At 47.4% G+C, this 139,870-nt stretch overlaps 6 protein-coding genes, 1 non-coding gene and 1 pseudogene across 17 annotated transcripts; 4 read left to right on the plus strand and 4 right to left on the minus strand.

The window, feature by feature from the left end:
• The first annotated feature begins 972 nt into the window (after positions 1-972).
• SH2D2A (SH2 domain containing 2A) lies at positions 973-13,660 on the plus strand. 2 transcript variants are annotated; one of them, XM_066362147.1, is made up of 8 exons: positions 973-1,088; positions 1,669-1,829; positions 2,625-2,809; positions 3,538-3,627; positions 3,883-4,051; positions 10,223-10,372; positions 10,584-10,895; positions 12,589-13,660. In XM_066362147.1, exons 1-8 carry the CDS (start codon positions 1,055-1,057, stop codon positions 12,754-12,756), a joined length of 1,269 nt encoding a protein of 422 aa, XP_066218244.1. In that variant the 5' UTR covers positions 973-1,054; the 3' UTR covers positions 12,757-13,660. The 2 variants fall into 2 exon arrangements, with proteins under 2 accessions (XP_066218244.1, XP_066218245.1); XM_066362148.1 differs by having other exon boundaries at positions 10,593-10,895.
• A 6,003-nt stretch (positions 13,661-19,663) lies between these two features.
• On the minus strand, positions 19,664-65,529 carry PRCC (proline rich mitotic checkpoint control factor). The gene is made up of 7 exons (XM_066362149.1): positions 64,844-65,529; positions 47,181-47,228; positions 42,535-43,101; positions 37,663-37,758; positions 35,793-35,936; positions 31,177-31,242; positions 19,664-20,232 (listed from the first exon to the last, which is right to left on the minus strand). The coding sequence occupies exons 1-7, from the start codon at positions 65,300-65,302 to the stop codon at positions 20,146-20,148; spliced, it is 1,467 nt and encodes a 488-aa protein (XP_066218246.1). The 5' UTR covers positions 65,303-65,529; the 3' UTR covers positions 19,664-20,145.
• On the minus strand, positions 53,837-53,972 carry LOC136396066 (small nucleolar RNA SNORA5). Its single transcript, XR_010749492.1, has one exon. It is a non-coding gene; the product is annotated as a small nucleolar RNA SNORA5 (small nucleolar RNA).
• Positions 65,530-92,980: 27,451 nt separating the features above from the next.
• Positions 92,981-102,501, plus strand: HDGF (heparin binding growth factor). The gene is made up of 6 exons (XM_066362150.1): positions 92,981-93,383; positions 99,340-99,416; positions 99,558-99,696; positions 100,348-100,533; positions 100,747-100,964; positions 101,169-102,501. Exons 1-6 carry the CDS (start codon positions 93,297-93,299, stop codon positions 101,173-101,175), a joined length of 714 nt encoding a protein of 237 aa, XP_066218247.1. The 5' UTR covers positions 92,981-93,296; the 3' UTR covers positions 101,176-102,501.
• Positions 102,502-103,569: 1,068 nt separating this feature from the next.
• On the plus strand, positions 103,570-107,799 carry MRPL24 (mitochondrial ribosomal protein L24). 7 transcript variants are annotated; one of them, XM_066362156.1, is made up of 6 exons: positions 103,570-103,646; positions 106,310-106,553; positions 106,635-106,730; positions 106,934-107,037; positions 107,328-107,458; positions 107,563-107,799. In XM_066362156.1, exons 2-6 carry the CDS (start codon positions 106,371-106,373, stop codon positions 107,697-107,699), a joined length of 651 nt encoding a protein of 216 aa, XP_066218253.1. In that variant the 5' UTR covers positions 103,570-103,646; positions 106,310-106,370; the 3' UTR covers positions 107,700-107,799. The 7 variants fall into 7 exon arrangements, with proteins under 7 accessions (XP_066218253.1, XP_066218250.1, XP_066218252.1 ...); XM_066362153.1 differs by having other exon boundaries at positions 103,579-103,646; positions 106,249-106,553; XM_066362155.1 differs by having other exon boundaries at positions 103,587-103,683.
• A 1,534-nt stretch (positions 107,800-109,333) lies between these two features.
• METTL25B (methyltransferase like 25B) lies at positions 109,334-114,836 on the minus strand. 4 transcript variants are annotated; one of them, XM_066362159.1, is made up of 8 exons: positions 114,427-114,836; positions 113,087-113,211; positions 112,738-112,930; positions 112,182-112,244; positions 111,769-111,912; positions 110,644-111,128; positions 110,034-110,218; positions 109,334-109,584 (listed from the first exon to the last, which is right to left on the minus strand). In XM_066362159.1, exons 1-8 carry the CDS (start codon positions 114,535-114,537, stop codon positions 109,421-109,423), a joined length of 1,470 nt encoding a protein of 489 aa, XP_066218256.1. In that variant the 5' UTR covers positions 114,538-114,836; the 3' UTR covers positions 109,334-109,420. The 4 variants fall into 4 exon arrangements, with proteins under 4 accessions (XP_066218256.1, XP_066218257.1, XP_066218260.1 ...); XM_066362160.1 differs by having other exon boundaries at positions 109,334-109,615; positions 114,427-114,833; XM_066362163.1 differs by having other exon boundaries at positions 109,450-109,584; positions 110,034-110,139.
• A 51-nt stretch (positions 114,837-114,887) lies between these two features.
• Positions 114,888-121,761, plus strand: ISG20L2 (interferon stimulated exonuclease gene 20 like 2). Its single transcript, XM_066362164.1, has 4 exons — positions 114,888-115,207; positions 115,808-116,643; positions 119,966-120,166; positions 120,860-121,761. Exons 2-4 carry the CDS (start codon positions 115,921-115,923, stop codon positions 120,971-120,973), a joined length of 1,038 nt encoding a protein of 345 aa, XP_066218261.1. The 5' UTR covers positions 114,888-115,207; positions 115,808-115,920; the 3' UTR covers positions 120,974-121,761.
• A 10,335-nt stretch (positions 121,762-132,096) lies between these two features.
• Positions 132,097-133,606, minus strand: LOC136390960 (tubulin alpha-1A chain-like; annotated as a pseudogene).
• Positions 133,607-139,870: the final 6,264 nt, after the last annotated feature.

Raw genomic sequence — 139,870 nt, forward strand, 5'->3', positions numbered from 1 at the left:
CGTATCTATCGGCAGGTCCATCTCCCCCAGCTGACATCCTGAGATGAGAGCCTTTTACTCTCTGGGTTTTTCACATCAACAACAGTGCCTGGTACACAGTCATGGACTATTAGCCTATATCACAGTGAAACTAGTAAGAGATCCAGATCCTAGTTCCAACTCAGCCACCAACTTCTGAGACACTGAAAGACCCTGGCCAAGGCACTTCTCTGAGCTTCAGTTTCCCTTCTGGAAAATGGAGATAATGCTCTCAGTCCCCTTCTCATTTGCGAAGGATCAAGTGAGAGAGAAATGGGATTAGTCCTCTGGTGGAGCAGAAGATACAAGCCCACTGTGAACTTAAGGCAACAACTACTACCAGTGTGACTACTAACAACAGTCTGCGTGGTTGGAGGAAATTCTCCCTCCTTTCCTCCAGGATGGCCTGGTTTTCTCTCACCCAGCACTGTTATCTGCTGGAGGAGGAAACCAGGCCTCCTCCTTCCTACCTTCTGTCTCCCACATTTCATGTGAATTCAGAATGTCCTTCCAGAAGTCTGACCCACATCCCTCCTGTTGCAGCCCTGCCCACTCCCCTCCCCATATGTTCTAAGAGCATAATCCAGAGTATAAATCTCCAGGAAACTCAAAGCCTGAGAAATTTATAGGGCTTATCCTTCTGAGGTTGACATCCCCACTGCCACTGCTCAGAGCAGGAGCTGAGAGAGAGACAGAGAGAGAGAGAAAGGGAAGTCTCATCCTAGAGTGGGGGAATAAAGAAAGAATCAGTGGAGATTGAGGTCAGATAGCAGTAAGGACTTCCTAACACCCAGATACAGAGTGACACAAATACCCACTACCACACCATCACCACCTGCAGCTGCCTGGCTTCCGGGGAAGGGACAACTGTCTTACAGGGCTTTCCATGACGCGGGTCTTCTGCTAGGGTTAAGGCTGTGGGTGAAGCGACATTTCCTGCCCCAGGGGCTGGGGTGAGAGGAGAGCTGCTGAGTGTGCACACCTTCTGATAGCACAGACGCACACCCTGCTCCCGGGCTCTTTCCTAGACTGCCCCATGGAGTTCCCTCTGGCCCAGATAGGCCCCCAAGGTGAGTCGTGATGTTGAGGAACGTGGGTGGGAGGGAACAAGACCCCCACCCCCTACACCTGGGTCAGAGCCCCACCGCAAGCCACAGTCAGCAAGGCTGATCGCAGGGTGCCCACATCTCTTTTTCTCTGGGACTGCAGTTCCACTCAGCCCTGAGAACAAAGGTGACAGGGTCGGCTGCTGTGTGCTACTTAGGGAGGAGGGAGCAGAAGGGATGGGGGAAGCCAGGGGACCCCAGGCCAGAAGAAGGGCCTGCACTGAAGAGATCCACCTCCCCTCCCTGATTGTGGGACTCACTTCCAGGCCACAGAAGGCCGGCTGACATCCGGTTATCTGTCCCAGTTATCTCAATAAGTTCCTCTGCTGTCTCAGTCCATCTGCACCCCCTTGGCTCCATAATCCTCCTCCCTGAGAAATACCACCCACCCCACACTGTCCTACCTGCTGTCATAACTGTCCCTGTCCTCCAGGTCCCTGGTCAGAGGTATGTATGACACCTCTAAGCCCGGGGGGGAGGGGTGGGTGGTAGAGAGAGGAAATCTCTCACTGAGAGGCCCCAGCTGTCCTCTTTGTGCTAACAGGGAGTCACAAGACCCTCATCCCAACCTTCAGCACCTTCCAGCCCTTGAACTTGAACCAAAAAAGCTGCCAGGGCTTGCGCTTGCTTCCAGGACCTGGAGTTCAGGCCCTGAAGGCTGAGGGGGCCCAGTTTAGCCACAGAGGCCCAGATGTCCATACTGAGGTGAGTGGGAACCTGAGTGTGCAGCTGCTTCAACTGCTCCCAAGCCCCCCATGGGTGAGGACTCACAGATGGACAAACACCAAGAGGGAGAAGCAGGAGTGATCTGGGGCTGCCTGCAGGGCTAGGACCCAGAGGGAGGGAAAGGAGATAGGAACTACCTCCTTCGTGTGCTGAACTGCCCGCTCACTGCTCCTTGTCCCTGGGAAGCTCAGGCTGAGTCCTCAGGTGACCAAGGTACAGTGTATCAAGTCCCAGAAGCAGACGTCTTCATCTTTGTCCATGGCCTTCATTTGCCCGGTACATCCCCATCTCAGTCCTTCTAGCCCACCTGGTCATGAGGAAATCCTCTCTGCCAACCAGCTCAGTCTCTCCTACTGTATGTAGGGTGAGCTCTTCTTTATTCCAGCCTCTGGGGTGACCTCCTGCATCATCGCCCTTCATCCTTCATGCCAGAATATGACTTTCTGTCCATCTGGAAGTCCTCACCCCCATTTAAGCATAGTTTCACAGCTCACTGCTACTAGTTTAAAGGCCTTCAGGATCCAGAGGGAAGTAGAAAGAAATTCCCTAGAAACCAAAACAGGTAGTACTGAAGAAGGGATTTAAGTTAGACCTTGGGAAGGACTTTCTGAGCAATTCACTTAAAATAGGCAACTGGGCTGGGGGGCTGGGAGCTTCTTCCCCATGCCCAGGAGGATCAGGGGATGAGGATGAAAAGGTGGCTGCTGGCTTAGAGTCAGAAGAAGGTCCACTAATTATGGGTACTTTCCTTTCTTGAACTCTTCCCCTGACCAGGCATCTTTCCAGGCTCTGGGGGCTGCTTCCAGCCCAGAGAACTCTGGAAAGGCAGAGGAGGTGCCTAGGGAAGGAAGCCAGTCCCTGCAGGCTGAGACCCGGGCTTGGTTTCAGAAGACCCAGGCCCAGGGGCTCCTGCAGCATGGGGCAGCCCCTCCCTGGTTCCATGGCTTCATCACTCGGAGGTGAGTCTCAGAGGAGGAAACAGACCCAGAGGGGGCAGAGGCAAGCTTTTGTTCCTGCAGCCTGTCAGGCGTAGACAGAAGCTACAAGTCCAGGCTATGACTGCTGGAGGTTCCCAGGCCACTCACAAAGTCAGCTCTCGGAGGAGAAGATCGTTGGAGAGGCTTCAGCCCAACAGTTCCCCTTCTCTAGGCTGTTATCCTCCTGAGCTAAGGCCTCTAATCCTCATGGTTTTCACCTCTGTCGCTCAGGCTCTCTCTCACTCCATCTGGCTCACCCAGCCCTCTCCTCTTTCTCACCTCCCTTTCAGTTCCTCCCTCCTGCATCTCGCAGCCTCACTGCTCCTGTACCCTTTGTTCACTGCCTCCCTTCTTTTAACATCTAGAAGTCTGTTACCGCCCCTGCTGTTGCAGCCACAGCACCAACACCAAAACGGCACGGGTGCCCCATCCCAGCAACCCTCCTCACACACAACCAGCTGCCCCTCCAGGCTGGGGCCAGGAGGAGAATGCAAGTCTGGGAGTTGTCCTGGATGGGACCCATGGGTTCCATCTATGCCCAGGCCCTATAGCAGGAGACCACTGCCCACATCTTTTCTCCCCTCCCACCCTTCTCTAGTCACTTCAGTCTGCTTGGTTGGGGGTAAGGGTCCGCCATGCGAGCCCTGGGAGACAAAGGTCAAGGCTGGAAGAGTCAGAGCAGCGTTCTGTCTCTTCTCCATCACCCACAGGGAGGCGGAAAGGTTGCTGGAGACAAAGCCGCAGGGGTGCTATTTGGTGAGGTTCAGCGAAAGTGCTGTGACCTTTGTGCTGACTTACAGGTGAGGGGCGGGGCCCCGCACCCCACGACAAGGAAGCGAGGAGTTCAGGCTAATGGGGCGGGGGAGGGGGGGCTGGACTGGGTGCCCGTGGAAGTGTGAGGGACAAAACTGCCAATAGCTTGCAGGACCCAGGCTCTTCGCTCAGCCCCCCTCTCTCTAGGGCGGGGCGGGTAGGGGTCACTCCTCGTGCTGGCAGCCTGGCCAGGACAGCTGGAGATGTGGGGAACGCGCCTGATGCCCACTGGCGCCCTCCAGGAGCCGGACTTGCTGCCGCCACTTCCTGCTGGCCCAGCTCCGGGATGGACGCCACGTGGTTCTGGGCGAAGACAGCGCCCACGCGCGGCTGCAGGACCTGCTGCGGTACTACACCGGGTTCCCACTCAGCCCCTACGGGGAGGTGCTCAGCCAGCCCCTCGCCCGCCAGGTACGAACCCCCCTCTACTTCCTTTACCCTGACCCTCACCCGGGAACCAAGGGCAGCATCCCTTCTTATGCAGAGCCCAGGACACAGGACGGTGGCACCAGGCACTTTCTCATCCCAACAAGCCGTGCCCCCCTTACCCACGTATCTCTGCTGGAAGCCCTTCAAGAAAGGTGTATGTTGGGGAGGGATTCTTGAGAGACCAGCCCAGACACAGAGAGACGATTGAACATCATTTGTTGTTGTTTTTTTAATTAAGAGATATTTAGCCTAACCTGTGGTGGCTCAGTGGATAAAGTGTTGACCTGGAACACTGAGGTTGCCAGTTGGAAACCCTAGGCTTGCCTGGTCAAGGCGCATATGGTAGTTGATACTTCCTGCTCCTCCCCCCTTCTCTCTTTCTCTCTTTTTCCCCTCTCTAACATGAATAAAAAAAAATCTAAAAAAATAGAGAGAGAGAAAGATATTTACTGAGTACCCAGCATGTACAGACGCTGGCAGGCCCTGGAAATAGAGCCATGGACAGACAGACAGGCCCCCAAACCACAAATCTTACCAGCAGCAAATACAGACAAGTAATGAGAAAGAAGTGTGAGGGTGTGATGAGAGGAAATACAGAGCAGGATGCCACTGAGCTCGCTTGCAGGGAGCTGTGTCAGGGAGTGCCACCCTGAGGAAGTCCAGGCAGTTCTGAGAGACCACTCTGTGCCAGGCATTGGTCTGGGCACTGGGAAAATAGCAGTAAACAAAACTGACCAAAATATCCCTGCCTTCATGAAGCTTATATTGTAGTGAGAGGAGACAGACTACAAATACATGATACAGATAATACATACAGATAATATGTTCAGTAATGAAAATAAGTGCTCAGAAGAAAAAACAAGCAATGACAGGGAGTGACAGGTTTGGAGTTATTTTACATAGAGACATCAGAAAAGGCTACTCTGGTAAGGGGACATTTAAACAGAGGCCTGAATGAAGTAAGAGAAGGAGCCGTTCAGACAACTAGAGGAAAAGCCCTCTCAGCAGAAGGAACAACAAGTGCAAAGGCTCTGAGGTAGAAGGATGTTTGATATGCTTAAAGAAGAGTGAGAGAGCCCTGGCCGGTTGGCTCAGCAGTAGAGCGTCGGCCTAGCGTGCGGAGGACCCGGGTTCGATTCCCGGCCAGGGCACATAGGAGAAGCGTCCATTTGCTTCTCCACCCCTCCGCCGCGCCTTCCTCTCTGTCTCTCTCTTCCCCTCCCGCAGCCACGGCTCCATTGGAGCAAAGATGGCCCGGGCGCTGGGGATGGCTCTGTGGCCTCTGCCCCAGGCGCTAGAGTGGCTCTGGTTGCAACATGGCGACGCCCAGGATGGGCAGAGCATCGCCCCCTGGTGGGCAGAGCGTCGCCCCATGGTGGGCGTGCCGGGTGGATCCCGGTCGGGCGCATGCGGGAGTCTGTCTGACTGTCTCTCCCTGTTTCCAGCTTTAGAAAAATGCAAAAAAAAAAAAAAAAAAAAAAAAAAGAAGAGTGAGAGCAGTGAAGACGCTAGTATGGGTGAAGTGGTAGGAGAAGGGATCAGAAAGGTAAAGAGAAGAGGCCCTATAGACTCTTATACGAATTTGGGATTTTATTCTGAGTGAGATGATATGGCACTGGACAGTTATAAACTGAGGAGTGACATGACCTGGCAAGTTTGGAAGGGGCAAGGGTGACCAGATGGAAGGTACTATAATACTTCAGGTGAGGTGATGGCAGCCCAGACCAAGATGGTAGAGGCAGAGGGGTAAGGAGGTAAAATGCTGGGTTTTGCTTTGCTTTGCTTTTCCTTTCTTTTCTTTTTTAATTGATTTTAGAGTAAGAAGGAGGAGGAGAGAATGAGAAACATTGATTTTGATGTTTTACTTATTTGTGTATTCACTGATTGCTCCTTATATGTGCCATGACCACAGATCGAACCTGCAATCTTGGTATATCAGGACAATGCTCTAACCAAGTAAGCTACCCAGCCAGGGCCTGGGTCTGTTTTGAAGGTGGGGCTGAAAGGATTCTTGCCGGACTGAATGAGGAATGTAAAAAAAATGAGTTCTCACTAACTGAGAGGAAGAAGCTACAGGAGGAGCAAGTCTGGGGGTGGTAGAGATTACGAGGTCAGTTTCAACATACAGTATACAGTTTGAGATGTCCATGTAGAGATGTCGAGTAGGCAGTTAGAATACCTGTGTCTGTGTTTTGGAACAGAGGTCTGGACTGGAGATAAATATTTGAGAGTCATCAGCATGTAGCTGGATTGATTCTAAAGCCTTCAGAAGGGGTGAAATCTCACTCAGGAGTAAATGTAGATGGAAAAGAAAGGACTACCAAGTCTTCAGCATTTAGTTTGCAGAAAAGAAAGAAAATCTATAAAGAAAATTGAGCCTTCCTGACCAGGCGGTGGTGCAGTGGATAGAGCATATCGGACTGGGGCGCAGAGGACTCAGGTTTGAGACCCCGAGGTCGCCAACTTGAGCGCGGGCTCATGTGGTTTGAGCAAGGCTCACCAGCTTGAGCCCAAGGTCACTGGCTTGAGCAAGGGGTTACTCGGTTTGCTGTAGCCCCACGGTCAAGGCATATATGAGAAAGCAATCAATGAACAACTAAGGAGCTGTAACGAAGAACTGATGTTTCTTATCTCTCTCGCTTCCTGTCTGTCTGACCCTGTCTGTCACTCCCTCTGTCTCTCTCTGTCTCTGTCACACACACACACACAAAAATGAGCCTGACCAGTGGTGATGCAGTGGATAAAGCATCGACCTAGGATGCTGAGGACCTGGGTTTGAAACCCCAAGGTCTCTGGCTTGAGCATGGGCTCATCCAGCTCGAGTGCAGGCTCACTAGCTTGAGCACAGGGTCACCAGCTTGATCATGGGATCATAGACATGATCCTGTGGTTGCTGGCTTGAGCAAGGGGTCACTGGCTTGGCTGAAACCCCACTGTCAAGGCACACATGAGAAAGCAATCAATGAACAACTTAAGTGCTGCAACTATGAGTTGATGTTTCTCATCTCTTTCCATTCTCTGTCACCCTCACTTGCTATTAAAATAATAATAGCCCTGGCCGATTGGCTCGGTGGTAGAGCGTCGGCCTGGCGTGCAGAAGTCCCAGGTTCGATTCCCGGCCAGGGCACACAGGAGAGGCGCCCATCTGCCTCTCCACCCCTCCCCCTCTCCTTCCTCTCTGTCTCTCTCTTCCCCTCCCGCAGCCGAGGCTCCACTGGAGCAAAGATGGCCCAGGCGCTGGGAATTGCTCCTTGGCCTCTGCCCCAGGCGCTAGAGTGGCTCTGGTAGCAACAGAGCGATGTCCCGGAGGGGCAGAGCATCGCCCCCTGGTGGGCAGAGCGTCGCCCCCTGGTGGGCATGCCGGGTGGATCCCGGACGGGTGCATGCGGGAGTCTGTCTGACTGTCTCTCCCCGTTTCCGGCTTCAGAAAAATCCAGAGAAAATAATAATAATAATAATAATTAATTAAATAAATAAATAAAATTGAGAAGGAGCAGCCAGAGAGAGAGGAGAAAACCAGGAGAGTGATGTTCTGGAAGCTAAGCAAACAAAGCAAGTCAGGAAGGAATTGGTGCCTAGGGGTCCAGAACTGACCATTGGATTGCCAAGAAGTCACTGGTGACCTGGGCAAGAATGGTTACATGGAGTTTGGGATCAGTTTAAAGAAGTAGGGACTATGCCTATGGGAGACTATTTTGTGGAATTTTTTGAGGAATAGGGGGAGACCTGAAGATTCTGGAGCAATGAGAACAGAGAGTAGGATAGTCCAGAGATGAGAGGAGACAGCTGGAACTGACAGAGCTGAAGGCAGAATTGTTGGAGACCAAGCTCTATGACTGGGTCTCAAATGGTCGTCTCACTCAAGCTCTTTGGAGTGTAGACTTTATCATGGAGTAATGAGCTGCCACCGAAGGATTGCTAGGAGAGTTTCTGCAGGCTCACTGCCCACAGAATGGAGAATGGGTTGACAGGGCCAGATAATGCAAGGGGAGGGTTTAAGAGGCCTGGACTGGGGTGCTGGCTGTGGGCATGGAGAGAAATGTGCAAATATAAAAATATTTAGTTAGTAGAAGGGCAGGGCTGTTGATGCTTCCTGCTCTGCCCTGCCTTCTCTCTCTCTCTCTCTCTCTCCCCTCTCTCTAAAATGAATAATTTTTTTTTTTTTTTTTTTTTTTACAGAGGCAGAGATAGACAGGGACAGACAGACAGGAACTGAGAGAGATGAGAAGCATCAATCATCAGTTTCTCGTTGCGCGTTGCGACTTCTTAGTTGTTCATTGATTGCTTTCTCACATGTGCCTTGCCCGTGGGCCTTCAGCAGACCAAGTAACCCCCTGCTGGAGCCAGCGACCTTGGGTCCAAGCTGGTGAGCTCTTTGCTCAAGCCAGATGAGCCCGCGCTCAAGCTGGTGAGCTTGGGGTCTCAAACCTGGGTCCTTCCGCATCCCAGTCCGACGCTCTATCCACTGTGCCACCACCTGGTCAGGCTAAAATGAATAAATTTTTTTAAAAATCTTAAAAAAAAAAAAAGAATACTGAGAGAGTAGGGGGTTGAAGCAGGAAATAAGAATTCTGGTCCTGGCCGGTTGGCTCAGTGGTAGAGCGTCGGCCTGGCGTGCAGGAGTCCCGGGTTCGATTCCTGGACAGGGCACACAGGAGAAGCACCCATTTGCTTCTCCACCCCTCCCCCTCTCCTTCCTCTCTGTCTCTCTCTTCCCCTCCCGCAGCCAAGGCTCCATTGGAGCAAAGTTGGCCCGGGAGCTGAGGATGGCTCTGTGGCCTCTGCCTCAGGCGCTAGAATGGCTCTGGTTGCAACAGAGTGATGCCCCAGATGGGCAGAGCATCGCCCCCTGGTGGGCATGCCGGGTGGATCCTGGTCAGGCGCATGTGGGAGTCTGTCTGACTGCCTCCCCGTTTCCAACTTCAGAAAAATACAAAAAAAAGAAATTCATTTGGGACCTGTTTGGCTTAGCAGTAGAGCATCAGCCCAGCGTGTGGAAGTCCCAGGTCCAATTCCCAGTCAGGGCACAAAGGAGAAGAGGCCATCTGCTTCTCTACCCCCCACCCTCCCCTTTCTTTCTCTCTCTCTTTCTCTTCTCTCACAACCATGGTTTGAGCAAGTTGGCCCCGGGTGCTGAGGATGGCTCCATGACTCACCTCAGGCACTAAAATAGCTCAGTTGCCTGAGCAACAGAGCAGTAGCCCCAGATGGTCAGAGCATCGCCCCATAGCGGACATGCAAGGTGGATCTCGGTGGGGGCACATGCGGGAGTCTGTCTGTCTGCCTCCCTGCTTCTCACTTAATAAAAAAAAAATGTTATAAAAAAATAATTCTGATTTGGATCCATGAGGCCTGCAGCACCTGTACACCTCCAGATGGAGACACACATTTGGTGGATTGCAGGAACACAAGAAAAGCCCTATGGCCAGAGCATGCCAGCAGAAGTGGGCATGTGGGAGCATTCATGAACCCCAGACTAAATACTGAACTAAAAGCTCATCTATTGTGGGCGGGAACTGTCCCAGTGTAAGGCTCAGCTCCCCTGAGGCCGTCTCTCTGCCCTAATGTATCTAGCTTATGTCTCCATAAAGTACTCCTCTGGCACCTGCAGAAATAAACATAGGCACAGCAGTCTTGAAGCTCTATCATGCCGATACCCTGGCCAGATAGCTCAGTTGGTTAGAGCATCATCCCAAAGCACAGAGGTTGCCAGTTTGATCCCTGGTCAGGGCACATACAGGAACAGTTTGATGTTCCTATCTCTCTCCCTTCCACTCTTGCTAAAATCAATAAATAAAAAATTAAAACTAAAAAAAAAAAAGGATCTATCATGCCAAACATTTTTTAGGCTAAAGGTTTCACAAGCCTTGTTGTGTTCTCACAACCATAGGCACAAATGGAGACCTGCCTGGTCCTGTGTTCCAGATGAAATCAAGTTAATGTTAGATATTACCTGTGACCAGAGCTACTTCCTCACCCCCCGGTCTCCGTGCCATCTCCATACCCTCTTCTTCACCCAGGGAACCCAGCACAGGCCAAATTCCTGTGCCCCTCCTCTCATCCTCCACCTGAACCGGTTTATTTTGTCCTCCTGGGTCACCTGCTCACCCCCACCCACCTTAACGAAGTCCCTCAAAACTCTCTTTTCCGCAGACTCCCGAGCCCGCAGGACTTTCCCTGAGGACTGAAGAATCAGACTCTGCAAGCCAAAGCCAGGACCCACACCTCCAGTATAGCCCACTCCTCAAAAAGGAGAAGCCCAGAGCCCCCACGCAGAAAGAGGCGGGCGGCGAACCAAAGGAGGTATTTGGCTGGAGGAACCCGGAGGAGGAGGCTGGCCCGGAGGGAGGCGAGGACCCGGGAGACAAAAGGCAGGCAGCGACCTGCGAGGAGCCGGCCGCTTCAGGCGCGTGGTCTGCCGAGGGCGCATCCGCCGGCGGGGGCTGCGGCTCTCGGCTCTCGCTGTGCCCTGCCTGGATTGCTCTCTCCTCCCTGACATCACCTTCTCTCCTAGCCCTCCCAGCCACCTAGGCCCAAGCCTCCTGTCCCTGCCAAACCTCAGCTACCTCCAGAAGTCTACACAAGCCCGGCCAGGCGACCCCGCTGGTCCCCGCTCCCCAAGCCCTCCAACCCCATCTACCATGAGCCTGTTGAACCCATAGCCTTCTATGCCATGGGCCGGGGCAGCCCCGGAGAAGCTCCCAGCAACATATATGCGGATGTGGAGGTGGAGGTGGAGGTGCAGTCTGGGGGCGAGGGCCCACCGTGCATCTTCCGCCACCCGGTCCTTCGGAAATGCTGGTCCAGGCCTGTACTAGGAAGCCAGGTAAATGGAGGTGCAGGAAAAAGCTAGATCACAAGAAGGACTTCCTGAAAGCTATCCTGAGAAGGGTTCAGATTGGCTGCTTGGGTCAGGGTGAAGGTCAGAGGTCTGAGGGAGATGGGAAGGACAGAATCCAGGCTGCCCGCGTTCCTTTTCCAGACCCTCTCTTCTCCCTGGGGTCACTGGGACTCTTTGTCAAGTCCCCACCCCCTCCACCTCTCAGCAGTTCATGCCTCTAATTCACAGAGAAAATAGGGGCGGGCCCCAGGCAAGTCTCCCTTGGCCTTCCCCCACCAGAGCCTGCATTTTGGTTGGTATCCATCTCACTCAGCTTGTCTTTTTAAAACCCACCTGAGATTGACCTCAACCAGTCCCATGAATCTTGGCCCCACCCATCCTCTCCTCCCCAGTCTGAACTTGGACCCCGCCTCCTCCGGCTCCCTCCCCTCAGCCTTCATCACCCTGCCCACCGTGAGGCTTGGAGTCCCTTGAGCCCCTGCAGCCCCCCCCTTTCCATCCCTCCACCTCCTGGGTCTTCTCACTGATCAGTTCAAGTCAGTATCTCACGGGATGTTAGGCCCACCCTCTCCCTCTGCCCCGACTCCTTTCTCAGGCCCTTCCCCACCCTCTCTCCCTGCTGGTGCCCCAGATTCCCCTCAACCCTGTATCTGTTCACACCCACACCCCTGCCTCCTGCTGCCATACTAGAGCTGATGTCACCAGTCCCTGTCTCAATCCAAACTCCTCTCCAGCCTTCTGCTCGACTCTGCAGTGTCCCCTGGCCTCTCAGATTTAACACAGCCACCACTGCCTTCACCCTTCTCCCCTAGATCCCATGTTCTCATCCAGACTGATAACCCTCCAGCCACCCAACTATCCAAGCCAGGATTCTAGGGCTCTTTCCACAGCTCCCCCTCTTCACCCCCATTCTGTACATCACTGATTTCTGCTGGATCTCTCCCCAAATATATTTTTACTTTCCCCAGCTCAGGCCCCATCATCTCTCTCATCAGGATTTTTCCAAGAGCTTCACTGGTCTCTAACCACCAGTCTTGCCACTTCTGACCCACTCTGCCCCAAGGAAGCCACAATGGTCTTTCTAAAACCGCTGCCTGGCCCATGAGGCCCACCATGCTCAGAGGGAGGTGTGCCAGGAGGGTGCCATCTCCGCAGCCTTATCACCCATCCTCCCAGAACTGTTCACATTTCTCCACATATACCAAGTCATTTCAAGCCTCCTGGGGTTTGCACATGCCAGTCCCTCTCCCTCTCCCAACTTCCTGCAAGTATGTCCTCCTGCTGCTTGGGAAACTTCAGAGCATCCTACAACACTAGCTTGCCCTTCTCTGGAAAGACTTCCCTGACTGGCCACAGAGGCCATTCCCTGTGCTTTATACACACCTGCCATGATACTGAGCACCTGGGATACTGGCTTCCCCTCACCCAGTGGAGTGTTGGCGTGTGAGTTAGTTCTCTGAGGGCCAGGGCTGGGACTCAATATCTCTGTTTCCAGAGCAAGCAACACAGTGCCTGGCACAGAGCAGATGCTCAAGAAATGTTTGTTGAATGAATGTGAGTTAGCCCTCCTCTCTGAAAGCCAATGTCTGTTAAGATCAGATGTCTTGGCCCTTGAGGGTGCAGGTAAGCCTAAGAGGCAGAGGGTAAAGGGTGTAACTGACTGCCTTTCTCTCTGCAGAATCCAGATGGCCAGCAACTGCATTCTGAGAACTCTGTGGCTGGACAAGGCCCTCCTGTGTCCCACCACCCCCTGCCTCTCTGGGGGCACAGCCTCCCTCATAACCTTACTAGACAGGTGCTTCAGGACAGAGGACAGGCATGGCTTCCCCTGGGGCCTCCTCAGTAGCCAGTGAGTATGAGCTGAGGGGGGAGACCCTGGGACCTCAGGTCCAGAGACCTTCACACACACACAGGTACCCTTTTCAGGAAATGTGGATGGAACAAACTATAGGTAATCAAAGCTGAAAAGGACCTCAGCCACCATCTATTGCAAAGATGGCAAAAAAGCATCACCTTGTATGCCAACTCCAGTCCATTGGGCCTTGCTCCCTAGGGTGCTGCATTGGAAAGGATGTTAAGGTCATATCTGAACTCAGCAGCAAAGAGCACCGTGATTGCTCAGTGATGTCTGCTATGGGTAAGGGAAGGAAGAGGAGCAGCATCATTTTTGCCCTTCCTGACCAAGCCCAAATTTCTCACTGTGCAGATAAAGAAAAAAGCCAGTGAAGGATAGTGACTTGGCCAAGGTCAAGATCTAGAACTCAGGCCTCCTAGTCCCTGGTTTAGTGCTCTGTTCCTGACCCCACATCCACCAAGTCTTCCCAGGAAATGTCAGAAATTTTCTGAGAGAGGAGATTTGGCTGCTTTCCAAATTCTACCACACTGGGCCCTGGGTGGGTTCCCTTCCTCCAGACCCATGTATTGCCCTGTAAGCCTGGTGGTCTGGTTCCCCTACAAAGAAGCTTGGAGGTCAGAGGAGCAACGTGGAATCCACTTCCTGCTGGGGACACAGCCACTGGTTCCCTCCCAGACTCCTCAGCGCTTGGTGCTCCTCTAAGGATGTGGGCTAGGAGGGCCCTGCTGCCTCCCACTGCCCGGCCTCTCCTCACGGAGTCTGATTTCCTTGGCCCTCTGAGCCTTTGGGTCTGGGCCCTGGTCCAAAGCTGCTGTTGTCTGAGGGTTGGTTTGGCAAGAACAGATGTTAGAACTTGTTTGTTGATTCTTGTCTGGCTAATAAATCGCCAACCACCTCATCCTACAGGGATCCAAGTACTCCAGGCTCCTTTGTCTCTGTCTCTGACTCTCTCTCATATTGTGGAGGGGCAGGTGGTTGAACCACCACTGCAATGGGAGGGAGAGGGGTTTGGAGGCTGAGAGACACATGGGCAAGGGTCACAAATCTGTGGGCTGGGGTTCAGGAGACACCAAAATGAGGGACACAGACCTCTATCTGCAAAGTATTCCTTCCCTCACTGGGTTGGGCTGGGCGGTCAGCCAGGGACAGAGGAGCGGCTTATCTCCTGTAGGGATACCAGTAAAGAAGAGGGGCAGGGAAGGAAGTGGTGGAGGGTAGCCCCTGCACCTCCTCCCCAAGCCCCCTGCCAAGCACAGCACTAGGGAGGGGAAGAGTGGACTGTTAGTGTGTGTGTGAGCCCTTAGAGAATGAGCAGACCCCTACAGTGGCTCCAAAACTCTTATGTCTTCCAATCAAAGCCAAGGCCATAGGCTTTTGCCTGTCAGGACCCCAGTTCTCTCCCCTGTTCCTTTTGTGAGGCATCCTCCCCTCTCTGCCCAGACCTGCTTCAGGGCAGCTTTCTGCCCAACTGCAGAGCTCCACACCCTGGGTTTCAACCACCTGGAAGAAGCTGTCGAGTCTTACTTTTGTCTCAGACTGGGGGCTCTTCACGGCAAAGCTGTATCTGCCCCCAGATTGCCCTCAGGGCTCAGAACAGGGACTGTCCCCCTCCCCTGCCCCAAAGCCATTGAGGCCCACTTACTCCAGGAGTCCCGTCTGTGCAGCCTGTTCAAGGCAATCAGTGCCCGTCAGGGTCTCCTTTCCTGCCAGATGCACAGAAGTCCCCCAGACCCTACTGAAGTGATGTCCCCTCTGCCTAGGTGCTGAACCACACCACCCCTAGACTGGCACAGATGCCAGCTCCAGTGACAAGCAAATTCCCCTCCTTTCCGCTCCAGTGCTAATCAACTTAAGGAGAAATATGGTTGCTGAGTCAACAGAGCTGAGGTTCCACTTCCTGCTGTCTTCGGTCTACACTCCCTCCTGAGCAAGAGGAGAGATGGGGAGGGCAGGGAGCAGATGGTTTGCCAAAATCAGGGAGGCTGAAAATTGCAAGGTCTCAGATTAGACTCAGAGTCACCTAGTGGCGGATTCCTTACGGCATCAGGAGGAGGCAGAAAAAGGGAGATCACTGTACAGCAAGAGCTGGAAATCAAAATCAGCAAACAGTATTCCCTTAGACTTTGGGATATAACAGGATGGGCAGGTGTGGGGAGGCCGAACTAACTGTCTAGTAACCAACTTGGTGTTTCTAAAGGAGCAAAGGTTGCTAGAGGGGGACAGAGTGGGACCCAGTGACCCTCCGGCTCCCTCTGCAGCTTCACACAGCGAGGAGTGGACTCGCCCAAGGGGTGCTGGGGGAATCCGGTGACGGTATAGGGAGCCCTGGGTTCCTGCTGTGGACTAGTGAGCTGCATAACCTTTGGCAGGAAAACTTTTTCTCTGTTATCACGTTCCCCACATTCCTTTGAAATGGAGGTAGTGCCTCCTTATTCACACACAGGGATGCTACACAGATCAGATGAAACCCTCCAAATGAAGGGCTCTGCCCGGACTAAAAGGGACTTCAGACCCTTTGTGACTGACTTTTTAGTTCAACTGAACAGGAAACCGAGGTCTAGAGAGCGGAGGTGACAGGTGGTTGGAGGCAGTCAGCCCAGGTCTCGTCATCCCAATCCAGGGCTCCAGCTGCAGGCCCAGCCTGAAGACCAAAGTGGTGGAGCCCCCTCCCCCTCACCAAAACCACGGGCCCCCCAGTCCTGCTCACTTTACTCCTAAGCTAAGTCTGAGGCTGTGGTGAGACCTCAGGATGAAGGTAACTTTTACAGGAAAAGGAGCTGGAGCCATTGTGCTGAGGGGGAGGGTGTCGCAGGGCATTTCCCAGCTGACTCCATCTTCCTATGGTCCTTCCATCCAGGCAGGGCTTTCTCTCGCTCCGCCCACTTTCAGGCCTGAGAGGGGTCTCCCACGCCTATCACCGTTCTCCTTCAAAGCCTGCAGAAGGATGCACTGTGAGTGGCGCTTTCCTTCCAGTTCCAGCCCCTTCAGCACCACAGCTGATCCTGATGACTCCATATTATTCCCCTGCTCCTGCCTCCCCTAAACGGCCCCTTTCACCCTGTCTGCTCCCTCAGTGAATGCAGCAGACAGTCTCAGTAAGCTGTCCTATAACTCTGGCTCAGATGCAGGGGGGTTGAAAAGCAGTGAACTCCACAGCCTCAGCTATCCTAGTTCCACAGCACATCATTCCTCATGAACCACTCATCCCAAGGCCCCACCGTCACCTTCCTCTACTGGCCTTAGAACACCTGAGCGTGTCTGAAAGAAAGCTGTGGGAGAAGGGGTAAAAAAAAAGTCCAGACATGGAAACAACGAAAAAGCCCGTCAACAGAAGACTGGATAAAGAAGATGTGGCACATATACACTATGGAATACTACTCAGCCATAAGAAATGATGACATCAGATCATTTACAGCAAAATGGTGGGATCTTGATAACATTATACGGAGTGAAATAAGTAAATCAGAAAAAAACAGGAACTGCATTATTCCATACGTAGGTGGGACATAAAAGTGAGACTAAGAGACATTGATAAGAGTGTGGTGGTTACGGGGGGAGGGGGGAGAGGGAGAGGGAAAGGGGGAGGGGGAGGGGGCACAAAGAAAACTAGATAGAAGGTGACAGAGGACAATCTGACTTTTGGTGATAGGTATGCAACATAATTGAACGACAAGATAACCTGGACATGTTATCTTTGAATATATGTATCCTGATTTATTAATGTCGCTGCCCCATTAAAAAAATAAAATTATTTTTTAAAAAAACCCTGAAAACAAACAAAAAAAAGTCCAGAGCAGGTCACATAGACCTTCCCAAAGCTCCACAGAACTTCAACCATCCCCTCAACAAATTGCTTCTCGGCCAAGCTCAGCACTCAGCTGGAGTGAAAAGCTGGCAAAGCCCCTCCCCAGGGCCAGAGACTCTGGCGTTGCAGCAGAAAACCCTCCTTATAGCTCTGCCATCTCCGCGCAGCGTCTAAGCTGGATCCCTGTATACCTCAGCTTCCTGGGCTCTGCCATCCCGGTCAAGGCAAAGCCGCACTGAAGCTGTTCCCCAGCTCCTCCAAACCCTGCCGGGCAATTTGGATCCGTTTCCAACCAAGGCCCCTTTCTCCCTCTGCCCCTTGGCTGTTGCTGCCTGCCAATGTTAGCTGAGTGCCATTCCTTACTCCTTCTGTCTCCCCCATCCCTGTCTTCTCTTCCCTGTTTATTTACCCAAACTTGTGGTAGCTACTACCTCCCAAACGAAGTCTGTCAATCTTCTAACCTGTCAATAATTCTCTTGGTGACCAAGAGACTACCCACTAAATAAAATTTTACCATTGCTAGAATTTAAAAATAGCTTAAAATTACTTGCAGAGAATCAGAGGAGGCAGAAGTCAAAGAAAGAAGAACCTTAAAGATATCTGGCCCAGACTGACTGGTAGTGGCGCAGTCGATAGTGTTGACATGGGACACTAAGGTCCCAGGTTTGAAACCCCAAGGTCACCAGCTTGAGCGTGGGATCGTCAACATAATCCTTGGTTTGAAGCCCAAGGTCAATGGCTTGATCCCAAGGCCGCTGGTTTGAGCAAAGGGTCACTGGCTTGATTGGAGTCCCCAGTCAAGGCACGTATGAGAAGCAATCAATGAACAACTAAAGTGCTGCAACTATGAGTCGATGCTTCTTATCTCTCTCCCTTCCTGTCTGTCTCTGTTTTGCCAAAAAATAAATAAGTAAAAATTTAAAAAGCTGTCTGGCCTAACTGTCCATTCCCAGAAGACACTGGACTCTCCCTACAATGTCCTGCCTCCCAGCACAGAGCCCTTCGTGCTACATCATGATGCAGCCCCTGGAATGAGGAAGTTGAACTGGGGCACCTCGGGAGAGTAGGGCTGTACCTGTAGCATAATGGATACAGGAAAGAGCATTTGGCTCCTCAGAATCATAGATTATGGGCCCTGCTGAGCCTACCTCACCACCTAAGACACCCAGAGAGGAAATCTCAGCCCCCGTTGCCTCTGTGGATGGCGGGAGTGGTGGGAGCTGATGCACCAGTTTTGACAACTACAGTGTGAATGTCCCTGAGGAATGCAAGAGCCCTGTCTGGCTCCAACCCCGAAGTAGGTCAGATTTCAGATAAGTGGGTGGTTTTCCTGTAAGTGATGAAACCTTCCCCTGCACTTATGACAAATAGACTCAACTTACCCCAGCACACAAGACCAGAAGCACAGTGAGAGGCCTACTTCTGCCGCTTCTTTCTCATTCCGAAGTCCCCACCACAGTTAACCTGCCCCTCTGGCCTTAACTTTCCTCTGTCACCAGGGCTGTTAAAAACTAATCCGTTATATTCCGTTCCAAACCTGCAGCTGGAGTCAAGCATCTCCGTCCAGTCAGTGCTCCTCAGCCGCATCCAAGGCCTTTCTTCTAGTAGTTTCTAAACTTCCTTCCTGTAGGACAGTGGTTCTCAAAGTGTGTGCCAGGGCGCACTGGTGAGCCCTAGATTTCCAGGTGCACCCTATGGTGTTCCAGAGAAATATGTGCCTGTTGGGGACCAAAAAACCAACAGGGTTTTTGGAGTTTAGATTTTAGGGGGACAGAGGTGTGGGGAATTGGCTGTAAGCTGACAGTCTGCCCAACCCCCCACCTCACTTGCCTGATTAGGTTGCAAAAGGCTGTTAAGCTGTGGTGCTGGATTGTTTACACTACCCCCCATGTTCCCCGGAAAGACTGGAGTTTCTTCTATCCTTTGTTTGGTGTAAAGTTAAGATGATATGTATAGTGGGGGTTTTCTGCACTCAACACAAGAGTAAAAAGAGAGGAATTCTTCAATGTATTGACGAGGAAATGAGAGTTTGCCTTTCAAATATATGCCCAAACATTGAAGAAATCGCTAGGACCCATCAGGCTCATGTTTCTCATAAACACAAGAATAAAAAAACAACACATTTGTTCCAGGACCTGCCAAATTTACTAAATCTTACTAAGAATCTATCTATATAGATATATAAAAAGATAACTTTTTTGTCATTTTTCTTTTTATTTTTTAACCCCTTTTTTATAAATTCTAAAAAGCATAACTAAAAAAATGTAACATAAAAATGTTTTTTAATGTCAGAATAAATTTAATTTTGTCATATTTATTTCATTTAATTACCATAAAAGCACGTTTGGACTTTATATTTTTTTTCTTTAATATTTGACTTAATTATAACATATTTCTCAGAAATGTGTATATAGTGTGCCTACAATTATTTGTAGGATTTTAAATGCGCCCCGACTTCAAAAAGTTTGAGAACCACTGCTGTAGGAAGCCACTGCAGTTAAGCCCTACTGGAGTCCCAGCACCCTCAGCAACGTGTTTCAGGAGAATCTGCACACAGTTTTGTGACCAGTGCACGTATCTTCCCTCCCTACCTGAACTCTTCCCTAACAGGGAGAAACCAAGCCTTCTATCTTTTCAGTCTGGGCTTTACCGTGTCTGACACCTCACTCAAGTCCATTGACCCTGCCACTTCCCTTCCCCAACTACCCACCCCTCCCTTGTAGCAAAAAGCTAAGGGTCCAGAAGCCTCCCAGGAGATTTGTCTAGCCTGTCACCTCTCTGCAAAGCTTCCAAACCAGTCTAGGCCAACGACTACCAGTGTAAACTTGAATCATCTTCAGGGACAGGCATTTTACCACTTTACCTCCTGCTGGACTGAACTTTATGTCTAACAACTCTTTCATGTCACAGAAAAAAACCTCCTGACTTCCCCCAATCTTCAGTGATACCAAGATCAGCAATATTTCCCATGTTTGAGATCACCGCTCTGCCCCCAACACAATTTACATACAACTCCTGGGGTTTTTTATGGTCATGAGCCCAGTTTAACGATGGCAGAGAAAAAAGGCAAAGCAATCACTGAGGCAGCTCACGATGGTTTGGAGGGTCCTTTACATAAGGTAAAAACTGAGAACCAGGGGCAGGGTAACAAATGAGATAGGTCCAAAATGCAAAAGGAAATCAGACTAAAAAGTAGGAAAGGGGGCAGGGCAGGCAGCATCTGTCAGACCGAATGTTTTATTTCAACAGACATCCCTGGTTTAAAAAAAAAAAAGTGGAGGGAGGGGTTCAACATTTCATCACACCCAACAGGGAGCAAATTCCCATCCAAAAACTCAGAGCCCCTTCTGAGGCATCACTCGAGTTTTCTGCTAGCTCCAGGACAGAAAGGAGCTGAGTTTTCTAACTTTTGTAAGAAAAAATCTATCAAATATGTTCATTCTCGCAGAGGCGAGGGCTGGGTCCTCAGGAAAAGAGATCCTGGGCTTAGAACAGCTGGGGTCCCAGAGGTGAAGCTGGGGACTGGGCCAGTGGGGCTGCAGGAGATCCTGGGATGTGCAGTCAGGTCCACAACCCTAGAACCCATACTTGGCTTGGGTCTGCCGGCGGCTGAGCTTGTTCTCCGACCAGGTGTTCTTCAGCTCCAGCTCCCGCTCCTTAGCCTGTGGCAAGGAAGAAGGGGCAGAGGGAGTCAAACTGGGGTTCTGAGAGACACTTTTCTCTTGCCTCTTTGAGGTTCCCAATTTAAAATATCTTTCTCATCATAACAATTATGGGAAAATAAAAAATCTCCTGAAAGACATAATTTTCTCCTATTCAAGTGTAAGGGGACCCTAAGAAAGCAAAGAAAAATCATCTCTTGCCTGACCAGGCGGTGGTGCAGTGTCTAGAGCGTCAGACTGGGATGCAGAGGACCCAGGTTCGAGACCCCGAGGTCACCAGCTTGAGCACGGGCTCATCTAGTTTGAGCAAAAGCTCACCAGCTTGGACCCAAGGTCGCTGGCTCCAGCAAGGGGTTACTCGGTCTGCTGAAGGCCCACGGTCAAGGCACATATGAGAAAGCAATCAATGAACTAAGGTGTTGCAACGCGCCATGAAAAACTAATGATTGATGCTTCTCATCTCTCTCCGTCCCTGTCTATCCTTCTCTCTGACTCACTGTCTCTGTAAAAAATAAATAAATAAAATAAAATAAAAAATCATCTCTTTGGGAAGCTAACAGAGTTTAAGCAGAATAAAAAACCAAGAATCCTGGTCCTTCATCTGCTAGAATTAAAACTGAAATCCTCAAGTTTTGGTTGAACTAGAAATGAACAAATGAGAACTAGAATTTGGCATCGGAAAGGAAGACACAGCAGCTGCCTTGGATACTGACCAGCCAGGTGGGAGAGGACAGCCTCAAAGACTTGGACAGGTCCAGACAGGACACCAACTGACAGTATCTTAGTCCGGAGATGCAGCCTTCCTACAGTGCTGAATACAGTCTATGTGAAACCCTAGAAATTCACACCACTGTAAAATACACTGGAGCTATGAGAAGCAGACTGGAAAGTACAGAATCATGACTTTTCCCTTCTGACTCTCACAACGTTTGGCTCTACAACTGCATTCTGAGAATGTACAAGCACCTATGGCCATACCACCCTGAACGCGTCTGATCTTGTCTGATCTCAAGAGAATGTACAAGCACCACCACAGAAAAGGGTTCTTCAACCTCCCCCCACACAGCTATCAGATGCCCGCTCATTTCCCATGGAATAAGAATGTACAAGGGGGAGGGGGGTGGCTAATAGTTTGGGTTTAAAAACAGATCCTACCCTCAAATTCTTTTCCTGCAAGAAGCAAGGTAGGGTAAAGATACAAATGAGTTCCTTAAAAGGTGAAAATATGACAACCACAAAAGTCTGATTTGCCACTGAAATCACAAGCAGCATGGACATTCCCCAGGGAAATGGCCAGGAGAGTCTTATTCTGACTGTATCTTTGACAGTATTTCATATAAGTCTCAGAAAAAGGGCTGTTTAATGGTTAAATTAATATCTGAAAACTGCTAGGTCTATCAAATAAATATTGAGATATGTTCTAATTCCAAAAGACATTTAAAAAAAAAAATTTTTTTAAGGACTTTATCAATTTTTCAGAGAGGAGAGAGAGAGAGAGGGAAAGAGGAATAGAGAGCGAGAGAGAGAAGGGGGAGGAGCAGGAAGCATCAACTCCCATATGTGCCTTGACCAGGCAAGCCCAGGGTTTCGAACCGGCGACCTCAGTGTTCCAGGTCAACGCTTTATCCACTGCGCCACCACAGGTCAGGCCCAAAAGACATGTTTTGATTATCTGTAATTCTGATTTATTTGTGTTGATGTTTCTTACCACAGAAGTGATACAAAACTAACCTCCTCATCAGGTGGATGTTTTCCTAAAAATCAGTGAACCAATTTTTCTTTAGTTTTTTAAATTATTAAAGCTGCTACTGAAAAGAACTGTGATAGATGATTTGCAGTCAAGAGAGCAAAGTAGCTAAATGCTGGGATTGTCTCATCCCACGACCATATCAAAATTACAATTAAATTACAGAACAATCAATTTGAATAACGACCTGAAGATTAGCTGAACAGAGAAGTCCTGTAACTAAGGATATAAAAAAGAAGCCGTGTTGCCTGACCTGTGGTGGTGCAGTGGATAGAGCGTCGACCTGGGATGCTGAGGTCACCAGTTCAAAATCCCAGGCTTGCCCAGTTAAAGCACAGATGACAAACAACTATACCAAGCTGATGTTTCCTGTTCCTCCCTCTCTTTCTCCTCTCTCTCTTTCTAAAATCAATGAATAAAATCTTTAAAAAAAAAAAAAAAGAAGCCACATTGAAGCTGACAAGAAGGGCGTAGACAAGAAATGAGCTGGCCCGACCTCCACATGTGGCGGCTGAGATTCAAGAAAGGCCTGATCAAGTGGTGGTGTAGTGGAAAGAACATCGACCTGGGACGCTTAGAATCCAGGTTTGAATCAGAGGTTACCAGCTTGAGCGCAGGCTCATTTGGCTTGAGCATGGGATCATCAACATGACCCCATGGTCACTGGCTTGAGGCCAAAGATCGCAGGCTTGAGGGCCAAGGTTGCTGGCTTGAGCAAAGGATCACTGTTTCAACTGGAGCCCCCCAGTCAAGGCACGTATGAGAAGCAATCAATGAACAACTGAAGTGCCACAACTACGAGTTGATGCTTCTCATCTCTCTCCCTTCCTGTTTGACCCTGTCTGCCTCTCGCTGAAAAAAAAAAAAAAAAAAAAAGGTATCTCAGCTGTGCAGGACCCCCTGAGCTGAGGAGCAAGGGGTTCCAGTTCTGCACTGGTGCCAGGAAGAAGAGCCCCACAACATCTGGTTGTGGATATCAGCAGCAATTCATTCTATCCATTCAGGTGAGAGGGAGGCTGCTGGAAACCCAGTCATCCTCTTAAAGGTCCCACATACAGATTCCCTCACTCACAGACACTCACCCAGGGCTCTAGCAAAGGGAACAGGGGCTGGGAGACAGAAGAGGAATGAAAGAGACACACAGGGGAAAACTGAGTTCTATGGCTTCAAGGCTAAGGCTGGTGGGACTCCTGCCATTGTCCCTGTGTTCAGCCCTCCTACCACACACCAGGGAGGTGGGCGCTCTTCTTCCTGTGTTGAGCCCTCCCCCAATATGGCCCAATCTGAATCTGAATTAGCCTGATGAACACCATTCACCCCACCCTGATGACTCCCTGAGACCCCGCCCCCACCCAACTTGAGCACCACCAGAGACCCACGTCAGCGGCAGGCAGCCAGCCTCAACCTGAGGCCTACACTGCAGTATTTTTTTAAGAGAGAGGAGAGAGGAGAGGGAGAGGGAGAGAAACAGAGGTGGGGGGAAGTAGCAGTCGTTTCTTGTGCCTTGACAGGGCGGGGACCTCAGCATTACAGGTCAATGCTCTACCCTCTGTGCCATAACAGGTCAGGCTGCAGTCTTTCTTAAAAACTCTCTTCAGCCCTGGCTGGTTGGCTCAGCGTGCCAAAGTCCCGGGTTCGATTGCTGGTCAAGGCACACAGGAGAGGCAACCATTTGCTTCTCCCCACTCCCCACCTTTATCTCTCTCTCTCTTCCCCTCCTGCAGCCATGGCTCGGAGGGTTTGAGCAAAGTTGGCTCTGTGCGCTGAGTATAGTTACATGGCTTTGCCTCAGGTGCTGAAATGGCTTGGTTGCCAAGCAACAGAAAAAAAGGCTCAGACAGACAGAGCACTGCCTGGTAGGGGGCTTGCCAGGTGGATCTCAGTCGAGGTACATGTGGGAATCTGTCTCTGCCTCCCTGTCTCTCACTTAATTATAATAATAAAAATAAATAAATAAATAAACAAAAACTCTCTTCAATTCCCCAGTCAGGGCACATACAGGAGCAGCTCAATGGTCCTGTCTCTCTCAAACAAACAAGGAAACAAATAAAACTTTTCAAAGGTCATCCTGGCCAGATAGGTTGGTTAGAGCATCACCCCAATATGCAAAGGTTGTAGGTTTGATCCCTGGTCAGGGCACATAAAGGAAAAGATTGATGTTTTTGTCTTTCTCCCTTCCTCTCTCTCTCTCTCAAATCAATAAATACATTGAAAAAAATCCCAAAAAACTCTGACAAGTCTGTGGCCACGGTAGGGGCAGCTGGCCTCTGTGTGCCTGAGCCTTTTGCTGAGTGGCAGTAGGCTCAGCACTGGTGTCAAATCTGAATGTGCATTAACCTGCCAAACACCACTCACTCCATCCTGGGTGACACCTTGAGACTCTGCCTCACCCAACTCAGGTACCACTTGAAGCTCTTTCGGTGGCTGGGCCTTATGAGCAGCTGGCAGGTGGTGGCAGGCCACAGGGGGCCATATGTCTTCCTCTGAGTAGCCCCAGACCCATTACTGGTGGCAGCCAGCCTTGGTTCACAGAACAGCTTCTCCCACAAACCTCCAACCCCCCATAGGCAACTACCAACCACAGATCTCTTTGTAGCTCCTACCAGGTAGCCCCAGGCAGCAGCTGACCATGACCTGCACCTCCCAAGAGGGCCCAAACTCCCCCACACTAGCTGTATTCCAGAACAGAGCACCACCTCATTATCTCCACAAGCAGCACACTAAAACAGTAATTTCGGCAAGTATCAGAAGCCCACTGGGGTGAATCCCATGGAGTGGGGTAAGCCTATGCATAGCAAATTACAAGCTCCGTCATGGCCAATCTCATAGCCAGTCAGCCTGAGGGTCAACCCCACCCACTGATGTGCCAACATCAATGAAGGCTCAACTGCATCAAGAAGGGCATCTAAACCCACACAAAGGACACTCCTGGAACATCCAGTTCAGGTGATCTGGAAGACTGTGTCACTAGACCCCACAGGTCACTGACTACATAAGACCACCTAACCAAGCCTGGGAGATGTAGCAAATCTACCTAATACACAGAAGCAAACACAGAAAAGTGTCTCAAAATTTTTAAAAAGGAGAAAACTCTAGGAAAAAAACCCAAAAACTAAATAAAATGGAAACAAATAATCTACCAGATACAGAGTTCAAAACACTGGTTATAAGGATGCTTAAGGAACATAGGGAGAACTTCAACAAAAAGACAGTAAGCATAAAAAAGGGCATAGAAACCATAAAAAAGAACCAAATGAAGACTATTATAACTGAAATGAAGAATACACTAGAGGGAATCAACAACAAATGAGATAAAGTAGAGAACTGAATTTAGAAGGCAAGGTAGCAGAAAATCCCCAATCAGAACAGCAAAAAAAAAAAAAAAAAGAATTTAAAAACAGAACAGTTTAAGGGACCTCTGGACAATATCAAGCATAACAACACACACATTAGTCCTGGCTAGGTAGCTCAGTTGGTTAGAGCATTGTCCCAATATGTCAAGGCTGCAGATTCAATCCCCAGTCAGGGAACATATAGGAATCAACCAACAAGTGCATAAATGGGTAAACAACAAATCAATGTTTGTCTTTGTCTCTTTCCCTACCTTCTTCTAAAATCAATAAATATAAGAAATAAATAAATAAATATAAAGAAAATAAAATAATAAAGTTAATAAATTTTAAAAACTTAAAAACAAAAACATTCACATCATAGGAATATAAGAAGAGAAAGAGCAAGAGGCTGAAAATCTATTTGAAGAAATAATGACTGCAAACATTAAAATCCTAGCAAAGGAAATAGGCATATAAGTCTAGGAGGTTCAGAAAGTCCCAAACAAGATGAACCCAAAAAGGCCCACACCAAGTAAGACATATAATTAAAATGCCAAAGGTCAAAACAAAACATCTTTACTTTTATTTATTGATTTTAGAGAGAAAGGAAGGGGGAGAAGAGGGAGGGAGGGAGAAAGGGAGGGAGAGAGGGAAGGACGAAGGGAGAGAGAGAGTGGGAGAGTGAGAAAAACATCAATTTGCTGTTCCACATATTTATGCATTCATGGGTTGATTCTTATATGTGCCCTGACTGGGGATTGAACCCAAAATCTTGGCATATTGGAATGATGCTCTAACCAACTGAGCTACCTAGCCAGGGCCAAAAAGAAAATCTTTTATTTTTTTAATGTTCTCTGTTGCCTTATTATTTTTTATTGTTTTATTGATGTTGTTTTTTTAATCAAATTCAGAGAGAGGAAGGGGGAGAGAGGAAGACAGAAACATCGTTCTTTATGTGCCCCAACCAAGCATACTCTCAGGACTATGCTCCAACCAACCAAGCCATCCAGCCAATGCAACAGAAAAAAAATTTATTTTTTTTATAGAGATAGAGGAAGAGGGGGAGAGAGAGAGAGAGAGAGAGAGAGACAGAAACATAGATCTCTTCTTACATGTGCCCTGACTAGGGATCGAACCAGCAACCTATGTGCTTCTAGATAACACTCTAACCAAATGAGCTATCTGGCCAGGGCCCAAAAAGAAAATCTTAAAAGTAGCAAGAGAAAGGCAGTTAGTTAGTTACCTACAAGGGAGCTCCCATAAGACTGTCAGCTGATTTCTCAACAGAAACATTTCAGGCTAGAAGGGACTGGCACAAAATATTCAAAGTGATGAAAAGCAAGATCCTACATCCAGGACTATTCTACCCAGCAAGGCTACTCTTTAAAATTGAAGAAGAGATAAAGACCTTCCTAGACAAGAAAAAACTAAAGGAATTCATCACCACCAAACCAGAATTAAAATGTTAAAAGACCTTTAAGAAGGGGGGAAAATATGAATCATAAAGTGGCGATAAGCACAAACTTATCAATAATCACTTTAAATGTAAATGGATTAAATGTTTCAATCAAAAGGCAAAGGGAGCCTGACCAGGCAGTGGTGCAGTGGATAGAGCATCGAACTGGGATGTGGAGGATCTAGGTTTAAAACCCCAAGGTTGCCAGTTTGAGCATGGGCTCATCTGGTTTGAGCAAGGCTCACCAGCTTGAGCCCAAGGTCACTGGCTTGAGCAAGGGGTCACTCGGTCTTCTATAGCCCCCTAGTCAAGGCATATATGAGAAAGCAATCAATGAACAACTAAGGTACCACAACGAAGAACTGATGTTTCTCATCTCTCTCCCTTCCTGCCTGTTGTCCCTATCTGTCTCTGTCACCTCCCCCCCCAAAAAAAGGGCAAAGGGAGCCTGACCTGTGGTGGTGCAGTGGATAGAGCATCGACCTTGGATGCTGAGGACCCAGGTTTGAAACCCTGAGGTCATTAGCTTGAGTGTGGGTTCAACCAGTTTGCAAGCAGGCTCACCCACTTGAGCACAGGGTTGCTGGCTTGAGCGTGGAATCAGACAGGATCCCATGATCACTGGCTTAAGCCCAAAGGTTGCTGGCTTGAGCAAGGGGTCACTGGGTTGGCTGGAGGCCCCCCACCCCGGTCAAGGCACATATAAGAAGCAATCAAGGAACCACTAAAGTTCTACAATTACAAGTTGATACTTCTCATCTTTCTCCCTTCCTGTCTCTCTCTCTCTCACTAAAAAAATAGAGACTCACTTCAGATCTATAGACACAGACTACAAGTAAAGGGATGGAAAAAGATATTTCATGCAAATGGAAACAAACAAAAAAGCTCTCAGCAAAGTAGAAATCGAGGGAACCTACCTCAACATAATAAAGGTCATATGACAAACCCAAAGCTAACTTTCAACTCAATAGGGAAAAGCTAAAGTATATATTTTCCTTAAGATCAGGAAAAGACAAGAATATCAACTCCCACCACTTCTTTTCAACATAGTATCGGAAATCCTAGCCATAGCAATCAGACAAAAAATAAATAAATAAAAAGTAAATAAATAAATAAATAAATAAATAAAAGACAACCCAATTGCAAAGGAAGAAGTAAAGTTGTCATTATTTGCAGATGACATGACACTATATAAACAGAATCCTATAAAGTCCATCATAAAATTGTTAGAACTGGTAAATGAATTCAGTAAAGTAACAGTATACAAAAATAATACTCAAAAATCAATTGCATTAAAAAAAATCAATTGCATTTTTATATACCAATTAAAAACTATCAGAGAAATTAAGAAACCAATACCATTTACAACTGCATACAAAAAAAAACCCTTAGGCACAATTTTTTTTAATTGATTTCAGTGAGAGAGGAAGGAAAGAAGAGAGACAGAAACATCAAGCTGTTCCTGTATGTGCCCTGACTAGGGATCAAACTGGCAACATCTACGCTTAAGGATGATGCTCTAACCAACTGAGCTATCTAGCCAAGGCCCTAGGAACAAATTTAACCAAGGAGGTGAAAGACTTGTACACAGAAAATTAAAGACAGAAACAACTGAAGATATAAATAAATGAAAGTATATACCGTGCTCATGAGTAGAATTAACATTAAAATGTCCACACTACCCAAAGCAATCTATAGATTTAATGCAACCCCTATCAAAACACCAATGGCATTTTTCACAGAACTAGAACAAATAATTCCAAAAATTTATATGGAACCACAGAAGACTCTGAAAAGGGACAGCAATCTTTTTTTTTTTTTTTTTTTTTTTTTTTTTACAGAGGCAGAGATAGACAGGGACAGACAGACAGGAATGGAGATGAGAAGCATCAATCATCAGTTTCTCGTTGCGCTTTGCGACTTCTTAGTTGTTCATTGATTGCTTTCTCACATGTGCCTTGACCGCAGGCCTTCAGCAGACCGAGTAACCCCCTGCTGGAGCCAGCGACCTTGGGTCTAAGCTGGTGAGCTCTTTGCTCAAGCCAGATGAGCCCGTGCTCAAGCTGGCGACCTCGGGGTCTCGAACCTGGGTCCTTCCGCATCCCAGTCCGATGCTCTATCCACTGCGCCACCACCCGGTCAGGCAGGGACAGCAATCTTAAGAAGAATAAAGTTGGAAGTATCATACTATCTGATTTCTAATATATAACAAGGCTACACTAATCAAAACAGCATGGTACTAGCATAATAACAGATACACAGATCAATGGCACAGAATAGAGAGCCCAGAAATAATCCACACCTATGTGGTCAATTAATCTATGACAAAGGAGGCAAGAATATACAATGGGATAAGGACAGTCTATTCAATAAATGGTATTAGGAAAACTGGACAGATAGACGCAAAAAAAAAAAAAAATGAACCTAGACATCGTCTTACACCATATACCAGAATAAACTCAAAATGAATTAAAAAGTTAAATGTGAGACCTAAAACCCTGGCTGGTTGGCTCAGTGGTAGAGCGTTGGCCTGGCATGCAGGAGTCCCAGGTTCGATTCCCGGCCAGGGCACACAGGAGAAGCGCCCATCTGCTTCTCCACACTTCCCCCTCTCCTTCCTCTCTGTCTCTCTCTTCCCCTCCCGCAGCCAAGGCTCCATTGGAGCAAAGTTGGCCTGGGTGCTGAGGATGGCTCTGTGGCCTCTGCCTCAGGTGCTAGAATGGCTCTGGTTGCAACAGAGCATCGCCCCCTGGTGGGCATGCCGGGTGGATCCCAGTCAGGCACATGTGAGAGTCTGTCTGACTGCCTCCCCGTTTCCAGCTTTGGAAAAATACACACACACACACACACACACACACACAAAAGTGAGACCTAAAACCATAAGACTAGATGAAAATATAGTAAACTCTCTGACATCGCTCTTAGTCATATTTTTCCTGATATAGCTCCTTGGGCAAGGAAGCAAAAGAAAAAACAGACAAACTGGGACTATAACAAACTAAAAAGGTTTGTACAGCAAAGGAAATTATCAACAAAGTGTAAAAACAACATGCCAATGGGGAGAAGATTATTTATTCACCAATAATACATTCAATAAGGGGTTAATGTCCAAAATTTATAAAAAATTCATACAACCTAACACCGAAAAAAACAAACATCCCTACTATAAAAGTGGGCAGAGGACCTAAATAGACATTTTCCCAAAGAGGACATACAGATGGCCAATAGACATATGAAAAGATGCTCAGTGACACTAATTATCAGAGAAATGCAAATTAAAACCCCAATGAGATATCACCTCACACCTGCCAGAATGTCTATCATTAATAAATCAATAAACAGAAAGTGTTGGCAAGAATGTGGAGAAAAGGGAATCCTGTGCACAGCAGGTGGATTGCAAATTGGTGCAGTCACTGTGGAAAACAGTATGGAGTTTCCTCAAAAAGTTGAAAAAAGAACTACCAAATGACCTATAGTCCCACACTTCTGGGTATTTATCTGAAGAAATCCAAAACACTAATTTGAAAAGACATTTGCATCCCTATGTTTACTGCAGCATTATTTACAATAGCCAAGTTATGGAAGCAATCCTAGTGCCCATCAGTAGATAAGTAGATAAAGAAGATGTGGCATATATATACGATGGAATATTACTCGGCCATAAAAAAAGTGAAATCTTACCATATGCAACAAAACACTGATTGACCTAGAGGGTATTATGCTAAGTGAAATACAGCAGACAGAGAAAAAGAAATACCATATGATTTCACTTATATGTGGAATCTAAAGAACAAAATAAACAAGCAAAACAGAAGCAGGCTCATAGATACAAGGAACTGAGGGTTGCCAGATGGGAGGGGGTTTTAGGGGGCTGTGTGAAGAAGGTTAAGGGATAAGATGGACAAATTGGCAGTTCCAAAATAATCACAGGGATGTAAAGTACAGCGTAAGCAATACAGTTAATAATACTGTAATAGCTATGTATGGTACCAGGTGGGAACTAGGATTATTGAGGGAATCACTTCATAAATTATATAAATGTCTAACCACTATGCTGTACACCTGAAATTAATATAAATATTGAATGTCAACTATAACTGACAAAATGACAAAAATCATTTTTAAAACACTGTGATAAACTATTTCATTCCCTCTACATTTATGTTTTAGATATGTGAATTTTCACTTACATTGTTTATTTTAAGCACCTATACCTGACTTACAGGAAGTGAGACAGATAGAGTAGTTTAATTCTGAAAAACACCCCTCCCCCTAGTGGCCACACAGAGAATGGGAGAGGAACCTTGCCATGAACTGGTTGGTGCCTGGCACTTGGGCTTCTAAGCCAAATCTCAGCCTTCAGTTTACAGAAATCCTACCAGGCAGACCAGGACACACAGCACTCTCACCTGATGAATCAGATATGTGATCTGGTGTTTCCGCCGCTGCTGGCCCGTTGGCTGCTCACCTTTCTTCTGCAAGGGAAGAAAAAACAATCAACCCACAGGAAGAAAAACAGAAATGTATCAGGTGCCCAGATAGTGCAATGTTGGGGATTCAGAAACCAACAACACTGCCCAAATCCTAGGGGAGAAAAAATCTTACCTGGAACTGTTTTTATGCCTATATATTTACAAAAGTTATTTTTATTAAAGCCTTTATGCAAAAAAGCCCAAGCTCAGAATACTTGCCTGAAAGAGCCTGTTAACATCCCCATTACACTGGAAATACTTTTAAGGTCAGGACTCTGTCTTCTACTTATTTCTAAGTAACCCCACCTCACCCCCAGCACCAAGCTCTGCCCACAATGAACACTGGATACCAACTGTGTTGCCTATGGTCAGTGTGAAACAGCTTAGTGCCAGAGCACAGGCGACCTCTTTTCCTCTCACAACCCCTTGAGCCCTGTTCATCTCTGTGCCCTCCTCCCCAGTCACTCTAGATGTCTAGCCTACCCCCTACCTACTGCTTACTAAACTCTCCCCATCAATCACATGTGGCTGAATTCCTGCCACCCCCATTCTAGTAAGTGCCAACAGCTTCCCTGGAAGTGGAATTTTCACCACCACTCCACCTCTCTCCAATCTTCCAACCTCCACCCGTAACTGCACCGAAACTCTAACCAAACTTTGATGTAAATTATCTACTGTCAAAATCTATATTGTTTTGGGCTTTCATTCTTCAGTTTTTCTATCTTCTGCCTGTGTTGTCTCAGACTAGAAGCTTCCCAATCAGCCCCACCTAATTCCCAAAACTCCTCTCTGGAGTCTCCTCAGCACTTATGTAATATCAATTTGCACTGTAATCATTTACAGTCAAGTGTCCTTAAATCTTTTTCCCAACTACACTGTAAACTCCACTAGGACAGGAACTGCATCTTTTTCTTCTTTTTAAGTATCTAGCTCAGGCCCTGAATGGATAGCTCAGTTGGTTAGAGTGTCATCCTAAAGCACAGAGGTTGCTGGCTCGAACCCCCATCAAGGCACATACAGGAACAGAGTGATGTACCTGTCTCTCTCCTTTCCTCTCTAAAATAACAAAATAAGCATTAAAAAAAATCTAGCTCAGGGCCTGAGCTATGGTGGCGTGGTGGATAAAATGTCAACCTGGAATGCTAAGGTCACTGGTTCGAAACCCTGCATTTGCCAAGTCAAGGCACAGACAAGAGGCAACTACTATGAGTTGATGTTCCCACTCCTCCCTGCCCTAGAATCAATAAATAAAATCTTTAAAAAAAAAAAAAAGTAATTAAAAAAAAACCTAGCTCAATACAATGAGATGGTAGAACACTTGGACTAAGGAAAAGAGCAAATTCCAATCCCTTGCTATTTAATATCATTTAGGCCCGGGCTGGTTGGCTCAGTTGATAGAATATCAGCCTAGCATGTGGTAGTCACAGGTTTGATCCACAGTCAGAGCACACAGAAGAAGCGACCACCTGCTTCTCTTCCCGTCCTTCTCCCCCTTCTCTCCCTCCGCCCCTCTCACAGCCAGTGGCTTGATTGGTTTGAGCATCGCCCTGGACACTGAGGATAGCTCGGCTGGTCTGGCCACTAAGGACAGCGCAGTTAACTCAAGCATGGGCCCCAGACAGGGGTTGCCAGGTGGATCCCAGTCAGGGCGCATGTGGGATCTATCTCCCTTCCTCTCACTTAAAAAAGGTGTCATTTAATGTGACAGTTAAAGATGAAGAACACAAACCAGCAACCTCACCACTCCAGGTCAACACTTTATCCACTGCGCCACCACAGACCAGACAGCCCTTCATTTCTTTTCTCTTCTTCCAACCCCAATTTTATTTTTAACTTTCGCCCTGACTCCTTTCTTCTTTCCACATTTCCTTCTTTTTTAAATGGTTTTCTTAAATTTATTTATTTTTTTAGACATAACACATGGCAGGTGTTAAAACTGGTATAATAGCTCAATAGAATAAGTATTCCAGATTTTGGGGAGGGATGAAAAGAGAGATATTCAGAACCCTTCACCAGAACCGCCCCCAACTTGATCATAATAGATTAACGATGTGCTTTGTGGATGTGGTTAGTCGACACCAGCCTGACAGGTCTTTCTTTCCGCACCAAGTTCCATTGAGTCATCAGGTCCTCTTGGCTGATAAAGAACCATTATTAGGTGAGGAGCAGCGGCATCATCCAGGGAGCTGTTCTTTAAGCGGCTGACCAACCTATCAGGTTGTGGAGCTGCAACAGCCTTGGGTCTCTCGCAGACTTGCCATATTTCTAGATATCTCTTCTCAACTTTCATTCACTTCAAATTGTACAGTGTCTTATAATAAATCTGTCCTGTTATTTCACTAAATTGTTTCAATATTATAAGGTAAGTTGAAGACTGATTTTCCCTCTTAGAGAGATGAAGCAATTTCCCAAAAGCTGCAGCAGCTATTAAGTGTTAGAGTAAACAAAAACCTAATTTTTTCTCACTCCTGTTGAGCCCCATGCTCCTATAGGTCAAGATCTACTTCAACCAACTAATTGAGAAAATGGGAAAATTGAAGACAGATATGTGGAAGGTTTGGACCTAAATTCATACTGTTGAAACCGGAAATATATCGGACATCATGCTGCCTGTCACCAATTCAGCCAAAAAAGTAGAGACAGGAATTGAATTTTTATGGGCGTTATCAAGAAGGCCCACAGTCTGGGGAGAGGGGGGTTACATTCCCAAATTATCTCAACCCCCTTTTCCCAGCCAGCCTTTTTATAAGGGGAAGAAAAGGACAGGTAAGGGTTTTGAAATTTCAAGGGAGTTAATCAGATCATAGTCAAAGCTAACTGGATCAGAGTGGGCATTCCATCCTTGGAGCACAAAGGCTTTGCTTGCAGTTCCCTGGAGCACAAAGGGTCTCCATGGGTCTCATTAAGTCGTGTGGGACTATTCAGGCATCTCAGTTCCTGGAACAAAGCTTTTACTTACTTGCATTAACCATTATGCCCACTGACCATAATCAAAGCTCAAGCTAAAATTGAAACTTGAGTTCCCCATCACTGTGAGTCAATAATAAAAATGGATTCAAAACAAGCTGCTTCCCTGTTTAATTCTGTTCAACAGAAAACGTCTTCCTAAAGAGGTTAGGATGCTGTTCTCCAGCCTAAAAGTCCTTCCTCTAATTTTAGATTCAGCTCAAATCCTGACTCCTCTAAAAAGACTCTATATTTATTAAAATGTTTATCTTTTCTGGTCTCTCTCTGGGAGGGAAATACACTAGCTGGATACCAACCCCCAAAACATTAAAAGGAGAGAGCGAAAGAGGCTGAAACGTGTTTGTGAAGTGTTAGGCAGGATAGACAGCTATCAGGGCAGGAAAAAGGGAAGGGGAACAAGGGGGCTGTATGTCACCCACTGAATGAGGGAGTTAGCCATCCTGAGACCGGACAGAACAAGATAACCAGGTGTCCCAACAATTTAAAGAAAAACCACAAAGGGGAACCTTGAAACGCTGTCTATTAGCCCTGATAACAGGGAAACAAAGCTTTGAAGCTAACAATATATAACTCCTAAGACCCCAACAGGTGGGGTGCTCAGACTAGCTGAGTTTGCACACTTGTGCTTTGTGCTAAATAAATATACAGCTTTGCTGAATAAACTGCTTCCTTTGCTTGAATGCTAGGGGGAAAGAAAAGAAAGGACAAACAAAACATCCAGCTCCATTCCTGGCCCAGTAAGTCACTATTACTATGTGACACCTCTCAACCCACAGTTAGTAGAGCATGCTCTAAGTCATTTTTCCAGTAAAGTGATGGATCTGTGCTGATCTAACCACTGTCCTTTGCTCTATCCTATATGACTGCCAGTATTTAGTTAAAACAAATGGCTAGGGCTCAGATGGCCTTTGTGGCTACAGAACAAAGCAAATGGGGGAAGGAGAAAATGAAATAAGATGCCTGGCTTTGGCCTTGATGGTGCTGGGTTGGAATCGAGACTTCCCCACATTCTCCCCTACTGTGGCAGGCTCACCAATGTCCACATTTGCTATACTCATCTACTAGGTGAAGAGATGTTCATCATTCTGACTAAAGACAATTAGCCCATAGAAGGTGGGAGTGTCGTATGGAAATGTGAGGAATAAAGCACATGAAAAGACCACAGGTGACTACAATAAATAATGGAGAGGAGAAGAAAAGTTGTACACTCAGAACCTAGGACCCCAGGGCTTCTGAGGCTCTACAGTGCCCACAACTCAAAGATACGCTAAACTAAGGTCCCAGCTTAATGGGATGGAGAGAGGGATATGCCTGAAGGGAGAGGGCAGAGCAGCTGTATATTCCACCCAGCCAGATAAAGAGCCACAACCTATCAGCCATCTCCCAACTTGGAAACTACCACCCAGATGGAGAGCAAAGTGCTACAAAGTTCTAGAAGGCAAGCAGTATCTGTGAGGCTCAGTGCATACTATAGTACTACTGACAAGAGTTTGCAAAAGGTGTTGTGACAGTAATAGTAGGGAGCAGGACCAAATTTTGCTTTGGGGCCTTCCAAGTTTACCACACAATAGATCCTTCCCACTTACTTTGCTGAATGACTTCATGGTTTTTTCTTCTGTCAATGACTTGGTCATCCACTGCTGGGCCCCACTGAGCTGGTCATCACCTTTGATCTCCACAAAATTGATCTCCTCCCTCCCTCGGTTCCTCTTGCCCTGCAGCCGCTTAAACTGGAAACGGAGAAAAAGTGCAGGAGTAGGGATTAGGAGATGTAGCTAAAGATCCCTTTTATGGAATGGTTTCATGACTCTCCGATTCCATTGCATCCTCATTTCCCCTCTGTGGAATTCTTTCACTCTGTCACCTACAAAGCTGCCATGAAGCCGGATGCATGGTTACCTCAGTTCCCCTGGACTCAGGGAAAGGAAGGTCAAGAGATTTCCAAGCATAAGTGAGTACCAACAATAACTAGTATGAATTTTCACTCATATCTGCCTAAAAGGACTGCATACAGTTTTCAAATTAAGAATTTGGGAAAGCCTGACCAGGTGGTGGCACAGGGAATAGAGGATTGACCTGGGATGCTGAGGACCCAGGTTTGAAACCCTGACGTAGCTGGCTTGAGCATGGGATCATAGATATGACGTCATGATTGGTGGCTTGAGCCCAAAGGTCACTAGTTTGAAGTCCAAGGTCGCTGACTTGAGCAAGGGGTCACAGGCTCAGCTGGAGGAGACCTTCCCCCACTCCCCGTCAAAGCACATATGAGAAAGCAATCAATGAACAACTGAAGTGATGCAACTATGAGTGACGCTTCTCGTCTCTTGCTTCCTGTCAGTATGTGTTTCTCTCTCTTCAAAAAAAAATTCAGGATAAAAAATTTAGTCATTCTCTCCTAAAATTCAGTTGTTTTTACATGTCTGTTCCTTCTCATTGGTGTGGTGTGTGGTATCAACAATTCAGCAGACCCCACAACAGAGCAGACATCAATGAGGGAAAGTGTGAAGCAGGGCAGAGGCAGCTTCACAGAAAAAGGCCTGGCGTATTTTCTAGGAGAGCACTACTCTTTCCTCTTCCTACTCACAAAACATGCAAATCACTTCATAGTCACCCAAAGATGTGCCTGCAAGCGAGCGTGGGCACAGAGGAATCAAATTAAAACACTCAGGCCCTGGCCAGATGGCTCCATTGGTTGGAATATCACCCCAATATGTAAAGGCTGCGGTTTTAATTCCTGGTTAGGGCACAAACAGGAACAGATCAATGTTTCTGTCTCTCTCCCTTCCTTCCTCTCTCTAAATCAATTAAATTTTTTTTAATTAAAAAAAAAAAAAAAAACTTCTTTGAGACCTGGGTCCTCGATTGATCATTACTGGAGCCTCTAGCATCACTCTACCCACAAGAAACAGACTTTTGTCACTGGATGAGCTCCCTGATGCCTCCTAGGAGTAGGATAAAAAGAACCTAACTATGGAACGTGTCAAGGACATACACAGGAAAAGTGGATGAACACAATATTATCATGGCAGAAGTACGCAAAGGGGTACACGTTTCTATGAACAGGCAAATAGAAAATTATTTTTTTATAAGAACCTGCATGCAACGCCTTAACATCCTCTATTTCTCCCCCCTGCCAACAGGCTGTGATGTCCCTTCAGCTGAGACAATACTTTATATCCTAATACAGTTGAGCCTGCGCTCAAACTGGATGAGCCTGCACTCGGTGGCAACCTCAGGGTTTTGAACCTGAGACCTCAGTATCCTAGGTCGATGCTCTATCCACTGTGTCACCACCAGTCAAGCTATAATTACCTTCTCTTATAAAAGCCCTATTTGGAGATTCTAAGTTACATGCTATCACACTTATTCCTAACTGAATATAGTTAAAAAAGAGTTTCCTTTAGCTTCAGATTTGTCTGTGGGTCAAAGATGGTCACTTATACTTTGTTAACTTACTGCTTCATCATCAATGAAGGAGGCATCTGATGCAATTTCCTGGGGGGCAACCAGGGCTGGGTCCTGTGCAGGATAGTAGCCACCACTGTAATAATCCTGTAGCCAAGGAAAGAAGAAAAAAAAACACCAATTGAGAGCACAGTGGAAAGGGGACAAGGTCTACTCAGGAACAGAGAAAACCCTCGTCAAAGAGGCAATGGTGACGTCTACACGACAGACCTCTCAAATAGACAACTTACAGGCACAAATCCTAAGGCCCTCTCCCACAACTCAAGAACAGTTTCTGCAGCTTTTCTGATGTGCACAATCCAGAAAGACGGGTATTTTTTAGGGAAGAGTGACAAGAAATAAATATTTTCTCTCCTGCTTCAGCTTACACCCTGCTCCATCAGCTGCTTCCCGAGAGTGGTTCCCATCCTTTATGTCTTCTGTGCTCCCAGCTCTGTTCCTCCTGCTTGTAAGACCTCCAATAAGCTCTGATATGAGAGACGTGAGAAGGTATGAGGGCATGTCATTCCTGTTCCTCATCCTATTTATTGCCTCTGGACATAGGGATACTGCCTATAATGAAAGGGCAGGGAGGCTTTGGATCTCGGATGCAAAATCAACCACTGTATGGGTAGTATGGGATTTATAAAGCTGAAAATAAGCCAGGTTTGTGTTATCACATTTTTGGTTCAGGATCTGATGATTCCCCTTAGAGGTGAGCTATCCAAATGTCATTGTGGACCCTAGAAGAAGGCAAGGCTCCCGCTGAGGCCAAGCCAGGCAGCCACAGGGCTGAGAAAACTGTTTCCTGCCCAAAGTTGTTCCTAATCCTTCCACCTTTGCCCAAAACTTCACAAAATGCCCCTCGAAGGACATTCATTTTATAGTGAGCTAGATGGAAAATAAAATTTAACAATTTAAACCAAAATCATATAAAAAACCCAGTTATTAGAGCATTATTTTCTAAAAAATGCAGTTGACCCTTGAATAACAGGAATTTAAACTGCACGGCTCCACTTACACAGATTTTTTTCAACATAGTAAATGTATTTTCTCTTCTCTTGCTTACTTTATTGTAAGAACACAGAAGTAGGCCCCTGGAGGGTTGGCTCAGTGGTAGAATGTCAGCTTGACATGTAGAAGTCCCTGGTTTGATTCCCAGTCAGAGTACACAGAAGAAGAGACCATCTGCTTCTCCACCCCTTTCCCTCCTCCCCCCACCTCTCTCTTTCTCTCTCTCTCGCTCTTCCTCTCCTGCAGCCATGGCTCGACTGGTTTGAGTAAGTTGGCCCCAGGCACTGAGAATGGCTTCATGGCTTATTCTCAGGCACTAAAATAGTTTGGTTGCCAAGCAACAGAGACGCTGCCCCCGCTGGGCAAAGGATCTCCCAATAGCGGGCTTGCCAAAAGCTCCTGGTCAGGGTGCATGCAGGAGTCTGTCTCTCTGCCTTCGCACCTTTCACTTAATTAAAAATAAATAAATACATAATATACAAAACACTACACCTGTTAATCAACTATTCATGTTAAGACTTCCAGTCAACCATAAGCTATTAATCAGGTTTCTGGAAATAAAAAGTTATAGGAGTACTTTTGACTGTATGGGGGGTTGAGGGGCCATGTCAACCCCTTAACCCCCTCCTTGTTCAAGGGTCAGCTATATTCACAATAAGATGTTTACATTATAAGATCCCCTAATGTATATCATTCTTTTCTTTTCTTTTTTAAATTGATTTTAGAGAGAGGAAGGAGAAAGAGAGAAAGAAAACCATCAATTTGTTCGCCTGACCAGTGGTGGTGCAGTGGATATAGCTTCGACCTGGGATGCTGAGGACCCAGGTTCAAAACCCCAAGGTCGTCAGCTTGAGCACAGGGTTGCTGGCTTGAGCATAGGATCACAGACATGATCCCATGGTCGCTGACTTGAGCCCAAAGGCACTGGCTCAAGCAAGGGGTCACTGGCTCTGCTGGAGGTCCCTGGTCAATGCACATATGAGAAGTAATTAATGAATAAGTCACCTGACCAGGAGGTGGTGCAGTGGATAAAGTGTCAACCAGGGACACTGAGGACCCCCAAGGTCACTGGCTTGAACATGGCTCACCAGCTTGAGTGTGGCTCATAGACATAATACCATGGTCACTGGCTTGAGTCCAAACATCGCTGGCTTCAAGCCCGAGGTCAGTGGCTTGGTCAAGAGATCACTGGCTCGACTGGAGCCCCTAACCCACAGTCAAGGCACATATAAGAAAACAAACAATGAACAACTAAGATGCCACAATTACAAGTTGATACTTCTCATTTCTCTCCCTTCCTCTCTCTCTCACTAAAACAAAAAATAAAAACAAGTAAAATAAAAAAAATTATTTTTAATTTTTAAATTAAAAATTAAATTAAATTAAAAATTAAAATTATTTTTAATTTTAAAAATTAAAAAAAAAGAAAAACATCAATTTGTTGTTCCACTTCTTTATATCAATATATTCGTTGGCTGATTCTTGTATGTTCCCTGACAGGATCAAACCAACAATCAGGATGACAAGCAAACAAACTGGGCTACTTGGCCAGCCACTCCCTAGTGTTTTTTTTTTTTTGTATTTTTCTAAAGTGAGAAGCAGAGAGGCAGAGAGACAGACTCCTGCATATGCCCAACCAGGATCCACCAGCAATGCCTGCTAGGGGGCAAAGCCATCTGGGGCATTGCGACTGGAGCCATTCTAGTGCCTGAGGCGGAGACCATGGAGCCATCCTCAGCACCCAGGCCAACTTTATTCCAATGGAGCCTCAGTTACGGGAGGGGAAGAAAGAGACAGAAAGAAAGTAGAGGGGAAAGGGTGAAGAAGCAGATGGGCACTTCTCCCGTGTGCCCTGGCCAGGAATCGAACCCAGGACTTCCACATGCTAGGCCGACACTCTACCGCTGAGCTAAATGGCGAGGGGCCCTCCCCAGTATATTTAAAGTGTCTTAATTTCCATAGCCTGTCTCAATGGTGTTTATAACTATATACAGAATTCCATTTTGTTTTTCAATTGCTAGATGTAAACCAGAGGTTTCGGACTTAAATAACATTTTTCTTTTTCCTTTCTTTCTTTTTTTTTTTTTTGGTAAAGAGGTTAAAACACTGTCAGCTTCTTTCTTTCTTCTAACAATGTTTAGGGAAGCTAGATTGTCCCTAATCAGCCATGGGGCACAACAAGGTTTAACAGCAAATATCTAGTAAGTACAACTGTTTAAAGACTGTGATCTGAAAACAATCCCTACCCATGCCCAGACTAAAGATAAGATTAACACCGACCAGTCAGAGAATCATAGTTGTTTAAAAAGACTTAAGCCCTCCAACCACTCCAGGCTGGCAATAAAACTTTATACAGTTGCCCAACCAGAACCAGCCAGCCTGCAAGTCCCCAAATTCCCAGAATCCCTCTCCATAGAGACACTCTGACTGCTGGGAAAGTCTTTCTCTTCTTTTTTTGCTCTCTCTCTCTTTTAAGATTTTATTTACTGATTTTACAGAGAAAGAAGGGGGAGTAGACAAGTAGTTGCTTCACTCTAGCTGTTCACTGGTTGCTTGTCGTATGTGCCTTGACCAGGTAAGCCCAGGGTTTCAAAGCAGCGACTTCAGCACTCCATGTAGGAGTTCTATCCACTACGCCACCACAGGCTAGGCAGGAAATTCTTTTTCTTTAAATATAGTGAGAGGCAGGAAAACAGACAGACTCCTACATGCACCCCACCTGGGATCCACCCGGCAAGTCCCCTACAGGGCAATGCTCTGCCATCTAAGTTCACTGCCCTGTTGTTTGGCAACCGAGCTATTTTTAGCTCCTCAAGCAAAGCCATGGAGCCATCCTCAGCGCCCGGGGCCAACTTGCTCGAACCTTTTGAGCCATGACTGCAGGAGAAGAAGAGAGGAAGAGAGAGAGAGAGAAAGGGGAGGGGTGGAGAAGCAGATGGGCGCTTCTCCTGTGTGTCCTGACTGGGAATCAAACCCAGGACTTTCATACACCAGGCCGACACTCTACCGCTGAGCAAACCAGCCAGGCATCTTAAACTTGCACTCTCTGAGGCCACACAGAATAATCCAAATAGTTCTTACAAATATCATTTGAATAAAAAGTTATTATAATGATTTATTGAGCATTTACTATGTTCCAGGGACCATACTAAGCTAATGTGATTCTTGTAGGAATCCTATAAGGTTGCCATTATCATTCCCATTTAAAAGTTGAGGAATCTGAGACTTAGAGAGACAGTTAAGGATCTGTCCAGACTCACATATCTTGGGATTCAAACCCCAAACCACCCATAGGCCTCATTCTCTAACACTGCCCAAATTATGGCCCCCTAGTTTCTCCTTTCTAGGACCTCACCTGAGTCCTTTCAACTTTGCCGAGGCCTCTCACTAGTCTCCTTATTCCCTCTTTAAATTCAATTCTCTAGATTCCCTCTTTCCTCCCCAGTCCCACCTCTCCCCTTCCTTTCTGTGTTCTCAGTACTTTGCATCTCCAGAAACTATTCTTGGACTCATTGCAATTAGAAGTCTAGGCCACAGTTCACTTACTGTCATCATCCACATCTGCGGAGCTATCTCGGCTCTCCAAGATTAGAGATCACTCCTCTCCCACCTTCTCCCTAACTTTCACCAGCTCCTACAGTAAGATTTTATTTTCAGAATAAAGGTGTCAATTATGTGGTTCTACCAGTCAGACTTCAAGACTTAGAAAATTCTAGACCAATATGACTCAGAATAAACAGTATGTTTTGAGGCCTGATAGGTATAGGAAAACCACTACAAGAGTCATTAATTCAGCCAAGTAATGCCCAGCTGTATCACTGGCTCAAAGTCCTCCCTGACTGCTAAGCTCCAACCTTCCTTAATACCCACCTGATAATAAGCACCAGCAGCATTGGCTTCGCCATATGTGGAGAACTGACTGTAGCTGTAGTCATCCCCAGGCTTAGGCATCCAAGGAGCCCCACTTGAGCCTGCTGCCATCTTGAATTCAAGGGGGGCATTAGCTGCATCATCCTGGAAGGCCGGCTCTGGCTCTGTGCCTGGAGGCAGATCTTCAGGGACAGTGGGAATGGGGTAAGGGTATGGCTCAACTCCAGGTGGCTCAGCCTTGTCGGGGAGGGAGAAAAAGTTCTCAGGGGCTACTTCCTCATCACTGTCGTCATCCTCCTGCGTGATCTGCTTGGTCACCTGCAGGGCAGCACTCTTGGCAGCAGCTTTGATAGCAGAGGGTGACGGAGTGGTGGTTGTCGTGCCCACAACAGGGGCAAGAGAAGAGGGCTTGGTCTTAGAAGCCTGTCTGGAGGGCTTAGTGTCAGAGGAGCCATCCGAGGGTTTCCGAGAGAAGGCATGGGGCAGGAGCAACCTGTTAGTCTCTTTCACAGTCAGATTTTTAGGTTGGGGAAGCAAGGCGGATAAACCAGTCCCCTGGCCAGATCCCTGGTAAGCCGGGTTTGGAAAAGGAAGGAAGAAAGATGATAAGTGAAATGTTATGATACGTACTACCAACATCAAGAACAAGAATTATAGATACGTGCTCTAGCCTAAAGTCTTACCAGCCATTTTGCCTTCTCATCTTCACTTACGTAAGGGATCCAGTCTGGGCCTAATCCTTTTCCAGGCACTTCTGCTAGCTATTTCACCCAAGATAAAATGTCATTCCTGTTTTCCATCCCAACCCAATTCCACTGTCCTCTGCAATAGAGCCTCCCCTCTTAACCGTCTGCCCAAAAAGCCCAAGGCTTTCTCCAGCTGTTCACTCAACCTCTCTCCATGTCCCAAAAGTTCCTCTTAACAGGGGAACTTGCTGCTTCCTTTGGATTGCTACTCAAAGTCAGAAACAACGTTCTGTCAAAAAGAGGCACTCATACGCGTTGTCAAAAGGTGCCCTCCTTGCCCAGGGAAAGCCCTACTGATGTGTTATATTCAGCTTGCTTATGCCAGAGTCAAGCATGTAACCTATCATATCATATTCTGCTCTCTATATGCTACAGGGCCAGCCTCACCTAACTATGAGGCTGAGGGAAGGGACAGTTTAAAAAAGGAGAATATAGCCTGACCATGCGGTGGCACAGTGGATAAATCGTTGGACTGGGATGCAGAGGACCCAGGTTCGAGACCTCGAGATTGCCAGCTTGAGCGTGGGCTCATCTGGTTTGAGCAAAAGCTCACCAGCTTGGACCCAAGGTCGCTGGCTCGAGCAAGGGGTTACTCGGTCTACTGAAAGCCCGTGGTCAAGGCACATATGAGAAAGCAATCAATGAACAACTAAGGTGTTGCAATGCACAAAGAAAAACTAATGATTGATGCTTCTCATCTTTCCATTCCTGTCTGTCTGTCCCTGTCTGTCTCTCTGACTCTCTCTGTTTCTGTAAAAAAAAAAAAAAAAGAAAAAGGAGAATATAGCCTGACCAGGCAGTGGTGCAGTGAATAGAACATCAACCTAGGATGCTGAGGACACAGATTTGAAACCCCAAGGTTGCCGGCTTGAGCGCTGGGTCACCAGCTTGAGCGTGGGATCACAAACATGACCCATGTTCGCTGACTTGAGCCCAAAGGTCACAAGCCTGAAGTCCAAGGTCACTGGCTTGAGCAAGGGGTCACTGGCTCAGCTGGAGCCCCCCAGTCAAGGTACATATGAGAAAGCAATCAATGAACTAAGGTGATACAACTATGAGTTGATGCTTCTCATCTCTCTTCCTTCCTGTCTGTTTCTCTCTCTCTCTAAAAAAATAAAATAAAAAAGAAAAAGGAGAATGGATTAAGGTCATTGGTCTTAGAATATCAGTGTAACTACAACCCTCTCAGCCAAAAAATGTCCAGAGCACATAAATAAGATTTTTGAGTCAAACAATCAGACAGCACTGTTCATCCAGAAAATGGGCTCCTCTCAGGTTTGAGTCGTTCCAGCCTGCAGACCCCAGAAGCTCAGTCATAGAAACCAAACTGAGGTACCAGGTGGAGCATATCCTGAGAGTACCTTTGAAGTGTTCGACTTCTCAGATGACACCTAGAATGGCTATATCCTTCTGCAGTGCTGGGTCCCCACTCTGCCTTAACAGCGCAAAGTTTCTCTATCCACTCATCTGTTCCTATCATCTGGAAGACAGCTCTTTACTACTGGGATGCCTTCTGATCTGAGCCAGTGTCCTCCTATCACTTTATATGCCAGTCCACCTCCTCCAGGAAGCCATTTTGTAACAGGAGAATGGCTTCCTTCAGCCTCAGCATGCCAATTCCCTCCACCATCACCCATTACAAATATGTACAGTATTACTCTGGCCAGTAATCTTTCTAATTTCGATGTAACTACATCCTTCTAAGACCTCTCAGCAGTGGAACTGACATCTTAACAAAGTCAAGGAAAGGGGCAGCTTCAGCATCTTGCATCTGAATCATGAGACAACAACATTATAAAGGCAGGACCACTTTTGATCAACATGAATTCAGAGAGCATATAAATCACCAAATGCAGAGTAGTACAGGAAGAAAATCTTGAGAGCCAGAATAAAGAAACTGGGACAGGAAAAACAGAGCAAATAGCAGAGAGAGCATCTCTCTGGCAGTGGCTGGTTGAAGACTTCTGGTCTTTTTTTTTCTTACACAGACAGAGAGAGAGTCAGAGAGAGGGATAGACAGGGACTGACAGGAACAGAGAGATGAGAAGCATCAATCATTAGTTTTTCATTGCACATTGTGACATCTTAGTTGTTCACTGCTTTCTCATATGTGCCTTGACCGCGGGCCTTTAGCAGACTGAGTAACCCCTTGCTCGAGCCAGCGACCTTGGGTCCAAGCTGGTGAGCTTTTGCTCAAACCAGATGAGCCTGCGCTCAAGCTGGCGACCTCAGGGTCTCGAACCTGGGTCCTCGGCATCCCAGTCCGACGCTCTATCCACTGCGCCACCGCCTGGTCAGGCGACTTCTGGTCTTGATTACAGAGCAGCAGCCAAATGCAGCAGGTTAAGAGCTTGGAATCCTGTGCTCACTTTGGCAGCACATATACTAAAAGAGTGTGGAATCCACAGTCAGACAGCCTAAGTCTAAATCCCAGCTCTGCTCCACTCCCCCAGCTGTCTGACCTTGAGCAAGTTTTGTGGGGTTTTTTGGAAAGAGACAAAGACAGGGACAGACAGACAGGAAGGGAGAGAGAAGAGAAGCATCAATTCTTTGTTGTGGCACCTTAGTTGTTCATTGATTGCTTTCTCATATGTGCCTTAACTGGGGACTACAGCAGAGCAAGTGACCCCTTGCTCAAGCCAGCAACCTAAGGCTTCAAGCCAGCGACCTTTGGGCTCAAGCCAGCAACCATGGGGTCATGTTTATGATCCTGCCCTCAAGCCAGATGAGCCCGCACTCAAGCCGGCGACCTCGGGGTTTCGAACCTGGGTCCTCACCATCCCAGTCCTATGCTCTATCCATTGCTCCACCGTGCCATCGCCTGGTCAGGCTTGAGCAAGTTATTTAAGCGCTCAGTTTCCTCATTCATAACACAGGGATGGCCTGACCTGTGGTGGCGCAGTGGATAAAGCATCGACCTGGAAATGCTGAGGTCGCCGGTTCGAAACCCTGGGCTTGCCTGGTCAAGGCACATATGGGAGTTGATGCTTCCAGCTCCTCCCCCCCTTCTCTCTCTCCTCTCTCTCTTTCTCTCCCTCTCTCTCCCCTCTCTAAAAATGAATAAATAAAAAAAACATAACACAGGGATGATAACAGGCCAGTGGTCGGCAAACTCATTAGTCAACAGAGCCAAATATCAACAGTACGATTGAAATTTCTTTTGAGAGCCAAATTTTCTAAACTTAAACTATATAGGTAGGTACATTCCTTATAGAGGTAGCGCCTGCATGTGGTATTTTGTGGAAGAGCCACACTCAAGGGGCCAAAGAGCCACATGTGGCTCGCGAGCCACAGTTTGCCAACCAGGGACTTAGGCAATATTACAAGGACTAAACCAATTAAATGCTATTAAGCACTTAGAGCAGTGCTGCATATAGTGTTATTTAAGAGAGAGAGAGAGAAGGGGGGAGGAGCAGGAAACATCAACTCCCATATGTGCCTTGACCAGGCAAGCCCAGGGTTTCGAATTGGCAACCTCAACATTCCAGGTAGATGCTTTATCCACTGCACCACCACAGGTCAGGCTAAAAATATTTTTAACAAATAAATACATGTTCCTAACATCATTTTAACCAATCTGTTTATTCTATCCATCTTAAATAATCCTTTTATCTGAAACATAATGAATTAAATTGAGTTCCAATTCATCTCCCATACCTCTACCTGTCCTGTAAGAGAAGTAACACCAGAACACTCAAGCCTGGAAATAGTGAGGAGAGGAAAGAGAAGCACAAAGTCTGATGTTATCAAAGGAAACAAAATCATATTTAAGTAATCAGTCCTCAAATACCTGCATTTGTTCTCAGCCTGATCTGGAAACCACCGGGCATCACAAATCCTGCCTTTCAGGAAGCAATATAGAAAGAGAAGAAATGGTTTCTATTTTGTCACAAAGCTTACCTGAAGGACAGTTTTCTTCTTTGTGGGTTCATCTTCCTCGGAATCTGACTAAGAGAAAAAGAAATGAAATAAGCCCTCATTGTTTAAGGACAATGGAGGAAACACATTAAAAGAAGCACATATGAAGAACTGGACAACAGCAGCCACATTCTGTGCCCCACCTCTGTACAAGAGGCACACCCACCCCAGGTCCAGCCCAACTTTAGAGCTCCCTTTCGGATTTCAAGTATCTTCAGAGAACGGGATATGTGTTGACCCTCCCTGGTCTTTAATTCCCCTATCTCCAGACCTGTTACACAGCCTTCTTGGCATCAATTTCTATTTATTTAAATTAAAACTATTCCTTCCCATTTAGTCTTTTGTGGAAATAAAAGCTATCCCCATTCTTTTTTCTATAAATCTGTCCACTAGAAGATGAATGGGATTTGGCCCACAATCTCACCCAATCTCAGCTTCACTTCTAAAACCACTTATACAGACTACATAACCACACGGCTGGAGAACTCCAGTGGGATTAAGTGGTGTGTTAACTACTCTTCTATGAGGCATTCAAGGTCAAAGCCATTGGAGAAAATCCATTCCCTCTCTAAGTATGATATATCGTCTGCCAAACAGTTGTTCATGTCCAGGAAGAAGGCAAGTAGCAAATGATGAACTGTGAGAATTTGGGGCAAGACAGGTCATCTGTGTTATCCCTCTGACTCATCAGAACTGTTTCTAATACAAGCTCTTACACTGAAAAATACCTAAACTTCTAACTCAATGCTAATTCTCAGTATCTTCAACTATCAGAAAAATGAAACGCATATAAATAGCAACCTTTAAGATTTTATTTCTAAAAGTAATCCCCAAACCAAGAACCTGAAAAGTTTTCCATTTGTTCTCAGGACCTTGGTTTAGGCATCTGTAAATAAAGAGGATTAGGTAGGAATCTAAGATTCCACTCACCTCCAAGATTCTAGAAGAACGCAAATTCTCTATCTTTTTCAATTGACACTCCCATCTCTCCTTTCTGAATTTGTCTGCTACCAGGATCTTTTAATGATCTTTACGGAGAAACTATTCTATGCAGGACTACATGCCAGGTACTGCACATAGGACTTCCCAACTGGTATCCTATGGCTGGGTTATAGCTATGATATTGGTCCACTCAGTCCACAGGGCACCAGGGAGGACCTGGAGCAGGTAGACTCCTGTCCCACTGGTCTCCAGAGGCAAATCGTGGACCACTTACTCCAGTGTGCTTTAAAGATTTTCTGTATGTGCCACGACATGAAAAAAGTTCCTTCCCCCAAGGACCTTAAGTCCAATAAGAAGAATGACAAGTACCAAATAACTGTAATAAAGGCAGTTAAGAGTTAAGGCATCGCCTGACCAGGTGGTGGCACAGTGGACAGAGCGTTGGACTGGGATGCAGAGGACCCAGGTTCAAGACCCTGAAGTTGCCAGCTTGAGTGCAGGCTCATCTGGTTTGAGCAAAGCTCACCAGCTTGGACCCAAGGTCACTGGCTTGAGCAAGGGATTACTCGGTCTGCTGTAGCCCCGCGGTCAAGGCACATATGAGAAAGCAATCAATGAACAACTAAGGTGCCACAACGAAAAACTGATGATTGATGCTTCTCATCTCTCTCCGTTCCTGTCTGTCTGTCCCTATCTATCCCTCTCTCTGACTCTCTCTCTGTCTCTGGAAAAAAAAAAAAAAAAAGAGTTAAGGGCATCAAGTGTGGTTCAAACAACCCGTCAAAGAATCTGCTGCTCCTACATTTGTGCTTTCTTCTCATGTAAGTCCCTCATCTTATCACTCTCTCTCCCTGTACCTATACTACCACTGCTCACTCTCCTGTCAACCTGCATTCTGTACTTCCTCACTCAAAACTACTGAGAAGTCTTCCTGGTGAATCTCACCTGGTTCTTTTTTATTCTGTGTTACTCATTTGCTGCGTTAGGATCACACTAACTGATTTATTTGTGCTTGCTCTGGAAATGTTACATTCTTCACATGTGCATTCTCCCCTCTACTCTGAGAGCAAAGGCCCTATCTTATAGTTCCATAGTGCCTCCCAGTACAGTGCATACTGATTTTAATTAACTGCTGCCAAATGTATAAAAAACCACCCATCTTGGTACTGAGATGTAAGGGATAAGACAGCATGGTAAAGGAAAGGACAGCCATCGACTACGAGTCACACAATTTACTCACAATCCTTCATTTAACCCCCATAATATTTCAAGGTAGGCACTCAATTGTACTGTTAAGAAAAATAAGGCTCAGAGAGGTTAAATAATGGCTGAATCAATTCTGGCTCCCATTCTTTTGTAGCACCATCATGCTGAGCTGTCCATCTCTGTCCAGGCTTGAGATCCACCCTGACCAGATCAGACTAGATCCCACAAGACAACGCCAAGAAAGTACCAGGCACAAAACCAGAAATATAGGTTTGAGTATCAGCTTTACCATCTACTGGCTAGGGTATCCCCAATAAGCCATTTAATTAACTCTCCAAGCCTGTTGGAAATACCCATGTCACAAAGATGTTCTAGAGATTGCATGAAGCCGTTATGAGTGAAAATGTATATAAACTAGAATTCTAAAGAGTTCAAGGATTGCCTGACCAGGCAGTGGTATAGTGAATGGAGTGTCAGACTGGGATGCAGAGAACCCAGGTTCAAAACCCCGAGGTCACTGGCTTGAGCACAGACTCACCAGTGTGAGCACGGGGTCGCTGGCTTGAGCGTGGGATCATAGACATGACCCCATGGTCGCTGGCTTGAGCCCAAGGTCTCTGGCTTGAGCAAGGGGTCATTCGCTCTGGTGTAGCCCCGGGTCAAGACACACATGAGAAAGCAGTCAATGAACAACTAAGGTACTTCAACAAAGAATTGATGCCTCTAATCTCATTCCCTTCCTGTCTGTCCCTCTCTCTGACGTTCTGTCTCTGTCAAAAAAAAGAGTTCAAGGATTATTATTCTCTCTAGTCCGTCAAGATGTCAAACTCAACCAAAAAAAAAAGGCTTAAGTCCCAAACACCTAAGTATTTTCAACCTTTCCTCTCTGTTCCAAACTCCTATCGCCTGACTACCTCCCATCTTTTGACCATGAAGACATGAATCTCCTTTCCAGCAGACCATACAGAACTGCCTTACTATGAGGTATATAAGGGTCCCATGAAGTTCCCAGGCATATTTAAACTTGAATACCTAAGAGAATAGGTTTAATGGAAACAATGTGAAAATAAACTAATTTTATCCAAGTTTAAGAAAATTACATTTGTCCCTATCCAGGTAGTTGATAAGAGTGTGGTCCAGATATGCAAAAGTTGTGGGTTCAACCCCTGGTCAGGGCACATACAAGAATCAATCAATGAATGTACAAATGAGTAGAACAACAAATTGATGTTTCTCTCTCCCTTCTTATCTCTCTCTAAAATCAGTAAATAAAATTTTAAAAATAAAAAAAAAATGGTCCTGGCTGGTTGGCTCAGTGGTAGAGCATTGGCCCAGCATGTGGATGTCCTGGGTTTCATTCCCAGCCAGGGCACACAGGAAAAGCAACCATCTGCTTCTCTCCCCTTCCCATTCCTCTTCTCTCTCTCCTCTCCCACAGCCATGGCTCAATTGATTTAAGCGTGTTGACCCCAGGCACTGAAGATAGCTCCGTGGAGCCTCTACCTCAGGTGTTAAAAATAGCTTCATTGCGAGCATGGCCCCAGATGGGCAGAACATCAGCCTCAGATGGGGGTTGCCAGGTGGATCCCAGTTGGAGCATATGTGGGAGTCTGTTTCTCTCTCTGCTCTCCTCTCACTTGGAAAAGAAAAAAAATTACACAATAAAATTCTACAAGTATATTCTTATTTTTCAGACAAACAAAAAGTGGCTACTGTGAAAGTGTAGGCCAACTGTCCTACAGCTAGTAGAATTGAAGGCCAAATCAACTGTGGGCAGAACATTCAACTTCTCTTTCAATATTAAAGATCGTTTCCATTATACTAACAACCTAAGTTTAAGGTTTAAAAGCCCATTTTAAAAAACTGTACAAAGACTTTAGAAATATCTTATTGTTTTTGGATTTAGAGGACTGTTATGGTTACTCACAATTATTCTTCTCTCATTGAACATATTTTACAAATCTACTATACCCCATTATAAATCATCTTATGATGGTCACTAAACGACAGACTCCCTAAAATAAAACACCAAAATAAGACTCAAAAACGTACTAAGCCCCTAAACCCTTGTTAAGTCATGACTATTCATCTTTGAAGAAGGAGTAGAAATAAATCTTCACTTCTTACAAAGCTGACAAACAAGGCTCACAGACATTCAGTAATCCACCCAGGGCCAGAAAGGGTTTCCAAAGGACTGGAAGGGCAGGGAAATAAAATAAGGAACAACTTTTGACCCTAGGATGGAATTGGCTAAAATACATAACGCTACCCAACTCCATCCTAGAAAAGGCTGGAAACATGGAACTTACAGGTTCACTATGAAAAGAAGTTTAGATACCACTCAAAGCACTTCTGAGCATGTAGGGACCTGACTGAAAACTAACAGGAAACAGAAGGAAAGCTCAGCAAGAATTATCCACATACTTCACAAAAGATAATAATTTTGGTTTAGAGTACCAAAAAGCAGAGATGTGTAATCCAAATGATAAAAGATGTGCCATATACCCTCCAGTCACCCTGAGAAGGGATAGAGGGAGGAGGAAATAGAGAAGCCTTGAAACATTTGAAAGGAAATCTATTCAGCTTCTATCAAGAACTGGCTAGAAGCAATGGGTTTAGCCTAAGCACACAATATTTAATTTAAACTCAAGAAGAACTTCCTTGATGGGGAGAAGTACAGAAGCATATTGTTTTTCTATATCATAGTGAAACACATATAACATAAAATTTATCCTTTTAACTATTTTAAACATACAATTCAGTGGAACTAAATACATTTATGGGTTTTTTTAGGATAGAGAAAAATTTATTAACCTAGATAATCAAAAAACCATAAAATTAATGCATAAATTGAACTATACTTAAATCTAAATGTTTAGTTCATGGAAGTACTACATGAGTGAAATGGCAAGATATGGAATAAGAGAAAATATTCACAAAACATATACAGTTTGCCTGACAAGGCGGTGGCACAGCGGATAGAGCAAAGGACTGGGACGTGGAGGACCAGGTTCAAAACCCTGAGGTCGCCAGCTTGAGCGTGGGGTTGCTGGCTTGAGCATGGGATCGCAGACATGACCCCATGGTCGCTCACTTGAGCCCAAAGGTTGCTGGCTTGAGCAAGGGGTCACTCGCTCTGCTGTAGCCCCCTGGTCAAGGTACATATGAGAAAGCAATCAATGAACAACTAAGGAGCTGCAACAAAGAACTGATGCTTCTCATCTCTCTCTCTTTCTATCTGTCTGTCCCTATCTGTCCTTCATTCTGACTCTGTCTCTGTCCAAAAATAACCAACAAAAAAAACATATACACCGCCCTGGCCGTTTGGCTCAGTGGTAGAGCGTCGGCCTGGCGTGCAGAAGTCCCGGGTTCGATTCCCAGCCAGGGCACACAGGAGAAGCGCCCATCTGCTTCTCCACCCCCCCTCCTTCCTCTCTGTCTCTCTCTTCCCCTCCCGCAGTGAGGCTCCATTGGAGCAAAGATGGCCAGGGCGCTGGGGATGGCTCCTTGGCCTCTGCCCCAGGCGCTAGAGTGGCTCTGGTCACGACAGAGCGACGCCCCGGAGGGGCAGAGCGTCGCCCCCTGATAGGCAGAGCATCGCCCCCTGGTGGGCGTGCCGGGTGGATCCCAGTCGGGCGCATGCGGGAGTCTGTCTGACTGTCTATCCCCGTTTCCAGCTTCAGAAAAATACAAAAAAAAAAAAAAAACAAACAACAACAACAAAAAAACATATACAGTTCATCCTTGAATATGGGTTTGGACTGCAAGGTTCTGCTTATATGTAAATTTTTTAAATATTCCTTTTTTATTGAATTTATTAAAGTAACATTGGTTAATAAGGTTATGTAGGTTTCAATTGTACAATTCTATAATCACGATGTTGTATAATGATCACCACTATTCCAGAATTTTTTCATCATCCCAAACAGAAACTCTGTACCAATTTTTTTTTTTTTTTTGTATTTTTCTGAAGCTGGAAACAAGGAGAGACAGACAGACTGCCGCATGCGCTGGACCGGGATTCACTCGGCACGCCCACCAGGGGGCGACGCTCTGCCCACCAGAGGCGACGCTCTGCCCATCCAGGGTGTCGCTCTGTCGCGACCAGAGCCACTCTAGCGCCTGGGGCAGAGGCCAAGGAGCCATCCCCAGAGCCAGGGCCATCTTTGCTCCAATGGAGCCTCGGCTGCGGGAGGGGAAGAGAGAGACAGAGAGGAAGGAGAGGGGGAGGGGTGGAGAAGCAGATGGGCGCTTCTCCTGTGTGCCCTGGCCGGGAATCGAACCTGGGACTTCTGCACGCCAGGCCGAAGCTCTACCACTGAGCCAACCGGCCAGGGAAACTCTGTACCAATTAAACAAGAACCCCCTATTTCCCACTCCCCACCCTCCAGCACCTGCTAACCATTATTCCTCTTTCCATCTCTATGAATTTGCCTACTGGGGTTCCTCATATAAGTAGAATCATACAACATGTGTACTTTTTTGTTTTTCCATGTCCACAGCTAAACTTATCCCCAGGTCCCAGGGCAGGAACCCAGAGCCCATGAGCGGTGGAGCTTGCTGTAGCAGCCATCTGGGCCAGCCCCTGCTATGGGGGGAGCAGGGGCTGAATTTGACTTGGCTGTGGAACATGTGTACTTTTATGTCTAGTTTATCATTTACTTAGCATAAGGTCTTCAACGTACACCCATGTTGTAGCACATATCAGAACTTCAATCTTTTTTAAAGCTAAATAGTATTCCTTGTATGCATATACCATATTTTGTAGGGTTTTGAGGTTGCTGTTTTTATTTTAGAGAGAGAAGACAGGAAAGGAGAGAAGGACAGATGAGAAGCATAAACTTGTAGTTGCTTCACTTTAGTTGTTCATTGATTGCTTTTCATACATGCCTTGATGGAGGATGAGGGGGCTCAAGCAGAGCCTGTGACCCTTCCCTGAAGCCAGCAACCTTGAGCTCAAGCCAGTAACCTTGGGCTTCAAGCCAGTCCCCTTTGGGGACAAGCAATGACCTTGGGATCATGTCAATGATCCTACACTCAAGCCAGTGACCCAATGGTCAAGCTGGCAAGCTCACCTTCAAGTCAATACCTTCAGGATTTCGAACCGGGGACCCGAGCATCCCGGGCTGACGCTCTGTCCACTGTGCCACCGTCGGTCAGGCTATACCATACTTTGTTAATCACTCATCTGTTGATGGACAATGAGTTATTGCTATCTTTTGGCTACAGTGAGTAGTGCTGCTATGAACAGCGGTGTACAAGTATCTGTTTGAGTCCCTGCTTTCAACTGTTTTCACCTCGGAGTGAAATTGCTGGATCATATGGTAATTCTAATTAAATCTGTGAGAAACTGTCAAACTATTTTCCTCAGGAATGCAGTCATCCCTCACCATATCGCAGTTCACTTTTCGCGGTCTCACTGTATCGTGGATTTTTAAATCATATATATCTAATTTTGTATCGCAGATTTTTCACTATATCATGAGATTTTGCGGTATATAGGTATTTTTATATATTTATTATTTTAATTATTTTTGCAGTAAAATAAGCATTTTCTAGCCTAAAAAATTGAAAACAATATAAAAATACAGAGAATATTAATTAAAACATCATCCTTCAAGTTGTAGTATATTCACTGGTGAGTACCCATATAGAATTTTATACGTTGTTAAAATTACGTAGGTTTAAGAGTATAGAAAGTGTTTAAGAGCATAGGAAGTGTTTATAAGAGTGTAGGAAAGGTTTATAAGAGTGTGGGGAGGTTTTATAAAGCCTTAAAATATATATAAATAATAAAATAAATATATGGCCGCTACTTTGTGGATTTTCACCTATCACGGGGGGTTCTGGAAGCTAACCCGTGATAGACGAGGGACCACTGTACTAAATGGAAGCTGTGGAGTCACCTCTTAAAGAGCACTAAAGACCAACCAATAGCAATCTAAGTGGGTCTGTGTCACTGGACCCAGAGAAATGGGTAATGCTAGACTACCAGAGCATGCAGGGCTGGGAGATATTGCTGGGCCAGAATGGCACTCCTGAGTTTTGGAGACACAAAATGGTTGCATCTCTTAAGAAAATATTGTATTTCTCCTTGGCCTCACAACAGCCTGAACCTAATGGCCACCACTGTCCTCTCCACTTCAGCTGCCAAGAGTGACAAGACACACACACCCCAAGACTACAGAGCAAGAACGGAAACAGACATTTTCCATTAAGCTAAGCTCAGTGGGATCTGCTAATCTATCAGAGCCTCATCCCTCATGGCAGCCTCCTTCTTATCTTCCCACGCCCTGGTTCTGACAGACTCCCTCTCCAAAAAGCAATCACTAGTTGCAAGGGCCAGGAGCCAAGGTGGAAATAAGGGCCGGCCCGAGCACACACAGAAAGACAGAGACAGAGACACACAGAGAAAGAGAGACAGACAGACAGACACAGACTCTCTTCCTCTCTCTGGCCCACATCACTTCCCCACACTCCAGGTTCCAAACCAGTGGTGGGATTCAAATAATTTAACAACTGGTTCTCTGCCCTCATGACCATTTTAAGTATAAAAAAAATGATATACCAAAGGTAGTTTATTATTTCATGCATTTAATGCTTAAAAAGGGCTCTGACCAATTGGCTCAGCGGTAGAGCATCAGTTCGATGTGTGGAAGCCCCAGATTCGATTTCCGGTCAGGGCACACAAGAAAAGCAACCATCTGCTTCTCTACCCCTCTCTCTCTCCTGCTCCCCCCCCCATCTTTTCTCGTCTTACAGCCATGGCTCAAATGGTTCGAGCAAGTTGGCCCCAGGCACTGAGGATGGCTCCATGGTCTTACCTCAGGTGCTTAAAGAGCTCAGTTGCTAAGTAGCAGCCCCAAATAGGCAGAGCATCACCCTGAAGGGGGCTTGCCGGGTGAATCCCTGTTGGGGACATGCAGGAGTCTGTCTCTCTGCCTCCCTGCCTCCTTGTCTCTCACTTAATAAAGAAAAAAATACTTAAATAATAATAAAAGAGGTGCGTAAAACTATTATGAGTTTTAAAATATCAATGAAAAAACATTAAATAATACCTGACAAAAAAGCAGTAAAAGTTATTTAAGATGTTTCCATATTACCTGACCAGGTAGTGGCGCAGTGGACAGAACATCAGACTAGAGTGGAGGACCCAGGTTCAAAGCCCTGAGGTTGCCGACTTGAGCACAGGTTCAACCTAGCTTGAGCACGGGCTCACCAGCTTGAGCACGGGGTTGCTGACTTGAGTGTGGGATCACAGACATGACCCCATGGTTGCTGACTTGAGCCCAATGTCTCTGGCTTGAAGCCCAAGGTCGCTGGCTTGTGCAAACGGTCTGCTGTAGCCTCCCCCCCCCACCCTGTCAAGGCACATATGAGAAAGTAATCAATTAACAACTAAGGAGACTAAGGAGCTGCAACAAAGAACTGATGCTTCTCATCTCTCTCCCTTCCTGCCTGTCTGTCCCTATCTGTCCCTCTCTCTGTCACAAGAAAAAAAAAGGTATTTCCATATTGTTTCTTTTTTTTTTTTTTTACAGAGAGAGAGTCAGAGAGAGGGATAGACAGGGACAGACAGACAGGAATGGAGAGATGAGAAGCATCAATCATTAGTTTTTCATTGCGCATTGCAACACCTTAATTGTTCATTGATTGCTTTCTCATACATGCCTTGACCGTGGGCCTTCAGCAGACCAAGTAACCCCTTGCTCAAGCCAGCGACCTTGGGCTCAAGCTGGTGAGCTTTTTGCTCAAACCAGATGAGCCCTCACTCAAGCTGGCGACCTTGGGGCCTCGAACCTGGGTCTTCTGCATCCCAGTCTGACGCTCTATCCACTGCGCCACCGCCTGGTCAGGCTCCATACTGTTTCTTGATTAGTGTCCTCACTTGCAATTTTCTTCGCTTTTATCCTAGCTTCCTATTGGTTTCACCTTTTGGAGATGGAATGAACATTTACTACGAGCACTTAGAATACACTGTTGTGCAGATGAATGTTAAAAAGGAGTGAGGCCCTGGCCGGTTGGCTCAGTGGTAGAGCGTCGGCCTGGCGTGAGGAAGTCCCAGGTTCAATTCCCGGCCAGGGCATATAGGAGAGGCGCCCATCTGCTTCTCCACCCCTCCCCGTCTCCTTCCTCTCTGTCTCTCTCTTCCCCTCCCGCAGCTGAGGGTCCATTGGAGCAAAAGATGGCCCGGGCTCTGGGAATGGCTCTGTGGCCTCTGCCCCAGGCGCTAGAGTGGCTCTGGTCGCAACAGAGCGACGCCCCGGATGGGCAGAGCATCGCCCCCTGGTGGGCGTGCCGGGTGGATCCCAGTCGGGCGCATGCGGGAGTCTGTCTGTCTCCCCGTTTCCAGCTTCAGAAAAATACAAAAAAAAAAAAAAAAAAAAAAAAGGAGTGAGGAGCCTGACCAGGCTGTAGCGCAGTGGATAGAGCGTCGGACTGGGACGTGAAGGACCCGGGTTCAAGACCCCGAGGTCGCCACCTTGAGCACAGGCTCATCTGGTTTGAGCAAGGCTCACCAGCTTGGACCCAAGGTTGCTGGCTCGAGCAAGGGGTCACTCGGTCTGCAGTAGCCCCCCCCCCACCTTCCCCCCGTCAGGCACATATGAGAAAGCAATCAATGAACAACTAAGGAAAAGCAACGAAGAATTGATGTTTCTCATCTCTCTCCCTTCCTGTCTGTCTGTCCCTATCTGTCCCCTCTCCCTGACTCTGTCTCTGCCACACACACAAAAAAAAAAAAAAGGAGTGAGCAATGTAAATCTGTGATTTCCACATTGGGCAGCTCCCCAGGTGCCCACCTTAGAGAGAACCCTGATTACAGGTGCTACTTTAACCGGTTCTCCTAACTCAATAAAAAATTAGTTATCGGTTCTGCCAAACCGGTGCCAACCAGCTGAATCCCACCACTGCTCCAAACTCAAATCATTACTACACTCCTCTCCACTCTTACCCCAAACAGCTGGACGCTTCAATGTTCTGTACTCTATGTCCTGGAATGTCTTCTGCTTACACCTGCCCTTTCGCTAGGTTGTCATTTTCTCTCCCGTGTTTGCACTCCTCATTGTATTCCTTTCCTATTTCTGGTGCCTGCGGCTCCCCTGTGTTTTCAATAGGCACTACAATAAAACAAAACATACCGTGGTGCAAACAGGACTTCTACTACTCCCAAGCTATGTGGTTTTAGACAAATCACTTCTGTTCCATAAATTTCTATTTCCTCATCTGTAAACTAGGGATAATACCTTACAGAGTCACTAAGGGGAAAAGAGAATGAATGTACATTTTACGGAACTTTTTTTTTTCTTTTTCAGAGAGGCGGAGAGAGACAGGAACATCAAGCTGCTCCTGTATGTGCCCTGACCGGGAAACCGAACTGGCAACCTCCTTGTTCTGGGATGATGCTCCAACTAGTAGAGCTATCCGGCCACTGCTTGCTTTTTTTTAATGTATTGATAGAGACAGAAAGAGGAAGGGAGAGAGAAGAGAGGGGAAGGGAAGCATTTGTTGTTCCACTCAGTCGTGCATTCCTTGGTTGCTTCCCGTGTGTGCCCTGACTGGGATCCAACCTGCAACCTTGTCGTTTCAGAACAATGCTTTTAACCAACTGAGCTAACCAGCCAAAGCCCAGACCACTCCTAACTTTACATAAATCAAAAGCTGACGTCCTGGCTGGTTAGCTAGGTTGGTTGGAGCCTTGTCCTGGAACACAGAGGTTGCCTACTCGATTCCCCAGTCAAGGCACATACAGGAGCAGCTTGATGTTCCAGTCTCTCTCTCTCTCTCTCTCTCTCTCCCCACGTCTATAAAAAAAATAAAAATAAAAAGCTGAAATGTGCCTGACCAAGCGGTGGTGCAGTGGATAGAGCGTCAGCTTGGGACAGAGGATCCAGGTTCGAAACCCAGGGGTTGCCAGCTTGAGCATGGGCTCACCAGCTTAAGTGCGGGGTCACTGGCTTGAGCATGGGATCACAGGCATGACAACATGGTTGCTGGCTTGAGCAAGGGGGCACTGGCTCAGGTGCAAACACCCCCCCACCTGTCAAGGCACATATAAGAAAGCAATCAATGAACAACTAAGATGCCACAACGAAGAACTGATGCTTCTCATCTCTCTCCCTTCCTGCATGACTGTCCCTATTTGTTCCCGTGTCTGTCTGTCTCTCTCCCAAAGGAAAAAAAAAAGCCAAAATGTGATTTTGCAATACACCTGGAGAGAGATATGGTACTAACCTGTCCCCTGACTACAGTTAATTGATGAGTGACCCAAATCAAACCAACCTCTCCTGGAAAACCAGAATTGGGACTAAGACTGTAGTTCAATCTGGGCTGATCACTAAAATGAAGGAAATAAAAAACATGAAGGTACTATCTTTCTCCTGCAACAAAAACTAAGAAGCAGAGGAACTGGTCTGCAGACAAAGAATAAATTAAGTGTGCAAGAAGCTGTCCCCAACATACCTTTAATTCCTAATTCCAGGCCCTTTCCAAGGTACCTCGGTATATTTATGACACATTACTATTTAAGATAGCTTGAGTTGGTTTCTGATACTTATAACCAATTAAATCTAAATAGTTCCCAATCTGCTCTGCTTCCTGTATTCCCTAAATAAATGGCACCACTGCCCTTCCACCTGCCTGAGCCAAAAGACAGGGAGTCAACCATGAATCCTTGCCTTCATTCATGATATCCAATCAACCTCCTAGTTTCATCACCCCTGCCCTCCTAAGCAGACCGGGAGCCTCAAGTTCTCTCCATCCCGTTACTCCCTGTTCCAGACTGCCATCATTCTCACACAGTGTCTCTGCCAGTCTGGCTCCCCCAGGTCTTTCACCACTCTGTAAACAGAAAACTCTTGCTCAGTCTTTAAGAGCTCTTCACTACCCTTAGAATTACACAGAGAGGCCTTAGCAGGCCATCTCAGGCCTATTACCATCGGCTGCAGCCTCTCTCGCAGCAGCCCCCACTGCCATCACTCTCCCTGCCCACCCACGTGCTCGTTACTGTACCTCACTCACTCCAGGTTTCCCCAAAGTATTTTCATTCTCTCTCACCTCTAGGCTTCTGTTCCCTCTGTCTGATGTGATCCTTCCTACTCTACCCTCTTTCTCTGGCTCCCTCCTACTCATCTCTCATGTCCGTGCAGACATCTCCTCTCTCTGAAAGCCTCCCCAGCCTCTGAACACTCCCATGGCACCAGCTCTTCTCCTCTGACTTGACCTTAAATCTATTTCCTTGTTGGTTTCCTCCAATGGACCACAGTAGCTTTTGAGCAGGGTCTATCATGTTCACTACTGTACTCTTAGCTCCTGGCAGAGAAGTAGCTCAACACTGAATTAATTAATTAGTAAGAGTTCAGAGTTAACTGGTTCTACTTTACCATCAAACTCTAAAGAGAAATCATTTAAAGAAACCTAATTCATGTATTCATGCCTGAACAGGCGGTGGCGTAGTGGATGGGGCAACAGACTGGGACACGGAGGGCTGGCCAGGTTCGAGACCCCAAGGTTGCCAGCTTGACTGTGGGCTCATCTGGTTTGAGCAAAGCTCACCAGCTTGAGCCCAAGGTCGCTGGCTTGAGCAAGCGGTCACTCACTCTGGGTCTGCTGTAGCCTTCCGGTCAAGGCACACATAAGAAAGCAATCAATGAACTATTAAGGTGCCGCAATGAAGAATTGATGTTTCTCATCTCTCTCCCTTCCTGTTTGTCCCTATCTGTCCTCCTCTCTGTCTCTGAACAAAAAAAAGAAACCTAATTCATGTATTCAAAGATGTCCTTTATTTTCTGCCACTTCAGCCAGCCTAAATGGAAGATTCTACAGCCTCTACTAGAAACTTTTTTTTAATGTTTATTTTATTGATTTTAGAGAGTAAGGAAGGGAGAGAAAGAAAACAGGAACATTGATCTGTTCCTGTATGTGTCCTGAGTGGGGATCGAACCTGCAACCTCTGCGCTTCCAGATGATGCTCTAACCAATGGAGCTATCTGGCCAGGCCTCTACCATCAACTTTTTTTTTGAGACAGACAGGGCCAGAGAAACAGGAAGGGAGAGAGATGAGAAGCATCAACTCATAGTTGTGGCACCTTAGTTATTCATTGATTGCTTTCTCATATGTGCCTTGACTGGAGGGCTCCAGATAAGCCAGTGATCCCATGCTCAAGCCGGTGACCTTGGGGTTCGAACCTGGGTCCTTAGTGTCCCAGGCCAATGCTTTAGCCACTGCACTACCGCCTGGTCAGGCTCTACCAGAAACTTTTCATACCACTTCCTACACAGGCCTAGAAATGAGCCTTTCCACTGTTACTATGGAAGAAGGCAGGTTGGTTCAAAGTGCCACCTTCCACCATATATCACAATTAGGCTGAAATAAAGTTTGCAGAGAAAAGAAAATGCCAAGGAAATGAATCTACTTTTCTCCATTTCAAGTTCAATCAAAACCAAACTAAGTTTCTATGTAGCAACAGATGGCTTTTTTGGATTCTAGACTTAGAAATGACAGACTTGGCCCTGGCCGGACACTCAGTGGACAGAGTATCATCCTAAGATATGGACATCCCAGGTTCGATTCCAAGTCAGGGCACAAAGAAGTGACCATCTGCTTCCCCCGACCTCCTTCTCCCCCCCCCCCCCCCCACAGCCAGGTTAGTTCAAGTGTGGCCCTGGGTGCTGAGGATAGCTTGGTTTGTCTGAGCATATCAGTCTCAGGTGCTAAAATTAGCTCAGTATTCAAGCATTGGCCCAAGATAGGGTTGCTGGATGGATTCTGGTCGGGGTGCATGTGGGAGTCTGCCTCACTATCTCCCCTCCTCTAAGAAAAGAGAGAGAGAGGGAGGGAGGGAGGGAGGAAGGGAGGGAGGGAGGGAAGGAAAAAAGGGAGGGAGGGAGGGAGGGAGGGAGGGAGGGAGGGAGGGAGGGAGGGAGGGAGGAAGGAAGGAAGGAAGGAAGGAAGGAAGGAAGGAAGGAAGGAAGGAAGGAAGGAAGGAAGGAAGGGAGGAAATGACAGATAGAAAGAAGGGGGAAATAATATGGAGAAAAGTTTAGAACAAGCTAGAGAGATTCTGAAAGCTCCTCCCATGAATAACCCACATTCAGTTGAGTCATTTACTCAGAACAGATTTAGGTGGTACTCAGTATGTGCCAGACATTGTTTTAACCCAGGAGTCCCCAAACTTTTTACACAGGGGGCCAGTTCACTGTCCCTCAGACCACTGGAGGGCCAGACTATAAAAAAACTATGAACAAATCCCTATGCACACTGCACATATTTTATTTTAAAGTAAAAAAACAAAACGGGAACAAATACAATATTTAAAATAAAGAACAAGTAAATTTAAATCAGCAAACTGACCAGTATTTCAATGGGAACTATGCTCCTCTCACTGACCACCAATGAAAGAGGTGCCCCCTCTGGAAGTGCGGTGGGGGCTGGATAAATGGCCTCAGGGGGTCGCATGTGGCCCGCGGGCCACAGTTTGAGGACCCCTGTTTTAACCACTGGAGACAGAGCAGTGAATAAAATAAACCATAAACCCTGCCTTGTGGAGCTCGCATACTAGCAGCATGAGAGAGGCAAATGAAATATCCAGTAAGTTAGATAGTGGTGAGTGCCATGAAGAAAAATAAAACAAAGGAGTAGGGAAGAGTGGGTGATAGGGGGTTGCAAAGAAATAGGTAGGCTATGACCTGTGGCGAGCAGTGGACAGAGCGTCGACCTGGAACGCTGAGGTCACCAGTTTGAAGCCCTGGGCTTGCCGGAACAAGGCTCATATGAGAAGCAACTACAAGTTGATGCTTCCTGCTTCTCCTCTCTCCTCTCGCTCTAAAAATCAGTAAGTAAAATATGTAAATAAATAAGTAGGCTAGGAAGTCCTCACTGAAAAGGTCTCTTTTTAAACTTGATTTTAGAAAGAGAGGAAGGACCTGACCAGGTGGTGGCGCAGTGGATAGAGCGTTGGACTGGGATGCCAAGAACCCAGGTTCGAGACCCCGAGGTTGCCAGCTTGAGCGCAGGCTCATCTGGTCTGAGCAAGGCTCACCAGCTTGGACCCAAGGTCGCTGGCTCCAGCAAGGGGTTACTCAGTCTGCTGAAGGCCCACGGTCAAGGCACATATGAGAAAGCAATCAATGAACAACTAAAAACGAAAAACTAATGATTGATGCTTCTCATCTCTCTGTTCCTGTCTGTCTGTCCGTCTATCCCTCTCTCTGACTCTCTTTCTCTGTAAAAAAAAAAAAAAAAAAAGAGAGGAACGGGTAAAGGATAGAGAAACATCAGTTAGTTGTTCCACTTATTTATGCATTCGTTGTATACGCCTGGACCGGGGGATCGAACCCACAACCTTGGTGTATCCAGACAATGCTCTAAGCAACTGAACTACCCCATCAGGACCTAAGAACACATCTTTTAACCCAAGACTTGAAAGATATGAGGGAGAGAACATTAGGATGCCTGAGGAAGAAACTTAGGGACCAGCAAGTGCTAAAATTGGAAATGGCTCCTAGGCAGTGTTGGAAGCCTGATTATAAGCAGTAAGAAAAGAACAAGCTTCACTTGGGGGGTTACCAAAGGTAAGCCAGGGATTGACTGGTTAACCTTTAACAGAAGAAAGAGAAAGGAAGGAACTCAGGATAACTCTAAACCACCACCTGCCTCAAGGCTTAATATCTCCTTTATCCCCAAAGTACACACTCCAGAAAAGTTTTCTAGTTTTCTGTTCTAATATACAGAAAACATAAGCTTGACTGACTCTTCTGAAAATAGTACCCAAGCATCCTAATTCACTTAGTCTTGACGAGATACCCAAATGATGGAGCCGAAGCACAGACCTGGATCAGACAGAATCAGTTCTTAATCACGCTGCCCTTTACCAGGTAAGATCTTACATGCTGAACACGTTTCCATCTGTAAAAATTAGAAGATTATCTCCCAGAAGTCTGTCACAACTGAAACGCCAAAGCCTGCCCAAAGGATCTGAACTCAACAAATAGTCAACTTCTCCCCCAAATTCCCTCAAAAATAGAATCCAGGATTCCTACCCTTTTCATTCACACTGATGCTTTTAAATTCAGAGGCACAGGAAGAGGTTAGTCTCGAATGTTCATCAAGGGCTCAAAAATCCTGTCTCCTGCCACTTCTTCAGGTGCCAGATTTTATGCTGTCTCAGCATAACGGGGGGGGGGGGGGGGTACCTGGCCCAAGGTGAGGATGCAAAACGAGGAACCGAACCAAGTGTCCCTGGACCTGAGCTTCTGGGTCTGTCAGGGCCAAGTGATGATTCTGGCCCTTCTGCAGGCGGGTCCAGCTTCGAGAAGTCCGCATGGACCAATACCTTAACTCCCTAAAGCTGACAAACTTCAGCTCAATTAATTGCCCTGTACCAGGAAGCCAGTGGTCTGGGATCAACGGAAGCGTTTATAGGAGGGAGTCTTTCCTACAGCTGAGCCCATGCCCACACCTGACGGACAGTTTAGGGGTGCCCTCTCCGCATACTCACATCCCCCTTATGCAGCTCTGGCGCCGCAATCTTCACGGGCTCTGTCCTCTTCTTTGGCTTGGGGAGGCCCAGGGAGGGCCCGGCTCCGCCGCCAGGGGCGGGTAGACTGATGCCAGGGCCGAGGGCCGAGGACAGCCCCAGCCCCTCCCCAACTCCCGCAGCTTCAGCCGGGCTCACGCCTGGAGGTGGGGGGAAGCCTCCCAGACCAAAGGGCAAGGGGGGAGGAGGCTGGAGCCGTGGGTCTACGCTGGGTGGGGGCAGCAACAGCGGCGGAGGAAAGGTTGGGGCCAGCACCTGAAGGGGCGGAGGCAACAAGGCCTGACCCTTGGGTGCAGGGAGAGAGGCGAACAAGCTCCCTAAGGTGGGCCCAGATGTAGGTGCCGGCGCCGCCTCCTCCTCCTCCGGCTCACCCTCATCCGGCTCACTCTCCTCGCTGCTGGCGTAAGCAACCAGCGACATGGCGCCTCCCGGCTTTGGGGCGCCCTTGCCGGCAGACAAGGCCTACTTGAGACCGGGGATGCCCAGAGGCCTAGTGGGCCCCGCCACTCGGCGGGGCGGGGAACTGTAAAGTCCACCTTCTCCGTGCTCTAGAACTAGCCCCGGCAGGAGCCCATCGTCACAGCTGATATCCGCCGAATGAGGCTTCCCTCTTCACTTAAGCGCCTAGTTTCGGACAACTACACACAGCTAATGGCCGCCGAGTCACTCCGCCCCCTCTCGCTGCTCTAAACAGAAACTACAACTCCCAGAAAAAAATTGACCACAGCCCCATTCTCCGCCGCAGGGAGCTCAGCGCAAGGCACAGCGGGAGTTGGAGTGCGAGGAAAGAAGATTAAGTGGCGCGCAGAAAGACAGATGGACAACCCGCTTCTGGAGCGAGGTCTTCTGGGATAAGTAGTTTTTTTGAGGGGTGGTATCTCCTAACAATTCCTAGATGACTACAAGTCCCATCGGTCACCGCGGTAGTCGCAGGGGGAGGGGTGCATACGAGAGCATTTCGGTAATTGAAGTTCCCTAGGTTAGTCTCTTGGGCGCTAAGATTTATGGGAGATGTAGTCTTCTTAGAAACTGCAAGCGATGTCGGGAATGAGAGGGAGTCTGGGAAGGCGGCGGGTGGGGAAAAATAACTTAAAGGGAAAGTGATATAGGAAATACTGAAGAAGTTCCCCAGTCGGCTGAAACTGGAGTTAGAATCAAACACCCCAAAAAGAGTCATGGCCCGAAAGACCTGTACGAAATTGGGCTGCGAGCCAGAAAGAAGCGAGATTTCAAACCTAACCATAAACATCTGAGAGCTGAAATAAGTGTGACATAAAAGGGAGGAGATGATCTCCCTCTCTTGACCAAGGTGCAATTTCAGGAACAAATTTAGCCCTCCAGCCTGGGGACTGGCCTCCCTCTGCAGCAGCCAGCGAGACAGAAAGGTGGGCGGGGCCCTGGAAGTCAGAGCCAGGTACTTGAGGTTGATCCCTTGCCCTCAGCCCTAAGGGGCCGCCTGCATCGCAGCTCCCTTCGCAGATCTGGGGCCTCCCCTGAGTCCATCTCTGTCTGCTGTGCGGCTCACCTACCACTCTGTGTATGTCCTCCACATCTGGCTCTGTCTGTGCCTGGTGTGTTGGTTTTTGTTTTGTTTTTTGTTTTTTAAATTGATTTTAGAGAGAAAGTAAAGGAGAAACAGAGACAGACAGAAATACCTGTTTTTGTATGTGCCGTGACCAGGGGTCCAACTGGCAACCTCTGTGCATTGGGACTACACTCTAACCAACTAAGTTAGCCCACCAGGGCTGTGCCTGGTGTTTATCAAACCTTTGTGTGTGCCCTTTATATGTCCATGATTCTGTACCTGTTCTTCCCTGTCCACCTATGACCTTTTATCCTATTCTTGTTTATTTTTGTCCCTTTCAATCTGGCTGTGACTGAGTGCCCTCTATTTAGTCTCTGTGTGTCCTTTACATGCTAATCCACCTCTGTGTGGACACCAACTCCCTGCTCCCAGGGAGCAGAAGTTTCTACTGAGTTCAGCCCAAGAAGACTCTTGAAGTTTGAGGAGGAGGCTAAAGAGGAAAATGGAAAGGATGAAAAGGATAGTGAAAGGCCCAGGCTTGAATCTTCCATGAAGCCTCATATGGCCCCTCCTCTGTACCTCCCTATGTGTCTAAATCTCGCCTTCCTGTATAGCCAAACTCATATACCACCTTCTCCTTGATGCCTCTTTAAATTTGTTTGTTCCCTGCTCAGGATACTCAGAGCATTTTTTCTGTATACCAATTCTTAAACTTCAGCACACCTGAGATCACTGGGAAAGCTCCCTAAAAAAGCAAATTAATGAATTGACTAAGACTCCTATTCAGTCAGTATAAGGTGGGGCCCAGAGTCCGAATTTTTTTTAACTTTTATCCTTTCTCTTTTTAAAATTTTTACTTATTGATTCCAGCAAGAGGGGAAGGGGGAAATAAAGAGAGAGAGAGAGAGAGAGAGAGGCAAAGAAACAGGAACATCGAGCTGCTCCTGTAGGTGCCCTGACCAGGAATCGAACCAGCCACCTTTGCATTTCATGATGATGCTCTAACCCAGTGGTAGTCAACCTGGTCCCTGATGCCCACTAGTGGGCGTTCCAGCTTTCATGGTGGGCAGTAGCAGAGCAACCAAAGTATAAATAAAAAGATAGATTTAACTATAGTAAATTGTTCTATAAAGATTTATTCTGCCAAACTTAGTGAAAATCCGACATAAAGTACTTGGTAAGTAATTATTATTATATGCTTTAACTTGCTATAACTCTGCTTTATAAATTTTATAAAGTAAAGTTACTTCCCTACTTTATAAATCACCTTTACTGTGGAACCGGTGGGCAGTTAGAAAATTTTACTACTAACAGATACAAAAGCAGACGATAAGTATAAAAAGGTTGACTACCCTGCTCTAACCTATTTAGCTATCTGGCCAGGGCCAAAATCTAAATTTTTAAGAAACTCCTCAGTTCATTGCAAAGCAGATGCCCTGCAGACCACTTTAAAAAACTAGCCCTTCCAGTCCAGATGTGCTTTACACAATGCTGAGTTCTAATGCCTGCTTTTTGAATCTCAGTTCCCCAGCCTATTTCCTGGTGACTTCAGACAGTCACTTCTCTTCTCTGAGTCTCACTTTTCTCCTTTGAAAAATGGGTAAAGTATTAAGGAGCCGTGTCCTACTCCTAAGAGAAATGCCAGCTATTAACAGTGAAATGATTTAGAACCTTCAAAGCAGTGGTGGGATTCAGCCAATTTGCACTGGTTCCGCAGAATGTTGAGTTCGGCGAAATGGTTGTTAAAATGGCACTTGTAATCACGGTTACTAAGGTGGGCGCCAGGGCAGCTGCCCAATGTGAAAATCACAAATTTACATTTCTTACTCTTTTTTAATGTTTATCTGCACAACAGCATATTCTAAGCACCTATAGTAATGTTCATTCCATTCATAGGTGAAAAATATTGCAAGTGAGGACACCAATCAAGAAGTAATATGGAAATATCTTAAATAACAGCTTTATTGTTGATCTGACCTATGGCGGCGCAGTGGATCAAGCGTCGACCTGGAACACTGAGGTCACCAGTTCAAAACCCTGGGCTTGCCCGGTCAAGGCACATATGGGAGTTGATGCTTCCTGCTCCTCCCCCCTCCTCTCTCTCTCTCTCTCTCTCTGTCTCTCTTCTCTAAAATGGATACATAAATAAAAATAATTTTAAAAAATAACAGTTTTATTGTTTTGTCAGGTATTATTTAATATTTTTTCATTAATATTTAAAACTCATAGCATAATCTAGTTTTGTGTACCTCTTTTATTGTTCTTATTTAAGTGTTAAATTCATGAAATAATAAACTACCTTTCAGTGTATCATTTTTTTATACTTAAAACAATCATTGGGGCCCTGGCCGATTGGCTCAGTGGTAGAGCGTTGGCCTGGCATGCAGGAGTCCTGGGTTCGATTCCTGGCCAGGGCACACAGGAGAAGCGCTCATCTGCTTCTCCACTCCTTCCCCTCTCCTTCCTCTCTGTCTCTCTCTTCCCCTCCCACAGCCAAGGCTCCATTGGCGCAAAGTGGGCCCAGGCACTGAGGATGGCTCTATGGCCTCTGCCTCAGGCGCTAGAATGGCTCTGGTTGCAACAGAGCAATGCCCCAGATGGGCAGAGCATCGCCCCCTGGTGGGCATGCCGAGTGGATCCCGGTTGGGCGCATGCGGGAGTCTGTCTGACTGCCTCCCCGTTTCCAACTTCAGAAAAATACAAAAAAACAACAACAACAAAAAAACAGTCTTTGGGGCAAAGAACCAGTTGTTAAATTATTTGAATCCCACCACTGCCTAAAAGAAAAAGGAACTTTCAAAGGGATATGACTATACTTGTTCCTTGTTAACACATCATGTTGCCCTGCAGAAAAGAGAAGTCCCATAAGGTCAGGGACCTGTCTTTGACAAGTATTTTTAAAGCCAGATCCTCTTACTCTCAAGATTAATGGTTCATCTTACTAGATATATACCCTGCCCTCAAATAGTTGTTGTCATGCAAGAAAATGATAATAGTAACTTTAGGGCAGGGGTGGGAAGGGGATTTACTTCCTATGTGTACTCTTTTTCTTTTAAACCTTTAGAAATTTGTAACTTATACATGTACTATCTATTCAAAAGTAGTAATAATAGTAATAAAGTCTTCTATTAAAGGTAGTGAATTGGCCTGATCAGGCAGTGGCACAGTGGATTGAGCATCAGACTGGGATGCAGAGGACCCAGGTTCGAGACCCCAAGGTCGCCAGCTTGAGCGCAGGCTCATCTGGTTTGAGCAAAGCTCACCAGCTTGGACCCAAGGCCGCTGGCTTGAGCAAGGGATCACTCGGTCTGCTGAAGGCCCGCGGTCAAGGCACATATGAGAAAGCTATCAATGAACAACTAAGGTGTTGCAACGAAAAACTGATGATTGATGCTTCTCATCTCTCTTCGTTCCTGTCTGTCCCTATCTATCCCTCTCTCTGACTCTCTGTCTCTGAAAAAAAAAAAAAAAAAGGTAGTGAATTGGCCCTGGCTGGATAGCTCAGTTTGTTAGAGCATCATCCCGATATTCCAAGGTTGCAGGTTCGATCCCTGTTCTGGGCACATATATGAATCAACCAAGGAATGTATAGGTGGGTGGAACAACAAATCAGTGAATCTCTCTCTCTCTCTCTCTCTCTCTCTCTCTCTCTCTCTCAATTCAATTTTTTAAAAAGCTTTTAAAAAGATTGTGAATTAAACAGCTATCTAGTCTGACCAGGCTGTGGCACGTTGGATAGAGCATTGGCCTGGGAAACTGAAGGCCCAGGTTTGAAACCCCAAGGTCGCCAGCTTGAGCATGAGCTCACCAGCTTGAGGGCAGGGTTGCTGGCTTGAGTGTGGGATCATATACATGATCCCATGGTCTCTGGCTTAAGCCCAAAGGTCACTGGTTTGAGCCCAAGATCTCTGGCTTGAGCAAGGGGTCACTGGCTCAGCTAGAGCCCCACCCCCAGTCAATGCACATATGAGCAAGCAATCATGAACAACTAAGGTGCTGCAACTATGAGTTGATGCTTTTCATCTCTCTCCCTTCCTATCGGTCACTGTCTATCTGACTCTCTCTTGCTTAAAACAAAAAACAGATATCTAATTGGGTTCCCTCCTAAAATCCTACTAAAACTTCAAAAAAGGAATTTTTTTTGGCCCCGGCCAGTTAGCTCAGCAGTAGAGCATTGGCCCGTTGTGTGGAAATCCCAGGTTCTATTCCTGGTCAGGGCACACAGGAGAAGCACCCATCTGCTTCTCCACCTTTCCCTCTCACTTTTCTCTCTATCTCTCTCTTCCCTTCCCACAGCCAAGGCTCCATTGGAGCAAAGTTGGCTGGGACACTGAGGACACCTTCATGCCTCTGCCTCAGGTGCTAGAATGGCTCCTGTTGCAATGGAGCAATGACCCAGATGGGCAGAGCATCGCCCACTGGTGGGCATGCTGGGTGGATCCCAGTTGGGCATATGCGGGAGTCTGTCTGTCTGCCTCCCCCCACACTCACACACTTCAGAAAAAATAAAATAAAAAAAAGAATTCTTTTGTGAAAAGGCATTAAAGCATTTTTTAAAAGATTTAAACCCACAAAATGGGATGATGAGAAAAAGAAACCACAGTTACAATATTTTGGAAGATGGAAAGCAAAAAGCCTGACCAGGCCGTGGCGCAGTGGATAGAGCGTCGGACTGGGATGTGGAGGACCCAGGTTCAAGACCCCGAGCTCACCAGCTTGAGCACAAGGCCGCTGGCTTGAGCAGGGGGGCAGTCCATCTGCTGTAGCCTCCCCTGCCCCCCCCCCCCGTCAAGGCACATATGAGAAATCAATCAATGAACAACTAAGGAACTGCAGCGAAGAATTGATGCTTCTCGTCTCTCTCCCTTCCTGTCTGTCCCTAGCTGACTCTCTCTGTCTCTGCCACAATAAATAAATAAATATTTTTTTAAAAAAAGAAAGAAAGAAAGCAAATGCCTTGGCGGTAACTGACTTGGCACATCCAGGAGAGCTGAGACCCACGCTGGCGTTGGGTCATGTGAATCAATATGATCTATTGTAGAGCCTCAAAAGGCTCAGGAGGACCTTTGAAAATTAAAGAGACGGCAAGGGAACAAAAATGAGGGCTGATTAAAACCTAAGAAGCACCTATAGCCTAACTGGTGGTGGCACAGTGGATAGAGCATGAACCCAGAATGCTGAGATCCCTGGTTCAAAACCCTGAAGTCACCAGCTTGAGCATGAGCTCATTGGCTTGAGTGTGGGGTTGCCAGCTTGAGTGCAGGCTTGCAGGCTTGAGCACAGAATCATTGACATGATCCCAAGGTCACTGGCTTGACCCCAAAGGTCGCTGGCTTGAAGCCCAAGGTCTCTGGCTTGCGCCCAAGGTCACAGGCTTGAGCAAGGGATCACTGGCTTGGCTTAAGCCCCCCTCACCGCCTCGTCAAGGTACCTATGAGAAGCAATCAACAAACAACAAAAGTGAAGCAACTGCAAGTTGATGCTTATGCTTCTCAACTCTCCTCCCTCTTTTCTTCCCTTATTTACTCTCTCTCTCAAAAAAAAAAAAAAAAAAAAAGAAAAATAAGAAAGAAATAGCTATAGCCTTGTCCCCAATTTATGCTAGTGGAGACTAGCTATCCCCAACCCTGGAAAAAATAAAGGTAGGCTATATTTTTTCTTCAAGAAGAAATAAAACAGGATTTCTGCTATGGGAAAAACCAGGCACAGTCAAGGGCAGTGGCACTACATAGAAATCAGGGGAATTAAAGTATTAATAATATGCACATGGGATACAGAGACCCCAGCCCTGTTTCTTCTAGAAGACTGGCCATGGGCCTTTACCCTCCAGGTTAGATACTGGGAAAATATCCACTGGAAAATCTGCTCAGCCCAGGAGGAAAGACCTGTGGAATCTGGTATCAGGGATTCGTCCAACAAATTTTCCAACCAGATAATTTTAATGGCAAGTTTTCATTTGACAAACCTCAACCATGTGTCCAGAGGTACAAGATAACTTTTTAGTTCCTCCCTTTTTTTCCTAAACTGAGAGGAGGGGAGATAGTGAAGCAGACTCCTGCCTGCACCCTGACTGAGATCCACCTGGCAACCCCCATCTGGGGCTGATGCTTGAATCAACCGAGCTATCCTCAGCACCTGAGGCCAACGCTGGAACCAATCAAACCACTGGCTGTGAGAGGGGAAGAAAGAGAGAGAAGGGGGAGAGGGAGAGGAAGAGAATCAGATGGTCACTTCTCATTTGTGCCCTGACCAGGGATCGAACCTGCCATGTTCACACACCAGGCCAATGCTCTATCCACTGAGCAAGCCAGCCAGGGCCAATCCTTCACTCTTAAACATAAGCAGGCACCAAGGCTTATATATTGAGGAAAGCCTCTTATATGAGTGATAGAAACAAAACAAAAATAGAGAAACTGCAGAAACAAGAAAACTTTAAAAACCTACCAATAATTTTCTCAGATAAACAAGAGAAAATGCTGCATACATGAAACAAGAACAGAATGCCATAAAAAAGGTACATGCCACCCTGGCACAATAGTTGGTTGGAGCATCATCCAGCTACACAAGGGTTGTGAGTTCGATCCCCAGTCAGGGCACATACAGGAAGAGATCACATATAGGAATAGATTGATGTTTCTATCTCTCTTTCTCCCTTCCTCTCTCTCTAAAGTCAATGAATAAATATTAAGAAATAAAAATATATAAGAGCATAAATGAAATTCTCACTAGAAGAGTTGGAACAAAAAAGAAAATCAGAGAACCATCCCAGAAATATATGAATTATAAGAGTTCCAGAAAAAAAAAGAGAGAGAGAGAACAGGAAAAAACAGAGGAGAGAAAATCATCAAGGGAATAATTACAGAAAACCTCCCAGAACTGAGGAACAAGAGTTTTCAGGTTGAAAGGGCCCACCAACTGCTCAGCATAATAGATAAAAATGGATCCGCATCATCATGAAATTTCAAAACACCGGGGACAAAGAGAAGATCTTATAAGCTCCCAAAGAAAAGAAACAGATCTCTCAAAATGGGTCAGCACAGAATGGCTTCAAACTTTGTAACAGCTGTGCTGTAAGCTAGCTAATAATGGAGCAAGGGCTTCAAATATCTGAAGGGAAAATATTTCCGGCCTAGAATTCAACACAGAGCCAAACTATCAATCAAGCAGGAAGGTAGAATAAATGTTTTCAGACATGTAAGTTCTCAAAATTTTCTGTTCTAAGTTTTTTTGATGTGCTCCATCAAAAGGAGGGAGGGGCTGGCAAGGTTGCTCAGTTGGTTGGAATGTCCTCCCGATGTACCAAGGTTGCAAGTTCAATCCCTGGTCAGGGCACATGCAGGAATCAACCAATGTGTGTAAAATCGATGTTTCTCTCTCTTTCTCTTTCTCTTTCTCTTTCTCTTTCTCTTTCTCTTTCTCTCTCTCTTTCAAATCAATAAATAAAATTTAAAAGGGGAGGATATTAAACCATGAAAGAGAAACACCTGAGATTTAGATAACACAATCTCTAACACAGGAGCAGGGGAAGGGGGCCCCCGAAATGTGCCAGGAAGGGAGACTCTGGGAAGACAGCTCTGCCCCAGCTGTCAGGGCCACCAGTCAGTCAGGATCAGTACCTCTAGGGAGGCCTGTCAGCAAGAACTTGAAATTGATAGTAAATCTGATGTGTCTAAATATTTTGAGAAGAAACTGAAATGGTAGGGAACTTGTGGCTCAATTAATGAATTAAACTTAGAAAACTAAACAAAAAATGGAAACAGTTAACAACTTAGGGAAAACAAAATGTTATGCCTAAAAGAAAAAGTAATCATGGCTCAGATATGACTGAATTGTGAACACTGAACGTTATTACTACAACAGAAAATTATAATGTAACTCTGTTGGGACCATGAGAGTTTGAGGAACAGGAAGAGTCTGTGATCTCTGGCCGGATAGCTCAGTTGGTTATAGTGCTGTCCCAATACACCCACCAACGCTCAGGTTCAATTAATGGTCAGAGAACATACAAGAATTAACCAATGTGCATGGGCCCTGGCGGACACGATGCAGTGTGCAGAGGGTGTTATTCTGACTGGGATACTTGAAACCATGTCAACACCATAAATTTTTAAAAAGAATCAACCAATGAATGCATATATGAGTGAAACAACAAATCAATCTCTCTATCTCTCAAATTAATAAATAAAAATTTTTTAAAAAGGAATAGTCTGTGAGGCTGAGATAGATAGAGGAGAGAGCTAAATCTACTCCATTGACTTCCATCAATAGTTCATGCCTAAAAATGAATAAATCAAGAAGTAGCCATAAGAGAATGTTGCTTAGAGACATGGAGATAAATCAAAATTAGTTTAAATAGTTTGCATGTTGAATGTTGCTCTATCTGGAGAGTAGGACTAGAAAAAAGTGGGAGCTGGGACCACTAGTTAGCATTAAAACTTTGCAGAACTCTGCTTCTTTAGATCACATGCTTACATAACTTAACCAACAGCAGCAACAACAAACTCAAATGAACAGAAGTAGAATTACCATAATCCTTGGTTCTTAATTTGCTTTCATCATTGGTCCACACATGACCCTCATTGATTTATTTTATTTTATTTTTAAAGATTTTATTTATTGCCCTGGCCTGATAGCTCAGTTAGTTAGAGCATCATCCGGAAGCACAGAGGTTGCTGGTTCGATCCCCAGTCAGGATGCATACAGGAACTGATGTTCCTGTTTCTCTCTCCCTCCCTCCCTTCCTCTCTCACTAAAATCAATAAATGAAAAAAAAATTTAAGTTTTTATTTATTGATTTTAGAGAGAGGAGAGAGGGGGTTGGGAGGAGGGGGAGGCATCAATTCGTAGTAGTAGTTGCTTCTCATATATACCTTTTCCTATTATTAAGCCCAGGGTTTTGAAACGGCAACCTCAGCATTCCAGGTTGATGATTTATCCCCTGTGTCACCACAGGTCAGGTTCACTGATTTATTTTATTTTACTTATTTATTTTTTTAAGATTTTATTTATTCATTTTTAAAAGGAGGACGGAGGGGAGGAACAGGAAGCATCAACTCTCATATGTGCCTTGACGGGGCAAGCCCAGGGTTTCGAACTGGTGACCTCAGCATTCTAGGTTGATGCTTTATTCACTGCGCCACTACAGGTCAGGCACTGATTTATTTTAAAGATAAAAAGAGAGATAAAGAGAGAGAGATTGATAGATAGAAGTAATCAATACCCATGTACCAATCACCCCAACTTTCCTACTAATTTATGCTTTCTTATGTTCCCCTTCGCCATCAGAACCCCCACCTCCCCCCAACACTAGGTATCCACTGTCCTGAAACTTGTTTATATCCATATATAGATTTTTAAATTTTTATTTAGAGAGGAAGGGGGAGAGAGAGATCGAGAGATCGACCAAACTGTTTCTGCATGTGCTCTGACTGGGAATTAAACCTACAAACTTTGCGTATGGGGATGACTCTCTAACTAACTGAGAGCTATCTGGCCGGAGCTATAATTAAAAAATTTTTTTCAATAAATAAAATCTAAAATAAATGAATTAATTAAAAAGCCTGACCTGTGGTGGCACAGTGGATAAAGCATCAACCTGCAATGCTAAGGTCGCCTGTTTGAAACCCCGGGCTTGCCAAGTCAAGGCATATATGAGAAGCAGCTACTATGAGTTGATGCTTCCCGCTCCTCACAACCCTCTTTTCCCTCTCTATCCTTTCTAAAAACAGTAAATAAAATCTAAAACAATAAAAATAAAAACTAAAATCAATAAATAAGCCCAGGATTTTAACCAGTGGCCTCAGCATTCCAGGTCTACACTTTATCCACTGTACCACTACAGGTCAGGCTTATGTATTGATTTGAAAGAGAGAGAGAGAGAAAGAGACAGAGACAGAGACAGAGACAGAGAAGAAAGGGAGGGAGAGAAAGAGAGAAACATCAGTTTGCTCTTCCATTTAATTATGCATTAATTGGTTGATTCTTATATGTGCCCTGACTAGGCATTGAACCCATAATTTTGATATAACTGGAGGACACCCTTACCAACTGAGTTACCAGGCCAAGGCTATACATATATAGTTTTCTCACATCTATAGAACTCCTGAAAATATTGTTCAATTTTAGCTGTTTGTAATTTTATAAAAATAGTATCAACCTTTCACCATGTGAGGTTACAACGAGAAGGCAGACATCTGTAAACCAGGAAGCTGGCCCTCACCAGACACCAAATCCACAAGTGCCTTGATCTTGGATTTTCCTACATCCTGAAGTATGATCTCAAGCGACCCATGTCCTTTCTTGTGCATCCTACAGATATAATCACCAAAGAGTGGTTGCTGATAGACACTGAAATCAGAAAAGTCAATAAAAATGAAGAGCGAGAGTAAAAATCCTGACACCTTTCCTGCCATCACATGCAAAGTAGCCTTTTTCACGCATCCAAGTAAAGCATGGGCTTTCCATTTAAGGTTAAAAACATCTGCTAGAGCAGGGGTCAGAAACCTATGGCTCGCGAGCCAGATGTGGCTCTTTTGATGGCTGCATATGGCTCGCAGACAAATCTTTAATAAAAAAAATAATGTTAAAAATATAAAACATTCTCATGTATTACAATCCATTCATTTCCTACCACTCATGTTCATGGTTGCGGGTGACTGGAGCCAATCACAGCTGTCCTCCGGGACAACACCAAATTTTTATTGGATAATGCCTAATGTACACGGGTCATTGTGAGGTCAGGAAGTAAATTCCCTCCTTTTAATCAAGTAGTCAGCTAGCTAATTGCAGAAACCCTTTTGACGAAGAAGATGACTAAAAGAAAAAAAGATGAGGAGTATCGTACTTCTCAGCAGGAATGGACAGAGGAATTCGCCTTTGTGGAGAGAGCAGGTTCTGCACTGTGTCTAATATGCAATGATAAAATTGCATCGATGAAACAGTCAAATATAAAACAGCACTTTGACACACGCCATACTACATTTGCATCAAAATATCCAGCGAGGGACAGCAGGAAGAAAGCATGTCAAGAGCTACTGTGCAGAGTGCAAGCAAGTCAGCAGCAACTCCGCGTTTGGACCCAACAAGGTGAATGGAATTCAGCTAGCTTTGCTGGTGCTTTAGCAATTGTGAGAAACGGAAAGTCATTCACAGATGGGGAGTATGCCAAAACATTCATGCTTGATGTTTCCAATGAACTTTTTGATGACTTTTCGGATAAAGACAAGATAATCAAATGAATAAAAGACATGCCTCTGTTGGCAAGAACTGTTCACGATTATACTATCATGATGGCAAATCAAATTGAGGCAACATAAGGGAAGGACATAAATGCAGCACCATTCTTTTCTCTCGCTTTGGATGAGTCAACAGATGTAAGCCATTTATCCGAGTTCAGCGTGATTGCAAGGTATGCTGTCGGTGACACACTAGTGAGGAAAGTCTTGCTGTTTTGCCTATGAAAGAGACAACAAGAGGGGAGTATTAATTCAAGTCTTTCACTGAGTGCGCTAAAGAAAAAAATCTACTGATGGATAAACTTATTACGGTGTGTACTGATGGTGCTTCATACATGGTGGGGAAAAACAGAGGATTCGTAGCACTTCTTCGTGAACATGAAGAAACCCATCCTAAGTTTTCACTGCATCCTACATCAGGAGGCACTTTGTGCTCAGATGTGTGGCAAGCAACTTGGTGAGATGATGTCGCTGGTCATTCAGGTGGTCAACTTTATTGTTGCCTGAGCTTTAAATGATCACCAGTTTAAAACACTGCTGGATGAAGTTGGGAATAATTATCCTGGTCTGCTTCTGCATAGCAATGTGCGTTGGTTGTCAAGAGGGAAGGTGCTCAGCCGTTTCATGGCTTGTCTGAGCAAAATCTGAACTTTTCTTGAAATGAAAAATGTCGAGCATCCTGAGTTAGCTAACACTGAGTGGCTCCTGAAGTTCTACTATCTCGTGGACATGACTGAACATCTGAACCAGCTCAATGTGAAAATGCAAGGCATTGGAAATACAGTCTTATCCCTTCAACAAGCAGAGTTTGCATTTGAAAACAAGCTGGAACTCTTTTTTTTTTATTATTCATTTTGGAGAGGAGGGGGAGAGAGAGAGAGAGAGAGAGAGAGAGAGAGAGAAAGAAGGGGGAGGAGCAGGAAGCATCAACTCCCATATGTGCCTTGACCAGGCAAGCCAGGGTTTTGAACTGGCAACCTCAGTGTTTCCAGGTTGACGCTTTTTTTTTTTTTTTTTGCATTTTTCTGAAGATGGAAACAGGGAGAGATAGTCAGACAGACTCCCGCATGCGCCCGACCGGGATCCACCCGGCACGCCCACCGTGGGGCGACGCTCTGCCCACCAGGGGGCGATGCTCTGCCCATCCTGGGGGCGATGCTCTGCCCATCCTGGCCGTCGCCATGTTGCGACCAGAGCCACTCTAGCGCCTGGGGCAGAGGCCACAGAGCCATCCCCAGCGCCCGGGCCATCTTTGCTCCAATGGAGCCTTGGCTGCGGGAGGGGAAGAGAGAGACAGAGAGGAAGGCGCGGCAGAGGGGTGGAGAAGCAAATGGGCGCTTCTCCTGTGTGCCCTGGCCGGGAATCGAACCCGGGTCCTCCGCACGCTAGGCCGACGCTCTACCGCTGAGCCAACCGGCCAGGGCCGGTTGACGCTTTACCCACTGCGCCACCACAGGTCAGGCCAAGCTGGAACTCTTCATAGCCAACATTGAAACAGGTTGCTTACTACACTTTGAAAAACTGGGTGAGTTTAAAGATGCATGCACAGCAAGTGACCCTGCTCAACATCTTGATCTCCAGCAGCTAGTGGGCTTCACATCTAATCTCCTACAGTCATTCAAAGAGCGCTTTGGAAAATTTTGTGAGCACACTCATTTTTTTAAGTTCATCACCCATCCACATGAGTGTGCAGTGGACAGCGCTGACCTGAGTTACACCCCCGGTGTCTCCGTCAGAGATTTTGAGTTACAAGCTGCTGACCTGAAGGCCTCAGATATGTGGGTGAATAAGTTCAAGTCACTGAATGAAGATTTGGAAAGACTTGCATAACAGCAAGCAGAGTTGGTGAGCAAACACAAAAGGGGAGAAATGAAAACACTTCAACCCGCAGACCAGCTGATTGTCAAAACTTGGAACGGGCTTTTCGTCACATACCACACACTGCAGCGTGGAGTGTTATTGTACTGACAATGTTTGGCTCTACGTATGCACGTGAGCAGTCTCTCTCACATCTAAAGAATGTTAAGACCAACCTACGATCACGTTTAACAGATGGAAGTCTCAACGCCTGCATGAAGCTTAACCTCACCACGTATCAACCAGACTACAAAGCCATCAGCAAAACGATGCAGCACCAGAAGTTGCATTAATGATAAGAAGTACTTTATTCATCATTGGTTAGCAACAGCATAACAACGTTATTAAAAAGAATTCAGAGACTTATTGTACTTTAAAAGTGTTGGTCTTACATAAAATGCACACATTTACTTATATTTAGTGTTAAACATATTGTATGGCTCTCACGAAATTACATTTTAAAATATGTGGCGTTCATGGCTCTCTCAGCCAAAAAGGTTCCCGACCCCTGCGCTAGAGGAATTTTCAAACAGTCTTGGAACACTTAGTTAAATTCACAGGAACTCCATCTGGGACTGGTGATAGTTAATTCTTTCATATCTTATTTTTTTTAAGATTTTAAGATTTTATTTATTCATTTAGAGAGGGGGGAGAGAGAGAGAGAGAGAGAGAGAGAGAGAAGGGAGGAGCAGGAAGCATCAACTCCCATATGTGCCTTGACCAGGGAAACCAGGGTTTTGAACTGGCGACCTCAGAGTTCCAAGTTGACGCTTTATCCACTGCTCCACCACAGGTCAGGCTAATTCTTTCATATCTTTAATTGTCTTAGCATCTTCATTGATGAAAGTTCCCTCCATATTCCTTTCTTTCCATCATGATGTATTTACCCATTTTACATCAAAATATATACTCTTTACCATCTGGTTTCATAGAGTAATATAAATCTTTAAGTAAAACAAAACAAAAAAGGTACCAATTTGTAATTTCTTATATATTTTGTTGTTGTTGTTTTGTTATTGAGAGGCAGACACAGACTCCCGCATGTGCCCTGATCAGATCCACCCAGAAAACTCCTACCAGGCAATACTCTGCCTGGCCAGGCCACAGCTCTGTGGCTCGGCAAGCAAGCTATTTTAGCACCTGAGGTCAAGGCCATAGAGCCCTCCTCAGCACCCGGGGCCAACTTTGCTTGAATCATTCGAGCCATTGCTGCAGGAGGGGAAGAGTGGGGCAGGGTGAAGAAGCAGATGGTCGCTTCTCCTGTGTGCCCTGACCAGCAATCACAGCCGGGACTTCTACATGCCAGGTCAACACTTGACTGCTGAGCAAACTGGCCAGGGCCTGCTTACATTTTTTTTTTTTTTTTTGTATTTTTCTGAAGCTGGAAACAAGGAGAGACAGTCAGACAGACTCACGCATGCGCCCAACCAGGATCCACCCGGCACGCCCACCAGGGGGCGACGCTCTGCCCACCAGGGGGCGATGCTCTGCCCCTCCGGGGCGTCGTTCTGCCGCGACCAGAGCCACTCTAACGCCTGGGGCAGAGGCCAAGGAGCCATCCCCAGCGCCCGGGCTGTCTTTGCTCCAATGGAGCCTCGCTGCGGGAGGGGAAGAGAGAGACAGAGAGGAAGGAGAGGGGGAAGGGTGGAGAAGCAGATGGGAGCTTCTCCTGTGTGCCCTGGCTGGGAATCGAACCTGGGACTTCTGCACGCCAGGCCGACGCTCTACCACTGAGCCAACCGGCCAGGGCTGCTTACATTTTTTTTACTGAATATTATCTTCTTCGATTCATTCACATTGAACATGTTGTTTTCTTGTTTATTAATATCTGTTTCACCTGACTGGTGATGGCACAATGGATAGAGCATCAACCCAGAATGCTGAGGTGCCCAGTTCAAAAACCCAAGATCACCAGCTTGAGTGTGGGCTTGGCAGCTTGAGCATGGGGTCGCTGGCTTGAGTGCAGGATCATTGACATGATCCCAAGGTCACTGGCTAGAGCAAGGTGTCACTGGCTTGGCTTGAGCCCTCTGTCAAGGCACATATGAGAAACAATCAACGAACTAAAGTGAAGCAACTATGAGTTGATGTATCTCATCTCTCTCCTCCCTCTCTCTCTCCCTTCTTGTCTTTCTCTCTCTAAATAGTAATAATAAAAATAATAATATTCCTTTGTATGAATCTTCAACAATTTACTATGCATTCTCTTGCAGTTGGACATTTGAGTTGTTTCTAAGTTTTCACTGTTATGAATAAACCTGTGGTGTTCTTTCTTCTCCCCATCTCCTAGTGCACACATCTAACTTTTCTCTGGTGTGTTATATTCACTTAGGAATGGAAAAAATGGGCCATAGGGTCAGTGAAAGTTAGACTTCACAATTTATTGCCAAACCAATTTCCAAAGCAATGTATTAGTGACTCTGTTTGGCCACAATCTCCCAACATCTGGTACTGTTGGACTTCTTTTTTCTTTTGTATTTTATTTTTTTTATTTTTTTTATTTTTTTTTCATTTTTCTGAAGCTGGAAACAGGGAGAGACAGTCAGACAGACTCCCGCATGCGCCCGACCGGGATCCACCCGGCACGCCCACCATGGGGCGACGCTCTGCCCACCAGGGGGCGATGCTCTGCCCATCCTGGGCGTCGCCATGTTGCGACCAGAGCCACTCTAGCGCCTGGGGCAGAGGCCACAGAGCCATCCCCAGCGCCCGGGCCATCTTTGCTCCAATGGAGCCTTGGCTGCGGGAGGGGAAGAGAGAGACAGAGAGGAAAGCGCGGCGGAGGGGTGGAGAAGCAAATGGGCGCTTCTCCTGTGTGCCCTGGCCGGGAATCGAACCCGGGTCCTCCGCACGCTAGGCCGACGCTCTACCGCTGAGCCAACCGGCCAGGGCTGTATTTTATTTTTTAAATTTAACATGCACCATAGAGAGAGAGAGAGAGACGGGGATACACAGGGACAAACACACAGAAAGGGAGAGAGATGAGAAGCTTCAATTCTTTGTTGTGGCATCTTAGTTGTTCATTGATTGCTTCCTCATATGTGCATTGACCAGGCAGTTCCAGGCGAAGCAGTGACCCTTTGCTCAAGCCAGCAACCTTGGGCTCAAGCCAGAGACCATGGGATCATGTCTACAATTCCACGCTCAAGCTGGTGAGCCCGTACTCAACCCAGATGAGCCTGTGCTCAAGCCGGCAACCTCCGGGTTTTGAACCTGAGTCCTCAATGTCCCAAGCCATCAATACTCTATCCACTGTGCCATTTCCTGGTCAGGCCATTGGACTTCTTTTTTTTTTTTTTTTTACAGAGGCAGAGAGAGAGAGAGAGTCAGAGAGAGGGATAGATAGGGACAGACAGGAACGGAGAGAGATGAGAAGCATCGATCATTAGTTTTTCATTGTGACACCTTAGTAGTTGTTCATTGATTGCTTTCTCATATGTGCCTTGCCCGTGGGGCTACAGCAGACCAAGTAACCCCTTGCTCAAGCCAGTGACCTTGGGTCCAAGCTGGTGAGTTTTTTGCTCAAACCAGATGAGCCCATGCTCAAGCTGGCGACCTTGGGGTCTTGAACCTGGGTCCTCCGCATTCCAGTCCTTCGCTTTATCCACTGCACCTCCACCTGGTCAGGCTAGACTTCTGAATTAAAAGAAATAATAATTATATTGCCTGGCCTGTGGTAGCACAGCGGATAAAGCACCCACCTGGAACACTTAGGTCACTGGTTTGAAACCCTGGGCTTGCCCAGTCAAGGCACATATGACAAGCAATCAATGAACAACTAAAGCAGAGGTTGGGAAACTTTTTGGCTGAGAGAGCCATGAATGCCACATACTTTAAAATGTAATTCTGGCCCTGGCCGGTTGGCTCAGTGGTAGAGCATTGGCCTTGGCGTGCAGGAGTCCCAGGTTCGATTCCCGGCCAGGGCACACAGGAGAAGTGCCCATCTGCTTCTCCACCCCTCCCCCTCTCCTTTCTCTCTGTCTCTCTTTTCCCCTCCCGCAGCCAAGGCTCCATTGGAGCAAAGTTGGCCCCGGGCGCTGAGGATGGCTCCTTGGCCTCTGCCTCAGGTGCTAGAATGGCTCTGATTGCAACAGAGCGACACCCCAGATGGGCAGAGCATCGCCCCCTGGTGGGCATGCCAGGTGGATCCCAGTAGGGCGCATGCAGGAGTCTGTCTGACTGTCTCCCCGTTTCCAACTTCAGAAAAATACCAAAAAAAAAAAAATGTAATTTCATGAGAGCCATACAACGACCTGTGTACATTACACATTATCCAATAAAAATTTGGTGTTGTCCTGGAGGACAGCTGTGATTGACTCCAGCCACCTGCAACCATGAATATGAGCGGTAGGAAATGAGTGGATTGTAATACATGAGAATGTTTTATATTTTTAACGTTATTATTTTTTTATTAAAGATTTGTCTGCGAGCCAGATGCTGCCATCAAAAGAGCCACATCTGGCTCGCGAGCCATAGGTTCCTGACCCCTGAACTAAAGTGAAGCAACTATGGGTTGATACTTCTCTTTCCTCCCCACCCTCCTCTCTCTGTAAAACCAATAAATAAAATCTTAAAAAAAAAAAGAATTTTAGCCTGACCTGTGGTGACGCAGTGGATAAAGCATCCACCTGGAATGCTGAAATTGCCAGTTTGGAAATCCTGGGCTTGTCCAATCAAGGCACATATGAGAAGCAACAATTATGAGTTGATGCTTCTGGCTCCTCACCACCCTCTTCTTTCTCTTCCCCCTCTCTCTAAAATCAATACAGTAAATAAAATCTTGCCCTGGCCAGATGGCTCAGTTGATTGGAGCACCCAACCTGAAGTGCAGAGGTTGCCTGTTCGATCCCGGGTCAGAGCACATTCAGGAACAGTTTGATGTTCCTGTCTCTCTCTCTCTCTCTTGCTAAAATCAATAAATTTAAATAAATAAATAAATAAATAAATAAATAAATAAATAAAATCTTTAAAAAATATTTTTATTTTATTATTGTTTTAAAATTTTCTATTGAGCCTGACCAGGCGGTGGCGCAGTGGATAGAGCGTCGGACTGGGATGCAGAGGACCCAGGTTCGAGACCCTGAGGTCGCCAGCTTGAGCACGAGCTCATCTGGTTTGAGTAAAAGCCCACCAGCTTGAACCCAAGGTCGCTGGCTCCAGCAAGCGGTTACTCCATCTGCTGAAGGCCCGTGGTCAAGGCACATATGAGAAAGCAATCAATGAACAACTAAGGTGTTGCAACGTGCAATGAAAAACTAATGATTGATGCTTCTCATCTCTCTCCATTCCTGTCTGTCTGTCCCTGTCTATCCTTCTCTCTGACTCACTCTCTGTCTCTGTAAAAAATAAATAAATAAATATATTTAAAAAAATTTTCTATTGATTTAAGAGAGAGAGAAAGAGAAAGAGAGAGAGAAGCATCAACTAACTCATTGTTTCACTTAGTTGTGTACTCATTGCTTCCTATTCAGGGGTGGAACCTGTGAGCTCTGGCATGCCAGATCAATGCTTTATCCACTGAGCCACCCAGGTAGAGCCTTGATTGATTGATTGATTTTAGAGAGAGAGGAATGAGGGGAGAGAGAGAGAAACATCGACTTGTTGCTTCATTTATTTATGCCTTTATTGGTTGATTCCTGTATGTGCCCTTACTGGGGATTGAACCTACAACCTTGCTGCATTGGGACGATATCTCAACTAACTGAGCTAGCTGGCCAGGGCTGTACATCTTTTTTTCTTTTATTTATTTTTTGACAGAGACAGAGAGAGAGTCAGAGGGAGGGACAGATAGGGACAGACAGACAGGAAGGGAGAGAGATGAGAAGCATCAACTCTTCGTTGTGGCACCTTAGTTGTTCATTGATTGCTTTCTCTTATGTGCCTGACCGGGGGGCTACAGCAGAGTGAGTGAGCCCTTGCTCAAGCCAGCGACCTTTGGGCTCAAGCTAGTGACCATGGGATCACATCTATGATCTCACACTCAAGCCAGCAACCCTGTGCTCAAGCTGGTGAGCCCATGCTCAAGCCGGATGAGCCCGTGCTCAAGCTGGCGACCTGGGGGTTTCAAACCTGGGTCTTCTGCATCCCAGTCCACCGCTCTATCCATTGTCACTGCCTGGTCAGGCTAATTTAAATTTAATTTTATTTAATTTTTTCAAAATATTTTATTTATTGATTTTACAGAGAGAGGAGGTTGCGGGGGGCAAGTAGTATCAACTCATAGTTGCTTCACTTTAGTTTTTCATTGATTGCTTGTCATATGTACCTTGACCAGGCAAGCCAGGGTCTTGAACCAGTGACGTCAGTGTTCCAGGTCAATGCTTTATCTACTGCGCCACTATAAGCCATGCTAATTTTATTTCGTTTTAACTAATTTAAATTAATAGTCATTTATGTTGGATAGTATGCATCTTTAGAGAAGGAATCCAATGATTTTCACTTTTATAAAAAACGGAACCCTGGCCCTGGCTGGTTGGCTCAGTGGTAGAGCATCAGCCTGGCGTGCAGGAGTCCCGGGTTCGATTTCCAGCCAGGGCACACAGGAGAAGCGCCCATCTGCTTCTCCACCCCTCCCCCTCTCCTTCCTCTCTGTCTCTCTCTTCCCCTCCCACAGCCAAGGCTCCATTGGAGCAAAGTTGGCCCAGGCGCTGAGGATGACTCCATGGCCTCTGCCTCAGGCGCTAGAATGGCCCTGGTTGCAACAGAGCAACGGCCCAGATGGGCAGAACATCGCCCCTTGGTGGGCATGCCGGGTGGATCCCGGTCGGGCGCATGCGGGAGTCTGTCTGACTGCCTCCCGGTTTCCAACTTCAGAAAAATACAAAAAAACCCAAAACAAAACCGGAACCCTTGTTTTAAAAGGATGTATTATGAAGGATATTATATATAGTTATAAAACAAGCATTTTAAATAAAAATAACTAATATTATTAGACTAACAGCTAATAGCTAATACATAGTAGCCAATCATACCTACTGTTGATATATTGCATGTATCACATATATTAACTGATTTATAAACATCCCTCTTTACAGATGAGAAAACTGAGGCACAGAAAGGCTGAGTAATTTGCAGCAGGTCACACAGTTGTTAAGAATGGTGGTGGGACTCTAACCCAGGTAAGCTGGCTCCCAAGCCCATCCCAACCACTCTCACCCATTGTAGTAGTGCCAGCGCACAGTGCTGGTACTTTAGAGTCTCACTGCAAAGAAACCCATTTTCTCAAACTAAATATCACTTAAAATCTAATATATAAATACAAGCCGCGGCCGGACTAGTTAGAGCATCGTCCTGTTATGCCAAGGTTGAGGGTTCAATCAGCAGTCAGGACACATACACGAATCAATTAATCAATGCATAAATAAGTGGAACAACAAATCGATGTTTCTCTCTCTCTCCCTTCTTTGCTCTCTTAAGTAGATAAATAAATAATAAAATAAATACATGATAACCAATTTTATCAAATACTTAATATGTTCCAGGCTCTGTGTAAAGCATTTTAAATGGCCTGACCACTGATGGTGCAGTGACTAGAGAGTTACCCAGGATGTGTGGGATCATTGACATGATATCAACATTGCTGGCTTGAGCCCAAAGGTCGCTGGCTTGAAGCCCAAAGTCACTGGCTTGGCTGGGCCTCCAGTGTTCACTAAAGTGAACACACTATGAGTTGATGCTTCTCATCTCTCTGCTCCCCCTTTCTCTACCTTCCTTTCCCTCTATCTCTGTCTGTCTGTCTATCCCTCTCTCTAAAAAAATATAATAAAATAAAAATAAAGCAACCCTGGCCAGTTGGCTCAGTGGTACAGCATCAGCCTAGCGTGTGGATGTCCAGGTTCGATTCCTGGTCAGGACACACAGGAGAAGTACCCATCTGCTTCTCCACCCCTCCCCTTCTTGCCTCTCTCTCTCTTCTCTCCTCCTGCAGCCATGGCTTGATTGGAACAAGTTGGCTCCAGGCACTGAGGATGGCTCTATGGCCTCTGCCTCAGGTGCTAAAAATGGCTCTAGTTGCAACGTAGCAAGGGCCACTGATGGGTAGAGCATCGCCCCCTAGTGGGTTTGCCGGGTGGATCCCCATCAAGGCGCTTGTGGGAGTCTGTTTCTGCCACCCCTCCTAGCACTAAATAAAAATAAATGAATAAATGAATAAAAATAAAGCACTTTAAATACATTAATTCATTCCTCATCACAATCCCATTTTACAGACATGCAAACTAAGACTCAGGTCAATTGGGTGCCTTTCCTAAACTGACACAGTGTGTTTGTGATGGAGCAGGTACTCAGCCCCTGTTATCTCTGATTCTTTTTTTTTTTTTTTTCCTTTTGCATTTTTCTGAAGCTGGAAACAGGGAGGCAGTCAGACAGACTCCCGCATACGCCAACCGGGATCCACCCAGCATGCCCACCAGGGGGCGATGCTCTGCCCCTCTGGGGCGTCGCTCTGTTGCATCCAGAGCCATTTTAGCGCCTGAGGCAGAGGCCACAGAGCCATCCTCAGCGCCCAAGCCATCTCCGTTCCAATGGAGCCTTGGCTGCAGGAGGGGAAGAGAGAGACAGAGAGGAAGGAGAGGGGGAGGGGTGGAGAAGCAGATGGGCGCTTCTCCTGTGTGCCCTGGCCGGGAATCGAACCCGGGAATCCTGCACGCCAGGCCAATGCTCTACCACTGAGCCAACCGGCCAGGGCCGTTATCTCTGATTAAACTCTCATTCATCCTAAAATGCATAAAAGCATGGCTGCTCTTTTATTTTGGGTGGCATGCATGAGAGGGGGCAATATAAATACAGTTTTGAAAACCACTGGTCTAGCCTGACCAGGCAGTGGCATAGTGGATAGAGCGTCAGACTGAGATGCAGAGGACCCAGGTTTGAGACCCTGAGGTCACCAGCTTGAGCACGGGCTCCTCTGGTTTGAGCAAAGTTCACAAGCTTAGACTCAAAGTCGCTGGCTTGAGCAAGGGGTTACTCAGTCTGCTGAAGGCCCATGGTCAAGGCACATATGAGAAAGCAATCAATGAACAACTAAGGTGTCACAATGAAAAACTGATGATTGATGCTTCTCATCTCTCTCCGTTCCTGTCTGTCTATCCCTCTCTCTGACTCTCTGTCTTGTAAAAAAAAAAAAAAGAAAAAGAAAAACCACTGATCTAAACTGCTCATCCTCTTCTCCTCATTTTGCAGTGGGGGTAATTAGGGCCAAGAAGTGGTGATGGGAGTAGGTCACACAGTGCTGAGGACTAGAGCCAAACTCTTCTACTCTTTCTCAGGGACTCTCTCTTGGGAGTTTAAAGGGAAAGAACTGACATTTTCTTTGAACCTGATGAGCAGGTGAGGTTTTTACACAGATTATCTTCTTTACCACCCCATAAGGTTACTATTTGGATTCACTTTTTTTTTTTTTTTAACAGAGACAGAGGGAGAGAGTCAGAGAGAGGGATAGACAGGGATGGACAGACAGGAATGGAGATATGAGAAGCATCAATCATTAGTTTTTCTTTGCATTGCGACACCTTAGTTGTTCACTGATTGCTTTCTCATATGTGCCTTGACCGTGGGCCTTCAGCAGACCAAGTAACCAACCCCTTGCTCGAGCCAGTGACCTTGGGTCCAAGCTGGTGATCTTTATTACTCAAACCAGGTGAGCCCGCGCTCAAGCTGGCAACCTTGGAGTCTTGAACCTGGGTACTTGACATCCCAGTCCGATGCTTTATCCACTGCGCCACCGCCTGGTCAGGCTCACTTTTTTTTTTTTTTTAAGCGACAGAAAGAGAGACTGGAAGGGAGAGAGACGAGAAGTATCAACTTGTAGTTGTGGCACTTTAGTTATTCATTGATTGCTTCCGTAGGTGTCTTAATGGGGGAGGGGCCTCCAGCTGAGCCAGTGACTCCTTACTCAGACCAGCAACCTTGGACTTCAAGCCAGCAACCATGGGATCATGCCTATAATCCCATGCTCAAGCCGGCGACCCTGTGCTCAAGCTGGTGAACCTATGCTCAAGCCAGATGAGCCTGTGCTCAAGTCAGTGACCTTGGGGCTTGAATCTGGAACCTCAGTGTCCTAGATCAACACTTTATCCACTGCATCACCACCATTCGGGCTGTATTTGCATTTTTACAGTAAAAGAAAATTTTTAGAAATTCTAGTTAAGTCATTTGCCAAAAGCAAGATTCAAACCCAGTAACCTGACATGCAAACCCAGGTTGTTGCCACTAGATCACACTGCCCCTTCTCCTAGTACCCCCAGTTCCATACATCCTGTTGCTTAGTCAGTCTTCCTTCCTGATACGGACAAAATAAGTCCACCTCCATCTTCTTTAACCTTGCTCCTCTACAGACTCTCTTCAGATCTGTACCCACAAATCTCTGCTCTGGGGTCCCCAGTCCCCTAACTTTTGTCCTGACCTCTCTCCTACACAAAGGAGGTAGCAAGCACCAGCATCAATGGCATCATTTCACTGACATTTGTGAATTGGTTCCAAGTTGGACTGACAGTCTAGGGGCCTGTGTCCTATGTGTTCTAGATCTTGCTGCTCAAATGGTGGTTTTAAACAGCAGCAGCAGTAGTAGCACCTTGGGGCTTATTAGAAATGCAAATACTCCAAACCTACTGAATTAGAATCTGCTTTTTAAGAGGATTCCTAGGTGATTAGTTTGTACATTCAAGTCTGCACAGCACTAAGTTACACCTGAATCCCAAGGGAAGCTGGCTTATGCCCACCTGCCCGTGTAACTGACCCTCTTTGGTTCTTGGCTGGGTTGTTAGGGGCAGCTGTGAGTTGGTTGATGTTATTGAAAGGAGAGCTTGGATATTAAATTGCACCCAGGGCCTGGGAGAGTACAGCAATAAAGGGAACCCTGATGAGCTTATTGCAACTAGCCTCTGCATTGTAGACTGAGACAGGCCCAAGAGATTTGTTGCAAAAAGAACTTAGAAACCTTATTGCCACCTCCAAACTGGATTTTATGACACAACAAAGTAGAAAAATGGATAAGACTCTTGGTTTTAACTAAATTGGGATGTGCTAGCCCTGGCAAAACAGCTCATTTGCTTACAGCATTGTCCTGATATGCCAAGATTCTGGATTCGATCCCTATTAAGGGCACATACATACAAGACTCAACCAATAACTGCATAAATACTAAGTGGAACAAATGCCTGACTGGTGGTAGCACAGTAGATAGAGCATCATCCTGGAACACTGAGGTCTCAGGTTCGAAACCCCAAGGTCACTGGCTTCAGTGCAGGTTCACCAGTTTGAGTGAGGGATCATCAACATGATCCTAAGGTTGCCAGCTTGAAGTCCAAGGTCTGCTGGTTTGAGCCCAAGGTCGCTGGCTCGAGTAAAGGGTCACAGGCTCAGCTAGAGCTCCTGGTCAAGGCACATATGAGAAGCAATTAATGAACAACTAAAGTGCCACAATTATGAGCTAATGCTTCTCATCTCTCTCCCTTCTTGTCTTTCTCTCTCCTTCCTCTCTTTTTAATAATCAATCAATTAATAAATAAAAATTTTAAAAATAAATTGAGATGTGCTAAATTGGAAAATAGTTTTAAAATGTTTATTGCACTGAAACTGCATATCTATAATACTGACCTGGACACTAAAAGGAAACCTATTGTGACACTGGATTTACTGAAATATTTTTAAAAACTTGTGTCCTGGCAGGATATCTCAGTTGGTTAGAACATCATCCCAGCAACAGAGGTTGCCGTTTCAATCCCTGGTCAGGGCACATACAAGAATAGGTGTTCCTGTCTCTCTCCTGTTCTCTCCCTTCCTCTCTCTAAAATCAACAAAATAAACATTTAAAAATTAAAAAATAAGAACTTGTGACAAGAGTCTCTCCTAACAAGAGTAAAAACAACAAAGAAAGCCTGACAGAATCTGGACTATTACACTGACTGGCTTTCAAAGTAGAATAAACACCTACTGGAACCTAGCAGCTGTGTTGCAACAAGTTTGGATTTGCTATTGAACAAATCCACAAGTCTGTGGCTGAAAGCATGCTCTTGTCTTGCAATAGAACCTTGCAGAGTGCCCCACCGTCCCAGTAGCCTGGGGCTTGGAGCGCCTGTGAACAGGGCCACAGGGACCCCTATCACAGGGGGAATGATGCTGAGAGGGCACATTGCAGTAAAGGCAAAACTTGTGAAGTACATTGCCATGTTCAAGACAACCAACTGACCTAGGTACTGCAGGTCTCAGCCAATGATAAGCAGCTACTCCATGCCTCCGAAGTTGGTAGTTCTGTAACTGATGAACAGCAAGTAAGGTAGGATGTGGAAGTGGGCCTTTGGCTATATCCTGAACACCCTTTGCTCCAGCGCCCAGCATGCTTTGAAGTAGGATCAGGAAACGTGTGGGAAGAAAAACATGCATATTTTACCTAGAATATTTTAAACCTAAAATATTTTGTTGCAAAATTTTAAGGATCTGGATGCCCTATAACATAAGATTCAAATATCTTATTCCTAAAAAACCATAGGTATCTGGAATTTGGGCAAATCCAAGACCAATACAGTACTACAGTGACAGCAAATCAAAGATATAATTTGAATAAAGTCTTGTTTGGCTCAGGGGGAAGAGACCTGAGTTCAAGTTTTGGCTCTATCACTAGATAATATACATACAACTTAGGCTAAAATGTAGTCTCAGGGATTCAGGAAAATCACATTTGTTCTTTAAGGCCCAGCTGGAAGTAGCTTCTTTTCTGAAGCCTCCCCAGATTCTCTCCCACTCTCATCCTCCAAGAGAGGTAGTGCTTGGCTCCTGGTCACATTTTACTGATGATTTGGGTTTACTGGCATTCTGTCATCTCTTCCCACTAGAATAGACCTCATCTTGGCGGACTCAGCTAGTTAGTGGTAAGGGCCAGCTTTCTTTTGCCAGAAAGTAGCATAGAGAACTGAGATCTCTCTAATGCACCAGGAAGTGGCCACTTTGTGCCACAGCCCCTCTGTCACCTGGCTATCAAACTGGAGCCATTCCTCAACAAAGACCGCCGTGGGGCGCAAATTCCTATCGTTTCTGGGGCCACCCCAAAGACTGTAAACACGTGGAGGTCCAAGGCAGACCTCTGGGCGCAGCAGTACTGTGCCCACCCTTTGCTCCGGCGCCCAGCATGCTGCCAAGCATGGCGGGCGCAGAGCACACGCTCGTGGATTGGGATGGAGCAGAGGGCTAGAAAACACTACGAATAGATGTTGGCACTTTTGACTGAGTGGAGACTACTGTCGTGAGCGCCCCGCGGGGCCCGGGGGAGGGGCGCCAGCTCCTCCCGCCGGGCGGGCACCCACCAACTGCGGGCACACAAAGCCTGCTCGGATAGCTCGGCGATCGGCTCCGCACGCCTGTGTCGCCGCGCGCCGCCGGGCGGCTTCAGGTTGGGCGTCGGGCGGTGGCAGGCCCGAACGTCCAGCAGCTGAGCGCATCGAACCGCGGCGGGAGGGGGAGCCGAGGGGAAGGAGGAGGAGTGGGGAGGAGGGAGCAGGAGTGGGAACAGGGAGGGGGTGGAGGAGGCCTCGCGCAGAGGAGGGAGCAATTAAATTTCAAACACAAACAACTGCACGAGCGCGCACCCCCCACGCCGGAGCGTCGTCCCGGATCGACGCCCGCCCCGTCCGTGCGGCTCGCGCGGGGAGACGCCGTGGCCGCGCGGGAGTTCGGGTCGGGGGCCGCCATCGAGGCGGGGGCCGCTCGAGGGCCGGAGCGGAGCGGCGCCGCCACCGCCGCACGCGCCAAGTTGGGCTCGCGCTTCCCGGCCCGGCGCGGAGCCCGGAGCACCCGGAGCCCAGCCATGTCGAGATCCAATCGGCAGAAGGAGTACAAATGCGGGGACCTGGTGTTCGCCAAGATGAAGGGCTACCCACACTGGCCGGCCCGGGTGAGCAGCGCGGCTAGCCGTCCGATACCCCTCTGGGCTTGGATTGCATAACACACAGGAGGGCGCGAGTGCTCCATGAGAAGAGGTGGGGGTTGGGGGGCCTGAGCCCCCGACTTTTTCCCCGGAGCCTTCAAGCCTACTCGTAGGTTATATAATGGGGGAGCTGACGGGGTGGGGGCGACGAACACCGGGCAAGACGGCGTCCGAGCGTAGAGGCGAGTGCGCGGCGTGGGGACCCGAGGCGCGGGTCACTTCTCGACTTGGCCGCTGCGTGCTTAGTTCTGTCCCCAGCTCTATACTCCAGGGGTTTCGGACCCGCTGCCTGAGTTTGGGCCGGTCGTGTAATTCCTCCCACGCCCTAGGCGCCGCCACCACCCTCGGGACCCCCTTAGAGACCCCCAGTTTCTTCATTGATTGTTGCCCCCAGCTCAGACTTCTTCCTGAGTTAAATGGTTAAAGGAGGATCCTGGCTCAGAAAGGAATAGATGGAGGTGGAGTTCACTTCTAGAAAACTTTGGTTCAGGGCGTCCATAGAAGTTTGAAGTTGAGGGAGGGGGGTCGAACAACGATTGGGGACGGCGTAAGAGAGGATCTACCTAGTTCGGAAATTATCCACCAGAACTCTTTTTCACTCCTCAACCCCACAAAAATATGCCTCCATATGCTGCTAACTCAAATTTTGAGGGTGGCAGAGCCCGTGTGGGGCAGGGAAGTCCACTCCAGGTTGCTTCTTCGTGGAGGGAGGCGGGGTGGAGAGCCCGATTTGCTTCACCGCCCCCACGCCTGTGAGCCTCTTTCGGCCGAAGGGCCCAGTCTGCCATGTGGTGCATCAGCCCGCCAATATGAGGGCCCCTCCCCCCTTCCAGCACCTGGCCAGGTGGGAGGGCAGGGCCCCAAAGCCCTTCTTGGTGTGTTATCATGTTTTCCTTGAGGACTGAGACAGGTGAAGTTAGGAGGCAGGGAGGTAGCCAGAGGGTGCTGGAGAGTTTGGGGTGTCACAGGGGGCACTGCTTCTGGCAACTTAGTTCAGAGTTGGTATAGGGAGGCCTTAGTATTAGGTGCGGTATCTCCCTACCGATTTGTAGGACGCTTGCAGAGTGAAACCTGAAGGCAGAGAGGGGTGGAGGGAAGTAATCTTCTGGGCCAGGGGGCCAAGTGCAGAAGTACCTTATGGCAATGTATTGTTCTTCTGGTCCTGGGTCTGTGTTTTTTCACCTGGCTCAGGTCCTGCTCTGAGCTTAGGAAGTTACTCTAGGCTCTCCAGGGTCCTTCCTGTTCACAATATCAGACCAACTCTGGGGCCATTCTGAGAAAACCCAGAAGACCCTTCCCCACTTTGAACCCTCCTAAGGAGTGTACCCTATCCCATATGCCTTGAACCCCTTGTTTCCTGAAACTTCTAGATGCCTGGCCTCTGGAATGGGAGTAAAGTACAAAAAGAAGCCGAACTCTTCTACCTTCCGGAGCTTCCTAGATGACTGGGGGAGGCAGTGTGAGGCAGCAGCCACAGAAGCATTGTGTGTGCATGTATGTGTGTGGTGTGTAAACACTTAGGTACTTTACCCTGCACCTTTGATCCAACTGGCTTTTTGGCCTAGATGCCAAGGCCCTGGTGAGCAGAGCAAGAACTGAATCTGGGTCTTGACTGCTCCTGCCTCCTAGGGTGGGACAAAGTCCAGAGACTGGGCTAAGGCCTGGGGAGCTGGCGCAGCTGGAATGTGGGTTGCAGGGAACCCCTTCAGCATCAGGGAAGAGGGAACGGGTTGAGGGAGACACAAATGGGTCTACATTGACCCTGTATTTGTACCTCCATTTTTCTGGTGGCCTTTGGAGTGAGAGCAACATCTGCGACTGGGGATGCTACCCGTTTGTCTATTCCCACTGACCTCCAGTGCGGAGGGTAGGATAGGGAGGCAGAGGCTTTTCTTTTGTTGATGCCTGGACCTTTTAGATAAAGTTAGGGCTGTGGGAGGGAAATCAGAAGGAATCCCAGAGCTGGGGCCCCATCCTTTCCCTGTGCTCTGGCTCTTGACTCACAATTGAGGGGAGCACTTCACCCTAGGCTGTTTTCTCTTAACATGCATTCTCCTTAAACGCCAGAAGAACAGACAAATCTGAGTCTCCTCACCATCCCTCGGATGTGGTCTTAGTTCCTACAATGGCAAAGCCTGAAGGGACTTGGCTCCTGAGATGGACGGGGAGCAGGGGACTGCCCCTTTGCTGTGGCGAAGGCCACTGTGTGAACTTTCAAAGCCCCTGCTTCTGGATAGGGTGGTTTAATGTTAGTGAGACTAGAACTGCCCAGTGCAGGGAGAGTCTGGCCAGAGGGGCCACGTGGTAGGCAAGACATGCCTGGAAGGATGGTGTGACTCCATCTTGACCTTCTCCTTTCCCTCTTCCTCCTGCCTAACTTCCTGGGGGATCTCCATGCACTTAACAATTAAACTCCAAAACTTAGGGATTTTGCCCCACCATCCAGGTTCCTTCTTCCTTTCTCCCTTCTGGTTTCACAGCCCCAGAAAACTTGAGCAGCCAGAGGGCCTCACCCATCTTTCCTCCCTCAACCCCTCCCCCCACATCCAGGCACCACCTTCTCTTTTCTGCTTCTTGGGCTTGCCACATTTTCCCAGCCCCAACTGTCTTCTGCCCCAGATTTTCCGGTTCCTGGGTCAGGTAGGGCCTCGGCCCTGGGTGTGGTGGTCAGAATCTTGGTTGGCAAGCAGTGTGGGCTTGGCCTTCCCCTGCTGCCTTCCTCCAAACTGCAGAACTGCAAAAGTCACCGTAGGCCTGGATTTGGGCTGAAGCTGGGAGGGAGGTTCAGTCCTCTCCCCCATTCCTCACGTAGGAACCTCAGATCCATCTTCAGACTTCAGGGTGTGCATGGGCTCTGGGGAGGACGAGATTTCATATGCTCAGACCTGTCTGATGGAGCCAGGCAAATGCAGAGGAGTGGGAGTGGGTGGGCCTGGCCTGGGAGAAGTAACTTGCCTGAATTCCTGGAATTGCAGAGAAGTAGCAGAGCCCTCACCCCTGTTGAGCTAGTGGAAGGGGTGCAGTGGGGTCTCCAGCACTCATCTGACCCCACCTTGACCCACTTAGCCTCAACTCCCTTATTGAGTCACAGCCTGCATATAAAGGCACCAGCTGAGAGACATGAAAGAACACACCTCTTGGCCCCTTCCCCACAGGTGCCTGCCTACACACAAGGTGAGGCAGGGGAGTAGGGTGACCCTTTTAGAGTAGATGCCCATCTGCCCAAGCTCTGGTCTCTTTCTTCTCTAGACCCACCCTTTATTTGGCTAGAGGCCAGCAGGGCGGGTATATCTGTTATGTCTCATTCTGTCTATTTTTAATTCCTATCCATTCTTTTGTTTCTCTCCTGCCCCTGAGGCTGGGCAGCTGGTAGCCTTCTGGGTCCTGTCATACTGGTCAGCTCTCTCTCTCCAAGTTTGTTTCCCCCGGAAAGGAGCCTAGCAGTTGGAATGCTTTGCTGTGGTTGTGCTCCTTGAAAGAACTTCACTCTGTCCCCACTCCTGAGCCTCAGTTTCTCTCCTTTCAAAACACATTTCCTATGAGCGTGTTCATGCCCTGGCTCAGGTGTGGGCACTGAAAATTCAGAGCTCAAAGTTTGCTGCTGTGCTGTCAGCTGAAGACCCTAAGATTCAACCCCTGCCTGTTCCTGGTGCAGAGATGCACGGGGAAGAAGCCTAGGGAAGGGGGCTCCTATTATTGTACTGTGCTCATCTCCTGGGATCTCGAAGCCTTGGAGGCTCTCATTTTGTTTTTTGCTTCTCCCTCTGAGAAAGGATGGGGAGCGAGCTGATAACTGGACCCAGGTGTCCTGGCTAAGGACTGGGCTCCTCGTCTTCCCCATCAGGTCTAGCTTCCTGAGATGGGCCCGGGCCCTCCAGCTTTAGCTGTGGTTTCAAGCCCAGCTCAGGGACCTAGGTGCCAGACTCTAGGCTTGGGGGTGGGGTGTGTGTTACTGTCCTTTCCTCCCCAATCGTAGAGAGGGCCTAGGGGGAGGGGTGATCACATTCCTGGTTGCTGAGTGGCCCCGGGGGCGGGGTTGGGTTGTCATGGCGATGGAGAGCGTGTGTTTAGTGTGTGTGTGTGGGGGGGTACAGTGTGCTTTTTCACCTCTTGCATTCACTCCGCAGTGTCTGCTGGTGTGGGGAGGGCCCATTTGGTGCCCTGCCTTCCTGGGGGGAGGGGCTGTACGCTCTGTCCCCAGAGGCCACAGGGCAAATGGGGGAGGTGTCCAGGAGCCTGAAAATTTCATGTGAGCAAGATGCCCCTCAGATTCTTGCCCAGGGCTCCACCCCCTCCCCTGAGTGTATCTTAGCTTATTTCCATCCTTCCAGCTTCCTTGTCTACCCCAGACCCTCAGTGGGGCTCTCGGTTCCAGTCTTGATATGTTAATCGCTGCCTTGGCCTCTTTCCTATTTGCGCCTGTGGCCCCAGTCAACATGGCCACCTGGCCTCTGTCCTGAGGGAAGCCCGGCTGCTGTAGCTGCTGCAGCTGCTGCAAGTGCTGCTGGGAATTGTAGTTTCCCCTCAGTTCAGCTTGTTCTGGGCTTCTAGGGCCTGATGTGAAGCTGGCTGGGATACTGCCTCTTCCATTTCCCTGACCTCTGAACCTTCAACACTACATTACGCCAGCACCCAGGACAAGGGCAGGGGACCAAATCAGGAGATCCATGTCCAAGACCCTGCCCTTACTAATTCGCCCTATTATTTTTGGAAGGTCACTTTTCTGGCCTCAATTTCCTCATCTGTAACGTAAGAGAGTTTGAGTACATCAAGTGACTTTCACACTGAAGCCTTTTGGGGCTGCTACTGAGAGGGGGAGGTGGAACAGGCAGCCCCTTGCCCTTATTCCTGCTCTATGATCAGAGCTGTCTGCTTTTATCTATTTCAGAAAGTCATTCAGCAGTCTTTATTGTTCATCTACTGTGTGCCAGGTACTGTGCTGGGGATAAGAGCAGACCTGCTCTCCGATTTCAGGGCAGTTATAGTCCACATAGACATTAGTCGGGTAATATGAATAACTGTAAAATTGGAATTGTGAAAAGTACTATGAAGGAGAGGTGCTAAGAGAGTTTTATCTGGGAAACTGACCAGGTTGGGAGAGATAGGGAACTTTCTGGTAGAAGTGATAGAGCTGAGGTTCCCTATCACTCAGTATAGGAGGCTGAAGGGTCAGTCTGGAGCAGTGAGCAGAAGGACCACCCACTGGGAAGGGTGGGGAAAGCAGGCACATATGTGAGGCGTACCATGTGCCAGGTTACAGTCATTTAGTCCTCACAACCGTATGGTGTGAGTACTGTGGCTCTCTCCATTTTACACACGAGAATACTGAGGTAGAGAGGTTCCATGAGTTGCCCAACGTCATACAAATACTGGTGGCAGTATTGGGATTTAGAGCTTGACGTTATGGATAAGAAATGAACAAATGGTTGGGCCCCAGGTTCATGAAAAGCCATTGAAAAGTTTCCAGCAGGCTGGGAAATGCTCACTCAGGTCAACACTTCAAAAGGCGCACTCCCTCCCTCCCTTCCTGTCGGAGAGAATGGGTTGTAGTGGGGCAAGCAAGAATGGAGACTTAGAGGAGAGGTAGATGCGGTGTTTTTACTCCAGGTAAAAGGTGACAGTGCTTGGACCAGGATGATGGCAAAGATGTGGGCTAATGGATAGAATGTGGGCATGTTAAGGGCAGAGTGGATGCTGTTTGATTTGTGAAGGGTTAGGGGGTGACTCCAGGGTTTCCAATGGGCTGTCATGTCTCACTGTCTGAACAAAGTTCCATTGCTAAGAATTATTTCAAAACCATCTTGGTGATCTTCTGGGTCACTCAGCCTTTTATACAAATGTGCCTTAGCAGTCAGCCCCCTTGGCCCCAAACCTGCAACCTCAGACCTCCACCTCAAGCTCACTTCTTTCACCTTGCCTGCAGATTGACGAGATGCCTGAGGCTGCAGTGAAGTCAACAGCCAACAAATACCAAGTCTTTTTTTTCGGGACCCATGAGACGTGAGTGAGGAGACAGAGGTGGGGAGGGCTGCAGGTGGACCACTTTGGGGAAATGGGTGGTTGTGACACTCCTTCCCTGTCGTGCTGCGCAACTCAGAGGCAGTGAGGGGCTCGAGAGCACAGTCTCCCATCTCTCACCAGGGCATTCCTGGGCCCCAAAGACCTCTTCCCTTACGAGGAGTCCAAGGAGAAGTTTGGCAAACCCAACAAGAGGAAAGGGTTCAGCGAGGGGCTGTGGGAGATCGAGAACAACCCTACTGTCAAGGCTTCTGGCTACCAGGTAAGCTGCCAGCTGCCCAGGAGACCCCCTGGAGAACAGGTGTGGCCATAGGGTATGGGCACCCTGGGCCCACACATGATGCTTAGTCTTCAGGAACAGGTCTCAGAAATGCCAGGGCTTTCGAGTAGGAACTCATGGAGCAGAGGGGCTGGGAGGCTTCTAGCAAGAGGGGATGGGGTTGCAGGTATGTGATATAGTTGTGGTGAGGCCTGGGGGGCAAAAATAGGATGAAGGCGGTAAGTGGGGTGGCCTTTGTTGGGCCCAGCGTGAGTGTAGGATTTGGCCTTAACTCTTCCACAAAGGCTTCCTGGAGGAGGTGCTCGTGAGCCGGGCAGGATGAGGCGGGAGGGTGGGGGGCGGGGGTTGGCGGGGAAAGGGTCCCAGCTCCCTTTGGGAGAAGTTGACCCGAGGTTTTGCCTCCTGCTCCAGCCCTCCCCCCTCCTGCACAGAGCCCTGCCTGCCCGGCCAGTGGGTTTACCCCGGGGCTAATCCGACAGAGGTGGGTCTCAAATCACTTGTGAGACTGGGCACCTGGGTGGGGGTGGGGGAGAGGTGGGAGAAGGAAGGAGTGAGTGGTCGATGGAGGGGTCTGGGGGGGGGGCTAGCATGGCAGCCACTGGTGCCACTCAGCCTCTGCTGTCACTGCCGCAGTCCTCCCAGAAAAAGAGCTGTGTGGAAGAGCCGGACCCAGAACCTGAAGCCGCAGAGGGCGATGGTGACAAGAAGGGGAACGCCGAGGGTAGCAGTGATGAGGAAGGGAAGCTGGTCATCGATGAGCCCACTAAGGAGAAGAATGAGAAGGGGGCGCTGAAGAGGAGAGCAGGGGACCTGCTGGAGGTAACTGCCTCTCCCTTGGAGCCCAGGAGTCAGTTTAGTTTCCCAGTCTGGGAGAAAAACCCGGCTGCTCATCTTGGGGAGTCCTTTGATGAGAAGATGGGACACAGAAGACATTTCAACTAGCAGAGGAGTGGGGAGGGACTGGGGAGGCACGGGCAGGTGGCTGCTGTTCTCCCTCTAGCCTCAGCCCACTTCTCTGCCATTCCTGCCTAGGACTCCCCAAAACGTCCCAAGGAGGCAGAAGACCCTGAAGGGGAGGAGAAGGAGGTGTCCATCTTGGAGGGTGAGCGATCCCTCCCTGTAGAGGTAGAGAAGAACAGCACTCCTGAGCCCAGCTCTGGCCGGGGGCCCCCTCCAGAGGAAGAGGAGGAAGAGGAGGAAGAGGCTGCCAAGGAAGATGCTGAGGTCCCGGGCATAAGAGATCATGAGAGGTGAGTGAGTACCTGCCCTGGCAGCTGGTCTGGGAGGGCCCAGCTACCTGCAGAGAGGAGTAGGTAGAGTGCTGCAGGTGCAGGTATCAGCCTCTTGGGAGGCGGGAGGCTGGGTGGGCTTTCCCAGGAGACTGGCACTGTCTGGGGCAAGGGCAGGCCAAGGCCTCATCATTAACCCTTCTCCCCTCCGACCCTCCCCTGCAGCCTGTAGCCACCAATGTTTCAAGAGGAGCCCCTGCCCCGTTCCTGCTGCTGTCTGGGTGCTACTGGGGAAACTGGCCATGGCCTGCAAACTGGGAACCTCTTCCCTATCCCAGCCTGCTCTCCTCTTCCATTCACTCTTTCTCCCCAAGCCCAGCCACTGGATATTGACCTGGATGTGGCAAGCTACCTGGCCCTTACCTCCATGTCACCTCCGTGTCTCCACACCTGTGATGTGAGTCAAGGCTAAGTGTTTTTGCTTCATGGTATGAGGCCATTGTGTCCCTCCCTGCCTGGAGCTGTCTCCCAGGGTTACGTTGGAGCCTGGACCACCTCTTGACACCCCTTTGTCCCTTCCTTTCCCCAGGCATTCTGGACCTTGGGTTGGTTGAGATCAGAGTTAGCAGTAAAAAAGGATGGAGGATGAATAGCAAGGGTGGGCTTCTGGGGCCTAAGAGGGACAATCTTTAAATTGGGGTAGGGAGGTGGGCAAGAGGATGGCATCTTCTTGAATTCCTGTCCCTTCCACATCTGTTATCCCAGCTGCCTAGATTCAGGGAAAGTGGGACTCCCTTTCATAAATTCTTCATAATTGACGATACCCATTCTTCCCTTTGCTGAGCCCAGGAGTTCTAGGAATTGTAGTTATTCATCAAAAGACTTTGGGCTTCCCAGTTGTTTGGGCCAAGGACCTGAGATCTGAAGGTTGACTTCACCCAGCTTGTGTGGCAGTGTTGATGATTAGCTGTCCCTCTTTAGACCTTGGGCCAGAGATGGGACACCCTGGGGAGACACACCCCTAGCTGCCCTTTTCCCTATCCCCACAGTGCTCAAGGCCAGCCTACAGCCCTATGTCACCCAGACATAAAGGAGAAGACACATTTTTTAGGAAATGTTTTTAATAAAAGAAAATTTTAAAAAAATGTAAAGATCCCTATCCCTTTGTGTGACCCCCAATCTGCTCCTTTCTTCCCCACCGTTGCCCTCATTTCTGAGGTGCACTGGGAGGCTCCCCTCCCCTTCTGTTTGGGTTTGATGACTTTTCCTTTTGTAGCTGGAACTTTGGTGTTCCTTCTGGTGTCATTTCCCGTCCACATACTCCCACCTGGTCCCCTCAGTGTTGTCACCAGATGTGATTTCTAACATCTGAAAGGACAGGGAAATGAATGCCCTCTCCCAGCCTCTTTCTAGTGGTCTCTCTGCCTCTCTTCTATTTCATGACTCTGACCCTTGCCCCTTTTCCCAGGGCTCTGATGAAAAATTGCTGACTCTAGAAATTTAGCTCTGAGAACCGTAGACAATTTCAGTTCTAGGAAAATAAACCCGTTGATTACTATATTGGATTTTGACTGATTCTTTGGGGGTTTATTGAATAGGGCAAGAGGGGAAGGGGAATACAAATGAGTTCCAAATTTTCTGATTGATGTAGGGGGTATCAGCATCTCCATTCTCAGGTTTTTTGAAATATCCAAAATTCTGTATGAGGACCAAGTCACAGTATAAATTACACCATCTAGTTCTATTTCTCTTGCCAAGCCACTGTTTAAAAAGTTTGCAGAAGAAGTAGGGTGTAAGGGTGTCAGTATCAGCCAAAGCCCGTTGGTGGCCATGAAATTGGGGGTATTTGGGCTGCTTGTAGAAACAACTGACACCCAAAGGTCAGAGCTGGGTATACCTGGCACCCTTAACTGGTGATTAAGGATGAGGAAGTTGATAGGGTATAATCTTCCCAGTACTCCCAAGTCAAGTGAAATAGCTGGTTTAGATCATATGAAGTTCCAGATTTGACATTTTGTGACTGGAGCACTGGCATTGGAAAGGCCCACATTTCACTGTCCCTTCCTATAGACAGCCTATGGCAGGTTTTTTTGTTTAAGAAAACCATCAATTTTTTCCACTTATGCATTCATTGGTTGTTGATTTTTTTAAAAAAATTGATTTTAGAAGCATTCATTTGTTGTTCAACTTGTGCATTCCTTGATTGCTTCCCCTATGGTCCCTGACCAGGGATCTAACACACAACCTTGGCTACCGGGCCAGGGCCCCCATGGCAGTTTTAATCTGCCTTGGCCCTCCTCTCCCACAGAAGGGCATGTGGGGACTGTATTGTCAGTGGCCTTGCCTGGAAAGGAAGGCCCTCTGCTTTCACCCACAATCACCTAGCTAGAAAATGGAGCCATCGTCTCAACTACATTTCCCAGCAGTCTCCACTGCATGTATAGGAATGCGCCAGGTGCGGCAGCCTATCCCGCTTTGCCTTCAACATCCTACGTACTTTAACCGTGATCACACGGCTCAATTTCCTGCTTCAAGTTGTTTCGTAGTGGCGGACTACAATTCCCAGCACGCAAAGAGGTTAGAGTGGGTGAGCTTCCGCTCTACGGTTAGACAACATTTCCCAGAAAGCCTACGGGCGGAGACAGGCGGGGCTCGGGTCTCACGTGCGAGAGGTAGCCCTCCGAGGCGGAGCGGGAAGCGGAGGTGAGGCCTGCGCAGTCTAGGGTGTTGGCGGATTTGGGTTAGTCCAGGAGGCGGTTGCAGGAAGGGTCTTAAATTTGTTGGGCGGTGGCTCAGTAGTTTCGCGCGGAGTTAATTTGCACCGGAAGTTTGGAGCAGGTGGGTGCTGCAAACTGCTGGAGCTTGACATTGCCGGCACCTGGAAGGGGGCTGTCAGGAAAGTCTTTGGAGCTGGTGCCTGCAAGCAGAACTTGCACCGCTTGCATGGCGCTTCCAGGGCGTGTAACGAAGCGAAGAAAGACCCATTGTGAAAGGGATACCAACCTCTCCAGGGTATGGAGGGGGAAAAGGAAAAGATCCAGGGACATGCTTTTTGAATCTCCTCCCAGGGTTTCAGACTTAGAATGGCTGAAGATTTCTTGCACTAGTCACGCAGGAATCATGGGTTTTAAGATTAGCTCTGTTCCTATCAAGCTGTATAACTTAGGACGAGCACTTCAGCTCTCAGGGCCTTGGTTTCCTTGTCTCTTGTTTACCTCCCTCACAGGGCAGTGTGAGCATCAAATGCCAGTAATAGTGAAGTTCCCAGCACAGAATAGTGCTCACTAACCTTTGTTGAATCTAAATGGGCACATTGAGATCTTTACGTTCAACTAGCATTAATTGAAAATAACATTAGGTCTTTTTAAATCGAGACGTTTAAAGGAAAGAAAATGACACAATATCTCACTGTTGAGATAAACTGGTTAATTATTTTTTAAAAAATACACATGGTTAAAAATTGCAAACGTTACAGCAAGAAACAAGATGGAAAATAACAGCCCTCTCACAGTTCCTCTCCCCTTGAGTTATTTCCTATCTCCTGCTCATAAATATGTATGCCTGTACCAGAATATATTGTAATGATATACATTAATATTGTTAATATATTAATAATACATATATTAATATATTAATTTATCCAAAAGGAGTAATACTGTTCACATTCTTTACATTGCTTTGTTAAAGTATTAAAAATAATTTGAATGACACCAACAACTCTGTAGTTGGTGATTAACTCTGTAGAATGGATGATTAAGCTGATGCTCGAAGTTAAGTTGCCTTGGTTAACAGAATGAGATAATAGTGAAGTAGGAACTAAAATCCAGGTCACCTGAGTCCCAGTCCAGAGCTCTTTATGCCATCATAGTGCAGTTTATTTGTACTTTGAAACTAGACTTCATTCTCAGCTATAAAATAAGATTGGTAGTACCTCTTTTCTTAAATATGATAACAGCAAAACACTAAGCACAGTACCTGGAAGGTAGCAAGTGCTCAATAAACGGAAGCACTTTTTTTGCCCTCATTCTCACCACTGTTAAGTTCATCATCCAAAATCAGGAGACTTAGTACATACTCAGTTGGGAAGTTTAGGACACAGTAGTTCTAGAGTCTGACTCTGGGTCCTTTTTTCTTATAAAAGAAGCTAAGGGAGGAGAGTGGTCTTTTCCTGACTGAAGATAGGAATTGGAAGTGGTCTAAGAACATTTTAATCCCAGTTTTTATCTTTGTTCTCTGTCCATTTACTTTATAACTGCCTGCTTTTTGGTTTTAGGCCAGTGCTTTGTTCCATTACCTGTTTTCTTGCTATCCTATTTGTGCATTTATTTAATAACCTTTTATTGAGTACCTACTATGTGCCAAGCCCTCCTGGGATCTGTTGGATTCAGGGGTGAGCTAGACAACATGGTTCCTGGCCTCAATTAACTTTTTGGAGTTTGAAGTTGAATATATGTGGGTTTGAGTGCTGGTTCTGCATAGTAGCTCTATAACCATGGGCAAGTCACTTAACTCTATTTCCTCATCTGTAAGTGAAGATAATATCTTGTGGGATTCAATGAGATGAGGTCCATTGAGCAATATAAGAAAAAACACTTGGGCCCTGGCCGATTGGCTCAGTGGTAGAGTGTCGGCCTGGCGTGCAGGAGTCCCAGGTTCGATTCCCGGCCAGGGCACACAGGAGAAGCGCCCATCTGCTTCTCCACCCCTCCCCCTCTCCTTCCTCTCTGTCTCTCTCTTCCCCTCCCGCAACCAAGGCTCCATTGGAGCAAAGATGGCCCGGGCGCTGAGGATGGCTCTGTGGCCTCTGCTTCATGCGCTAGAATGGCTCTGGTTGCAACAGAGTGATGCCCCAGATGGGCAGAGCATCACCCCCTGATGGGCGTGCCGGGTGGACCCCGGTCGGGCGCATGTGGGAATCTGTCTGACTGCCTCCCCGTTTCCAACTTAAGAAAAATACAAAAAGAAAAAACACTTGCCTGACTGGGTGGTGGCCCAGCAGATAGAGCGTTGGACTGGGATGCCGAGGACCCAGGTTCGAGACCCCGAGGTCGCCAGCTTGAGCGTGGGCTCATCTGGTTTGAGCAAAAGCTCACCAGCTTGGACCCAAAGTCACTGGCTCGAGCAAGGGGTCACTCAGTCTGCTGAAGGCCCGCGGTCAAGCACATATGAGAAAGCAATCAATGAACAACTAAGGTGTCGCAACAAAAAACCGATGATTGATGCTTCTCATCTCTCCGTTCCTGTCTGTCTGTCCCTGTCTATCCCTCTCTCTGACTCTCTGTAAAAAAAAAAAAAAAAAGGAAAGAAAAAGAAAAAACACTCTTTCCTTTGCCTCTTTGCCCCCTGTTTCTATCTGTCTACCCCAGAGCTGACTAGGAAGATTTCTGGGTCTTTCACTGGCCAGGGGATTTCTCACAGCCTTCAGCCATGCGTCTCTCTGCCCTGTTGGCCTTGGCATCCAAGGCCACTCTGCCCCCCAACTACCGTTACGGGATGAACCACCCAGGTGCCCTGGCAGACAAGAGGAGGAACCCTCCAAGGACCAGGCAGCGCCCAGTGGCTGTGGAACCCGTTTCTGATGAAGATTGGCACCTGTTCTGTGGGGACAGGGTGAGAACCTCAGATGGGGTAGAGTTGTAGTGGGGCTCCTGGGGAAGAATCTCCCTCCCTGACCCTTATGTCTTGCCCCAGGTGGAGATTCTAGAAGGCAAGGATTCTGGGAAGCAAGGCAAAGTGGTTGAAGTTAACCGGCAGCGATACTCGGTGGTCCTGGAAGGGCTGAATACAGTAAGTGAACTGGATACAGTGGGAACTGCAATGCGCAGGAAGCCTGTCCCATCTATTCCTGTTAAGAGCAGCACAGGGAGTCAGGAGACTGGTTGAGGGGACCATGAGACAGCTGAACCTGTTTTTCAATGTGGGCTGGATGCTCAGAGCTTTAAGTCACCTTTACACCCTTTAGTTTCTGATACCCCTCCTCTTTTGGACAGCATTACCGCTATATTGGCAGGACCAAGGATTACCGGGGAACTCTGATCCCTAGCGAAGAACCCTTGCTCTACAATCAGGTCAAACTTGTGGATCCTGTGGACAGGCAAGCACGTGGGGTTCTGGTCAGAGGGTTCCCCATCCTGAGTTCATGCAGGTGTTAACCACATTTATTTAATGGGAATGGTGGTTTAGATGATCTGGAAATTGACAAGGGCCTTCATCTCATGGATATGACCTCCTATAGGCAATCCCAATCTCCACCTGGGGCAATCCCAATACAGAGGTAGCAGTGAAATAAGATGGTGACCTTCGTACTTTCAGCCATTGAATTTTAGGTTGGAGAATAGCAGGGAGACTGGCTTCCAGGCGGGACTCATCTCTTCTATCCACTAGGAAACCCACTGAGGTGGAGTGGAGATTCACTGAGGCAGGAGAACGGGTCCGAGTCTCCACAAGATCAGGAAGAATTATTCCCAAACCTGAATTTCCCAGAGCTGATGGCATCGTCCCTGAAACATGGATTGGTGAGGCTGAATGAGGAAAAGGAAGATGGGGGTAGGGGTGATTAAAGTGGGAGTAAAGGATGTTGTGAAGCCCCCCACCCATCTTCTTCCCTCTGGCTCAATAGATGGCCCCAAAGACACATCAGTGGAAGACGCTCTAGAAAGAACCTATGTGCCCTGTCTAAAGACACTGGAAGAGGAGGTGATGGAGGCGATGGGGATCCAGGAGACGCGGAGACACAAGAAAGTCTATTGGTATTGAAAATCTGGGGATAGTGGCTTCTCCCTTCTTGTTTTAACTTTGAAGGATGTGGCCATGTCTCCTTCAGACATCAATAAAGAGCCATGAGGCCTCCTCTGTATTCAGCTGTCTTCTGTTACCCCTACCTCTACTGTACCTGTTTCAGAGACTGAAAGGAGGAAGCATCTGTCCCAGTGTTATGACAACCCAGAATGGAAGTTAGCCAGCCTTGAGGTGGCCTTCCCAAGGATTAGGGCTTACAGATTCTGGGATGGAGACGAAAGGGAGAGGCTCCCTCTGATGGAGCCCTCTCCCTCCGAAGATGCCACCTGTTCTGAGGGCAGTGGGGTTCAGGGATGTGAGACCTCATTGTTGCACCTCTGCTGGGGCTAAGTAGGTAGAGTGAACATCTGTCCTTTTTTTGTTTTTAGTGTTCATTTTATTGATTTTAGAGAAGGAGAGAGAGACGGGAACACCAGTCTGTTCTTGCACATGCCCTGACCAGGGGTCGAACTGGCAACCTCTGCACTTCGGAACAGTACTCTAACCAATCAAGCTATCTTGCCAGGGCAACACCTGTCCTTTTCTATATTTAATAGAAATGGAAGGGAAATAAAGATTTTTTGTGTGTGTGACAGAGAGAGACAGGGACAGATAGGTATAGACAGGAAGGGAGAAAGATGAGAAGCATCAGTTCTTCGTTGCAGCACCTTAATTGTTCTTGACTGCTTTCTCCTATGTGCCTTGACGGGTGTGGGGGGTACAGCAGAGCGAGTGACCCCTTGCTCAAGCCAGTGACCTTGGGCTCAAGCCAACAACTATGGGGTCATGTCTATGATCCCATGCTCAAGCCATCAACCCCGCGTTCAAGCTGGTAACCTCAGGGTTTTGAACCTGGGTCCTCTGTGTCCCAGTCTGATGCTCTATCCACTGCACCACTGCCCGATCAAGCAAGAGTTTTTTTTGTTTTTGTTTTTTTACAGAGACAGAGAGTCAAAGAGAGGGATAGACAGGGACAGACAGACAGGAACGGAGAGAGATGAGAAGCATTCATCATTAGTTTTCCGTTGCACATTGCGACACTTTAGTTGTTCATTGATTGCTTTCTCATATGTGCCTTGACCATGGGCCTTCAGCAGACTGAGTAACCCCTTGCTCAAGCCATTGACCCTGGGTCCAAGCTGGTGAGCTTATTTTGTTTTCTCAAACCAGATGAGCCCGCGCTCAAGCTGGCGACCTCGAGGTCTTGAACCTGGGTCCTTGGCATCGCAGTTCGACGCCCTATCCACTGCACCACCAACTGGTCAGGCTGGTTTTTGTTTTGTTTTTTACAAGGACAGAGAGAGAGAGAGAGTCAGAGAGAGGGATAGATAGGGACAGACAGACAGGAATGGAGAGATGAGAAACATCAATCATTCGTTTTCCGTTGATTGCTTTCTCATTATGTGCCTTGACCATGGGGCTACAGCAGGCCGAGTAACTCCTTGCTTGAGCCAATGACCCTGGATCCAAGCTGGTGAGCTTTGCTCAAACCAGATGAGCCCACAATCAAGCTGGCGACCTCGGAGTCTTGAACCTGGGTCCTCCGTATCCCCGTCCGATGCTCTATCCACTGCGCCACCGCCTGGTCAGGCAGATTTTATTTTTTTAATAAATTAAAAATAAAAATTTTATTTAATATTACATAACACATGAAAGGAGAGAAGGAGTACAAAGCTGAAGGTCTGTGAGGCACCAAGATTTCAGAGAGGATGCAAGTTACTGAGTGAGGAGTGCAAACTGTGCGGCTCACCAGATGTACACGTCTCAGCCGCGTCAGCTGTCTTCAGTCTCCAGAACAGAGAAGGCCTGACCCAGGGGCCTCTTGGTGGCCACCAAAACCAGGTTTCTGGGAGAGAGTTCAGGGCTGAAGATGGGCAGAAGCTCAGAATGGAAGCCTGGGAGAAAGGCAGGGCTACTGAGAAGGGGAGAAATGAAGCCCATTCTTGGTCCCACTTTTTGCCCAGTCTGCAGGCAGGCAGTCTTTTTCCAATGGGGGAGGCTCCAGGAGACTAAGGAGACCCAGTTCTCTACCAGAAACACCAGGGCTGAGGCAGTGACTTGAGAGGAGGCAGTCCTCTGCACTTTGCAGGTTCTCAAAACCTGGGATGCTTGCTTAAAATGCACTTCAGGGATCCATGCCAGAGGTTGATTCAATAGGAATGAATCTTTTTAAGTCCCCCACCCCATTCCTGTCCCACTGGTGACTCTGAAGCAGGTAGTCTAAGACCACAGTGATTAACTGTGGCCCCTGAAGAAGGAACCCCAGAATTCTAGCCGCTCTTGCCCTGGGTCCCTGCTATAGGCCACCCTCACCCTGCTCCTGAAGATACAGCAGCCGGTCCAGTAGAATCAGTGTCTCCACCAGTGGAGCCAGCAACAGGGCGAGGCTGAAGAAGGCCACCACACGGTTCTCCTGTGCCTGGTGGGCCCAAAGGGTAGGCAGACTCAGTGGCAGATGGGGGTCCAGCCCCACCTGTTGTAGCCCCCGCTGCACATATCTGTGGGGAAAGCCACACACAGCACTCAGTTCGGTGTTAGGAACATCCACCTCCCACTCAAACTGTCCAATCTTAATTTGATTCCAATTTGCCTGACTTGCCACCCTAATTTGAATTTTTAAATGTTTTTCTGGCTGTGAGCTATCTGTCCAATAAAAAAATTGGTCCCAAAATGTGCTTTCAACCAGTTATGTCCAATTATTTAGCCATACTTATAGCATTTAAAAATCTTGAGTCTCTTGATAAAAGAGTGACAATTCCCTTTTAAAGACATTTTGAGAAGCTGCCACAGTCAGTGAATGCATAATCCCTCCCCAAGGAGTATTTATATTTTTCTTTAGGACATGCGAACAAGTGAGAGTGGGAGGGAAATCAGACCTCTACTCAGCTCCCGCCCCCCACCACCCAACTTCATCCAGCCTCACTCTTCAATCTTGAGCTCATGGACCCTGGGGATCCCCTGCACGCCAGGCCGACAGAGCTTGGGCTGGGCATGCCGGATGACCGTCTCCAGTGCCGCCCGGTAGCAGTGGGTTCGGAGGCCAGGGCCTGCTTTCTGTAGCCTCTCAGCATATTCCTCCAGGGCATGGCAGGCCCCCTCCCGCAGCCTGTAGGACAATTCACAGCCAGGCAGCGCAGCCACCCACTGACTCAGTGGGTAGCTGCCAGGATTACTCAACTTCATGTAGCAGCAGCCCACTGAGGCCAGGGCCACCACCTCAGGGCAGCAGGAAAAGTGCCTCAGCAAGGCAACACTCAGGTCCCCGCAGGCATGGAGGCCCGTCAGCAGTAAGCGGGCCCCACCTTGAGGTGAGTTCTCCAGTGGAAGTAGAAGCTCCTCACACAGGGTTCGGGGGTCTACCCACTGAACCACATGGTGTGGGGAGCAGCGAGAGCCAATTTGCACCACCTGTGGAAGCAGGAAAGGACAACGTAGGTGGGAAGTGTGTTTGCTGTCCCATGCTGCCTCAGGCTGCTGGAGGGATCTGTCCTTCTTTGGGTTCTCTCCCAAAGAAAGTGGAAGAGAATGGGGTATGGAAAAAGCTAGACCTTGATCAGGAGATAAGATAAATTATGGGTCTATCATTAACTGCAAATTAAAAAAACCCACAACAACTATTTATTGCTTTTAGAGAAAGAGAAAGGGAGAGAGAGAAATAGGAATGAAAACCTGTTTCTGTGTGTGCCCCGAGACCTGGGATCAAACCAGCAATCTCTGCTTGGGATGATGCTCTAACCAATGGAACTATTCGGCCAGGGCATTAACTGCAATTTTTTTCATCTCTGTGTCTCAGTTTCCTCATTTATAACAAGACTAATACCTGACTGGCTACTTCACAGGTTGTTGTGAGGTGAACCTATCAGTGTAGAAGCACTTTGGAACTAGAGAGTGCCTTTAGGATGGGAAGAGGCTTTGGCGAAGGGGAAACCTAAGGAAAGGAGTGGGAGAGAGAAGGACCACATCAACTCAAGCTGAGAAACTTGAAAGAGGGAATCCAGCCAGGCAGACCCTGCACCTGCAGTTCTGGCTGAAGTAAGGGTTAGCCTACCTGTGGGTTCCTCTTCTCTTCTTTTTCCAGAGCCTGCAAGAGCTCTTGGTCCAGGTGCTGGGCTCTCTCCACCAGTCTCTGATCCCCTTCGATGCTCTTCACCTTCAGCCCCAGCCCCAGGGACATGAAGCGGGAGAGATGACCCTGGAGTCATGAGAGAGAGGGTAGAGAAAGCCCTGTGCAGTGCTTTTATCCACTGTCACCTTCTCTATCAGTGGCCTGGACACTTGGGCCCCAGGCCCCCAGGAGGCTTAAATTCTGTCCTGTTTACTTGGTACCACTTGGCATCTGCCTGCCTGGGCCTGGGGCAGGACAACCTGTCTTCCAGCTGTTCTAGTCCCACAACTCAAAACACATGCACACACACATGCAAACAAACAAAAAACAGAGTATCAGGGATCTGTCTGGCTCACCTGGCCTGAGCCCACATCCACAACCTGGGTACAGCCTGTGAGGTCACTCAGTTTTTTCACCAACTGAAAGAGGGAACAAAGGACTCTTGGCCATTGGTTCTTGATTGCCAGGGCCATCATCCCTAATGAGGGTGTAGGAGCTTAAGATGGCAGAGAAAGAGGGGCAGAGGGTGCAGTGGAAGAGATAAGATAGGGAAACTAAAACTAGGGGTGCTGACCCTGGGGTCAGGCTACTCTCCTTGCCCCTCTCAGATCAGTGATTCAATCTCCCCTACAGACAAGAGACCCTCTGTGAAGCCATGAGCAGGCTATGGAGGGGTAAAAATAGGAATCAGATGGTGATTCAGACATAGCTACCAACCAACCCAGCAAAAGGATTAAAAAAAACCCCACAAATCCCCCAAACCAGCATTGAGAGATGATTTTAGTATGCCTGCCAAGGAAGGTAATATCTAGGGCTTCTGGTCCTACAGGTGACACAAGGTGCCCATATCTTTGTAACCCACCAGCTTAGGAGTCCCCAGCCTCCCAGACACCACCCCAGGCATCTCCTCACCTCTCCCAGCCTCCAGATCTCATGCTGCTTCTTGGGCCTGACATGTTTTCGGAATGGAGCTGTAAGTCGGGAGCTCTGGCTGGGGTTCTCCAGAAACTCTGAAGGGGTCTGAAACCCAGGCGTCCGGGTAAAGGCCAGGGCATAGGCTGTGGACTTCAGGGCCAGCAGGGTAAGTGGCCACACCGACCTGTACCTGAGATAGCCCGGCCCAGACCCCCAGTGAATAGTCCTATTGCGTCCTGAGCGTAACAGTTTACAACCCAGGAAGCCCTTGTGAGATTCTCTGAGCAATGGCTGGCTACAGGGTTCAGTGTCAAGTCCCCCAGCACAGGACCCCCCTTGCCCATACCTGACCACTTCCCCTTCCCTAGGCATCCCCAGCAGCAGTGAGGCCAGCTGTGGTGGATTCAGTCCATCCAACGCTTCCTGCCATGAGCAAGGGAGTGTGCTCCACAGGTTGTCTGTAAAAAATTCCTAAAGAAGAGGAGACAAAATCAACAGGCTACTACCTTTCACGTTCTTCCCACCCCACTATCAACATAGGACTACTGACTGCAACCAGAAGGTACCTTCTGCCCTGGCCGGTTGGCTCAGTGGTAGAGCGTCGGCCTGGCGTGCAGAAGTCCCGGGTTTGATTCCCGGTCAGGGCACACAGGAGAAGCGCCCATCTGCTTCTCCACCCCTCCCCCTCTCCTTCCTCTCTGTCTCTCTCTTCCTCTCCCGCAGCCGAGGCTCCACTGGAGCAAAGATGGCCCGGGCGCTGGGGATGGCTCTTCGGCCTCTGCCCCAGGCGCTAGAGTGGCTCTGGTCGCATCAGAGCGACGCCCCGGAGGGGTGGATCCCGGTCGGGCGCATGCGGGAGTCTGACTGTCTCTCCCCGTTTCCGGCTTCAGAAAAATACAGGAAAAAAAAACGAAATAAAAAAACACCTAAGAAGCAAGAGTCCGCCATGATCAGATTTATATTTTAAAGAGATCTGGCTACTTGTGAAGAATTGATTATGGAGGGACCAGGGTAGAACAATGAAATGGAGACAAATGGGTGAATTTGCTATCTTTTCTGTAGGTAGAGCCAACAAGACTTGTTGATGGATTGGACTGTAGATCAGTAAAGGAAAGAGATCGATCAAGGATGGCTTCTGGGTTTGGAGGCTGAACAATTCAGTGGATGTTGGTGCCATTAATACACTTCATTTATTCTTCACAATGATCCTTCAAATAGGTATCCATTTTACAGCTGAGAAACCGGGTCTAGGAGAAATTTTTATTTAATGTATATGGTAAACATATTAGAGGAGGCAGGATTCTAGTTGGAGTCTGTCTGATTCCAAAGTTGAAACTCGCCATTACATTACAAAAGGAGAAATTCATTTCAAGCGTGGATGAATGAACTTGTGTGTTCTTGGAACACCTAGGAGAGTTCAAGGTAGCTGCAGCAAGGCTCAAATGTCCATGCATTTTATTACTTCGGATTTAGAAACGTTATGGGAAATAACCTAGATATTAGAAATGTTAATATTTGTGTCATCTGTAAAAAAGGAACAATCCCCTTACTTTTAACCCCTTCGTGCAAAGACAGACTAAACGTCATGGAAGAAATCTGAAGCTAACTCTCCAATGCTCTCCCTGCCGTAAGCACCCAGCCAAGCACACAACCAGGGGCATCCCGCCCAGACCCCCGTGGCCTCACGATGATGTAGGCGTCCAGGATGAAACCGTAGAGCGACAGGACACGAGTGAGGTTCACAGCTAGCTGCCTTCTCTCTTCATGAGAGAGGCCCCGGACGGAAACGCCCGGCATCCGGGGTCCAGCCAGTGGCGCCAGGAGGGAGAACGCGGTGAGGAGGGAAGCCGGGTCAGCACCATGCGGTCCAGGACCCGGGCTGGGCTCAGCTCTGCAGGCTGGACGAGAAGAAAGGTCTCTGCATTGTCCCCCAAGGCTGCCTTTCCCGGGTTTCAGGTAGAGGTTGAAGACCTAGCGTCCTCCTGACGTCACACAAGTCGCGACGTCAACAGGGAGAAGATGTCAACATCGAAGACAAGCGGCACGCACAGAGAGCCGGGCAGTGACGCCGCAGAAGCGAGCCACGGCGCCCGGGTCCCGCCTCTTCCCGTGCACTTCCCATCGGTCCCGGATGTGAGCCTCGGGGTACCGGAAGTGAGGCTCGGGGTCCCGGTGCGCGGCAGTTCCCATTTGTCGCGGTCTCCGCACACCTTTGAATTGTATCTCCGCGGGGCTAGAGGGGCCGGGGAGCATATCCCGCGCCCGCCCACGCCGCCACTGCCGCCACTGCTTACGCACTCCGAATCCCTGGCTTTACTTCTGGGGCAGGGGCCCTGCGGGCGCTGGCCCGCGTGCCGACCCCCGGAGCGTTCTAATTCGCGCGCCTGCCGGCGCAGGCTCTGTTCGTTAGCGCCTATTTCCGTATCTCGCTCTAGGCGTTTCCGGTCTTACAGTGTTTATCTGGAAGGTAGGTGATCGTGGGGGGAATGGGCTAAGTGACTCGGACCTCCAAAGTGTGCTCGCCGAGGTAGACTACCCCTGGCCTCAGTTACCCTCCTGCTGCTATGTGTTGTCAAAGGTTCTTTACTGGGAGAAGGACTTGGATGAGAAGCATGTGGAAATTTCCTCCTCCTGGGGAAACGAGGGAAAAGAGTACCTGGAATTGTATCTGTTCGTTGGGACCCGCGCTGGGATGCTTGGGTAATCTAGATGTCATCTGTGCCGTACTCGTCACTGGTTTCGAGTGTACTTAAACTTTTCCTCCCTAGACAGATGTAGAGCTCACCTGTTCTGGCTTTCCAGACTCATAGAAAATCAAGCTGGTTAGCCCTCCAACCCCCTCAGTTTACAAATGAGACATCTAGAGAGGGGAAAAGATTTTTCTAAGACCATAGGGCTGGTGAATTGTCTTCTCTCAGACCGTGCTCCTTTCCTTATTTCACATTAGATTCATTCCCCCTATATCTAGGAGGTTGCTCTGATGTATTTCCTCAGTAAATCCTATGGAGAAGGGTTTTACTGTTCTCCCAGTCTTTGGGCTCTTTATCAGTTTCACTTTCTTTCCCAGGATATACTAAAAACCTCCAGATATTGTCTATGGGATTCAGCAGAGGATGAGTCCTCTATCTTTTCATCAGTAAGCCATTCTTCATAACTGCTCTCCTACCATCCACCATCCTCATGTCTACTTTAATCCTCAATCTGGATTTTGGCAAACCTCCACCCAAAAAGACATCAGAGGGGAATGCCAAACACCGAAAATTTGTCAGGAAGCGGCGGCTCTTGGAGAAGAGAGGCTTTCTGAATAAGAAGAACCAGTCCCCTAGCAATGTGCCGAAGTTGCACTCAGAACCACCAAAGAAAGGGGAAACTCCTCAGGTGGATGGCACTTGGAAAATCCCTCCCCTTCAAAAAAAGAAGACTGCTGCTGCCTCCAACAGTGGGTCAGAGCAGTCCCTGGACAAGAAAGCTTCTGTGCCTTGGCTGACCCCTGCCCCTTCACAGAAGGCTGGTTCTGTAGATTTGCTGGGGGAGTTCCAGAGTGCCCTTACAAAGATTAAGAGCCACCCAACTCACCCTCAGAAGAAGGATCCCCAAAAGAATCCTCCTCAGAAGAATACCCCACAAAACTCTAACCCAGCTCATTCAGAAAATGAATGCTCCAGAGAATCTCAGCATATGCCAACGAAGATTGTGGCAATCGACTGTGAGATGGTGGGTACAGGACCCAAGGGGCATGTCAGTTCCTTGGCTCGATGTAGTATCATCAACTACAACGGAGATGTGCTCTATGATGAATATATCCTTCCCCCCTGCCACATTGTGGACTACCGCACCAGATGGAGTGGTATTCGCAAGCACCACATGGTGAATGCTACACCTTTCAGGATTGCTCGGGGCCAGGTGAGAGGCATGGGGCATGATGGTTGCAGTGACATGGGTTGGGAGAGGTCCAGTCAAGTGTGGACAGTGGTGGTGGGAGAAGTCAATGTTTTTTTTTGTTTTGTTTTTTTATTTTTTTATTTATTCATTTTTTTTAGAGAGGAGAGAGAGAGAGAGAGAGGAGAGAGACAGGGGGGAGGAGCTGGAAGCATTAACTCCCATATGTGCCTTGACCAGGCAAGCCCAGGGTTTCAAACCGGTGACCTCAGCATTTCCAGGTCGACGCTTTATCCACTGCGCCACCACAGGTCAGGCCAGAAGTCAATGTTTATAGAAGGAGCTGGGGTATTATTTTTATAGCTGGAACAGATAGCCTGCAGTGAAGGGGATAAAAGACACACAGTTGATGTGTCAGGTTTCTCATTTTACCTACTGAGCAAACCTACTCATTGTAGCCCTGTGCTGGGTACTACTGGGAGAAGAACAGATGAACAAAAGGAAAGGAGGTTGAGTGGGTAGAGGTAAAGAAGGGGAAGGTCGGAAACTTACTGGCCTAGGGAAGCCTCCAGAGGGCGCTCTTGGTTCACCTCTTTGTCATTTCAGCTTCACATTCTTTGCCTTCTCTAGACAGTCTCTGTTCCAGCAATTCCTTAAATGCCAGAACAGTCAGTTGGAGGAGGCACATCAGAGGTGAAATAATTGGACTTTAGAAAGAACTTGATAGGAAAAGTAAAAAAGCATCCTGTGCATTAGGGACACCGCTGAGCAAAGGCTTGGGAAAGGCAGGAGATGGGATAGGTCTGAGACAGCAAATCTGCTCAGCTTTAACAAGGGCTATGTGTTGAAGTTAATGCAAAGTGAAGGTGTTGGTGGACAGTAAACTGCAGGTGAAGTCAAGAGCAACTAAATACCTAGTTGATTAGACTACATCTGGTTTTCATCATAAACCACTTCCCCAGTGCCCAAGCTGGGTATGAGTCTAAGGTGTATCTAGATGAGTCTGGCTGCTTTCAAGGGTTACTGTTGGGAGACCATGCACTTATTTTTTCTTGACTATTGCTCTTTTTCACAACCTATTCGGAACCCCATTTTGGGAATGGCCTTCAGAACCTGTAGCATATTTGGTTGTCCTCATCATACTTTACGATCATGAAACAGCGTGCAGTTATTTGGTTCCAAGTGTGGTGTGAATAAGGTTCCTGAACAACTGGTACATACTCTCTGGTTATGAGCAGGAGAAGCTATAAAGCAGTGGGACTGACTTTCTGTTAGACAACAGCATAAGCATGGGTCACCTGATCACTTCTCTCTGTAGCCTTAGTCTATAAGTGGTTCTTAATCTTTTTTTTTTTTTTAAATTTTTTTATTTATTCATTTTAGAGAGGACAGAGAGAGATAGAGAGAGGAGAGACAGAGAGAGAGAAGGAGGGGAGGAGCTGGAAGCATCAACTCCCATATGTGCCTTGACCAGGCAAGCCCAGGGTTTCGAACCGGTGACTTCAGTATTCCAGGTTGACGCTTTATCCACTGCGCCACCACAGGTCAGGCTCTTAATCTTTTTTAGCTGATAGACCTTTTGAAAATATGATGAACGCCATAAACCCTCCCTCTGTAAAAAGACTAACAAAAGTATATATACTTTGCCTGTAATTTTGGGATTTCATCACCTCCCGGAGCCCATCTTTGACTTCATTTGTCCCAGCCTTGTGCCTAAGGTCAGCATAATAATAATGATAATGGTTAAAGGACTCAAATCACAAGCCAGAACTGAACTGGATATTACATAAACATCTTGAATGTGAATGTGATTTGGAACTATAGGCAAATTAATCTGTCATTGGGATGAAATTAATGAGAAGATCAAGAGCCACTAACAGTGTAAGTCCAAAAAATGGTTAGACTATGAAAAAGACCTACTTTCAGGGGAGGTGGGGTGAGAGTATGGGTGAAAGAGGTGAAGGGATTAAGAAGTACAAGTTGGTGGTTACAAACTAGTCCTGAAGATGTAAAATGAAGCATAGGGAATATAGTTAGTAATAATGTGATAACTGTATAGAATCAGTTGGGTATTGGAAATATCGGGTGGAACACTTTGTAAAGTATGTGACTGTCTAACCACTATACTGTACATCTGAAACCACTACAAAATAATATTGAAAGTAAACTGTAATTGAAAAATAAAAATTATCCTGACCATGCAGTGGCACAGTGGATAAAGTGTCAGCCTGGGACTCTGAGGACCCAGGTTCAAAGCCCTGAGGACACTGGCTTGAGGGTGGGCTCAACAGCTTGAGCATGGAATCCCTGGCTTGAATGTGGGGTCTTGACAAGCCAGTGTTTCTGGCTTGAGCCCAAAGGCCACTGTCTTGAAGCCCAAGGTTGCTGGTTTGAGCAAGTGGTCGCTGGCATGGCTAATGCCCCTGGTCAAGGCACATATGATAAAGTAATGAACAACTAAGGTGCTGTAACTATGAATTAATGCTTCTCATCTCTCTCCCTTCCTGTCTGTCTGTTCCTGTTTCTCTCTCCCTCAAAAACAAAAAATAAAATAAAATAAAATAAAATAAAATAAAATAAAATAAAAATAGTCCTGACCTGTTGTGGTGCAGTGGATAAAGCGTCAACCTAGAAAGCTTCGGTTTCTGGTCAAAACCCTGGGCTTGCCTGGTCAAGACACGTGGGAGTTGCTGCTTCCTGCTCCTTCCCCTTCTCTCTCTCTCTCTCTCTCTCTCCCCCCCCCCTCCCTCTCTCCCTCCTCTCTAAAATAAATAAATAAAACCCTTTTTTTTTGGAGAGAGAGAGAGGGAGGGAGGGAGATAAGGACAGACAGGAAGGGAGAGAGATGAGAAGCATCAGTTCTTCATTGCGGCAACTTAGTTGTTCATTGATTACTTTCATATGTGCCTTGACGGGGGTGTGGGTGGGGACTCCAGCAGAGCGAGTGACCCCTCGCTCAAGCCAGCAACCCCGCACTCAAGCTGGTGAGCCCACGTTCAAGCCAGATGAGCCCACGCTCAAGCCAGCGACCTTGGGTTTTGAACCGGGGTCTTCTGCCTCCCAGGCCAATGCTCCATCCACTGCACCACCACCTGATCAAGTGAATAAATAAAATCTTTAAAAATTTTTAAAAAAAAATAAAAATTAAAAACACCCTTACTTTCACCTTGGGGGGAGGAGATGGATTTTAGGTGAAAGAAAACTTGTGGGAGAGGGCATTTCAAGGATGAGTCAGGTGGGCACTTGATGGAAAGAATCTGAAAGGACTTAGGGCCATGATAGACCTTTAGGATGCAGGGCTCTCCCTGAGTCCTCCTCCTCACCACCTCTTCCACACTGATTTCAGATCTTGAAGATACTCACAGGGAAGATAGTGGTGGGACATGCCATCCACAATGACTTCAAAGCCCTTCAGTACTTTCACCCCAAGTCTCTTACCCGCGACACCTCCCATATACCCCCTCTCAACCGGAAGGCCAACTGTCCAGAGAATGCTACCATCTCTCTGAAGCATCTCACCAAGAAGCTGCTAAACCGGGACATCCAGGTAGTATCTCCCCAAATGCTTGCAGGCCTCCTGCTTGGACACTGGAAGCCTCCTTGCTACCTCTCCAGGCTCTGACCCCAGAATTCCTTTGTTTGTAGAGAGATCCAGGCTGTCTGCTCTTAAAGGAAGAGCTTTGGGCTAAGTGGCCCATTGGTCCCTCTCCATGTGTCCATGGGATAATAATTCCTGTTCTCTATCTTACAGTGTTCCAAAGGGTACTTGGAAAAGGGGGGAAAAGACCTTAAGTGGGTGTAAAACCATAAGAAAGGAAGAAAGCAGGTAGAGGTAGTGGCCCTATGACTACATAGTGGATGCAAGGATCTCTTGTATTTCACATGTTTGGCCTTCGGGCTGACCTTCCTGGTAAGAGGGTGTAGACACATGTTATATAGAGAGTTAAGGAACTGGGGAAGATGGAACACTCAGAAGGCCTATGATTTGTATGTTCCGTCTCTACAGAATGTGTAAAACTATGGCATGCACATGTTGCCATTGAAAGGATTGAGACAGTAGCAAAGACTTCCTAGGAGTTGAACCCCTGAAATTAGATAAGGAGTAGGGCCCACTGGAGTTCTACCTTTGCAGCTCACTAACTGCAGAAGCAACAGCTTGTGTGGGGGTTGGGGGAGCCAGTAGGAAAGGGGAAAAGCACTGTCTTGTAGACTCACGTTCTTCTCTTCCTCCCTCATTCAGGCTGGGAAAGGAGGACATTCCTCTGTGGAAGACGCTCAGGCCACCATGGAGCTGTACAAGTTGGTTGAAGTCGAGTGGGAACAGCACCTGGCTCAGAATCCCCCAAAAGATTAGCAGCAGTGGGGACACCAGTGATGAGAGTAGGCAGAGGCAGCACTGCACCCAGGAGACACGGGAGTGAACCAATGGATGGCTCTACCAGCTCCACAGTTTTGGAAGCTTGAGTTGTTGGAGAGAGAGGGTCTCTACCCCAAACTTAATATCCATTGAAATTTCTCATCCGGTGTTGTGTTCTGTATCTAGTTAAGTGTCCCATGGAGGAAGTTTCCATGTAAACACCCAGCCCTGTACTGTTTACCTCTTAAATGGTGCTAACTGAGTTCCCAGGGTGCTTTGTTCTAGTCAAGCTTTTTGACTTTCAAGGGGCAGGGCATACTGGGAAATTTAGTTTCCCAAACTGCCTTATAACTAGGGTGGCCATTTGTCCCATTTTATACCTTTTGTACTCAAGTAATTAATAGCACCCTTTTCACTCATATTCTAATCAAGTATCCTGGTTAGATGATAAATTGTATGACCACATTACATATCAGAGTCTACATCTGGTCTATATCAAGATATTGCCTGTTCTTTCCACCCTGATTAAGAGGAGCCGTCCCTGGTAAAATTTAGTTCTTAGGGTTACAAGACAGTAGAGCTGAGACTGTGACTTCAAGTCAACTGTGATTTAGGAAAGCAGTTTCTTTCCTAAGCAATAGAGGATTTATTTAACTTTGATCCCACTTGGTAGGTTAAAAAAGAATTTAAAGTGTTTTAATGGTTTTTAGTCTTTTACTTTGCTAAACCAAGCCTCTAAAAAAATCAAATCATTCCCTTGATAAATTTTAATAATGGAAAAACAATTCTGTGGTGTTTCCTTTTAAGTTCTTATTAAATCACTCTGTCACAAGGTCTTGTAAGGCTAAATTCTGTAAGGGGTTCCAGAGTTTCTGGATGTCACTAACTAGGCCTTTGTTTCCCATAGTCATCAGGAAGCACTGACCAACTATTTATTTTTTTATTTTTTTACTGATCTTAGGGAGAGAGACAGGAACTGATCTGTTTCTATATGTGCCCTGATGGAGATCGAACCTGCAACTTTCACATATGGGTTCAATACTCTAATCCAGGGGTCCCTAAACTTTTTTTTTTTAATTTTTTATTTTATTTTATTCATTTTTAAGGAGGAGAGAGAGAGGGAGAGAGAGAGACAGAGAGGGAGAAAGAGGAGAGACAGAGAGAGAGAAGGGGAAGGAGCTGGAAGCATCAACTCCCATATGTGCCTTGACCAGGCAAGCCCAGGGTTTCAAACCAGTGACCTCAGCATTTCCAGGTCAACGCTTTATCCACTGCGCCACCACAGGTCAGGCCGGGTCCTCAAACTTTTTACACAGGGGGCCAGTTCACTGTCCCTCAGACCGTTGGAGGACCGGACTATAAAAAAAACTATGGCCTGACCTGTGGTGGCGCAGTGGATAAAGTGTCGACCTGGAAATGCTGAGGTTGCCGGTTCGAAACCCTGGGCTTGCCTGGTCAAGGCACATATGGGAGTTGATGCTTCCAGCTCCTCCCCCCTTCTCTCTCTATGTCTCTCTCCTCTCTAAAAATGAATAAATAGCCTGACCTGTGGTGGTGTAGTGGATAGAGCGTCGACCTGAACACTGAGGTTGCTGGTTCGAAACCTTGGGCTTGCCTGGTCAAGGCACATATGGGAGTTGATGCTTCCTGCTCCTCCCACTTCTCTCTCTCTCTCTCTCCCCTCTCTCTAAAAATCAATCAATAAATAAAAAAATAAAAAAATGAATAAATAAAATTTAAAAAAAACCAAACTATGAACAAATCCCTATGCACACTGCACATATCTTATTTTAAAGTAAAAAAACAAAATGGGAACAAATACAATATTTAAAATAAAGAACAAGTAAATTTAAATCAACAAACTGACCAGTATTTCAATGGGAACTATGGGCCTGCTTTTGGCTAATGAGATGGTCAATGTCCGGTTCCATATTTGTCACTGCTAGTCATAACAAGTGATATGATGTGCTTCCGGAGCCGTGAAGCGTGCGTCCTGCGTCACCGGAAGTAGTACTGTACATGAGCGACGTGGCACTTTGCTGCGCCACCACATACAGTACAGCATTCTCATCCTGTGCTCTCACTGATCACCAATGAAAGAGGTGCCCCTTCCGGAAGTGCGACGGGGCTGGATAAATGGCCTCAGGGGGCTGCATGCAGCCCGCAGGCTGTAGTTTGGGGACCCCTGCTCTAATCAAGCTATCTGGCCAGGGCCCAAGCCTTTATATGTAATCTACGTGCTATGGTGCCTTGTCCTCGCTCCTACCACAAATTAAGGAACATACCTCACATCACATTCCATTAGAGCATTTTTACTCGGAGCGCATGTGACCAGGAGAGTGACTTACAGAGTGGGCACAGGGGAGGGATGGAGCAAGAGAGAAGGGGCGCTTGGTGACACCAGCCTGGGTGCTCCTGCTAGCTCTTTCTTGGTGGTACACACCCTCATTTTGGGAAGGTGAGTCACAGGTCTGACCTTGTGTCTGGGATCTCTGTCTTGAGAGAATGCTTATTCCATATATACACCAGGATTTGGACCCCTTTGAGTGGCTTGATTGGCTCCAGGGGCCATAGTCACAGCTGCCTGTAGCAGGGAATTTTCTGCAGCCACACCAGACCAAACATGGTCTTGTCATGTGCTGCAGGATCTGCTTGTACAGGCAGCTGTTGAGCTCTGAGCAAGTTAGTTCCTGCTGAGCCCAGCATGAATGTCCATGACACTTCACAAGGAGGTGCCAGGTGCCCTGCACGCTAGGAAGGCCACACCCCAGACAGCACACACATGAAAGCAAGTCTTCATTACATTGTGATCAGTAAACTAGAAAATAACAAGACAGTTATTTTAGTTCAGTTTTTAGGGTACCTTTTGGCTGAAACAAATCTGGCTTTGTGTGTATCTTGGTAAAATAGCAACTGGCTTTTATGCTTCATCCCCCACACCCATGTTCTGAAGGGCCCCTTTTCTCAGTCCAACATTGGAGAGAGCTCAGTCTTACTTTGCCCACCAGGAGAACCTGGGGGACAAGAGGACCTTTCAACTATTTGCTCACGATTTTCTCTCATCACATTTTCTGGTCAGAGCCCAGCTCCCTCTGCCGGGGTGCCTGGGGATCTCCTGTTCAGTCCCCTTCCTTCGCCCCTCTTGCTACTGGACAGGGACCAGCCTATACTATACAGGTTCTCAACTTCAGCAGGAAGGATCAACACAAGTCCAGGTGATTTTGAGAGGAATTTTATTAAAGCAGGGGAGAATAAAACAAGAAGGCCTAGGACAGAAGAAGCAACAGGAGAGAACCTAGGCAGTGCTCGACTTTGGCCTTCTAGAAAAGTTATGGGAGCCTGACTTGTGGTGGCACAGTGGATAAAGCATCAACCTGGAACTTGGAGGTTGCTGGTTTGAAACTCTGGGCTTGTCCAGTCAAGGCATGTATGAGAAGCAAGTATGAGTTGATGTTTCCCACTCTTCCACCCACCTTTTTCTCTCTCCTCTCTAAAATTAAATAAAATCCTAAAAAAAGGAAGAAGAAAAAAAAGAAAAGGAAAGAAATAAAAAAGGAAATAAAGAGAGCGAGCCTGGCCTGTGGTAGCACAGTGGATAAAGTATTGACCTGGAACCCTGAGGTCGCCAGTTCAAATCCCTAGACTTCCCTGGTTAAGACACATACAAGAAGCAATGAGTTGATGCTTCCCTCATCTGCCCCTCTTTCTCTGTCTCTTTCTCCTATAAATAAATAAATAAATAGTCTAAAGAAGAAAAAAATTATGGGAAAGAAGTGAGCCAAGGTGGGGCCACTGTCAGCTCACTGGAGAGTCAGAAAAGGAAACTGAGGATAAGTTCTGGAGGTTAGCCCAGGAAGAGTCGCCACTGCCCATTGCTCCCCTGGTTGCATGTCTCACAGGGTCCCTTAGAGTTTAGGAGATGCATTCCTGTACAGCAGTGGTTCTCAAACTTTCTGAAGTCGGGGCGCATTTAAAATCTACAAATAATTGTAGGTGCACTATATACAAATTTCTGAGAAATGTTATCATGATTAAGTCAAATATTAAAGAAAAAAATATAAAGTCCAAGCATGCTTTTATGATAATTAAACAAAATAATGACAAAACTAAATTTATCCTGACATTATAAAACATTTTTATGTTGCCTGACCTGTGGTGGCACAGTGGATAAAGTGTCGACCTAGAACGCTGAGGTCACTGGTTCAAAACCCTGCACTTGCCTGGTCAAGGCACATATGGGAGTTGATGCTTCCTGCTCCTCCTCCCCCTTTCTCTCATTCTCCTCTGAAATGAAAAAAGAAAAAGACAAAAAACATTTTTAAAAAAAAATTTTTTTTTTTCTTTCATTTTTCTGAAGCTGGAAACAGGGAGAGACAGTCAGACAGACTCCCGCATGCGCCCAACCGGGATCCACCCGGCACGCCCACCAGGGGCGATGCTCTGCCCACCAGGGGGCGATGCTCTGCCCATCCTGGGCGTCACCATGTTGCGACCAGAGCCACTCTAGCGCCTGAGGCAGAGGCCACAGAGCCATCCCCAGTGCCCGGGCCATCTTTGCTCCAATGGAGCCTTGGCTGCGGGAGGGGAAGAGAGAGACAGAGAGGAAAGCGCGGCGGAGGGGTGGAGAAGCAAATGGGCGCTTCTCCTATGTGCCCTGGCTGGGAATCGAACCCGGGTCCTCTGCACGCTAGGCCGACGCTCTACCGCTGAGCCAACCGGCCAGGGCAAAAAACATTTTTATGTTACATTTTTTGAGTTATGCTTTTTAGAATTTGTAAAAAAGGGGTTAAAGAAAAAAATGACAAAAAGTTATCTTTTTATATATACAGTATAGATACATTCTTAGTAAGATTTAATAAATTCGGCAGGTCCCGGTGCGAATGTGTTTTTTCATTCTTGTGTTTATGAGAAACATGAGCCTGATGTGTCTTAGCAATTTCTTCAGTGTTTGGGCATATATTTGAAAGGCAAACTTTCATTTTCTTATCAATACATTGAAGAATTCCTCTCTTTTTACTCTTAATTGTGTTGTGGGTAGAAAATCCTAATTCACATAAATAGGATGTTGAAAATTGTAGTAAAATGTTCAAAGCTTTTTTAGATATTGCCACATATTCTTTTATAGAAATCCAAAAGGCTTCAAGAGACAATTTCTTGTGTTTAATCATTAATCCATAACTCCCATCGTACATATCATCTTAACATTACACCAAACAAAGGATAGAAGAAACTTGCCTCCAGTCTTTCCGGGGAACATGGGAGGTGGTGTAAACAATCCAGCACCACAGCTTAACAGCCTTTTGCAACCTAATCAGGCAAGTGAGGTGGGGGGTTGGGCAGACTGTCAGCTTACAGCCAATTCCCCACACTTCTGTCCCCAAAAATCTAAACTCCCAAAACCCTGTTGGTTTTTTGGTCCCCAACAGGCACATATTTCTCTGGAATACCATAGGGCACACCTGGAAATCTTCTAGGGCGCACCAGTGCACCCTGGCGCACACTTTGAGAACCATTACTGTAGGGGAAGGAGAAGGGAAAGGCTTCATTATGCTCCAAGGAGGGATTGCGCATGCTGAGTTCTTTATTTTTTTTCTGTTTGTTTTCGTTTGAGGGTTTTTAAAGGCTGAGAGTTTAGTGGAGGAGCTCAATAGAACATCAGCTTTTCCAAGTGTGCCCTTTCAGGGCCGTGGTCTCTACTGATTGGTCAGCACCAGGGCTGGGGGCGGCGGTCATTGCAGCTGGTCCTAGCATCACTTGCCTGGTTTTGCTACTTTTCCTGGGTCTGGAGCTAAAATACAACTGAGGTCTTGATGTTATCTCCAGGGAGGAAAGGTCAGGACGCACGCCCAGTGATATGCCAGAGGAGGAAAGGCCACCCTGGGGGTGAGGTCTGGTGCCAGTTTTGCTCATTGCTAGACACCCCAGGGCTTCCTCCCGACTGACCTTCTGTATCTGCTGTACATTGCTTGGCCAGTTTGTTCAGCTGTCTCAGTTTCCCCATTCTACTTGCTAAGAAATTTTCTTTACTTCTTACGATTCTGCCTCACTCTGTCCCCAGGATCCTGGCTTCATCAGCCGATAATAGAAGAAACCCATTACAGATTGCTACCTGAATCCCTGTCAGCAAGTCCTGCTTGGCCTTAAATCTAAGACCCTTCAGAGTGGACCATATGAATGACAAAACATAGGCTCTTCTAATGTTCTCTTTATGGCATAATGGTGTTTTCTAATGTTGAGACCCTCCACTGCAGGTGAGCATGGCATAGAGCAAAGAATGAGAACTAAGTCTGCCAAACATAACTTCAGATCTAAAACTTCAGTTAACCAAGTGCTTCTCAAAAGAGGGACAGGGAGTATATTTTTTAATTTAAGATGATAGCACTGCCCCTCCCTCCACCCTCAAGAACCACTGATCTAGTGAAGGCTCCAAGGAAGAATCATTTAATTCCTAGTTTAACAGATGATTACAGCTGACAATAGGAAAAATCAACAGAACTGTAATTATGAACTTGCCCCAAGGCACATTAGTCCAAGTTTAGAGACAAATACCCATGTATGCAATATGCCAGGTATAGCTATGAATACCTTATATCTACAGCCTGTGTATTGTTCACAAAGCACTTTCACCTGCCTATAGTGTATAGCAAGTCCACCAAACAGCTGTGTCATCATAAGAAACATACAAACTTGTAGTGAATTATTTTTTAGTTTATTTGAGCCAAACTAATGATAAATCCCAGGAAGCAAAATCTCAATAAATTGAGAAAATGCTTCGAAGACTGGTAGTTATATAGCTTATTTTATACATTGAAATCAAAGGAGGAGCCTGCCCAGGTGGTGGTGCAATAGATAGAGTATCAACCTAGAACACTAAGGACCCAGGTTTAAAACCCTGAGATTGCTGGCTTGAGCGCAGGCTCACCAGCTTGAAGCCCAAGGTCACTGTCTTGAGCAAGGGCTCACTGGCTCAGCTGGAGCCCCCGTCAAGGCACATATGTGAAAGCAGTCAATGAACAACTAAGGTACTGCAACGAAGAATTGAAGCTTCTCATTTTATTCCTTCCTGTCTGTTCCTATCTGTTCAGGGAACAAGACAACAATGAGGGATTCTGTGGTATGCTCTGCCACATTCTGGGGGTCTAGAAAAGATTGCTCTGACTTTCCAAGGTTATGTTATCTTAGGTGCAAGAAGACAACAAACAGGCTCATTTAAGATTGACCTTTGTCAAGGAAGCTATAGTTCTAGGATATGACTACCGGTATGACCTGCTTTTAGTTAGGATTTTTAAAAAAATTTAGTTAAGAATTTTTATGTTCAGACCATCTTATATGCGGTTACTTTCAGTCTCTGAGTTTGTGAGGCACCCACAGTGCAGGCCTCCCCTTGGCTTGTCAGGTTCAGTATGTGGCCTCTCTTTCATCCACAGCTATATAGAGTTACAGCAAGTTACCTTGTTTGACACTGAGTTTGAAGATTGACTTTACCACTTAATAAATTTGTGACATTCTCACTTGGCTTCTTGGAGCCTCAATGGTTCTAGCATCAAAATCCTGGATTCTTTTTAACACTTGATGTTTAACTGATAATTAGTAATAATGACAACTATTTATATTGAGTGTTTCCTTGTGCCAGGCACTGTGCTAAGCCCTTTAGATGCATTGTCCCATTCTCTGTAAGGTAGGGGGTGGCATTCTAATATAATATAACTGAGGAAACCAAGGATGACAAAAGGCAAGAAATCTTCCTCAGGCCAAATAGCTGGAGGTTGGTAGTGCTCACAGTCAGACCTGCCAAGTTTGCCAGTCTGAAGCCTCTGCTGCCCTAACTCTGCTGTTAATACATCCAAGTGGCATCTGATGAGACTTGGAATCCTTCCACTCACATTTTTATTAAGCACCTGTTATGTGCCAGGCATTGTGCTAGGTGTTGGGGAAATGGCATTGTCTTTTCTCCCAAGTTGCTTACAGCAATAAAAAAACAGTACAGGTACATTAATTTAGTGCGCTGTGGCAAATGCTGTCCAGAGTCACTGAGAAATTTAAAGCAGGGGAGTGACACAATCAGAGTTGCGTATTAGGAAGATGAATCTGGTGCCAAATGGAAACTGGATTGAAGAAGGGCCAAGAGATGAGTTTTTATGTTTGAATAATTTGGATGAGCAATGCAGAGGTCTGAATCAGTGAAGTGGGAAGATGCATATGAGCATCACTGAGGAGGTAGAATCATCAAGACTCAGAGATCAGGGCAAGATGACTAAAGGTAGACTTTATATTTCTGAATTACAGTGAATAAACAGCATAGTGCCATTCACAAAAATAGAGACTATGGCAGGCAGGAGAGCTGGGGTTTGTTTTTTTTTCTGAAGTTGGAAATGGGAAGGCAGTCAGACAGACTCCCACATGCGCCCAACTGGGATCCACCCAGCATGCCCACCAGGGGACGATGCTCTGCCCATCTGGGGCATTGCTCTGTTGCGTCCAGAGCCATTCTAGCGCCTGAGGCAGAGGCCATGGAGCCATCCTCAGCGCCCGGGCAAACTTTGCTCCAATGGAGCCTTGGCTGCGGGAGGGGAAGAGAGAGACAGAGAGGAAGGAGAGGGGGAGGGGTGGAGAAGCAGATGGGAGCTTCTCCTGTGTGCCCCGGCTGGGAATCGAACCCGGGATCCCTGCACGCCAGGCTGACACTCTACCACTGAGCAAACCAGCCAGGGCCAGGAGAGCTGGTTTTTGAACATGATAAACATTATGAATTGGGTATTGATTGACTTTAAGCTGCCTGAAGATAGTCAAATGGAGATGTCCAGCCAGAGTAAAAGAGCTGTAGGGCTGCAAATTAAGTGTTAGAGACAACATTGTATCAGTGGGATGAGGCCTTTATATATGAAGGTATATAAAGAAAAGCAGAACCTGACCTGTGGTGGCAGAGTGGATAAAGAATCAACCTGGAATACTGAGGTCACCGGTTCAAAACTCCAGGCTTGCCCGGTCAAGGCACATATGGGAGTTGATGCTTCCTGCTCCTCCCCACCCCCCTTCTCTCTCTCTCTTTCACTTTCTAAAAATGAATAAATAAAATCTAAAAAGAAATTGAAAAAAGGAAAGCAGAAGGTTAAGATCCAAACCTCGGGAATACCTGTACTCAGTGAAGCGTGAAGAGTCTGAGCTCTCCCAGTGAGTGGCTGTGGCCTCAGCCCGGGGTGTTTCACTCTCATTTTCAGGTCTGACTTTTGTCAGAGTGCCTCTTTCATGCACCTAGCAAGGACTGCTAAGTAAAGGATTAAATCAAGAACAAGAGTACTAATGGAAGGCACAATCAAATATTTCTTTCAGCCTTATACTTTCACTTACACTTCATTGATTTGTTCAAGAAATGTTTATGGAGCCCTAACCAAATGCCAGACACTGTCTTAGGCCAGTGAATCTACAGCGACTTCTTTCCTTTGGGGGCTGATGAGTGATAAGAAGAAAAGTAAGGGTCCTGACCTGTGCTGGCACAGTGGATAAAGCATCGACCTGGAATGCTGAGGTTGCCGGTTTGAAATCCTAGGCTTGCCTGGTCAGGGAACATATAAGAAGCAACTACTATGAGTTGATGCTTCTCGCACCTCTACCCCTTCTCTCTCTCTCTCTCTCTTTCCTCTTTAAAATCAATAAAAATATTTTTTTTTAAAAAAAAGAAGAAAAGTAAGAGGATGAAGCAGGATTATGTGTATATAAGATTTTAAATGGGCTATTTAAGGAAGACCTCTCTGAGGTGAGAGAGTTGAGCCGAGACCTGAAAGAAGTGATAATGCAAGTCTTATAAAAAGTCTGGAGGAAGCCCTGGCTAGATATGGCTTGGTTGGTTAGAACATCGTCCCAATGTGCATGTCCCAATGCACAGAGGTTGCCAGTTTGATGATCCTCAGCCAGAGCACATACAGGAGGAACAGATCAATGTTTGTGTCTCTTTCTAAAATCAATAATTTTTTTAAATGTTTATTTATTGATTTTAGAGAGGAAGGAAGAGAGAGAAAGAGAGAGAGAGAGAGACAGGAACATCAATCTGTTCCTGTATGTGCCTGGACCAGGGATTGAACCGGCAACCTCTGTGCTTCGGCACGATGTTCTAACCAACTGAGCTATCTGGCCAGGGCTAAAATCAATAATTTGGGTTTTTTTTGTATTTTTCCGAAGCTGGAAACGGGGAGGCAGTCAGACAGACTCCCACATGTGCCCGACCAGGATCTGCCCGGCATGCCCACCAGGGGGCGATGCTCTGCCCATCTTGGGGAGGGCGTTGCTCTGCCGCAATCAGAGCCATCCCAGCGCCTCTACAGAGGCCACAGAGCCATCCTCAGCACCCGAGCAAACTTTGCTTCATTGGAGCCTTGGCTGTGGGAGGGGAAGAGAGAGACAGAGAGGAAGGAGAGGGGGAGGGGTGGAGAAGCAGATGGGCACTTCTCCTGTGTGCCCTGGCCGGGAATCGAACCCGGGACTTGCACACGCCAGGCCGACGCTCTACCACTGAGCCAACCGGCCAGGGCCTAAAATCAATAATTTTTTTTTTTCATTTAAGACAGGGAATACTTTATTCAAACCCATCAGAGAAATGGACAGTTGAGTCTGTAACAAAGCATTGTTTTAAAGCATAGGCTAATAATTGTTTAGAGTACTCGCTGCTACATTCAAATTAAGACCACAACTTTTTTTTCTTTTTTTTTTTTCTAATTTTTTTGTTGTTTGTTTTTTGTATTTTTCTGAAGCTGGAAACGGGAAGAGACAGTCAGACAGACTCCCGCATGCGCCCGACCAGGATCCACCCGGCACACCCACCAGGGGCGAAGCTCTGCCCACCAGGGGGTGATGCCCTGCCCCTCCGGGGCATCGCTCTGCCATGACCAGAGCCACTCTAGCGCCTGGGGCAGAGGCCAAGGAGCCATCCCCAGCGCCCGGGCCATCTTCACTTCAATGGAGCCTTGGCTGCGGGAGGGGAAGAGAGAGACAGAGAGGAAGGAGGAGGGCGGTGTGGAGAAGCAAATGGGCACTTCTCCTATGTGCCCTGGCCGGAAATCGAACCCGGGTCCCCGGCACGCCAGGCCGATGCTCTACCGCTGAGCCAACCGGCCAGGGCCAAGACCACAACTTTTAAATGTTTAAAACAGAATAAGTTTCCCTGTAAAAGCAGCACCGTTGTGACATTTAAACTTTAATATTCCTCTCCTTCTTCCTCACCCTCTCCTTCAACAGAATCCACACCAACCTCCTCATAATCCTTCTCAAGGGCAGCCATGTCCTCACGTGCCTCAGAGAACTCTCCTTCCTCCATGCCCTCACCCACATACCAGTGGACAAAGGCACGCTTGGCATACATCAGGTTGAACTTGTGGTCCAGGCGAGCCCAGGCCTCAGCAATAGCTGTGGTGTTGCTCAGCATGCACACAGCTCGCTGCACTTTGGCCAGGTCTCCACCAGGGACCACAGTGGGAGGCTGGTAATTAATGCCAACTTTGAAGCCAGTGGGGCACCAGTCTACAAACTGGATAGTACGCTTGGTCTTGATGGTGGCAATGGCTGCATTGACATCTTTGGGAACCACATCACCTCAGTACAGCAGGCAGCAAGCCATGTATTTACCGTGGCGAGGGTCACATTTCACCATCTGGTTGGCTGGCTCAAAGCACGCATTGGTGATCTCTGCTACAGAAAGCTGTTCATGGTAGGCTTTCTCAGCAGAGATGACAGGGGCATATGTGGCCAGAGGGAAGTGGATGTGGGGATAGGGCACCAGGTTGGTCTGGAATTCAGTCAGATCAACATTCAGGGCTCCATCAAACCTGAGGGAAGCAGTGATGGAGGATACAATTTGACCTATCAACCTATTCAGGTTAGTGTAGGTTGGGCGTTCAATATCAAGATTTCTACGACAGATGTCATAGATGGCCTCATTGTCAACCATGAAGGCACAGTCAGAGTGCTCCAGGGTGGTGTGAGTGGTGAGGATGGAGTTGTAGGGCTCAACTACAGCTGTGGAAACCTGGGGTGCTGGGTAAATAGAGAACTCCAGCTTGGACTTCTTGCCGTAATCGACAGAGAGACGTTCCATCAGCAGGGAGGTGAACCCGGAACCAGTTCCCCCACCAAAGCTGTGGAAAACTAAGAAGCCCTGAAGACCTGTGCACTGGTCAGCCAGTTTCCGAATTCGGTCCAAGACGAGGTCAATGATCTCCTTGCCAATGGTGTAGTGTCCACGGGCATAGTTATTGGCAGCATCTTTCTTGCCTGTGATGAGCTGCTCAGGGTGGAAGAGCTGGCGGTAGGTACCAGTGCGAACTTCATCAATGACTGTGGGTTCCAGGTCTACAAACACTGCCCTAGGCACATGCTTGCCAGCGCCTGTCTCACTGAAGAAGGTATTGAAAGAGTCATCTCCCCCTCCAATGGTCTTGTCACTTGGCATCTGGCCATCGGGCTGGATGCCGTGTTCCAGGCAGTAGAGCTCCCAGCAGGCATTGCCAATCTGGACACCAGCCTGGCCAACATGAATGGAGATGCACTCATGCATGGTTGCTGTTATGCTGCTGCCAAATGGAAGGTGGAGAGGAAGAGGAGAGGTTGTTGCTTCTTACAGCACGACTCTTAGGTGGTCGATGTAAGAGAACCTCTAAAATCAATAATTTTTAAAAAATATTTTACTTATTGATTTTAGAGAGAAAAGGAGAGAGATTATAGTTGCTTCACTTTAGTTCATTGGCTGCTCATATGTGCACTGACTGGACAAACCCCAAGTTTCGAACTGGTGACCTCAGTGTTCCAGATTGACGCTCTACCATTGTGCCACCACCGGTCAGGCAATAAATATATATATTTGCAACAGAGACAGAGAGAGGCACAGATAGACAAGAAGGGAGAGAGATGAAAGGCACCAAGTCTTTGTTGCTGCACTTTTGTTGTTCATTGATTGCTTTCTCATATGTGCCTTGACCAGGGGGTTTCAGCAGAGTGAGTGACTCCTTGCTCAAGCCAGCAACCTTGGGCTTCAAGCCAGTGACCTTTGGGCTCAAGCCAGTGAACTTGGGGTCATGTCTATGATCCCATGCTCAAGCCAGCGGCCCCGCGCTCAAGCTGGTGAACCCGCACTCAAGCCAGATGAGCCTGTGCTCAAGCCAGCGACCTTGGAGTTTCTTTTCTTTTTTAAATTAATTTCTTTATATATTTTTAGATTTTATTTATTTATTTTAGATAGCAGAGAGAGAGAAGGAGGGAGGAGCAGGAGGCATCAACTCTCATATGTGCCCTGACCAGGCAAGCCCATGGCTTTGAACCGGCAACCTCAGCGTTCCAGGTTGACACCCTATCCACTGTGCCACCACAGTCCAGGCGGCCTTGGGTTTCAAACCTGGGTCCTCTGCATCTCAGTCCAACACTCTATCCACTGTACCACTGTCTGGTCAGGCAATAAATAAATTTTTTTTTGAAGTCTGGGGGAAGAACATTTCAGAGAAAGTAATGGGTGCAAAGGCCCTGAGGTAAGAATATGCTTGGTGTGTTTATGGAGCAACAAGGAGGCCAGCATGGCTGAAGTAGAGTAAGCCAAGGGAAAGCTGTAGTACGGAGGTATCAGTGAGTAGGAGATTTAGGCAGATAACATAGAGCCTTACAGGCCATTGTAAAGACTTGGGCTTGCCCTGGCTGAGTAGCTCAGTTGGTTAGAGTGTCATCTTGATACACCAAGATTGAGAGTTTGATCCCCGGTCAGAGCACATACAAGAATCAACCAATGAATGTATGAATAAGTGGAACAGCAAATTGATCTCTCTCTCTCTCTCTCTCTCTCTCTCTCTCTCTCCCTCCCCCGCCCCTTCCTTTTTCCTCTCAAAAAAAAAAAAAAAAGACTTGGCCTTATATCTGCAAGAAACAGGGAGCAGGGTTTTGAGCAGAGGAGTGGTACGAACTGACTTCCTGGTTAAAGGACTCCCCCATGGCCTGACCTGTGGTGGCGCAGTGGATAAAGCGTCGACCTGGAAATGCTGAGGTCGCCGGTTCGAAACCCTGGGCTTGCCTGGTCAAGGCACATATGGGAGTTGATGCTTCCTGTTCCTCCCCCCTTCTCTCTCTCTCCCTCTCTCTCTCCTTTATAAAATGAAAAAAAAAAAAGAATAAAGGACTCCCCCTGCCTGCTGTGAGGGGGAAAGAACAGAAACAGAGAACCAGTGCGGAGGCTCTTGCTGTAATCTAGGCAAGAGATGACAGAGACTGAGGCAGACTGAGGTAGTAAGTGACCTAATTGGGGACAGATCAATTTTACACACAGAGATGATCTTTGATGTAGTTAATCCTGAATAAATGTTTAAATCAAGGCCAGTATCTTTGGCTTTTCAACTCCCAACCCAGTTCCTGTACACACTGGCTCCCCAAAGAGTGCTCAGGGAAGGCATGTGCCCTCAGAAGTGGGGAACGCACATGTGCCCAGGGGCGGAGATTCGCTGCAGACTCTGGCCAGATAGTCGGGTTACATGGTCTTTTTCAGGCAGTAAGTGGATAAGTGACTTGCGGTGGCACTGCTGAGGGGAGGGGTCATGGTGAGCCAGGTCTCTCACTCCTAGCCCTCTCTGCCCCAGCCCTCCCTGCCCGGCCCTCCCTGCTCCGGCCTTCCCTACCCCAGATCTCCCTGCCCCAGCCTCTGGCCTTTGTGAATTCCTACGCAGGTCTTTGTTCTGATATCCTTTCTGCCCTCCCATTGCTTAATTGTGCTCACTTACTAGTCTTGTTTCTTTCTGTCTTTAATATGTATGGCTTCTAGCCTTATTTAGGGACACCATCAACTCTATACTTCCTTTGAAAGAGCATATATAGCACTGGCTGGATAGATCAGCTGGTTAGAGCATTATCTGCAAAGTTCATGGGTTCGATCCCTGGTCAGGGCACATACAGGAACAGATCAATGTTTCTATCTCTCTCTTTTTCCCTTCCTCTCTCTCTAAAATAAATAAATTAATTTTTTAAAAAAGAAAGTGCCTGGCCAGGCGGTGGCGCAGTGGATAGAGCATCAGACTGGGATGCAGAGGACCCAGGTTCGAGACCCCGAGGTCGCCAACTTGAGCGCGGGCTCATCTGGTTTGAGCAAAAGCCCACCAACTTGAACCCAAGGTCGCTGGCTCCAGCAAGGGGTTACTCGGTCTGCTGAAGGCCCGCGGTCAAGGCACATATGAGAGAGCAATCAATAAACAACTAAGGTGTTGCAACGCGCAATGAAAAACTAATGATTGATGCTTCTCATCTCTCTCCGTTCCTGTCTGTCTGTCCCTGTCTATCCTTCTCTCTGACTCACTCTGTCTCTGTAAAAAATAAATAAATAAAATTTTAAAAAAAATTAAAAAAGAAAGTATATAAGTAGGATTTTGAGAGAGGCAGGGGTTGGGGGAGAGGTGGAGAGAGGAAGGTATTTTTAAGAATTTGGCATGGAAAAGCAAGCACACTGTAATTTTCTTCCAGGCTCAGCCAAATTCTCTACTGAAATATCGAATCAGACAGACCGAAGCCAGTGCAAGGAAAGCTCTTGCATAGTATGGGCTCAGTCACGTCCCTTCTCTCCCAGGCCTAGGCACTGAGAGTTGAGCCCTGGGCCTGTGACCTAACCCCTCTGTCCCAGCGCACAGCAGTACCAGGAACCTAACTTGTCTGGCATCCCTCAGCCAGAGGTAAGTTCCCACTAAAAGCCAGGCCGCCCTTCATTCCCTTCTACCCCATGGAATCCTGTTTGGTCGCCTCTTTGGAAAGATTCCATGAGAGGAATCCAAACCATGACCCAAGGAGGAAGAAGGCAGATGCACTTGCTGTGGGAACTGGGGCCCACACCCAGAACCCACAGGGAGGCAGAGGCAGAGGCAGATAATCCAGCCTGGCAGCTTGAGACCTGAACCTGGGCTGGCAGAGTGGGGAGATCTGGGAAGCTTTCCTGAAGTGGGGGTGGGGAGGTGAAGCTAGGGTCGGAGCAAAGGGGTCTGGGCTGGGGAAAGGGCGGAGTGTTCTGAGTCTTCCTCAGAGGCTATAACTTCCCCACACTCCGTCTCTGCACACTCTACTCCAAGGCAGGGACTGACTCCTCCCAACTTTGGAATCAACTCCCTGGGTCCCCTGGAAGCCTGGCACCGAGGGTTTATACGAGGAGACTTGGCCCACAGAGACCACAGTGCCCACAGGCAGTGAGAAGGGCCTACCCTATGTGTCCTGAACTCAGGATGGCGCCCTGTCTAGGCCAGTTTTTGTGAGCTCAGTGGGAAGACTAACCAAAAATCCAGATCATCTGGAAACCTGTGGTTGACAGTCCCAGAGCTTCGGGATTTAGGAGGTGTGAAACCAAGGCCAGAAGGTTGGCAGTTATGAAATCCATGAGCTGCTATCTCCTTTGATCCCCTAGGGGCATGTCCCTGTGAATTCCCAAATGCCAAAGCTCCCGCTTGGGTGCGCTCCCCAGGTTGATGGAGGAGACACAGGCCAGGGAGGCTGAGGGCTTCTCAGGGCAGTGTGCCTGCTTAGCCTGGCTAACAGGTGCTAGCACAGTGCCTCTGGGAAGCCAGGCAGGCTGAGGGGCCCTGGTGGATGAGATGGGGTAGGCGGTAGTGGGCAGGGGAAGGCAGGGAGACTGTTCAGTCTCTCTTTGACAGCTAACATTTTCCAGAGCTGGCGCCCGCAGGGAAAAGGAAATCAGAGCTTCCCACCTCACACATCTTTTCCCCATTTTGTTTAGGCTGCCCAGGGAAAGCCATTAGGGCTAGGTCAGGCTGAGGCCTCCCCCGCCACCCATCTTTCCAGTCTAAAAGGAGGGGCGTTGGGCAGAGGGTCACTGGAAGGACAAGGCTCTAGCATGGCTAAGAGGTCAGACTCTGAACTCATGCCCTGCCTGCTCATGATGAAAGGGTGGGGGCAGGGACCAGGAATCTGGGCTCTTGGGACCTCCCTTACTCTGTTCAAATCTCCCTGCACCTCTGATTCTGTCTCTAGGATGTCGGGCTTACTGTCCCCAAGGACAACAGGGCCTGGGCCTAGTCTGCAGCAGGAAGAGCCCTGGAGTTGGGGAAGCTAGTTTTATTACCTGGCTCCTAGGGCTTCAGCCTCCTCATGGAGCTGTTAGCACAGCTGGTTTCCATAGGCCCCTAAGAACCAGGCTGGCGGCCAATCATTATGTCTGGAGATAGTAGCTGCATTTGGGGGCTGGAGAGAGAAGGGAAATAAAAGCACTCAAGAGCCTCGCATAGGAGTGCTCCCTGAGCCGCCTGAGCACTCCTTCCTAAGGCTGACCCATCAGCCTCTCTTTACCCTGACCCACCCCCCCAACTCCCAACAGTGAGTCCATTACCCTCTTTCTGTCCCTATCCAGAACCTCAAACCTCAGACCTGGGACCCTCTTAGTGTCTTCTCTGGGCCCTTACCCTTCTCCCCTCCTTCCTGCCTCTTTCCTCTTCTATCCCAGAGTCTTTTTGATTGATTTTAGAGAGACAGAAACATAAATCTGTTCCTGCATGTGGCCTGACAAGGGATCAAACCAGCAACCTCTGCATATCCGGATGATGCTCCAACCAACCGAGCTATCTGGCCAGGGTAATCCTGGAGTCTGGTTATCTGGCTAGAGGAGGCACATCGCGCCTACCTAGCCTGCAACCCTGTTGATTTGTTTCTTCCTCCAGAAACTTCAGTTCATCTCAATGAGGAGAGGGATTCCCTGGATCCCTGGCTTTTCTTCTATTATCCAATCTCAGAGAGTAGGAGAGGTGGCATCTGGGAGAAGGCTTGGGATCCCCAGGCCCAGCACCCTAGCCAACAGTGGCAGGGGTCGAGGCTAGACTGCAGGCTGTTCACGACTGTTCCTAGGTGTCCAGCCTGTCAAACCTGTCACAGCTACAGCGTTCTCCCTCCTGCCCTGGGCTGCCAGGTGTTAAAGGGTCAGTGCAGAGCAGGGGATGGGAGTGATAGTGGTCTGGCCCTAGAAACTGGATCATAAAAGCCAAGAGGATTTTAACCACAGGTCATGTTGCAGACTGACTTCTCCATTCAGTAGTGCTGCCCTGGAGGGGAAGAAGGAGCCACAGCTGGCCAGGGTCAGGCCTTGGTCTGTCCAGCTTTAGATGTCAGCAGCTGCCCCCAGCAGGCCCAGCCACACTGGATACCCACCACTCCCCAGAGATTCTCTGAGAAGCAAGGAGACTCAGAGGAAGGGGAGTTGAATTGGTACCGTTCACTGTATAAGAGAGAAAACTGAGCAGTGGCCTGAGTGGGGAAAGAGATAACTCCCCACCAATGCCCAACTGGCAAGAAGCAGCAGTCTGGGTGGTGGAGCCAGGGCAGAGGAAGAAAGAAGCAAAGACCCTAGGGTCAGAGAATAAGATCAACACAGTGGCTGGCTGCCAGCATCGGTTCAGGGTCTCCAGTCTCTTCAGTGAGTGCCTGTATACTATACTGCCTCCCTTGAAGAGGCCAGCAGAAGCAGGGGCCTCTTCCAGGGGACAGAGATTCAGTTCAGGCATGTCCTTAGCCAGCGCATCCCCACCTCTTCAGTCTCCCTTGCCCCTCCCTTGGCTCAGCCTGCCTGCTCAGTGCCCTGGCTCACCCTGGCTCAGCCCCAGGGAGAACACTGGCAGCTGAGGCTGGGAACCAGGTGGCAGAACCAAAAACAACAGAGGGACTGCTTGGATGCTGCGCAGTCCATTCCTGGTCTAACTGTAATGCCTCCTCTTGCAGCTCCTCCCTGCCTGTGGTTCTGACCCTAGAGGTCACTGTCAAGTGATCTTTGAGTCCAGCTGCCCATACCATCCCTAGTTTTCAGGATCTCTCCCAGCACCCTAGGGTTCCTGGGAAGTGAGTTACCTTTTTTCTGGATCTCTGGCTCTGTCTCCCAGCATGCACTTCAGTTTGCTG

The sequence above is a fragment of the Saccopteryx leptura genome, chromosome 2 (assembly GCF_036850995.1).
Source record: "Saccopteryx leptura isolate mSacLep1 chromosome 2, mSacLep1_pri_phased_curated, whole genome shotgun sequence".
Classification (NCBI taxonomy): Eukaryota; Metazoa; Chordata; class Mammalia; order Chiroptera; family Emballonuridae; genus Saccopteryx; species Saccopteryx leptura.

Coding starts and splice junctions, on each gene's coding strand:
- SH2D2A (XM_066362147.1), top strand. CDS start 1,055: ATGGAGTTCCCTCTGGCCCAGATAGGCCCCCAAG. Junction 1,089..1,668: donor GGCCCAGATAGGCCCCCAAG/GTGAGTCGTGAT, acceptor TTGTGCTAACAG/GGAGTCACAAGACCCTCATC. Junction 10,373..10,583: donor CGGGCGGCGAACCAAAGGAG/GTATTTGGCTGG, acceptor CTTCTCTCCTAG/CCCTCCCAGCCACCTAGGCC.
- PRCC (XM_066362149.1), bottom strand. CDS start 65,302: ATGTCGCTGGTTGCTTACGCCAGCAGCGAGGAGAGTGAGCCGGATGAG. Junction 43,102..47,180: donor AGAAGAAAACTGTCCTTCAG/GTAAGCTTTGTG, acceptor CCGGCTTACCAG/GGATCTGGCCAGGGGACTGG. Junction 31,243..35,792: donor CCATGAAGTCATTCAGCAAA/GTAAGTGGGAAG, acceptor CTTCCCTTGCAG/AAGAAAGGTGAGCAGCCAAC.
- HDGF (XM_066362150.1), top strand. CDS start 93,297: ATGTCGAGATCCAATCGGCAGAAGGAGTACAAATGCGGGGACCTGGTG. Junction 99,417..99,557: donor TTTTTCGGGACCCATGAGAC/GTGAGTGAGGAG, acceptor ATCTCTCACCAG/GGCATTCCTGGGCCCCAAAG. Junction 100,534..100,746: donor GAGCAGGGGACCTGCTGGAG/GTAACTGCCTCT, acceptor ATTCCTGCCTAG/GACTCCCCAAAACGTCCCAA.
- MRPL24 (XM_066362156.1), top strand. CDS start 106,371: ATGCGTCTCTCTGCCCTGTTGGCCTTGGCATCCAAGGCCACTCTGCCC. Junction 106,554..106,634: donor ACCTGTTCTGTGGGGACAGG/GTGAGAACCTCA, acceptor GTCTTGCCCCAG/GTGGAGATTCTAGAAGGCAA. Junction 106,731..106,933: donor TCCTGGAAGGGCTGAATACA/GTAAGTGAACTG, acceptor TCTTTTGGACAG/CATTACCGCTATATTGGCAG.
- METTL25B (XM_066362159.1), bottom strand. CDS start 114,537: ATGCCGGGCGTTTCCGTCCGGGGCCTCTCTCATGAAGAGAGAAGGCAG. Junction 112,931..113,086: donor AGGGAAGGGGAAGTGGTCAG/GTATGGGCAAGG, acceptor GGGCTATCTCAG/GTACAGGTCGGTGTGGCCAC. Junction 111,913..112,181: donor TGGATGTGGGCTCAGGCCAG/GTGAGCCAGACA, acceptor TCATGACTCCAG/GGTCATCTCTCCCGCTTCAT.
- ISG20L2 (XM_066362164.1), top strand. CDS start 115,921: ATGTCTACTTTAATCCTCAATCTGGATTTTGGCAAACCTCCACCCAAA. Junction 116,644..119,965: donor TCAGGATTGCTCGGGGCCAG/GTGAGAGGCATG, acceptor CACTGATTTCAG/ATCTTGAAGATACTCACAGG. Junction 120,167..120,859: donor TGCTAAACCGGGACATCCAG/GTAGTATCTCCC, acceptor TCCCTCATTCAG/GCTGGGAAAGGAGGACATTC.